The 104,348-nt window shown below is 40.9% G+C and overlaps 3 protein-coding genes across 10 annotated transcripts in view; 1 reads left to right on the top strand and 2 right to left on the bottom strand.

The window, feature by feature from the left end:
• The first annotated feature begins 3,894 nt into the window (after positions 1-3,894).
• Nvl (nuclear VCP like) lies at positions 3,895-95,611 on the top strand. Of its 8 annotated transcripts, none has more exons than XM_087906069.1 (23): positions 3,895-3,994; positions 5,615-5,688; positions 9,072-9,124; positions 9,213-9,309; positions 11,851-11,908; positions 12,934-13,203; positions 14,680-14,809; positions 15,001-15,077; positions 15,789-15,923; positions 18,478-18,579; positions 22,088-22,205; positions 25,046-25,190; positions 28,239-28,482; positions 31,178-31,396; positions 33,336-33,440; positions 35,341-35,403; positions 38,753-38,872; positions 41,753-41,852; positions 44,106-44,212; positions 48,904-48,980; positions 50,464-50,552; positions 52,737-52,807; positions 55,031-58,408. In XM_087906069.1, the coding sequence occupies exons 2-23, from the start codon at positions 5,681-5,683 to the stop codon at positions 55,073-55,075; spliced, it is 2,433 nt and encodes an 810-aa protein (XP_087762195.1). In that variant the 5' UTR covers positions 3,895-3,994; positions 5,615-5,680; the 3' UTR covers positions 55,076-58,408. The 8 variants fall into 8 exon arrangements, with proteins under 8 accessions (XP_087762195.1, XP_087762198.1, XP_087762197.1 ...); XM_087906072.1 differs by having other exon boundaries at positions 3,971-3,994; positions 9,077-9,124; XM_087906071.1 differs by lacking the exon at positions 3,895-3,994 and adding an exon at positions 4,037-4,090 and having other exon boundaries at positions 9,077-9,124.
• LOC148121977 (sphingolipid delta(4)-desaturase DES1-like) lies at positions 74,222-76,237 on the bottom strand. Its single transcript, XM_087905970.1, has 2 exons — positions 75,500-76,237; positions 74,222-74,809 (listed from the first exon to the last, which is right to left on the bottom strand). The coding sequence occupies exons 1-2, from the start codon at positions 76,214-76,216 to the stop codon at positions 74,663-74,665; spliced, it is 864 nt and encodes a 287-aa protein (XP_087762096.1). The 5' UTR covers positions 76,217-76,237; the 3' UTR covers positions 74,222-74,662.
• Positions 95,612-99,318: 3,707 nt separating the features above from the next.
• The window catches only part of LOC148121978 (sphingolipid delta(4)-desaturase DES1-like), a 5,868-nt gene continuing 838 nt past the window's right edge, over positions 99,319-104,348 (bottom strand). Inside the window, exons 2-3 of the mRNA XM_087905971.1 lie at positions 100,207-100,949; positions 99,319-99,512 (exon numbers count right to left, since the gene is read on the bottom strand). Of these exons, the coding sequence (XP_087762097.1) occupies positions 99,366-99,512; positions 100,207-100,949 (890 nt within the window). The 3' untranslated portion in view covers positions 99,319-99,365. The remainder of the gene's footprint in view (positions 99,513-100,206; positions 100,950-104,348) is intronic.

The following is a 104,348-nucleotide window of genomic DNA, read 5'->3' on the forward strand; positions in this document are numbered from 1 at the left end:
AGCCAGTCAGTGGTGGTGCACTCCTTTAATCCCAGCACTCAGAAGGCAGAGGCAGGCAGATTTTTGTGAGTTTAACCAGGTCTACCAAGCAAGTTCCAGGACAGCTAGGGCTGTTATACAGAGAAACCCTGTACCAGATTGGGGGTGGGGGGGGAGAAAGTAAAAGAAAAAAAGAAAGGATGGAAGAAAGAAAATGTCAATGGAGAAAGAACACCTCTGGACATTTCCCCAAGGTTATACAAATGGCTGATAAGCACATGAAAACTTCCAATATTACTAGCCACTAAGAAAATGTAAATCAAATCTACAATGAAGTGATACATCTATTAGAATGGTTACTATGAAAAGAACAGAAAATACATGTTGATGAATGTTAGGGAATATTACTGTAAGGTGTGTTGCTTTTGTTTATGCTGCATTTGTTTACCTCTGTGAAGCTGTTGATGCTTTGCTGATGAACATCTGATGGGCTAATAAAGAGCTAAATGGCCAGTAATGAGGCAAGGATAGGCAGGGCTAGCAGGCAGAGAGTATAAATGAGAGAACTCTGGGAAGAAAGAGGAGCAAGAGAACAAGGAGCTGAGGACATCAGGGGTCAGCCACCCTATTACACAGTCAGTCGTGGAGTAATAGTGAAAGTAAGATGTACAGAAATAAGAAAGATAAAAGCCCAGAGACAAAAGGTAGTCGGGATAATTTAAGAAAAACTGACAAGATAGCCAGGTGGTGGTAGCGCACACCTTTAATCCCAGCACTCAGGAGGCAGAGGCAGGCGGATCTCTGTGAGTGCGAGGCCAACCTGGGCTACAAGAGCTAGTTCCAGGACAGGCTCCAAAGCTACAAAAAACCCTGTCTCAAAAACCACAAAGAAAGAAAGAAAGGAAGGAAGGAAGGAAGGAAGGAAGGAAGGAAGGAAGGAAGGAAGGAAGGAAAAGCTGACAAGAGGGCTGGAAAGATGGCTCAGGGGTTATGAGCACTGCCTGCTAGCCTAAAGGTACTGAGTTCAATTCCAGACAACCACATGGTGGCTCACAGCCATCTGGTGCCCTCTTCTGGCCTGCCAGCATACACGCAGGCAGAACACATAGTAAATTTTAAAAAAGAGATAAAAAGCTGGCAAGAAACAAGCCAAGCTAAGCCTGGGCATTTGTAAGAAAGTATAGGCCTCCATGTGATTTATTTGGGAGCTGTGCCCCCCCCCCAAATCCAAAAGAGTAAAACAAACACAACAGCTGAAGACATGAAATACTTGTTATTCATTGTTGTTGAGACAGGGTCTCACAGGATAGCCAAGAATGGCTGGAACTCATCAAGTGGCACAGGCTAGCCCCAAACTTGCAGCCTCAAACTTCAATCCTGTTGCCTCAGTCTCCTGAATGCTGGGATTACAAATTGAGGCAAGGTGTTCCCCTTGAATAATTGGAATTCTTTTTTTGCTTTGTTTTTTCAAGACATGGCTCTCCATAGCTTTGAAGCCTGTCTGGAGCTAGGATTAAAAGGCATGTGCCACCACCTCCTGGCTAGATAATTGGAATTCTTATACATGTTGATGGCAATGTAAAATTTCATGCCTGCTATTGAGGGCAGCATGATACAGGGAAATGCAAATAACTTCTTTGCTGAGATTCCATCTCACTCCAGTCAGAAAGGCTACTACAAACAATTAACAACAATGGCTGGCAAGGACTTGGAGAGAAAGGAAACCTAGGTACTATTTATGGGAATATAAACAACTACAGATTGTAATGGGAAAAGTAAAATGTTGCAGGTTCCCGAGTGGCTGGAGCGGGCAGTGGGCCATGAGACCATGCTGCAGGCCCTGGAGCAGGGACAGGCGGTGGGCAGGGGGTCCCGAGAACAGCCAGTCCCAGGTAGGGCCGGTGCATGCAGGTCTCCGAAGGCGGCTGGACCTGGGCATGGAGCCAGGCAGCAGGCGAGAGAGACGGATGGATAGGCACGCCATGCAGAGTGAGGTTGGATATTTATTTAGTGGGTTATGGAAGGGAAGGGAAAGAAGAAGGGGAGGGGAGAGGAGGGAAGGGAGAGACAGAAGCTGCCTCTTCATGAGGGAATAGGAAAAGGAAGAGATTGCAAGCAGGAAGGAAGATCTGTGTGCCTCAGCAGAGGTGGGGGGAGTGGGCGGGGCTTGGCTCTTAAAGGGACAGGACAGATCATTACACAGATACTATGGAAGACAGTAGGAAGATTCCTAAAAATATCATATGATCTAGTTGATCCACTCCTATGTATATTCCCAAATGAATGTCGGTACACAAGAGATACCTACATACCCATATTTTATTACAACACTATTCCCAAGAGTCAAGTTACGGAACCCACCTAAACATCCAAGACATGAATGGATACACACACACACACACACACACACACACACACACACACAATGGGATATTATTCTGGTATTTAAGAAGTATGAAATTCGGAGGTAGAGATATAGTTCACTTGATGTGGCTCAGTTGGTGGAGTGACTGCCTATCATTTATGTGGTGTCTGGGTTTGATATCCAGAACTGAAAAATAAAGACAGCCAGGCACGATAACTGTGGTGGTTTGAAGAGTCCTCACAACCTTGGGCATTCAAATACTGAATACTTGTCCCCAGTCCATGGTTGTCTGGGGGAAGACATAGGTGTGGCCTTGCTGGAGGAAGCATGTCACTGGAGTGTAAGCTTTGAGGTTTCAAAAGATTCCTACCAAGCTGATTTAGTTCAAGGCTTTCTGTTTATGATTAGAGATGTGTGCTCTTAGCTGTTGCCCCAGATGCCGCCTTGCTCTTAGCTGTTGCCCCAGATGCCGCCTGCCTGCTATCCTCTGTTCCACCATCATGGTTATCCCTCTGGAACACGAGCCACAAACCAACCCTTCTCTAAGTTAACTTGGTCGTGTGTTTCACAATAGAAAGTAAATGACATCCCATTCTGTATTCTCAGCGCTTCTCCCTCATGAATCCAACTTAACAACCATTTTAACCTCATTGTAAATTACTCTTTGAACAATTTACCTTAAAAATAGACACCAATAACAACTCAGAGGCTCCTTCACATTTCCACTGCCAAAACTCCTGCACACAATCCTCCCTTTAAAGGGCGAAGAAAGCCATACTCACACGGTTTTCATCTTGTTCTTCCCATGAGTATCTCTCTATTAACCACTGTGCTTAAGACTGTTAAAATGTATTTTTTTTTCTTTTTTTGTTTTTCCATGACAGGATGTCACTGTGTAACTGCCTTGACTGTCCTAGAATTCGCTCTGTAGTCCAGGCTGGCCTGGAACAGAGAGAGAGAGAGAGAGAGAGAGAGAGAGAGAGAGAGAGAGAGAGAGCTGCCTCTGCCTCCCGAGTGCTAGGATTAAAGGCGTGCAGCACCACCGCCCCGTTGTTAAAAGTATCTTTAATAAACTCCAGTTCTGCTTCATATTGGTTTTTCTCCAACAAAGTCAAGATCCTTGGTTTTGCCTGAAAAGACATCTGTAAGGGAAAAACTCCTCAGGCTGCAGACCTAGTTCCACACTATCCTGGGTTTACGATGTGAGAACCCATCTCAAAACAAAACAAGAACAAACAAAACCACGAACATGTTGCGGCTCCCAGCCTGGACTGTGACAAATCCAAACTTTTTTGTTTTGAGACTCATCTTGCCTGGCCCTTCTGCCTTTGAACTCTCAGCAACCTTCCTTGCCTCGACTTCCCGAATACTGAAGTTACAAGCACGTGCCGCTAAGCCTTCTTTTAACGTCAAATTTACTACTTGCTTGTGGGAGTCTGCGCAGCCGCAAAGGTTGGCTGGCGTCCGTGTCCCTTTGCTCAGTTGGGAACCAATAAAGTTGAATGTCTTCAAATGGGCCTAGCCGTTTAGTCCCTGTTGGGCAATCCCGAAAAACAACCGGATTAGAAACTCGCGCGCACTACCAGGTCTTTCCGTTCTTCTTAGCAGTGCAATCCTCCCTATTCCCAGAGCTCTCGGGTGGAGGAGTAGGTGTGCGCGCGGGGCTGAAGGTGGGGGTAGGGAGTGAGGTCGGGGGACACTTCCGGTGCCGGGGACAACGCGTGCGCTCCGTTTCCGGTGCATTGGGTAAGGCGGCTGCCGCAAGCTTTCCAGCTAAGGTGAAGTGCCCACAGTTGGCCCCGGCAGCATGAAGCCCAGGCCTGCGGTGTTCATAGACGGGAAGCTGAAGCAGCGGGTCATTCAGGTGCTTGTGTTTTCCAGAATACTGTGTCTCGGCGTTCGCGCGGCTGCCTGGGGCCTCAGGCCGCGGCTGGGTTCCGGCAGGGTGCGTGGATGTTTCCACCGTGGACGCCGACCCTGGCCTGCCCTCATCATCGAGGCCAGGATTCGACCTCTTCATAAGTCGGGACAGGGCTTTTCTTCCAGTGCCCTCGGTGCCCACAATTCAACGTTAATTTCAGATCTTGCGGTTACTCTAGGGGAACAGTACAAAGAAGGAGCCTGGGTGCTTTGCCAGTGTTTTCTTATTTTCGTAGCTGGGGAGCATTGTGTGGTGTTCCCTTCAGTGATGCCCTCAGCAGCACGAGTTGAAGGGAGGGAGAGATTTTCTTTTTCTTTGGTTTTTTTGGGACAGCGTCGTAGCCCAGCCTGGCCTGAAATTCGCTGTGTAGATAGACCAGGCCAGCCTTGAATTTACAGACGTCTTCCTGCCTCTGTTTCTCCAATATTAGGTTAAAGGCTCTGCCACCACGTCTCGAAAGGCATTTGTGTTTCTGTCTTATTTTATTTTTATTTTGTTCCGAGACAGTTTCTCTGTGTAGCCGTGGCTGTCCTGGAACTTGTTCTGTAGGCCAGGCTGGCCTCGAACTCAGAGATCTGCCTGCCTCTGCACCGCCACCACCCAGCTATCTTGAATTCTGTATATCCAACTTCCTAGTTATCTTTGCTCACTAGTAGCTGTCTCCAGCCCCAGCTTTCAGCTGATAGCTTTTTGAGTGACAGATGTCAAACATTTGCTGATTTTTCATGTGTGTTTGGGAACATAGAATGATACATAGAATGTATCACTATTTAAGATATTGTAGTGGCTAAGTATGTTAAGTAAATCTTCCAAGTGGTTGGTGGTGGCACATGCCCTTAATCCCTCCCAGCACTCAGGAGGCAGAGGCAGATAGATCTGAGTTCGAGGCCTGCTTGGTTTACAGGGCGAATTCCAGGACAGGCATGGCTACACAGAGAAACCCTGTCTTGAAAAAAAAAAAAACAAAAACAAAAAAATCCAATTACATATTATAACAGTTTTTTTAAAAAAAATTATGTTTGTGATATGTTTTTGTATTTTGTGGTATACTCTATTCCTTAAGAATTTGCACAGGGGGCTGGAGAGATGGCTCAGAGGTTAAGAGCATTGCCTGCTCTTCCAAAGGTCCTGAGTTCAATTCCCAGCAACCACATGGTGGCTCACAACCATCTGTAATGGGGTCTGGTGCCCTCTTCTGGCCTGCAGGTGTACACACAGACAGAATATTGTATACATAATAAAATAAAAAAAAAAAGAATTTGCACAGAAGTATGTGTTGGAATAATTCGACCTCTTAATTTACCAACTGAAATCTCTTAAGTTAATGCTTGTCATATTTTCTCTTTTAGTACCTCACCAGCAATAGATGTGGTAAATATGTGGACACTGGGATCTTAGCGTCTGATTTGCAAAAAATGTACAGGTAAAGAAACGTACTTCTAAATCCTTGTTTTTAAATCCTCTCCCCTTTCATTTTAAATATCTCATTTTATTTAATTTTTCAGTTGATTTCAATGTCTGCTGGTGTTATTTTACCAATTCATTAAACCTAAATCCCAAATCAGCTATACAAACATCTATAATCATCTACTATATTCAGTGTTGATTTCTTTCCCTGGAGGAAATGGCTCCTTTTTTCCTTTTATTTTCTCTTCAGTTAGCCAGGAGATAGAGATATTGCTATATTTCTTCCATTTCTGTTTCATCAAAAAATTAAAAGCTGAAACGTGTTCTTCCTCAGCTCTCAGACTCTGTCAAGGAATGTGAGAGTCAGGTCTGGTGACCATATCTATAACCCCACCACCTGAAGCTGAGGAAGGAAGATGTCAGGTTGAATAAAAAACAACAGTTGAATCTCTCAATTTATAAGCTAATTGTATTCCTACAAAGTTCAGTTCTTTTAAAAGTATTCAACGTGGGTTTACGTATACAGCAGACAGGTCCCAGCTTAGGTAACTCAACTTGGGCTTTCTCACTGTCACGAATGAATGGCTGAATAACTGAGAGTCTTGGAGGAGCAGTAGGCTTTTTAGGTGAAATTATTGTTTAAGCAAGAATACCCAGTAACTGTGCCCTCACTCACTAATTCTCTTAATGCTCTCTAGTCTTTGTGACTTATGAAATGCCCCTCACAGGGTCATGGTTCCCTCTAGGGATGTCACTACCAACACCGTTGACAGTCCTTGTGACCATATGAAATACCCTCAGATGGTCGTTGTACCCTCTAGGGATGTCACTATCACCACCATTGAAAATCAGTCTTCACATCTGTGCTAACCACAGCCATTGAAGGGATGTCTTTAGAGGACATATTTATTTAACCTGATCTGACCACTTTACTTTTTTATACTTGTTAATGCCCTTGTTTTGTGTGAGTGGTACTTTCTTTTTTGTTGTTGTTGTTTTTGTTTGTTTGTGTTGCTTTGCTTTATTTTGTTTTTTGAGAGTCTTAATGTGTATCTCTGGCTGGCCTGGGACTCACTTTGTAGACCAGGCTGGCCTCCACCTTACAGGGATTGACCTGCCCCTGCCTCTGGGTTTTGTGCTGTTAAGACCTGGTCTTGTGCAGCCCAACTTGGCCTTCAAACTTGTAGCCTAGAAGGGGATGAAAAACATTAGGTAGACACTGCTGGAGTGATTACTGTCCTCATGCAGGAGCCAGAAACAAGTAGAAGTTAGGGCAGAGATGCCAGCTTTCATCCTATTCTTAGTTAATAATCATGGGTCCAAGTATGGAGTCTCAGTGCTTCCAGCAAAAACCCCTTTCCTTTTTTTTTTTTTCTTTTTTTAAATTAGAAAAATTACCAGTGGGGTCGGGTGGTGGTGGTGCCCACATTTAATCCCAGCACTCGGAAGGCAGAGACAGGTGGATCTCTGTGAGTTCAAGGCCAGCCTGGTCTACAGAGCAAGTTCTAGGACAGCTTCCAAAGCTACAGAAAAACTCTGTTTTGAAAACGAAAAACAAAAAAATTGACCAGCATGTTCCCTCTGTGTGTATACATGCATGTGTGCACATGTACATATGTCATGCCACATCATGCATGTGGAGGTCAGAGGACAACTTTGACGTTGTCTCCTTCTACCTTCTATGGGCTTCAGAGATGAAATTCAGGTGGTTAGGCTTACATGACAAACAGCCCTACCTGCTGAACCATCTGCTGGCGCTTTCTCTTTGTTATAGTTGTGCCTGTGTTTTATGTTTTTAGTTAGTCATTTTCTAGTTTATCTTTCATTTATAAGACAAGGTCTTGTTATGTATTACAGGCCTTCTTCAAACTCACATTCCTCCTGCCTCGGCCTCCAGAGTGAGTACAGGGATTGCAGGTGTGCTCTCTCAGGCCTGCCTTTATCTTTTTAATGTTATGTAGCTTTCTTGACTGAGTTCTAACTAAGCACCTCTGACCATGTGAACCATGTGAGTCCTAGGGATCAAATTTATAGTCAGGTTTGGTAACATGCATCTTTATCTGTCATCATCTAACCACCTCCAAGTTTGTTTTTTTTTTTTTTTTTTTTTTGGGCTGGTTGAGACAGAATCTCACTACATAGCTGTGGCTGGCCTATAACTTACTATGTAGACCAGGCTGTCCTTAAGCTCACCAAGATCTGTTTTTCTCTACCTTCTGAGTTCTGGAATTTCAGGCATTCACCAACTTACCCATTATGAATACTTTATATTCGTTATATTCAGAGCACTCAGGCAGAGGCAGGTGGATCTCTTTGAGTTCCAGGACAGAACCTGGACTACATAAAGAGATCTTGTCTCCAGAAAAATAAAATAATTTACTTGGAAATCACAGAAATACACTGTTCCCCAAACTTTTATGCATTGTTTTTAACATATGGTCTTACAAATGTTTGAACTTGAAATAATTAATTTGGTTTTTGAGACGATTCCTCTGTAGCTTTCGAGCCTGTTCTGAATCTTGCTTTGTAGACCAGATTGGCCTCAAACTCACAGAGATTTGCCTACCTCTGCCTCCCAAGTGCTGGGATTAAAGGCCTACACCACTTGAATTTAATAATGAAGTAATGTTAGATAAATCTACATAAAGGATATTTTTTAAAAAATAGCTGACCTATTTCCTTCTAAAATAATGTCAGTATCAGCTGGACATAGTGGCCTACACCTACAATCCCAAGAGTTTGTTGGTATTCTGAGTTTGAGTATAGGCTGAACTACTTATCAACATTGTCTCAAATACCCTACCAAAAACAGAAGAGGTTGGTGTAACTGGCAGAGAAACATTTAATTCCATCACTCAGGAAACAGGTGGCTCTCTTAGTAAATTCCAGACTAGCCAGGGTTACAATCCAGTCTTGAGTTTGAGGCAAGGAACCCCATTTTGCTCCCAGATTGGCAAATGACAGTTTACCAGTATAATTGTAACCAGAGTTTTTTCTCCTGCCCACCAGTTCCTGAATAACTACTCAGAGGCTTAATATTACTTATAAATGTTTGGTCGATGGCTCAGACCTACTAGCTAGCTCTTACATCTTAAATTAACCATTTTCTATTAATCTATATATTGCCATGTAGCTGTGGCGTTACCTCATTTTCTATAGATAGGTCTTGCTTCCTCAGCAGCTGACTGGTGTTTCACCAACTCCACCATTCTTTACCTGTATCTCTGCTTGGATTTCCCATCTGGCTCTATTCTGCCATGTCATAGGCCAAAGCAGCTTTGTTTATCAACCAATAAGAACAACACATATTTATAGCATACAGGATCCTATAGCGTGTAACATTGCAAGTTTAGTGGAATATATTTTTGAAAACTGCTAAAAAAAATTTTTTTTTCCCAGTGTAGATTATGGCCGAAGAAAAAGAAACGCTTTTAGGATTCAAGTAGAAAAAGGTGAGTCTATCACTGTTTGAGCAGAATTATCAACATTTATGGAAATAATTGTTTTAACTCATGGCATTTTATTGTTTATTTGTTTCAGTATTTAGCATCATTTGTAGTGAGAAAGAACTTAAGAATCTTAAAGAATTAGAGGACAAACATCTGGCAAAAAGAGCAAGACAAGATGAAGAAGATGAGTAAGTATTGCAAAGATTTTTTCTATAAAGCCCCACATTCATATTCAGGAAACTTTCAGCGGCTCTTTTTGGCCAACAGTGCAATTGTACCTGAACATTTTCCTGCCTTGCATTGTCTGTTCTTCCAGTCATATTGCTTGTTCTCTATCCCTAAAGATATTTGGACTGACTTTCAGTAACTTGAGTATTCATTTCTATTTCTCAAATCCCACTCAGCCTTCAAACATCAGTGAAGATGTCTAAGGGCCTTCTTAGATCCCTTGTGAGTTTTCTCTTAACACTTGATTATAGAGATTTACTGTAATCTTTATGTCATATGGCTTTGAAATTGTTTTCTGTTTTGTATTACCAGCACAGTTGTCTTGTCATCATTGTTATTCTTTGCTTTACTATAATGCCAGGTATACTAAAAGATGGCAGAAATTTTAGTGTTTAAATCTGTTATGGCTGGAGCACTTATGTTAAAAATACAAATGTTTTTGTAGCTGGATTGATGGCTCAGTTCTTGCAGAAGAATCAGGTTTGATTCCCAGCATTCACATGACTGCTCACAGCTGTCTGTAACTGCAGTTCTTGGGGATATACATGCGGTGCACATATATACATGCAGGCAAAAAACACCTGTACACATGAAAACAAAACAATGAGACAGTCCTTATATTTGATAGATAAGGAAGCTGATATTCCATGATATTAAGCACAGGGTTCTAAGTGGTTAAATGAATTTTTATTTTTAATTTAGTTAGTTTTGAGACAACGTCTCTCTGTGTAGTCCTGGTTATTCTCAAACACTCTTCGTAGATCTGGCTGGCTTCAACTCAGAGATCAGCCTTTCTTTGCCTCCCAAGTGTTGGGAATAAAGGCATACATAACCACACCTGGCTGTTTAGAATGAATTTTTAAATCCTACTTTCTTTGATCTCTTTTTCCTGAGATTTATTTTTTTATTATTTTGTTTGGTTTTGGTTTGGTTTTGGTTTTTTTTTTTTTTTGATTTTTTTTGAGACAGGGTTTCTCTGTAGTTTTTGGTGCCTGTCCTGGAACTAACTCTTGTTGACCAGGCTGGCCTCGAACTCACAGAGATCCGCCTGCCTCTGCCTCCCGAGTGCTGGGATTAAAGGCGTGCGCCACCACCGCCCGGCTTGGTTTTGGTTTTTTGAGACAGCATTTCACTGTGTAGTCCTAGCTGTCCTGGAGCTTATACTATGTCGAACTCACAGAGATCCACCTATCTGCCTCCTAAGTGCTGGGATTAAAGGTGTGTGCCACTACCACCTGACTTAATTGAAAAAATTCCTCCTAGATTCTCCCTTCCTCCCTTACCCACCTCAAACAAAAAAATGAAAGCTAAAGCAAACAAAAACTAGTAAGATAGGGAAAAAAAAATGCCAAAACAGAAAGGCCTCACAGAAAACTTGGAGTTTGTTTTGTGGTAGCCAACTAACTCCTCCCAAAATGGGGCTTTCCTTGGAGTGTAGTTAATCTCCCCAGTGATACTCCCTTGCCTAGTAGCTTTCAATTGGAATTACTTCTCGTGCCCATTTCCTTTTCAGTGGTGGATTTTATCCAGTTTGAACCTGTGCAGGTCCAGTGCATGCTGCCTTGGTGTCTGTGAGTTCATGTGTGCATCAGTACTCTTGTGTCTGGAAGATTGTTTCCTTGGACTTATCCACTATCTCTGACTCTTGCAATTTTTCTACCTCTTCTGCACAGATCCCTGAGCCTTGAGAGAGGGGTTTGGTGAAGACATACCATTTAAAGCTGAGTGCTTCAAAGTCTCTTACACTGCACATCATCCAGTTGTGGGTCTCTGAGTGGTGGTGGTGCATTTCTTTAATCCCAGCACTCAGAAGCAGAGGCAGGTGGATCTGTTTGAGATCGAGGCCAGCCTCGTCTACAGAATGAGTTCCAGGACAGCCAGGGCTTTTACACAGAGAAACTCTTGTCTCAAAAAAACAAAATATAATAATAATAATAATAGTAATAACGGAATAAGCTTCTCTGATGGTTGAACGGTACACTGTTCTGAGAGTTGTATTCGTTTGTTTTAAATTATTTTAAGTTTTAAAAATTGTGAGTGTGCTTGTGTTAGGGGATGCCATGTGTATGTGGGTACCTGTGCCGGCCCCAAAGGGGCATCATACATACCTTGTAAGCTGGAGTTAGAGGTCGTTGTGTTAGGAACCAACTTCGGTCTTAAGTATGAGCAGCAAGTGCTCTTAACTGCTGATCCAGCTCTCCCTTTTTTTGGTGTTGTAGTTTTTGGGTGTTTTGATTTTCAAGATAGGGTTTCTCTGTGTAGCCTTAGCTGTCCTGGAAATCACTGTGTGGATTAGACTGGCCTCAAACTCAGGATTTACCTGCTCTGTCTTCCAAGTGCTGGGATTAAAGGTGTGTACCAACCTCCAGCCTTTGGACTCATCATGTTTACCTCAATATACTGACTTATTTGAGATAGTAATTTTTTATGTTATCAGAGAAAAGCCTTCAAAACTTTTTTACTTTCTCTTTCTCTCTCTCTCTCTTTTTTATAATCCTTAGGTACACTGAAAGCTATTCTGGTGATGATTCAGACATGGAAGATTACCCAGACCCACAGGTAAGTCAGACGTTCTGTGAGCCCACTCCTTTTTTATTTCTTCCTTTCTTTTAAGATTCATATATATATATATATATATATATATATATATATATATATCTGTTTTACCTGCATGTGTGTATGTGCACCACATGCATGTCTAGTGCCTATGTTCAGAAGAGGGCATTGGATATTCTGGAACTAGAATTAGGAGCCATCACGTGGGTCCTGGGAACTGAACCTGGGTGTTCTTAAAGAGCAGCCAGTGTTCTTAACTGCTGAGCCATCACTCCAGCCCCCAGTTTTGTTTTCCTTACTCATTATGATCCTTTCTTAGAAGAAAAATCAAAAATAGAATGAAGGACCTTGTTCATCTTTATCAATACATAATTGAATGCTTCTGTACACATTATCAATGGTTTAGTCCTCCTTCCAGTACTTATGCTTGTATAATTAGTTATAATAAAGGAAAAGGAGGGAAAACAATAGCCAAAACTAAAGGTCGATTGGAATACTAAGGCAGGTAATAAAGAAATCAACCAGTCTGTGCCACCTTTAATCTCAGCACTTGAGAGGCACAGGCAGGCAGATCTCTGAGTACAAGGCCAGCCTGTACTTTCTGCCAAGGAGGCAACATGACAGGCCTAAATAAAAAGATACATCAAAAACGTGCCAAGTTACTTAACGGTTGCTTCTTAGTGTATCCTTCCTTGGTAAATGAGGCTTTGAATTTATTAACAAAGTGATTACAGTACTCCATTATATTTGATCTAGTATTGAGTTATGACTCACTGATTACTGGTCCATTTTCATACCTCTTGATTTTATTTAATCACCAATTATGAATTGGCCTGGTTCTGTTACCTTAGAGTGGTTATAGTAGTTTTGGATAGTAAAAACTTTTTTGGAAATTACCTAATAGCCTGTGTATTCTGCCTGTAAATGTGAGAGAAGTTGTTTAAAGTAAAATACACAAAACTTCTTAGTTTAGGTACTGAAGCTTAATACTTCCCAAGTAACTTAAAATGAAATCATGTTTCTGCCAGTCAGCAAATCACATGAACAACTCCCTGCTGTCTTTGTATCGGAAAGGAAACTCTGACTCTGTTTCAAACACTCCGAAGTTGGACCAGGGAGAAGCCACCACTTCAACACCATTGCTGACTTCTAAAACAAGCATCGTGCCGTTGAAGACCCCAGCCAGAGAATCTGAGGGAGGATGGTTTATTGACAAAACCCCAGGTGGAAAGAAAGACAGTCATCTCTTGGACCTGTCAGATGACCAAAGCAACCTAAAGCCAGATTCTGAGATACAGGTATTTTTTGTTGTTGTTTTTTTTTTGTTTGTTTATTTTTTGAGAGACTTTCTCTGTATATTTTTGGCCATCCTGGAACTCACTGTGTAGACCAGGCTGGCCTCAAGCTCACAGAGATCTGCCTGCCTCTGCCTCCTGAGTGCTGGGATTAAAGATATGCACCCTTATGCCCGGTTCAAGATACAGGTTTGGGTTTTTTGTTTCTTTGTTTCTGGGTTTTGGGTTTTTTTGTTTGTTTGTTTGTTTGTTTGTTTTTGTTTTTCGAGACAGGGTTTCTCTGTACCCTTGGAGCCTGTCCTGGAACTAGCTCCTTTAGACCAGGCTGGTCTTGAACTCACAGAGATCCACCTGCTTGTGCCTCCTGAGTGCTGGAATTAAAGGTGTGCGTCACCACTGCCCAACTAAGATACAGGTATTTTTATAGTGACAGTGTAGTTCCATGTGTTGGAGTATATGCAGTCTTTTTATTGAATCTAATATCAAGCAAATACTTGTAATTTGTTTTTTTAAAAGAATCACAACTACTTTGAAATACACAGAAAGCTTTGTCATTTTTACTGCTTCTGTCATTATTCTAGTACAGGCCTCTATTGCTTCAACTGTTGAATAGATTCCTAAACGTAGTCTGTCTACGTTTTGAGGAAGAAAAGTCAGTTGGTGGTGATGCATGCCTGAGTTCAAGGCCTTCCTGGTCTATGGAGCAAGTTCTAGGACAGCCAGGGCTTCCTAGATAATCCCTGTCTAAAACACACGCATGAACACACACACACACACACACACACACACACACACACACACACACACACATTCACTCACATGGGGCATGTGTTGGTCTCAAAGTCTCATACTAAATCTGGGACTTTCTGATTCTGTTAGGCTGGCTGACTAGCAAGCTTTAAAGACCCTCTTGTCTTTGCCTCTCCGGCGCTGGCATTACAGACGACCCCATGACACACGGCTTTTTATGAGGGTGGGGTAGAATTTGAACTCAGTTCTCATGGTCTTATGATAAGGACTTACTGACTGAGCCCTCTTTGTTTGATTTTGAAATAGGGTCTCTTGTAGCTTAGTCCAGCGTTGACATTTCTGTCTATGAAAGCCCTTAGCTTCTTCTAGATCCTTCTGTTTTGATCATCAAAGGTGTTGGGGGGAGTAGGTTTTCCTTTTATGTTATTATTGGGTCTTTCCCCAAATATCTTCCTTTGCTTTAAGCTGTAACTGCTCATCTATGGAGAGCATAGGTGAGCTATTGTTTATCTGTATTAAGTCTTTTAGAAGAGATTAAATTTAACTGGTCAACTGGCAGAGCCTGGAAAGAAAGTTATCAAATGTTAAGATTTAAGCTGAAGGAACGCATGAAAGATATTGGCAATAGCCACAGCACAAATATGTGTGCATATATTGCTGCCCTTGAAAACCCTCTGTTAACATTGTAATTTGAAGTACAGCATATTTAAGTTTGTATTTTCTCCCCAGAATTTAAAAGGTTCTCTTCTGGAAAGTGATAAGAAAAGGAAAGGTAGGCCGAAGGGCAAAGGAAACAAAAGAAAGACGGCGGATCTTCAGGAAGTAGATGGAGAAATAGAAGCTATTCTGCAAAAGAAAGGTGAGTGGATAGCAGTAGAAGCCAAGGTTGAGTTTGCTTTGAGAGAGGGCTTCACTATTTTGAGTTGTTTTGAGAGCAATTTGTGTGTGGAAATACATAGGTGAAAACTTTTTTTTTTTTAATCTAATGGAGCTTTGGTAAGGAATCACTAATCTTTTCAACTTTTTTTTTGTTTTTTTTTTTTTTTCTAGCTAAAGCAAGGAGTGTAGAGTTGCAGATTTCCAGTGTGAAGTTTGAAGATGTTGGAGGCAATGATGCAACATTAAAAGTTAGTGCCTGTTGGGAAAAGGCATTGTATTTACACAAACAAAGCCTGTTTGTTTTTAATTTAAATAAAAAATTATATGTTTGTGCACCACTGCATATGTGGTGCCCTCAGAAGCTACAAGGGAGTGCCAGATTCCCTGGAACTGGTGTTACAGACAGTTTGAGCCATCGTGTAGGTTCTAGGAAACAAACCCAGGTCCTCTGCAAGAGTAGCCAGTGCTTTTAACCACTGGGCCATCTCTCCAGCCCTGCATCTTTGGCTTTTAGTGTGAAGTGAATATAGAAAAGAAGACAGGGAAGGTAAGATGAGCAAACCTGGTCATTGAGGGTGCCAAGAGAGAAATGAAGCTTCCTGTTCTTTCATAATCTTTACTTCTAGTGTGTGTAAAGTGCATGCTTTAAATGTTACACTGGTTTGACAGCCATAATAGTAATGGCTATAGTTTCTTAGTATCTCCTGTTACAGTCACTGTGTTAGTCAATTTTCTTGATATTTTATGAGGTAGATATTTTTACAGCTCAGGAAACAGAAGTATGGAGACATCATTTATTTACACAGTATACCAAAGCCAGGATTCAAACTCAAGTGGAAGCCTAAGCCTGTGTTCTATCTAGTACGCTTTGGTGTTCCAAAAAACAGAAGATTTTATTCTACTTTGGTTCTTTCTGATTTGGATTGAGGAAGACATCTTTTATGCTTATTCATTGACAGGAAGTCTGCAAAATGCTCATACACATGCGCCACCCAGAGGTATACCAGCACCTTGGTGTCGTACCGCCTCGTGGAGTTCTCTTGCATGGGCCACCAGGCTGTGGGAAGACATTACTTGCGCATGCCATTGCTGGGGTAAGGCTAGTTGGTACTGGAGTTTGATTTTTTATTGTTGTTGTTGTTGTTGTTTATTTTTCTCTTTGGTCAATTCCAATGAGCCCTGGTATCTTTATAGGAAGCAAATTTGATCTGTAAGTAATTTCCCTTCCTCTTCCTCTCCCTCTCTTTCTTCCTCTCACATCATCTTCCTCATTGTCTTTGGTTTTTTGAGACAGAGTTTCTTAGTCCTGGAACTCACTCTGTACATCAGGCTGACCTCCAGCTCAGAGATCTACCTACATCTGCCTTCTGAGTGCTGGGATTAAAGCGTGCACCCACCACCGCCCAGCTTCCTCATCGTCTTTTTGTTGTTGTTTTGAGACAGGGCTTCTCACTGAACCTGGATCACGCTGAATTTGCCTAGACTAGCTGGCCAGGAAACAGAGGTCATCTTTCCCTGTCCATGCTGGTTGCTGATGTGGAGCTCCACTGCCCAGCTTTTACATCAGTGGTGCAGTTCTAGGCTCCAGTTCTCATGCTCTAAGCATTTTACAGACTGAGCCATCCCCAGCCCCAACTTTCTTATGTCACCTTTTCTCATGACACTACTTACGCTGATATCTTTAATGAATACAATTATTGTGTCTTTGACAAAAATTGGGTGGAAAACAAAATAACATAACTATAAATTACAAACTCTTCTAAACACTTAGTTTACATTTTACTTACCTCTTTTTCTCATCCTAGTTGTTTTTAAAAGCAGAGAAATATTTTTTAAAGTATTTTTTTTCCTTAGAGTTAAATTTATTTAAGATTTCCATTGTTAAAATGCCTTTCTAAAACAGTTTGAAAGGATGACTTAGGCGTGGTAACATGCACCTGAAATGTGTGGGGTAAGGCAGGATTGCAAGCTTAAACCTACCTAGCCTAGGCTTTAATGTTGTGTGCTTCTTCCTTGGATCAACTCCATCCACCCCTGTGCCCACAAAGAGGCATTTATTTTGCAAAGTAAAAACCTAGCAATGTTAATTTTGTCATGTCAAATTTTTCAGAAACTTACTTTATGGTAAAATGCAAAGTAATCTGAGGAATTTCAACTAGCAGAATAGCATATTATTCTATCATTAATAGAGCAGACTTTCTCTTTTTTTTTTTTAAATGAGCATGGTGTCTTGCCTGCATGTATTCTTTGTTGAGGGTTTTGGTTCCCCTGAAACTGAGGTTACAGGCTGCTGTGAAGTGTCGTGTGGGTTTGAACCCAGATCCTCTGAAAAGCAACTAGTGCTTTTAACCAGTGAGCCATCTCTCCACCCAACCTCTCACTTTTTAAAGGAAATTTGATTTATCTTTTTAAAAATAAATTTATTTCATGGCCACCGCATAGCAGACCTTGGAACATCGTATTTGCATTTATGTATTTGGGTAAACCCTAAGGTTTCTTTTAAAGTTAGAGTCTCAAACCTAACTAAAGCCCGAAGCTTTAGTCTTCTAAGTGCTGAGATTCTAGGTATAAGCCACTATAATTGGTGGTTAAAGCCATAGATTTTAGTTCTTTTTTTAAGGATTTATTTTTATTTATTTATATTTTATGTATGAGTGCTTTGCATTTACATCTGCACACCAGAAGAGGGCATCAGATCCTATTATACATGGTTGTGAGCCACCAGTGCTTCTGGGAATCGAACTCATCTCCAACCTTTTTTAGGTGTTTGGAGGTTTTTTTGTTTTTTGTTTTTTTGACTGGGGTCGGGGAGGTTCAAGATTGTGTTTCTCTGTGTAGCCCTGGCTGTCCTGGAACTTGCTCTGCAAATCAGTCTGGCCTTACACTTAAAGAGATCCACCTGCCTCTGCCTCCTGAGTGCTGGGATTAGAGGTGTGCGCCACCACCACCTAGATGACTTTGTTTCGATTTATTTACTGTATTACATTTGTGAATGCTGTGACTGCATCTATTTCTATGTACCATGTGCATGGCTAGTGTCCATGAAAGTAAGAAGAGGGTGTGGAATCACCTGGAGCTGGAGTTACTAACAGTTGTAAGCTGCTATGTGGATGCTCTTAACTGCTGAGCCTATCTCTAAACTTTTAATTAGTGTTTGTCATTGTGCCCACATGCAAAGATGAAATTCCTTAGGAAATTGTAGAGGCCAGAAAGTTGGCTCAAGGGGTAAAGGAACATCCTCCACACTTGATGACCCTGTGTTGAAACCAGAAACAACAAGGTGGAGGGAGAGAACCAATCTCTACAAGTGGTTCTCTGACTTCCACGTGTGCACAATGGCACACACATATACATACATTCTTGGACGCATAGTAAGTAATAACTTTTTTTTTTAATTTATTTAGAAGACTAGTCAAGTACAGTAGTGAGAACAGGGTAATCAATTGTTATACAATTGCTAACAATTGGTGGCTGACTGTGAACAATCAACGAAAGAACTCACTACCTTCGGACCAGCCAGTAATAACTTTTTTTTAAAAAAACTTAAACAAAACAACCTAATTTTGATGGGGCAGATTGGATAGGGAAAACATAGGGAAATTAAATTGTGTTTACTCTTTAGTCACTCTTCTCCGTGTTTGTGCACAGGAACTTGACTTGCCAATTCTGAAAGTGGCCGCACCAGAGATTGTGTCAGGAGTTTCTGGAGAGTCTGAGCAAAAGCTCAGAGATTTATTTGACCAAGCTGTGGTGAGTCAGCTCTTGCCCATTCGGCTTTTCTAATGCTAGTTGCTTTATCCCACTCATGGACTTCCTTTTGTAAAAACATTTAGTAGTAAAAATTTAAAGTGGGTTTAATGATGCAGACTCTTGGCAAGTAATCTGTTTCATATGAGATCAAGCATATTTGTGCTGTCGTAGCTGAGAGTTTTATGTCCAAAACATCTTGTCCTTACGATATTTTATTTACTTTGTTTCTCTACCTTATGTTTGACCAAACAACTTGCAAACAGTAGGAGAATTATCCTATTTAGGATTATACAGGCACTGTAAATCTCAAGGATAACTGCTCTTTATATGATTAGAAGTTAAAAGGAAATTCTTTACCAGTGAAAAAATTATAGCTAACTACAATTTCTGTTATTAAAATTTAGAAGAGGATATTTGGGTCCAGTTGAAGTTACATCTTCAGCATAGTATGGGTGTAATTGTGTTCTGACTAAGAAAGTTGGAGACCAATTCCGTGTCATCACCTAGCATGGTAGGAAGGAGGCGATCTACCCTGTTACTCGGGGTAACCTGCAACGATAAAAATACTCAACTCTCATGGAGTTTCTGATTGTTTAAATCCGCAGATTATTTTCTCTCAGACGGTGTGTTGCCATGTTGTCTAGCCTGGTCTTAAATTCTTGGCCACACAACCTTCCTACCTCACCTGCTAAATGCTGTGATTATAGTTATGCACCACCATGCCTAGTTGAAAGATATCTTAGAAAACATTTAACACTGTGTCCAGTATAAAGCAAGGGTCCTGTAAATCATGCTGTGTGCTTGAGCAGATAGGAGTCACCACTGTGACGAAAACCAAAAAGCGACTCAAAGTTGTTCTGTCATGTTTCCTTCGCTGCCTCACCTTTCAGACAGGGTCGTAGGGAACCCAGTCTGGTCTCAGGCTTCATGTGTAACTGTGGATGACTTTGAACTTAGGATCCTCCTGCTTCCACGCCAGTGTCGAAATGACAGTTGTGTACCACCACACTGTGTTTAGTTTTGCATCTTTATTTGCATCTAAAATATATAATGGCTCATAAACATAACTATTATGACTATTAGAAGCTGATGTGAAATAGAGAAGTGTGTTTTAACTGCAATAATAAGTAATTATATATTTGTAAGAAATGATATTGAATATAAATTATAAGAATACATTAATTTTTAAAAATATTTATTTGCATGCCAGTCCCAGTTCCCCCTCCCACTTCCTTCTTCTTCCCTCCCTCCCCCACATCTGCTCTTCAGAGAGGGTAAGGCTTCCCACAGGAAGTTAACTAAGTCTGTCCTATCACCTCACTGAGGTAGGGTAGAGCCTCAACACCCCCCCACCCCCCGTGGGCTGCTTATTTGTTGCTTTATGTTGGGCATCCACTTATGAGTGAGTACATACTATATTTGTCTCTCTGGGTCAGAGTTACCTCACTCGGGATGATATCTTTTTCTAAATTCATTAATTTTTGGTGAAAGTATCTCACTGTATAACCCTAGCTAGCCTAGAATACGCTATGCAGATCAGGCTGAGCCGAAATTAAGGAAGCCTGCCTTTGCCTTGCTGTGCTGTATTACCATGCCCAGCAAGAGAAATGTTTGAGACAGTATGGCCACAGAAAAGCACATACATAGTCTTAGTCCTTTTTGTTGTTGTTGTTGTTTGTTTTTCAAGACAGGGTTTCTCATCAGCAACTATGGAGCCAGTCCTGGAACTTGCTCTGTAGACCAGACTGACCTCAAACTCTCAGAGGTCCGTCTGCCTCTGCCTCCCGAGTGCGGGAGTGCGGGGTTAAAGGCGTGCACTGCCATCGCCTGGTGAGAGCTCACATATCGTTCTATAAGCCCGAGGCAGACAAAGCTAGCTGAGAATGAGTAGTGGCTTTGATCCTTCAAAGTTCACCACCTATGACACACTGCCTCCAGCAAGGCCACACTTCCTGATCCTTCCCAAACAGTTCATCAGCTGGGAACCAAGTATTCAGATATGAGCCCATGTGTGTGGGTGTGTGTGTGGGGGGCATTCTCATTCAGACCGCCATGGAAAATTTTGTATGTATGATAAACACAATGGCAGATATGGATCCAAAGATAAATGGCATATTTAGGTCCTTAGTTCTGTGTTTAGTCTCTCTGTAAACCAGTACAGTGCCTGATGCAGGTGTTGAATAAGCATGTGATTTTATACTTTTTTCCGACACTTCTTCCCTAATCCAAGTGAATAACAAACAACCTTTGTTGAGCTAGGGAGTTCTTTTCTAAAATTAATCCTGTCCTTAGGCTAAGTTTGATTACTTCCATTTCTTCTTTCCCATTTAGTTTTCCAGGTCACTGACAGAAAATAATGGGTTCGCTTTCTGAGACCTTAGCTCTGTACTTTTACCTTTGTAACGGATCTAGCAGTCATAGGTGCTCTTTGCAAGCGTTGTCATGAGGAAGATTGAGGAAGAGAGCCGTAGTCACAGGCCAGGTATATCACCTTGGTGTCATATTAGCTGACATTGTGTGACTTAGTTCAGTGTCACTGTTTTGACTCAGGAGTGGATTGAGGTTGTAAGCCTAGGTTTTTGTTTTTCACTTAATCCTGATTACTATGTGCGTGTGGTAAAATGTATGTTTATAAAACTTACTACGTTAGCCTCTTCATTGTCATTGTTGTTGAATTAGAGTCTCAGTCTGTATTCCAGGCTTCCCTCAAACTTATAGCAATCCTCCTGCTTTAGTCACTGCTGGGATTACCAATCTGAACCACTGTTTTGCCTATTTTACCTATATTAAAGTGTACCACAGTACATCACTTTTTAAAAAAAAAGTTTTTTTTTTTAAATTACATTTGTGTATAGGAGTGGCAAACAATCTTCCTTACCTACTTTTTTTTTTTTTCTTTGAGACAGGGTTTCTCTGTGTAACAGTTCTTGCTGTCCTGGAATTCCTGTAAACTAGACTGGCCTCAAACTCACATCTTCCTGCCTCTGCCTCCTGAGTGCTGGGATTAAAGGCGTGTGCCGCTACCATCTGGCCAAATTTTGACATTTTTATGTTAGAGAAAAAGTCCCACCGTTTGCGCAAACTTGTATTTTCTAGTTTGAAATTTATTTTTATTTTGGTTTTGTGAAATGGGATCACCTCTAGCCAGTCTGGCCTGGAACTAGAGACATTGCCTAGGATGTCCTTGAAATCTTGGTCTTTCCAAGAACCACAATTAATAGCATGTGCCACTGTGCTTAGTTTAAAGCTTTTCAATGTGGCATGCAAATATATCTGACTTACAGAAGAATGTCAGAAGGTATTTCAGGACCATGATGCATTCTGTTCTCAGAGTATCTGGTTCTCTTAGTACAGAACAATCAGAAGCATTTTTATGAACTGCCTTCTTCGTGGCTGTTTTTTGATGACTAATCCTTGTGCTTTAAATTTCTAAAGAACACATCAATGTTATCTACCAATATAGAGAATTTACTTTATACTCATATCTCTGTGTTATTTTTATTTCTAGTCAAACGCACCCTGTATTGTTTTCATTGATGAAATTGATGCTATTACCCCCAAAAGAGAAGTTGCTTCAAAAGATATGGAACGAAGAATTGTAGCCCAGCTTCTAACCTGCATGGATGGTCAGTTTAAAATAATGATTTTGTTTTAAGATAATATATTTCTTTTTTTTTAATTTTATCTATTTATTGTGTATACAAGAGGGCGCCAGATCTCATTACAGATGGTTGTGAGCCTCCATATGGTTGCTGGGATTTGAACTCAAGACCTCTGGAAGAACAGTCAGTGTTCTGAACCTCTGAGCCATCTCTCCAGCCCAGATAATATATTTCTTAAAGTAATTCAAGTCATACGTGTATTTGTGAGCCATTTAAATAGTGAATCTCATAATAGGATCTTTTTTGTAGAAGATTTTCCGGTCATTTCAAATAGTGTTGTACTGTGCCTGTGTATGTATGTACACATGTGTGTGCCAGTAGTGTTTGCATGTGTGTGTGGGAAGGGAACCCAGAGAACAATCTCAGATATCATTATTTAGGAGCCATCATTAATTAAATTGGATCAGTGCTTGCCCCATAAGCGAGACTACTGGCCAGTGAGCCCAGGGATCTGCCTGTCCACATCTTTCCAGCGCTGGGATTTCAAGTGTACTGGGTTACATGCTTTTTGTTTTCCTTTAATGTGGGTTCTGGGAATTGAACGCAGGACCTCATGTTTGTGTGCCAAATAATTTTCTACCTAAGTTGTCTCCCCAACTCTGTAGTAATTAAATATACATATGTTATGTTTTGCTTTTGCTGTCTACAATTTCAGGGTCACATAGTACCTACTGTTGTCCCTTAAGAATATCTTTGGGAGAGAAATAATAAAATCTTAGTGCACTTTTATTTCTGTCTTTAAAAAATATTTTTACTTTTGACCTTGTGTGGTGGCAGGTGCCTTTAATCCCAGCTCTCCGGAGGCAGAGGCAGGCAGATCTCTGTGTGTTTGAGGCCAGCCCTGTCTATACAGTGAATTCCAGGCAGCCAGAGCTACCATGTGAATCCCTGTCTCTATCCTCACTTCCACAAAAAAATACTTTAAGTTTGTATGTGGTGGTTTGTATGTGTGAGTGCATTGCCAGTAGAGGCCGTAAGATCCCTTACAGTTACAGGTCATTTGTAGCACCCAGGCCTGGGTATTTGAAACCACACTAGGGCCTTCTAAAAGGACACTATGAGTTTTTAATTGCTGAGCCATTTCTCCAGGCCTATGTTTACCTCTTTTAACTGTAATAATATTCTTTAAGTTTACTATGCAGATTTAAGCATTTCTACCAATGTTTCCTTCTAAGCCAACTTGACTGTATAGTGAATTACAGTCCAGCCAGGTATATATCACAAAAACAAGAAAAGAAATAGAATATGTTTTGGTGTCATATTTCTGTAATCTGTTATCCAAGCACATAGAAAGCTGGGACAGGATAATTGCCATGAGTTGTAGGCTAGGTTGGGTTACATAGTATGCTTCAGGCCCAGCTTTGTCTAAAGAATGAGACCCTGTCTCAAAACAAATAAATCAAAAAAAAAAAATCAAAAGGAAAGCTAATTTGAAATACTACATAACATAATATGTATTACGAGTTTCTTATGGTGCCAATTTGTAAATTACTTGTATTTTACCTTTTGTGCAATACCAGGGATTGAACCTGGGTCCTGGTGTGTCTGCAAGCTCTCTACCATTGAATTCCACCACTAGTACCATATGTTGTTTCATTTTCATCTTAAGTTTTCTGCCATGTTTTTGAGACCTATAGTATGAGAAAAGCTTTTAATAGATTTTTGCTAATAAAATAGTAGGTCCAGGGCTGGAGAGATGGCTCAGAGGTTAAGAGCACTGACTGCTCTTCCAGAGCTCCTGAGTTCAATTCCCAGCAACCACATGGTGGCTCACAACCTTCTATAATGAGATCTGGCACCCTCCTCTGGCCTGCAAGCATACATGGAAGGAATGTTGTGTACATAATACATAATAAATCTTTAAAAAAATAAAGTAGTAAGTCCAGTATTTATAATGTACATTACATTTGAATGCCATGTTATTTCCTGAGGCAGGATAGCCTAGACTCTCTCCTATTTAATTCTGGTTCAGCTAACAGAATATTTATGAAAGCTAAAACTTGTAGAATATTTGTGAAAGATAAAAGTTAAACCCTGTATTCTGTTTATTCCTGAAAATTTGCTTCTAAAATAAGCCAGAGCAACTTGGGATGTTCTATCCCACTGCCTGGTTCTCCCCTATTGTGAGACAACATTGCTGCCTTCCTCCTCCCCCACTGATGGACCATACATTGTCTGTGTGTGCATTGCATGTGCACCTGTGTGTTTTCACTCTTAGAACTTCAGCCACTTTTAGCTGTGCTTGTAATACCACACTTCCCGTCAGGCTTTTCTGCAGGGTTTGTTCCTATGAAGCCTCGTCTCCTCCTCCTCCATTGCTCTGTTACAGTGCTTGGTTTATCCTGATTGTTACTAAACTTCTTGAAACTTGTCTGACACAGGGTTTCCTTAATTATCCACTTCATAGTCCTTAGTAGACTGTGAATTGCAGCACGAAAGGCAGTCTTTATCTTCTTCACACTTTTACTGTATTAGACAATGTTTTAAAGTGTTTATATAGGGGCTGGAGAGATGGCTCAGTGGTTAAAAGCATTGCCTGCTCTTCCAAAGGTCCTGAGTTCAATTCCCAGCAACCACATGGTGGCTCACAACCATCTATAATGAGGTCTGGTGCCCTCTTCTGGCCTTCAGGCATATACACGGAAAGAATATTGTATACATAATATAAATATTTAAAAAAAAATAAAGTGTTTATATATCAAAGTACACAAATTCTCTCGAACCTTTAAATGATTTGTGTAAACACTGTTGTCCTCAAATGTCAGGTGATTTGTTCTCTACTCTTTTATGTTGGTCCTCACTAGATCTGAATAACGTGGCAGCTACAGCTCGAGTTCTGGTAGTTGGAGCTACTAACCGACCAGACTCTTTGGATCCTGCTTTGAGACGTGCAGGGAGGTTTGACCGAGAAGTATGCCTGGGTATCCCAGATGAGGCTTCCAGAGAAAGGTATATTATCTTAGAATGACATTGTTTATATTCCACTATGTGAGCTGAGCAACAGGTTTTGAAAATAAATAGTAAGACATACCATGGAGTGCACTCTCTATCTCTTGTCTGTCTGTCTCATTGGGTTTTGTTTTGAGATAGCAGAGTAGAAATCTAGTGAATGTTGTAAACTGTTACATTTATAATGTTTTTTTTGTGGTAGTTGTGATGCTAAAATAATCACTAGCTACTTTTAGGAAAAGTAATAAACAATGAAGGGAAATCACTGCCTTAGAGGGACGGGAAGAAGGAAAGGAGGAGGAAGTGGTAAGAAAGCGCTGTGTGTAGAAGGTTCAGCACAGGTCTGCTCCATCCTTTCCTTCTTCCCAGTGCCTGATGTCACTTTGTTTTTCCAGAAATAATTGTTATTCAACAGTTTCTAAGATGTTGACTTCATAATTATTTGTATAGATAATAATTATGTTCATTTATATTCCTCAAACAGTTTATTATCAAGGTTTATTTACTAATACTTTTATATCTCCAACAAAATATTAATATTCCTATTACTCATATGTATTTATTTGTAGAACAGTTGAGCAAAGTGGTCCATGCCTGTCATTTCAGAGCTGTGATTCAATACAGAAAGTAATCCCAGCTCTGCCTTATAGTGTCTTATGCCAAGCTTTAGTTTTACATGAAAATAATAATTAAAAAAGTAGCATGCTTTATGTGTAAAACACTAACAGTGCTTTAGCGTTAAGATCTGTGGAGAGTAAATTAATGTAACCTAGCGCAATGTCCTGCCCAGAGAAGGAATTTAGCGCTGTGCTGGGGGTTGCGCTCAGAGTTTGCTCCAGACTCGAGCAGCGCTCTCCTTTTCACTGAACTTTGCCCAGCCCTAGAAGATAAGTTTTAAGGTAACATGATAGTTTATTTTTCCTTGAAAATTTTTCTTTAAAAGAGTTTATTTACCCCCACCCCCGACTGGCAGTGGTAGAGCACACCTACCAGCACTTGGGAGGCAGAGGCAGGCGGATCTCTGTGAGTTCGAGACCAGCCTGATCTACAAGAACTAGTTCCAGGACAGGCTCCAAAGCTACAGTGAAACCTTCTCTTGAAAAGCAAAACAAAACAAAAAGTTTATTTAATATGTATTAGAATTTTTCCCACATGTGTGTCTGTGCACCACATGCATGCCTGATGCCCATGGAGATCAGAGGGCAAGAGGGCATCAGATCTCCTGGAAAATAGTTACATACAGTTGTTAGTGGCAAGTGGATGCTGGGAATCAAACCCAGGTCCTCTGCAGGAGCAGCAAGTGCTTCAAACCACTGAGCCGTCTTCTCACACACCCCAAACTCGACCTTTTGTTTTATAAGAAATCTTTGACATAGATGAAGGGAGAGCTGTTTTATTTTTTTTATAAAAAACATTTTTAAAAATTTCATACCTGCATACAATGTGTTTTGATCATATTTATCTCCCAGTCCTTGCCCTAATTGCATATACACCTCTTCCTGTCCCATCTTCTCTCAACTCCATGTCCTCTTCCCTTTTTTTCTTTTTAAAATAACCCAGAGTATATGCTTCCCATACACACAAGTGGATAGAGATAGAAGTAGAGGCAGGCTATTAAGAAAAATGGTACCAGGTGGTGGTGGCACACATATTTGATTCCAGCACTTGGGAAGCAGAGGCAGATGAATCTCTATGAGTTATAGGACAGCCAGGGCTATGTAGAGAGACCCTGCTAGTTAAAAATGGCAGAATAGAAAGTAATGGTTGCCCTTAGCCATTCTGACAGGCTTAAGATGGAATCTCAGAGTTGTTTTGATTTGCATTTCCTTGATAGCTAAGGATGTTGAACATTTCCTTAAGTATCTTTGGCCATTTGAGATTCATGTATTGAGAATTCTGTTTAGTTCTGTACCCCATTTTTTAATTGGATTATTTAGAATTTTAATGTCTAATTTCTTGAGTTCTTTATATATTTTGGAGATCAGTCCTCTGTCTGTTGTGGGGTTTGTGAAGATCTCGCATTCAGCAGGTTGCCTTGTTTGTCTTGTTGGCCGTGTCCTTTGCTTTACAGAGCTTCTCAGTTTCAGGAGGTCCCCTTTATTTATTATCGTTCTCAGTGTCTGTGCTGCTGGGGTTCTATTTAGGAAGTGGTCTCCTGTGCCCATGCGTTAAAGACTACTTCCCACTTTCTCTTCTATCAGGTTCAATGTGGTCAGATTTATATTGAGGTTTTTAATCCATCTGGACTTGAGTTTTGTACGTGGTAATAGATATTTATCTATTTTCATTCTTCTACATGTTGACATCCAGTTATGCCATCACCATTTATTGAAGATGCTTTCTGTTTTCCGTTGTTTTTTTTAGCTTCTTTGTCAAAAATCAGGTATTCATAGGTGTGTAGATTAATATCCCGGTCTTCGATTCATTTCCATTGGTCAGTGTCTCTGTTCTTTACTCTAGTAGAGCTTGATATCAGGGATGGGGATACCTCCAGAAGTTCCGTAATTGTACAGGATTGTTTTTTGGCTATCCTGTGTTTTTTGTGTAGCCAAGGCAGTCTGTCAGTTTAAGGTTAAACTGTTGTGTATATCAAGCTGCAGGCCAACAATAGCAGCACATTAAAACCCTGTTTCAAGGGGTAGGGAAGCAAACTTGGTGCTGAGTGGAAGTATGGTTTGAGTGTGGAGATTTTTTCTGATAAGTTCATGTCTTGTTTGCTCTGAAAGTATCCCCATATACTATTTCTTCTACAATATTGCAAAACACTTAAAACTATATATTTTTAAAAAAGATTGTACTTATTATATTCCTTATAATGCATAGCATGGTTCTCAATAGATATTTAGCATAAGTTTTTCTGGATAAACTTGGGCATGTAGCAGTGACCACGTATTTATTGAGTTATGATTTTTTCCATCTTATATAGCATTTATTATGAGTCTATCAGTAGGGATTAATATAGTATGAACTTTCAAATAAATATAGTTAGGAATTTCCTTTTACTATTAGACTGGGAGTCTAAATTTTTTTCAACTGTCATTTCTACAGAATACTTCAAACTTTGTGCCGAAAACTGAGACTTCCAGAAACTTTCAATTTTTGTCACTTAGCACACCTCACGCCGGGCTTTGTTGGTGCTGATCTGATGGCACTTTGCCGAGAGGCAGCCATGTGTGCAGTCAATAGGGTCTTGATGAAGCAGCAGGAGCAGCAGAATCCTGAGATGGAAGGGTTGACCCCTAAAGGAGCCCAGGAGGAGAGACTGGGGACTGACCCCACTTCTGAAACACAGGTGCTCTTCAGTGCTCTCTTTGTCTCTCTCTTGTATTTATTTGTTCGTATATTTTTTAATGAAGATTTATTTATTTATGTATGAGTGCTCTATCTGTATGTATGACTTAATGCCAGAAGAAGAGAACATCAGATACCACTAGAGATGGTTGTGAGCTATCTCATGTGGTTGCTGGGAATTGAACTCAGGGCTTTTGGAAGAACAGTCAGTGCACTTAACCACTGAGGTATCTCTCCAACCCTTTTATTTTGCTTTTTGGTTGTGTGGGATATTTTTGTTTTGTTTTTCTTTTTCTTTTTTTTTTTTTTTTGAGACAGGATTTCTCTGTGTAATAGCTATAGTCATTTGGCAACTCTCTTTGTGGACCAGGTTGAGCTCAAACGTCCCAGGTGCTGGAATTAAAAGTGTGGACCATCACTGCCTGGCATAACACAGGTTTTCTAATCTGTAAAATTATAATTTCAGAAAAATGCAGAAGCACTTAAATTTCCCGACTTCCAGGTAGATAACGTTATTTTCAATCACAGACTAGCAGATGCTGTAAATTTTATCAGTGCAGGATGCTTTTTATGAGATTTACCGCATGGCTCTACTAAGTAGGGCTGTATTTCATTTTATTTTATTTGGAATTTATTTGTTTTATGTGTATTAATGTTCTGCCTACATGTGTATGTGAGCAAGCATGTGTGCCTGTTGCCCATGGAAGTCAGAAGAGAGCTTCTGATGCCCTGGGATTAGAGTTACAGATGGTTGCGAGCCACTTGTGGTGCTGGGACTTGATCCCAGGTCCTCCACAAGAATGGTAAATGCTCTCAACCACTGAGCCTGGTCTTCCGCCCCAGAACTGTATTTTCAAGCCCATTTTGTTCAAATTTAATTTTCATATGAATTTAACTTAAACTCAGGGTTTACTTTAATCCAGGCTTGACTTGTTTGTTATTAATAAGTATTTATTAGGAGTGCTTCTAAGTGCTTGATACAACAATGAAAAATCAGGTTCTAAGTGCTAGGTACAACAACGAAAAATCAGGTTCTAAGTGCTAGGTACAACAACGAAAAATCAGGTTCTGCATTTAAAGAAACTGATAGAGTGAGACTATTGGGAAAAATAAGAGAGCACTATAAATATCAGAATTTCTTGAATAGTAACACATTCAGCAGGTGTGATACTAGTTTTTATTTTTTTTAATTTATGTATACAAGTGTTTGCCTACATGTATATGTGTATACTGTATGCATTCCTGCTGTCAAAGGAGACCAGAAGAGGACATTGGATCCCGCGGAACTGGAGTTAACAAACAGCTGTGTGTTGCCATGTGGTGCTCTGAATTGAACTTGGATCCTGGAATAGCAGCCATTGTTTAGCCGTCTCTCCAGCCCAAGTGTGGTGGTTTTAATGGCAGCAGTTTGCTGCATAATCTTCCCTACCTTGATAATCTGACTGAGTCAAATACAGGGTCTTTTATTTTAATCTTAGTTGCTTGTATTACCTTTCCTAGCACAAAGCACACAGTAATTATATCAGTATCATAAATCTATATGAATGTTGGTTACAGCATGAATAAAGAGCTAAAACAGACTAGTGAGTGGCTCACTGGTAAAGAGCTCTTCCAGAAGATTTGGGTTCAAATATCAGAGCCCATATGGCAACTCTCAACTGTCCTAAATTTCAGTCCCTGAAGATCCAACACCCTCCTCTGGCCTTTGCAGGCACCCTACATAACACATGGTACACACTTAGATGTAGGCAGAACACCTATCCACGTGAATTAACCAATTAAATTTTGTCAGGTGATAGTGGCACACACGTTTAATACTGGTACTTGGGGGGCAGAGGCAGGTGGATCTCTATGAGTTGAAGATCAGTCTGGTCTACAGATCAAGTTCCAGGACAGCCAGGGCTTCACAGAGAAACCGTCTCAGGGCTGGGGTTGAGGATGGGGTTTTTTTCCTGTCCCTTCATGTTCTTCACAGAGCAAACAATCTGCCTTTGAAGTTTAAGATTCATTGGATTAGGAAAACTGCCTACTGTGTATTTGATTTATAAAATGTTAAGAACCTTATGAATTTATATTGTTGCCAGCACAACTTTTCTCTTTTCTTTCTTTTTTCTTTTTCTTTTTTTAATTGGTTTTTCGAGACAAGGTTTTGCTGTGTAACAGCCCTAGCTGTCCTGAAACTTGCTTTGTAGACCAGGCTGACCTCGAACTCATGAGAGATCTGCCTGCCTCTGCCTCCTGAGTGCTGGGATCAAAGGTATGCGCCACCAACACCTGGCAAGCATAACTTTTCTTAAGTTAGCTGTTTTATGAATACTTAGAAATAAAATGAAATTGATGAAATGGATATCATGCAATTGCCTATGTTTGCATTATGTAACTCTAGCTTAAAATTTAGAAACATATCTAATATCAAATCAATCTGTCTGCTCTCTTCCTCTTTTTGACTATGACATGGACCACTAATACTGGCCTAGAAATTATATTTATATATCTTGATTATTATTGATTTATCTTTAACCAGATATAGACTTTACTTAGGATGAAATGAATATATCTTATATAAAGGAGAAAGAAATTCTTATAATACATAGAAGCTCATTAAAGTCACTGTAACATGTGGAATCTTGGAATAATTATTAAATTGCATGTAACTTTGTGGTTCACACTTTTTTCCTTTAACTGTTGTCTTAAAGGATGAATTGCAAAGGCTGTTGAGGTTGCTAAGAGACCAAGATCCCCTCTCACAGGAACAGATGCAAGGACTGTGCATTGAATTAAATGATTTTATTGTTGCTCTAGCGGAAGTCCAGCCTTCTGCCAAAAGGGAAGGCTTTGTAACTGTCCCTAATGTGACATGGGCTGACATTGGCGCCCTGGAAGATATTAGAGAAGAGCTCATTATGGCAATATTGGTAGGTATATTAGCTATCAGTGTCATTGGTCATGAGTTAAGATCTATTTTAAAAAAGACCTGCGTGCATGTCTACCAGATTATATTATTTAAAAATTCAGACTTTTATTTTGTGTGTGTGAGTATTTTACCTGTGTGTATATTTGTGTACATGCACACACCTAGTACTGGTGGATGTCAGAAGGTATCATATCCTCTGGAACTAGAGTTATAGATTGTTGCGAACGAACCCCTCTTTTGGGTACTGGGAAATGAACTCATGTTCTCTGCAAGAGCAATAAGTGCTCTTAACCACCGAGCCATTTCCATTGTTTCCAAATATATCTTTTAAAATGTAGCTTTACTGAGATATAATTTCATTTATAATAGGAAATTCAGCCTCAGTTGTCACCTTTTTTAGGTCTAACTGTCCCATCAATGAGATGTCATTCTCTTGAGACATTTCATACTCATTATTTTGGTTATATTTGGTTTCTATATAGTGAGTTTAAGGAAAACAAATTCTGGTTTCATACAAGACCAATTTGTATGAAAACTACCTTTATGTCTTGGTTGTATTTAAGAGAATCAAGGCAGTTTTATACCCATGGAACTTTGGCCTGATTTTAGTTTACTTTTACTTTTCTGCTTATTGACCATTTTAATTGAATTCTGATCCATTTAAGAGGTATGTGCTACCAAAAGTGAAAGTACACTAGAATCCCAGAGAACAGGCATGTGTGGCGTTTGACTGTGTGCATGGTCTGCTGTCTCATGATTTCCTGAAGAAAGCTGTACCTGGATTTTCATAACTTAGAAATTTGGTTGATTTTCTAAAACTTGGTTTTAGAATATTGCAATAGTTTTTCTTGTCCTTGGGTAATAGCTCAGTCATCAGGTAAAGAAAGATTTTGCCATGCAAAGATAAGGACCTAAGTTTGTATCGCCAGAAGCTATGTTAAATCAGATGCAGTAGTGAATGTCTATAGCCACAACACTCCAAGAGGGAGACTGTTGTAAATAGGAGCTGCGGGCTGTGGCCTGGCTCCCAGCTAGCTTTACCCAAAATAATTACACGGAAACTGTATTCTTTTAAACACTGCCTGGCCCATTAGTTTCAGCCTCTTATTCGCTAATTCTCACATCTTGCTTTAACCCATATTTAGTAATCTGTGTAGCACCACAAGGTGGTGGCTTACCAGGAAAGATCCTAACCTGCTCGGAGAGGAGAGTCATGGCGACTGCCTCATTGCCTTCTTCCTCCCAGCATTCTGTTCTGTCTACTCCACCCACCTATGTTCTGACCTTTCAGGCCAAGCAGTTTATTCATTAATTAGCCAATGAAAGCAACAGAAATACAGAAGACTCTCCTACATCAAGACTGGAAGTAGAGACAGGAAGGGTCTCTGGAAGGCCAGTCTGCTAGATATACATGACAGAAAAAACAAGAGACCTTGACTCAAAGAAGGTGAAAGGCAAGGACACACAATAGTTTGTCCTCCAGTCTATGTATCTCGGCACACACGTTATAATATAAAAAAAGTAATATAAAAAAAGGTGGTGGCACACACCTTTAATCCCAGCACTTAGGAGACAGAGGCAGGCGGATCTCTGTGAGTTTGAGGCCAGCCTGGTCTACAAGAGCTAGTTACCAGGACAGACTCCAAAGCCACAGAGAAACCTTGTCTCAAAAAACAAAACAAAAATAATGAAATATTATCTTTTTGCCCAATATGTTCTCAAATTATACCTTAAGAACAGTGACTTTGACTTGATGTGATAGTACATACCTTTAATCCCTCTTCTTTGTCACCATGTACCTGATGTCTGAAATGGGTCAGCCAGGGGCTGCCATTTTCCGCCCTTGTGATCAGGGTCGAGTGTAAAGGATGAGATGCATTTGGATATTCCGTGTGAAGTGGACACCTATAATGGATCACTGTTGGCATTGTTTCTTCTAGGCACCAGTTCGCAACCCAGACCAGTTCAGGACGCTTGGTTTGGTGACTCCAGCTGGCATCCTCCTAGCTGGTCCTCCTGGATGTGGGAAAACTCTGCTAGCAAAGGTAAGGTAGAAGTTCAACTGCATGCATTGCTTTTCTTGCCTTCAGGAGAATAATAAGGCTTGAATCATAACATGAAATACACCCTTTGTGTACTTTCTGTTAGAAATCTGTTTTAGCAAAACTGACTTTTTTAAAATAAAATTTTCTACATTCTTTTATCCCTCTTAGAACTGAGTGAGTTTTTATTTATTTTTTTATTTTTTTCAAGGTAGGATTTCTCTGTGTAACAGATCTGGCTGTCCTGGAACTTGCTCTGTAGACCAGGCTGTCCTCAAACTCATGCTGCCTGACTCTGCCTCCCAAGTGCTGGGATTAAAGGTATGTGCCACTACCGCCTTGCAAGATCGGATTACTAATGCATCAATTAATTTATCATTTAGGTCAAATCTTTTATGATCCAAATACTTCCCAAAATGCTGCCAGCAGAAAGCCAGGCCTTTAACATACAAACCTTTAGGAAATCTTGCATATCTAAACCATAGTAATAATATATGTATATATTTCTAAAATGTAAAATTTCATTTATGAAAATTTTTATGTTAATTATAGGAAGTAAATTTTTGCTGTATGTCCTGTATATCCTACGTAAGCTGGCCTTAGACTCTTAAAGATCACCCTCTTACCTTAACTTCCAGAGTGCTGGGTTTATAAACGTTTATTACTATACCTAACTTCAAATAAAAGGTCTTTAAACACTTTTCTTGTTTAGTAATACTTCCTGGATACAGTATTTTTAGGTTTGTTTTTGTTTGTTTGTTTTTAATATTACCTGTGTGGTGTGTACGCCGGGGTCCCAGAGAGATCAAGAAAGCATCAGAAACCCTGGAGCTGGAGTTGCAAAGGCTTACATACCCACTGCTGTGTGGGTGCTAGGAATCACAGATCCTCTGGGAAAGCAGCCAGTGCTCTGAACCACTGAGCAATCTGTCTAGCCCTTGAATACAGTATTTTAAAGAGATGGCCAGCGAGCAGGTTAAGGCACTTGGCATCAAACCTGATTGCTTGAGTTCAGTCCCAGGACCCACATTGTGGAAGAAAAGAACTGACTCTTCCACATTGTCCTCTGAGTTCCATCAAGTGCTATAAAGCACGTGCACACCACACACATACATATGTAAACATAAGTGTAATAAAAAATTTTAAAGGGTTTTTAATGCCTGTGTTAGTTTTGCCATAGAGATGGTTTGTAGTTTATGATAATATGGATATGGTTGTACATGCCAGTAATCCCAATACTTGGGAGCTAGAGGCAGGAGGATCAGGAGTTTAAGGTTATCCCTCTGCTGCACAATGAGTTTGAGACCAGCATAGGCCACATGAGACCTTGACTCAAAAGTCCCATTACACTATATAATTTTGTGTTCACTGGTAATTTTATTAATATGTAGTCCTAAATCATTTTTCAGTGAATAGAATGCATTTTTTATAATTTTTATTTTTATTTCATGTGCATTCATGTTTTGCCTGCTTGTATGACTGTGTGAAGGTGTCCAATCCTCTTGAAACTGACCCCTTAGAACTGCAGTTATACGCAAAATGCTGGGAATCAAACCCAGGTCCTCTGGAAGAACAACCAGTGCTCTTAACTGCTAAGCCGTCTCTCCAGTCCCAAGAATGCATGTTTTTAAAGTACATCAAGGTGGCTTTCTAAAGGTTTCATCTTACAAATTAAGTTTGAAGTGGCCATTTAAAAATTGCTTAGCTGACCTAGAACTCATTGTACAGACTAGCCTTCAACTCACAAAGGTATGGCCTGCGTCTGCCTCCTGGTTGCTGAGATTAAAGGTGTATATATGCCACCACATCTGGCTTAAAATTTCTTTCAATAATTAGCAATCCAATAAGTACAAAATATTTTTCCTATTTGTCTTATTTGTATCTTTTTGTTTCTTCTGGGTAGGCTGTGGCAAATGAGTCTGGACTAAATTTTATATCCGTCAAAGGCCCTGAGTTATTAAATATGGTAAGTTGTGTGGCAGCAGCTATTTAATTAAGATTAAACCATGATGAGTCGGTGCCCTCAGATCAATTGTGACACTGGAAGATTGAGTTTCTGTAATATACAGGGCCTGTAAATGCTTTCTTGAATAAATCTGTTAACCTACAAACAAGTTTCTGCACCTTTAAAAATTAAAATGATTTATTACAGTTATTAACATTAAAATGTATTCATGCTATTTATCAGACACTTCAGATGTTTTTATTCTTGAAAATCCTTGTGAAATATGAATTGTTCGTGTGTGTGTGTGTGTGTGTGTGTGTGTGTGTGTGTGTGTGTGTGTGTGTGTGTGTACGTGAATATATGTGTTATAGGTATTCATTTGTATGGAAACCAGGGGTCTACCTTATGTGTTGTTGTTTGGGATGCTTCCACCTTGTGTTTTGAGACAAGCTCTCTTACTAGACCTGGGGCTTATGAGACTGTACTACTGGCTAATGAACCTTCTCTACCTTCCTAGTGCCAGCTTTTTCAGTTAGTGTTGCGAATTGAACTTGAGTTCTCATGCCTGTGTGGAAGCACTTATCAACTGAGCTATCTCCAGCTCTGAGTTATTTCTCCTCTGATGTGCAGAACAGGGCAGGAATGCTTAGTGTGGAGAAGCTTTGTAGCTGGCATGGCTTGTCTACTGGAGTAGGAAGTGTTGAAATGTTGTGTTTTCTGCACTTACATCAAATTTAAGAGACTAAATTTCTTATTTCCTGCCACCCATATGTACAGTAAAAAGGTTATTCAGTGTTTGTAACATGTTTAGGCAACAACAACAGCAATAGATTGTGTCCGTTAATTTTCTTGGCATTCTGACAAAATAACAAAATCAGTTCTATTGAGGGTGGTGTGACCTTAGACCTGACAAAAATAACAGAAACAGCACAAGGAACTTATTTTCATTGTTGTGAAAGACTCTGGCCACCATGGCAGAGATGACGTGATGGGGCAGCTTAGATTCTAACCCATGAGGTGGAGCTGTTCCACTCAGTTAATTTTCTCTGGAGACACCCTCAGACATGTGCTGAGGTGTGCTCTCCCCAGTCTCCTAGAATATTCTAAGTCCAGTCAAGTTGACAGGGGAGATTAACATTATATTCATCCTGCTTGTTCAAGCAAAGCTCTTTCTTTGGGTGCCACGGATCAGATCTAGGGCTCTGGGCAAGCTAAGTTTGCTCTCTCATTAGCTACTCCCATCTTTCATATTTTTCCAGTGTTACAGATAAAAATCCCAGCCCCTGTCTTTTTGTCTGTCTCTGTCTTTCTGTCTTTCCTGGTGTGTTTGACTTTTCCTATAAAAGTTTATTCTTAGGTACTTCTTATGGGCTTTTATGTACCTGTGTACATTTATTTAGTTGTTTATTTTTAAATTTCTAGAGAATGTGTGTTATAAAGAGCCTTGACGAGAGTAGTTTGGTGGACGATGAAGTTGGAACAGGTTGCAGCTAGATACTAAAGAGCCTTTATACCAAGCTAGAATTTAGATGTTATGTTCAGAATAGATGCTAATAGATACATTAAATTAAAGCAAGAGTAAAGCATTTTGAATTAGTATGAAATAGGTCAGGAATATAAGGAGTTATAGATTATGCACCTTAATGTATCATTATCACTTGGTTTGGGGGAAGAGAACAATACATTTGAGGCTTGCTGTAGACCTTCCTTAATCATGTGCCCCAGTCTCAGCTTTGGTGTTTGTTCCTAGTCAACTGGCTGGGGTCCTTTTCTGCCTTTGTAGGCATAGTGAGAGGACTGAAGAAGCTCTTTGAGTGTTGGTCATTGGTAGCTTTTGTCTGACAGCAGTCAGGAGTCCTTAGCCTTTTACAATAGTCCGTGTTAGAGTTTGCTGTGTGCCCATGCTCAGGAGAACCACTTCTGTTCCTTGTGCCATTGCTGCTGCTTCTGCCGCCGTGGGCAGGTATTCTTCTGCACATACCAGTGCCGCAAACTGTTTCTCTGGGTTTGCTTCCTGGCACATTTAGCTTCACTTTTGTCACTTAATGAAGTTTAAATCCACCCCTTTGGAACTTTAGGCTAATCTTTCCCTAACTTAAATTTATTTTTCTTGGCCATTTTGGGTTTTTTAACCCAATATTCTATTGCCAATGTATTGATCGCTTTCTTACATTCCTATCTGACATTTTATCTCCCTATCCCTGATAGCTTTTTTTTAAAAATGTCTGGTCTGGGGTCAGCAAGATGGTAAAACCAGCTAAGGTTAACCCTGAAGATCTGTTCAGTTCCTAGAATCCGTGTGATCAAAGAAGAGAGCTGACTCACAAGTTGTTCTCTGACCTCCTTATGCATGCTGTGGCATATTGCTTCCCTCAACGTTCATAAAATAAATAAATGAGAAAATTAATATCTGTGAAATAGTATTGGGTGCTGCACAGGTGTGCAGGTGTGTGAGGAGGTCAGAAGTATTGGATGTTGTTCCTCAGGTTCTGTCTACCTTGTTTTATTGAGACAGGGTCTCTGAGTGAATTAGAACTTGCCAATTGATCCAGATTGACTGATCGCAAGCCCCAAGGATCCTCCTGTATCCACTTCTTCAGTGTTGGGATTATAAATTCTAGCCACCACGGTTTATTGGTTTGTTTTTGTTTTTGTTTTTGTTTTTTCCTTTCCATGTGGGTCCCTCAGATCCTCTTGCTTGCACAGCAAGCTGTTTATCTCCCCAACCCAAACCTGTTCTTACCTAGTGTTAGTTACGGGAAGTTTTTTGTTCTTAATGTCTAGACCTTGTGCATGCTGGGCAAATGCTGTCCTACTTGAGCTTGTAGACCAAGGTGGCCTTGAACTCAGAGAACTACCTGCCTCAGCCTCCCTAGTTCACCACCACTGCCAGGAGGCTGTCCATTTTTTAAGAGGGGGCTTTGCTGTAGTTCAGGCTGGTTTGAAACTGGTGATCATCACCCCATCTCACTCTGCAAATACCGAGGATATAGGGGTGTGCTACCACATTCAAGGCAGCTAACTACCTGTTTTTATATGTCAAAATGATTTAATACCAGCAATTGCATATGGTTTAATCTAATACTTTTTAGAACTCTTAACATCTGTATGACTTCAATTTTTAAATACTTTTTAAATTTTAATTACAATATTTGATCCGTTCCTGAATTCAACCACTATTCAACCACTCTGTGCCTCTCCTGTGTGCTCTCTCTCAAATTCTTGGCCTCTTTCTTAATGGTTGTTTAATGTTCCTAAATATTTAAATACACCATATCTATATGATAGAAAACTACTCATGCTGTCACTTGGTGTTCAGCCCCGAGATTGAACCGAATCTTCATTTTATCTCCTTTCTGTGTCTGTTCAGTATGTTGGTGAGAGTGAGCGTGCGGTGCGACAGGTTTTTCAGCGAGCCAAGAACTCAGCACCCTGTGTGATATTTTTTGATGAAGTGGATGCTTTATGTCCTCGAAGATCAGACCGAGAAGTAAGTATTGAAGGTTTTTTTTTTAATAAAAATTCATAAAAGCCACATTTATGGAAACATGAATTTTTTTTCACCTGATTACTCTTCTTGCAAGTTGCTGACACTAGCACTGCCTGCCCCATGTGTGTCCTTTTAGGATTCTTTCAGTATTTGTATAGTTTATATAGAAGTATGGATATTATCTTGATGACCTTATTTTTACCTGTTGTATACTATTCCATGTCTAGCTATAGTAGAGTTTACTTGACAATGCCTTGTTGCAGATATTTATATTTCTTCTAAGTGTTTCTTTTACAAGCAGAACTTTCTCAAACATTTATATCTGCTATCTGCACATATACAAGCAATGTGGGATAGAATTTGGGAAGTATGAATTACGGTTGAAGATGTATATACATTAGATTTAGATAATGTACATTAACATTAGGCTTAGATATTGAAACATAGTAAGTACTGTGTCATATTTTATCTGTTAGTTATGTAATAACCAAGAACAGTATGTAATCATTTCCCACACCTTTTTGTCTGTTTCATTAACAGAATGTAGTTTCTGTACATGTCCTTGATTTCTTAGAAGGTTGACCATTTTCAGTAAATCTGTATTTTGTCATCTATAACTTACTTGATAATATCAGATACACTTTGACCTCTTTACTCCTGGAATGTTTCTTGATTAGAGCTTTTATATGTAGTGGAAATTAGTCTATTTTCTAGTGTAGCGTGCTAACATCTGTTCTCCAGTTTATTTACTTTGTCGCGGAGTATTATAATATAGCTTAGTTTTACAAAGTCTATCATCCTTTATTGGTCTGTAGTTTTTCTCTTGGTTAAAGAAAATTCTTAAATTTTATTTTTGTAAATATGTATGCATGTATATATGTGTGTTGTATACTACTTGTGTGCAGGTGTGTATGCCTGTGTGTGTGTGTGTGTTCACTGCAGCCAGAGAAAGATGCCAATGTCCTGCTCCATCACTCTCTCACTTCCTCCTTTTGAGACAGGTCCCTTACTGCACTTGCGGCTGCATTGGTGGTCAGCAAGGCCCAATGAACTTCTTGTCTATATTCCCTACCAGTGCTGCCACACCCAGCTTTTTATCCACAGAATAGGTGCTGGGGTCCTAATTCAAGTTCTCACTTTTGTGCAGCAAGTGAGTCATCTCTCCAGCATCACAATTTCTTTTGGAACCTAGTAATTCTTTTTTCTTCTTCTTTTCAATTCTGATTTTTTTATTTTTTTAAAGATTTGTTTATATATTATGTATACAGTGTCTGTCTGTATGCTTGCTGGCCAGAATAGGGTACCAGATCTCATTACAGATGACTGTGAGCCACCATGTGGTTGCTGGGAATTGAACTCAGGACCTCTGTAAGAGCAGCCAGTGCTCTTAACCTCTGAGCCATCTCTCTAGCCCCTCAATTCTGTTTGTTGTTGTTGTTGTTGTAGCCCTCGCTGTCCTGGAATCTGCCGTGTGTAGCAAGTCTTTCTCTGTACTGTCAGCTCTCAAGTAACAACATGGAGACTTATTAATTATGAAAGCTCAGTTTTAGCTTAAACTTGTCCCTCTCCCTCTTTTAACTTAAATTAACCTATGGTAATTCTATTATATCTATGTTCTGTTGCATGGCTCATCACCTCATCTCTCCATACTGCTCGTGCTGCTGATTCTATGTTTGGTTGGGGACCCTTTTTTTTCTTCTCGGAGTCCCGGAAGTCCTACCTAACCTCTTTCTGCCTAGCAATTGGCCATTCAGCTCTTTATTAAACCAATCACAGTGACACGTCTTCACACAGTGTAAGGAATATGCTTCAACAACCGTGTAGATTAGGATGACCTCAAACACAGAGATCCATCTTCCTCTGCTTCCCAAGTGTTAGGATTAAAGGCATGCACCACCATCACATGCCTAAAATTGAGTGATTCTTGATGTTATTGTGTCTAGATTATGATGTCTTAATTATTAGTGCTATGTCACCAGAGAGTAATAAATCTCTACAAGTGCATCCTTTTAAAAAATCATTGGGTTTAAGCACATTGCTGAGTCTATAAATTTATGTTGAAGAAAAGCAATTAATAATAAAATATCCATAGCACCACTTTCTTATTTTCTTCATTGTCTATGTAGTCTATTGCCATGTTTCCATATCTCCATAACCCTGTACTTAACTCTCTAACTATTCTCTTAGGTGTTGTCCTGAATAGCCATACTTTGTACCATTCATTTCAAGAAAAAGATAAAATTCTTAATGTACTCAGTGTTCCTTATGTATTGCATTGAAATGTGGGACACTTGACATAGGGAGAAATCTAGAGCTTAGAAGCTGAGTTTAGATTTGCCCAAATGGAGGTTATACTAAATACTACTAAATAATTCAGAAGCGTAAGATTCATAGGTAGATTTCATTTCTCCCCTTAAGCAGAGCTAAGACCTTAAACAAGTGACCTCTTCTAAGCTTCAGTTTTTTTCATCTTGACTGAATAACAGCTTTATTGGGGAATTCACTGATGATTGTGCTTTGCACAGTATCTGTGTGTGGTGAGTGACTCTTTAAGAAGTAGTCACTGGGCCCATCTGCCTGCCTGCCTTCCTTCTTTCCTTCCTCACTTCTTCCTCCCGTCCATACCGTGTTCTCTCTCTCTCTCTCTCTCTCTCTCTTTCTCTCTCAAAAGAGCCTCTCTGTTGCTCATATTGACCCCATGCCCCTAGATTTAGGTGATCCTCTTGCCTTAGCCTCTGAGTACCTGAGACTTCTGGGTTCAGTCACTGTAATCTTCAACATAAACTCTCATTCAAGTTAGTAAATGTATTCTGTGCAGAGGGAATGTGGAGGAAGTAGGCTGCTTTCTTTATGTTGAAGGGGATGTTTTGTTTTCTGTAGACAGGTGCTAGTGTCCGTGTGGTGAATCAGCTGCTTACAGAGATGGATGGGTTGGAAACACGCCAGCAAGTTTTTATTTTGGCTGCCACTAATAGACCAGGTAAGAAAGAACATTACACAGTTGCATTCATACCATGAAATAAAACCTCATACAGCTCTTGTGTATGCTGCAGTGAAAAAACATTGGGACTGGAGAGATGGTTCAGAAGTTGCAAACACTCACTCACAAGGCAGCAAACGATTGTGTGTAACTCTAGTCCCAGGGGATCCCCGGCAAGCATGTGATGCACAGATATATGTGCAGGCAAAACACTATACACATAAAATAATAATCTTTTTAAATTTAAAAAAAAAAACAGTATTTTCTGATCCTCATGTTTTTTTTTTCCTATTGACTTCTGTGCTTCTTGTTTTTGTTGTTAACTTGACACAACCTAGAGCCTCCTGGGAAGAGGGAATTTCATTTGAATAATTGGTTGTTCAGATTAGTCTTTGGCCATGTCTGTAAGAAATTATCTTGAGTGTTGAACGGTGAGAGGCAACCTCCCTAGGCAGATGGATAAAAACTATATAAGAAAGCTAGGGCTGGAGAGATGAATCAGAGGTTAAAGGCTCTTACAGAGGACTTGGATTCAGTTCCCAGCACCTGCATCTGCTCACAACCATCTATAACTTCAGTTCCAAGACAGCCTATGCTCTCTCTTGGTCTCTGGGCACCAGAGATACACAGAATTTTTTCTTTGTAATAGCCCTAGATGTCCTGGAACTCTCTTTATAGACCAGGGTGGCCTCCAGAAATCCATGTGCCTCTATCTTCTGAGTGCTAGGATTAAAGGCATGTGCCATTACTCCCCACTAAACCCCAACATTTGTACTTTTTAATATGTGTTGAGTTTTTGTCTGCATGTGTTCATGTACACTGTGAAATTTAAATGACAGCAGATTAATATCAAAAGATAATAAAGGCTAGAGAAAGTGTTATAATACTTTTCAAGAGCTGAAAAAACTGTCATCTTAGAACTCTGTGTCCAACAAACATGTATTTGCTTTGTGTGTGTGTTTTTGGTTTTTGCAAGACCTGGTTTCTCTGTAGCTTTGGAGCCTGTCCTGGAACTAGCTCTTGTAGACCAGGCTGGCCTCGAACTCACAGAGATCCGCCTGCTTCTGCCTCCTGAGTGCTGGAATTAAAGGCGTGCGCCACCACCGTCCAGCCTCAGAATACATTCTTATGTGAAGAACTAAGAAAATTTGCCATGAGCCAAGATACTCTGAAAGAATAGCTAATCACTTTATAGTGGAGCACTTGCATGCGTAGCATACAAAAGGCCCTCAACTTGCTCTGTACTACGAGGGGAAACAAGGGTGGAAAATAAGCATCAGCAAAGAATAATAGAAAGGGTGAAATGTGAGTGGATGCAATAGAGAGTTTTCCGTGTATGTTTGTGTGTGTGTCTGTGTGCGTGCATGCGTGTGTGTGTGTGTGTGTGTGTGTGTGTGTGTGTTTAACTTTGCCTGCATAAACACGAGTTAAAGCCTTTAGTACCTCTTGTACTCACTGTCTTGGTGTAAAGACTACTGAAAAAGATTTGACTTACAAATTGGTTCTTGGTGGAGAAGTCAGAAAATTTTATAGTTAGCCTCAGTGTTGTGGCGGTTTGAAGCTCAACACTGTGCTGTAGCTACTCAGAGTCAGGAACATAGAGGAACGTAAGGCAGTTTTGATAAGTGGTAGCTTTTGATTTGTGTGGAAGGATATTTTTGCATGCATGTATGTGGAGAACAACTCAGGGTGTCTTCCTCAATCTTCACCTGCATTTCAGACAGGATTTCTTGCCAAATGAGGAACTCACTATGGCTAGATTAGCTGACCAGGATCCTCTTATCTCTGCCTTCCCAGTACTGATGTTATAGGCAGTTGCTGCCATACTTTACTTTTTATATGAGTTCTGGGAATTTGAACTTAGGTTTTAGTTCTTGCATTGTAAATATTTTACTAACTAAGTCACTGTCCCAGCCCCAGACCATTTGACTTTAATAATACCCAATTGACCAAAAATTTTAGCTTTTTTTCAAGAAGAACTTTCTGTCTTTTATTAATTACATTAAAAAAAAAAACTACTCTGGGGGCTGGAGAGATGGCTCAGTGGTTAAGAGCATTGCCTGCTCTTCCAAAGGTCCTGAGTTCAATTCCCAGCAACCACATGGTGGCTCACAACCATCTGTAACGGGGTCTCCTCTTCTGGTGTGCAGACATACACACAGACAGAATATTGTATACATAATAAATAAATAAATAAATATTTTTTAAAAAACTATTCTATTAGACTTATTTTTGTATTTCTCTTTTCTCTAGATATCATTGACCCCGCCATTCTGCGCCCAGGCCGGCTGGACAAAACACTCTTTGTAGGTTTGCCACCCCCAGCAGATCGGGTTGCCATATTAAAGACTATCACAAAAGTGAGTAAAAGAAATGGCTTTTTTTGGTTATGTTTATATCATTTTAAAATGTTTTTATTTTGGCCAGGCGGTGGTGGCACACGCCTTTAATCCCCAGCACTGGAATGGGGAGAGTTCGAGGTCTGCCTAGAGCTAGCTCCAGGACAGGCTTGATAGCTACAGAGAAACCCTGCCTCGAAAAACCAAAAATAAATAAATAGAATAGAATAGAATAGAATAGAATTTTTAAAGATGTTTTTATTTTGCTTTAAATCTATGTGTGTCTGCATGAATTTATGTGCACTAAATAAGCAGTTGCCCCATAAGGTCAGAAGGAATCAGCTCCTGGGGACTGGAGTGACTCACAGTTCTGAACCTTCTCATGTGAGTGTAGCATGAATAATAAAAATCCAGAGACAGATATTGGGGTTCAACCTGATGATCAGAAGAGCAAAGCAGCCAGTCACTGGCTCTTACCTCTACTTCAGACCAAAATGGCTATTCTGCCTCCACAAATCCTCAGAATGAGACTGAGCCTAAGACCTGTCTCCTCCCCTCTAGTGCTGGGATTAAAGGTATGCACCACTACCACCCTGGTTCTATGAGTAACTAGTGTGGCTGTTTTACTTTCTGATCTTCGGGCAAGCTTTATGAAAATACAAATCAGTTCAGGTGTTGGGAACTGAACCCAAGTCCTCTGCAAGAGCAGTATGTGCTCTTAACCACTGAGCCATCTCTCCAGCCCTGCCCGTATCACTTTTAAAGTTTTACCAGGTAGTAATTTAGGTTAGCTGATTGATTACTCTCTTTCTGTAGCTTAAATGTTTGCCAGGCTTCCATCTCCCAAAGTGGGCTGGTTTTGATCACTGAACACAATGTCCAGTCTCATTTTTCTACTCAAAATGAAGGTAAACTAAATGAAGGATTAAAGTTAGTGTTAAATAGTGTTGTCAGATATCACTGTAGTCATGTTCCCTGTGTTTTTAGATCTTTGATCATTAGATTCTGTCTGGAGTAGGATGTTTTAGAAGAAGTAAAACAAGTAAATACAGGTCCATCAGGAACATTCAGAGACACATTGAGACTTGAAGTCTTCATAATGACTTCTGGTTTTCCGAGTTAGCATAGTTAGCTTTGTTGTTATTATTGTTAGTTATTGAGACGCTGGTCTCAGCCCATAGCCTATACTGGCCTGGAACTTGCTAGTAGAGCAGGCTGACCTTGAACTCATTGAGATCTGCCTGCCTCTGCCTCTCTGCTAGAATTAAAAGTGTGCACCTCCGTGCCTGGCCTTTATAGTTTTTTTTGTTTGTTTGTTTGTTTGGTTTTTGGTTTTGTTTGTTTTTTTCTTTTTTTTTGAGACAGGGTTTTCTGTATAGCCCTGGCTGTCCTGGAACTCACTCTGTAGACCAGGCTAGCCTCACAGATCCGCTTGCCTCTTCTTCCAGAGTGCTCGGATTAAAGGCGTGTGCCACCACTGCCCAGCTGGAAGTCATAGCTTTTTAAAGTCGGCCTGAAGCGGTCTCACTGTGTAACCCAGGCTGTCTTTCAGGTTGTTGCTCTTCTGCTTTCTAGGTACAGAGATTATATATGTGTGCCATCACACCAGCCGTACTTCATGTTAGATACTTATATGTAATTAGTGAAACAATCAGCACCTTGGCATTGCTCGCCTACTACCCATTGTTTGTTCCTTGTGTATCTTTGTTCAGTTTTGTCACATTGGCATTCTATTGCAGTCTTAGTATTCGTGCTGTGTTACAGTAGACCTAGTACTCGAAGCAGCACTTTTGTCACGGTTTGTTGTTTGTTTGCTTTTCCCAAATACATTTCCTAGTTTCTTTATTTTGGTTGATCCTATACCTATGTCATCAATGGGTTTATTCTACTTCTCTATAGTTTATTCAACTGTATTCCCGAAATTATTTTCAGATTAAGAATCCTTACCTTTTGTCTTTAATTCAATGATAGGTTAGCTGGGAATAATTTTTCCTATGTCATATAATCTCTCCATTGGTCTTTGTAGAAATCACAGTGTGATTTGTTGTCATTTGTTTTGTTTTTTGACAGTCTCATGTAGCATGTAGTGTCACAGTTTACTATGTAATGAGGTGACTCTGAATTCTAATCTCTTGCTTCCACCCCCAAGTTCTGGGATTATAGACTGCATAACTTAGGTATAGAACGCTCATAGTTGCTCACATATGCTGATATGGTAAAAAAATTATTCTGGGTCTTCATGAAGAAACAAAGGACATGTTGAATTATGTCTTCAGCAGCATCTTATCACCATCATGGTAAAAAGCCCATTGGAATGAGCCAGAGCAAGCCAGGTTGTCTCTTGTCAGCTGCAGGACAGAACGCAAGCCCAGTTCATTAAGTCCAGTGTTAGGAAAGGTCACGCTGAGCAGATACTGGGTCTCTGAATGCCAGCTTGACCATAAATAGAATTTAGGTATTGAGAAATATATATAAGAATTGTCCTCAGATAATACCTGGTGAATTTGTTCCTTATGATTGTTTTTGATTAGAAAGTAGATTTCAGGTAAAAGTCTCTAATGGCACATGAGACATATGTGGGAGGTTTGATGTGCTGTGTGACCGTGAAGGTTAGGTTGAAAGATTTTTTTTGAACATTAAAGCCTCTCATAGCAGCTCCCATTGGGCTGCCTCCCAGCCCCCAACTCAAACTCCTCTAATATTGGCTGAAGTTGCTTACCATGGTGGTCTTAACAAGGTTAACAAGATTGTCTCACTTTGGTGACACTTGGAATGTTCCAGTTCTTCTGCATAATAAATCACTATGGTACAATCACCAGTACTATGTAAACAACTTTCCCCTATGTCCTTCTAATTATATCACAGAATTATAGGACTCTTTTGTAGATGAGATAACTAATTTGGTTTTTCAAAACATTTTAAAAACAAGAGTCACTGGAAGCAGAGACAGGCAGATCCCTCTGAGTTCACAGCCAGCTTGATCTACAAAATAAGTTCTAGGATAGCCAGGGATACACAGAGAAACCCTATCTCTGTCTTAGTTAGGGCTTTTTATAGCTGTGAAGAGTCACCAGGACCACAGCAACTCATAAATAAAAGTGTTTAATTGAGATGGCTCACTTACAGTTTCAGAGGTTCAGTCTATTATCGTCAGGATGGGGAGTGTGGAAGCATGCAGGCAGATGTGGTGGTGGAGCTGAGAGTTCTACATCTTGACTCAGAAACAACAGGAAGTTTACTGTTGCATTGTGTGAAGCATGAGAGGAGACCTCAAAGTCTGCCCCTACAGTGACACACTTCCAACAAGGCCACACCTGCTAATAGTGTCACTCCCTTTGGGGGCCATTTTCTTTCAAACTGTCATTTTCCACTCCCTGGTTTCTGTTGCTGTGATGAAACACCATGACCAAAAGGCAAATTGGGGAGGAAAGGGTTTATTAAGACTTACACTTAGGCATTGATGTTCACTACTGAAGGAAGTCAAGACAGGAACTCAAAACAGAGCAGGATCCCTGAATCAGGAACTGATGCAGAGGCCAGGGAGGGGAGCTGCTTACTCACTTACCTTTTGGTCATGGTATTTTGTTGCAGCAATAGAAATCCTAAGACAGTCTTGAAAAACCAGGGGAAAAAAGAACCCACCACCACCACCAACAACAACAACAAAAAACTATAGTGGAGCTGGTAAGATGGCTCAGAGGGTAAAGGCACCGCCTCCAAGCCTGGGGACCATTGTTTTCAGTCCTTAGAACCCACATGATGGAAGGAAGGAAACAACTCCGGAAAATTTCTCCAACCTCCACCTGAATGCAGTGACATATATGCACCCATATCCACATAAAGAACTTTTTAGTTAAAAATTTATTTTTTGGATTTTAAAATCTTTCATGTATATGAATTAACTAGCCATGCTGTGGCCTTGGATGCCAGAAGAAGGTGTCAGATCTCCCAGAATTGGAATTATAAATGATTGTGAACCACCATGTGTGGGTACTAGAAATCGGACCGAGCTTCTCTTGGAAGAGCAGCCAGGGCTACTAACCACTAAACCCTCTCTTTGGCCTCTGCAAAAGTATTATTTTAAACTATGTAGTATTTGAGTCTGCCATGTAATCTACTTAGAATATTATTAAGTGTGATTTGTGTGTATAGTGCTTATGTTCAGTGTTGAAATTCTGAACTTTTCTGATTCTTGTCATTTTAGCATCTGTAATTATGAACTGGGAGGAATTGGCTCCAGTGTCAAGGCTGGGTTTTAGATGAGGGATTAAATAGCAACATGGATTTGTTTTGTTTTTTGGTTTGGTTTTTTTGTTTGTTTAAAAAGACATGATACGAATTTCTGATCTCTATATGAACAAACAGAAGAAAATACAAACAAAATAAGTGCAGCTTCTTGAGGGTCCTGTGTAGAACAGGCTCCTTTTGATCTCAACAAGTTGGGTTCAGTATTACTCTCCTTGCAGTCAGTCCTATAACACAAATTCCTCCAACTCCATGAGTATCAGTGGTTTGCCTTTACAGCTTCTTGCACGTCAACCTGCCTCTTACCCTAATTCTCCAGATTGAACTCGGTGGCACTCTACATTGATTTTGGAGTTGTTTCTACTCCCTTAGTCATCAGCCTTTCTTCTTCTTTAAAAACCAGTGAGTGATGTGCATGCGTGAGCCTTTAATGCCTCAAACAGAGCTCGCTTTTCTCTCTTATTCAGAATGGCACCAAACCTCCACTGGATGAAGATGTAAATTTGGAAGCAATTGCCAATGACCTTCGTTGCAATTGCTACACGTGAGTATTTAAGTCTCTGGTCTCTTATACTCCTCTGGAGTATAGTTTCTTCATCAGCAGGAAAGAAAAAGTTGCCCATTTCTTAAGTTGGAAAAACTAATGAGGTTTCCTGTGTAGCGCCTTATGTAGTGTCTGTCTGACTCTTGCTGCTTCCTTCTCAGAGGACAGCTTACCTGTGCGTTTGGATGCTGAATTCCTGTCATAGACTGTTCCTATTGGTACTCAAGCTTCCCTGACCACATTGTTACCCTTCACTGTTAGTTCTTCTTTCAGAATATGTAAAGCATGTGCCTTTCACTAGATAGCATGTTCTTTAAGTACATCTGCACGACGGAGGTTAGTCTGCATACATGTGCACACTGAGCCTGCAACAACAGCATGACACCTGATATTTCTGCTTTCAACTTTTATGTTTATTCTTGTTGTGATTTAGCCAAGACCCTCTAGGTGCTCTATCATATTAAAACCCTGTTGTTTGTCCCCAACATCTTTGGTACTTGGTATTTGCTCCTAGAGCAAGGGGCAGATAATACTGGACTTTCCACAAAAAAGTAAGGTGAGTCAGTATTTCCACCATTGAGGAAGGCTTCAGCGCTCTTGCTCAGCAGTGTAAACTTAACTTCCAAGAGCTAGTCATGAATGGTAACATAGACACTTGATTATTTGATACCTGGAAATGATGTTTTGTTCGAAAGTTTAAACTCTTAAAGAATTTTTGTGGATCATGTTAAAGCTTAGTGTAGAAAAGCTCCAGGCAACACTGATGTTTCATTGCCTTCTTAGGACTATGCTGACCCAACCTGTGATTATTACTTGGAATAATTATATAAAGAAAGTGTGTGTGTGTGTGTGTGTGTTGGGGGTGTACACATTCATCCAGGGTGTACAAGTGCTTGTTTGGGTCAGAGAACCTTAGGTGTTGGCTGTTGTTCCTCAGAAGCCACCTTGTTATTTGAGACATGGTGGGTTTGGTTTTGGTTTTGTTGTTGTTTTAGATACTGGAGCCCATGCCTATCAGACTGAGCTGACTAAGCTCCTTAGTGAACACCAGGGATCTGCCAATCTGTCTTTGACTGGGTTCTTTTTCTTTTTCTTTTTCCTTTTCCTTTTCCTTACCTCCTCCTCCTCCTTCTCCTCCTCCTCCTCCTCCTCCTCCTTCTTCTTTTTTTTTTTTTTGAATGTGGTTTCCATTAATTGAATTCAGGTCATTGTACCGTAGCCTCTGGGTAGATGTTTTATATCAACATTAATATCTATGACTAAGTGGAAGGTCATTTTTATTTTTCATTGTATCATACTTTCCACAAATTCCTTTCTTCTAAAGGTTAAAAATTCTCTGAATGAAAGCTAAAAGCTTTTTCCTACTGTTCCTAGTCAATTTGTCCCACCTTCATTCATTGCTTTTTCCTCATTGTTAAGTATATTATAATTGAACATCTTTTAGAATACCCAAGAATGCCTAAGAACATGTCTTTTATTACAGGGGTGCAGACCTTTCTGCTTTGGTACGAGAAGCTTCTCTCTGTGCCCTGAGACAAGAAATGACAGGACAGAGAAGTGCAATTGGAACAGGTATGAGGCTCTCTGGGTTCTCTCCATTCTAGTTTATCAGTCTGGATATTTAAAAACCCTGCTGCCTTTCAGGTGATGCTTTTCTAGCATTTCGTAAAACAGTGTGTAATAAAGATGACTGTTGGATGAGACCTTTAGAAATATTCGTTGTGGAATATTATGCACACTCAACATAATAGTCGTTATTTAGTGTCTCTTAATAAGCAGCATTATATTCTGTCAGTATACACATGTGATTAGATAGAGGCAAATATGTTCGTTCACTGCCATTATCATGAGTTTGCTTCTTAACAATTTGGGAAATCTTCATTCTTTTGCTAAAATACAACCCACTTGCCTGTTAAAATTCAACTGAAATTGTAAAGATTAAGAAATACCTGATTTTTCATATATCAAGATTTTTCTTTGAAGTATAAAATCAGATGACAAGTTTTATCGCTCAGTGATAGAGAATTTTCTTAACATATGCAAGGCTCAGGATTCTTTTCCTATCGTCACAAAAGCCAGGAAGTCCAAAGACAAAAATCCATGTATTCTTTTATGAATGATATGGTCCCTTTTCAACATGTTTGTTGTTTACCTTACATTTTAATAGTAATTTCGATGTTACTATTTGGGTATGTGTGGCCTAAAAAGATTCATTTGTGACCTGTATTCCAGCCATGCCTAGTACAGAAGTAGCCCTTACTCTGCCTAGGTGTCACTGAGTGCTTTGTGGTGTACAGATGTGCTCTCATGGGAACTTCAAGTGTGTCCTGGTATCCTTTTACACATGTTTATGTATGTGTCTGTCGTGGTCAGGTGGTGCACATGAATGCAGGTACCCTCAGAGATCACAGGGGCAATAAAATCCCCTGGGACTGAAGTTATAGGTGGTTGTGAGTCCCCTGACATGGCTACTGGGGACTGAATTCAGGTCTTCTGCAAGAGCAGTATGCACACTTAATCCTGAGCCACCTCTTCTGCTCCACTTCCACGAATCTTAAAGCTAAATATTGTTACAGCAACATATCCTTAGCTTACATAGATTTATTGGCACACATGCATATATTTATTAGGAAGGATATTTTTGGGCGTGTTTTTGTTTACTCAATAATATAAAGATTCAGTTATCGAAACTTCCCTTTTTTTTAGAAACTACATTCTGTACCTTTTGGAAATTATTGATAATGATAATAGGCAAACTTACATTATTTTATGGACAAAAATCCAGAGCTTCGTTTGGTTGTGTACCTGTAATCTTAATGCCAAAGAAGCCAAAGCAGAAGGGTCTTAAGCTCATGGGTCACATGATAAGGATCTGTTATATCTTCCTTGCTCCCACCTCCCATGCCAAGTATGCTACTTTGTAAGCCAAATCTTACCACTTATTGGCAACTACAAGTTAGCAGGTCTTTTCTCATGTAATGGAGTTGCACTCAATTTTCTGGTTGTTGCGTATATGCACATATAACAAAGGCTGCCATCTCTGCTTTGCTGTGGCTTTCATTTTTAGCTCCCTGGCCTTTAGAGACTTTGTACCGTTGCCCAAACCATATCTAACCCTGCTGTCTAACTGATCAGTGGAATGTTCAGCAACATGTATTTCTTTGTTTTAGGTAACTCAGTTATCCTAATATCTGTTTACTATTTTAAGTATAAATTGTCATCACTTAAGTTATCTTGTTAACATTGTAAACCAAGTTATATTTTGACATTTAGCTATTTTATCACCTAACCTTATAAAAATTACAACCCTTTCTAATCCAGTTTTGTGATATACATGTGTACTCTTAGTAGTTTTATCTTAGAGAACATCTAGCCTTTGTTTCTCAGTAGCGTGAATTTGTATTCAAGAATATACCCTAGGGTAGTAATACAGGTTGCTGGTTATTTCTAGTTCTGTTGGCCATCTCTACTTAAAATCTCTTATCGATTCTACCTGAGACCACACTGGCCATTTTGACAGTGTGAGCAGCCTGCACAGCTTGACCTCAACTGTTTCTCTTCCATCCCAGTATCCCTAAGACACAGAGTGCTTCCCAGCAGTCCTGTTTCCCCAGATGAATGGAGAGATTCCCATTGAGGCAGGGCTGGCGAGGGGCATATGTAAATGTGCTTGAATAGGTGCTATGGGATCACCCACCTCAGTCTTTCAGGTTAATGGACTATACTGAGGTGTGTGTTTGTGCGCTTCCTCCACAGGTGAGCTCAAGGTCAGCCATAAGCATTTTGAAGAAGCTTTCAGGAAAGTAAAGCCATCTATATCAGTAAAGGTGAGAAACTTTCCTCGGTGTCTTGAAAAGAGATGGGGAATTACGTCGGTGAATAGGAACTTAGAAATTTTATTAATTTGTTTTTTATTGAGCAATGGTCTCTTTTTATATCCTAAGCTAGCCTCGAACTCATGAGCCTCCTGCTTCAGTCCTCCAAGTGGCAGAATTACAGACCTGTGCCACAAGACTCCTCTTCACTGGCATATATACTAGCAGGCCAAAACTTTAACTGTCGTACTGTGAAATGGTATAGCTACTTGAATGACCAAAAAACATCTCTCAAATTTATTATTAAATAAAAAGCTTAGGAATTGTGTCTGTAATATGCTAAGTATAGGAATGTGTCTCTGAATGCTATTTATATTACAAAGGTGAAATAATTAATAGTAGTTTTGCTTATATTTTCAGAAGGAAAATGTATATGGAAACATTGCTTATTGGAAGGAGAGGTTACAGTATAGGAGTGAGGAATGCTTTTGCCCTCTCTAAAATTTTATATATTTTGTTTTTCACATTTACTTTGTGTGTGCGCATCTGCCTGTGGAGTCAGTTCTCACCTACCATGTGGGGCTTGGGGGTTAGTCTCAGGTCACCAGGCTTGGCAGTAACTGCCTTCATCCACTCAGCCATCTTCCTGGCCTGAGTATACATATTTTTAATACTTCATATGCATATTTTATTTTTAACATTTCTGACCTTTTCACCTATCCAGAAGAAAAATTTAATAGAATTGACTTTGTTTACTCATGGTTTTTGATGTTGTTTGTTTAGGTTTGGGGTGTGTGTTGTGTGTTATTTTGATTTTGTTCATTTGTTTTGGTATTTGAGACAGCCCAGGCTGATCTCAAACTTCCTGTCTAACTGGATAACGTGGAATTTCTGATCCTCCTGTCTATACCTCCCAGTGATGACATTACAGACATATACCACCACATACTTCGTTTTATGTGGTGCTAGAGGTTAAAGCCAGGGCTTTGTGTCTACCAGGCAACCAGGCTGCCAGAAGAGCTACATCCTCAGTCTATGTCTGGTTTTCGAGACAGGGTTTCACTCCAGCCCGGGCTGCCTTGAGTTCATGATGATCCTCTATTTGAGACTCCTCTGGGTGTGAGATTGTAGGCATGAGCCATCTCACCTAGCACAACTGGCTTTTTTGAATAGATTATCCTTTTATTCTTTATATTTATTTGTGTGTGTGTGTGTGTGTGTGTGTGTGTGTGTGTGTGTGTTTTGGTGTTGGTGTTGGGGTAGTAATACCTGTACCGCAGCATGCAAGCAAACGTCAGATGTCTTAAGAGTTCTATCTTCCTCTCATGTGGACTGTAGGATTGAACTCGGGTTGCTGGATCTGGCAGTAAGCGCTTTCATCTTCTGAACCATCTTGCTGGCCCTAGGATAGATTCTAAATAGCTGGAAGTAAACTAGAACACATGGTTAAGTTTTTCCTTGGGATAAATAGGTGGGAGTAGCATTGCCATCTAACACTGGGACAGGTCAATATGGTGACAGTGACCTTCTACTCCATACCTACTGGATTGACAGAACTTTGGAAGATTGGCTACAGCCAGGGGGTTGAGGATGTGAGATGCTAGATGTCTCATATTTTGTACTGGAAGCTGGAACAGTCACGTTGGGAGCCATTCTGGCAGTTTCTTGGAATGTTAACACACTTTAGAAGCGTTGACTCTTGTCTCCTGTTTCCCTCCGGACTCAGGGTAGTTTACAGGTCAGTATCTCTGGGCCTGGTTTGCAAACTTCCCTGGACAATGATGGAGATTGTGGCACATCCAGGAAAGGAGCAAAGCAGAATCACTGCGTCCACAGCTAGGGCTTCTGTGACCAGTGCCGTAGACGAGAGTCGTAAGCAGTAGAGATTGTGTTTTCTCACTGGTCTCAACCAGATGTCTAAGATCAAGGTGCTGTCTCGTCAGAGTTCTGAGGTTTCCGTCCCACAGGTGTCGTCTTCATCCTTCCGCTGTCTTCACATGTCCTTCCGTTGTGCATTCTGTGTGCAAACTTCCTCGTCCAATAACCCCAGTCCTGTGGGACTGAGGCCGCCTTTACTCTCTATTTTACCCTAATCACCTCTGCAGAAACCCTGTCTGCAGGGCAACCACACGCTGAGGTCCTAGGGGCTAGGGCTTCAACGTAGAAGTTTGCTGGTTACATGTCTTATCCCATGACTGATTGATCAACACTATGTGGTGTTTTCTATCCTCACAGGATCAAATCATGTATGAAGCTCTGCAGAGGTCCCTCAGTCAGTGACATTTGCAGTACCTGGCATAGAGGTGTCCAGTGCACGGAACTCACCAAGAGTCACACTCACTCTGAAGGGTCTGTTCTCAGCCTGACAATGACTTCATTGTGAGCATTTTATTTTCAAATTATTGAGACCCAGCTGGAGAAGATGATGTTTCCCATCTGACCAGCTTTGTGGAAAAACTTCCTACCTCTTCATTAAGAAAAAGAAAGAAAAGGGGACTGATAAAGCCTTTTTCAAATAAAATTTTATTTTGAAATATCTTGATCATATATAAAGTTACAAAAAACTTTTCCTGAGAAGTGGTCACCCCATTCCTCATCACCCCAGATACACATTCATATAGGTTTTCTGTAAACCAGGATATTTTCCTACATAACCAACCGGTCAAAAACACTGACACATTGCTACTATTATCGAGTTCCAGCCATCTTTCTCAGCGCTCTAATGTCATTTCTAGTAAAAGGATCTAGTCTACGTTAGCTATTCCAGTGTGCTAAGTCTTCTAGTTCCCTTATAGTTTCCAAAAGTTTTTGTTGTTGTTATTGGGTTTTTGTTTGGAAACAGTTTGTATGTATCCTTGACTTGCCTGGAACTTGTATTGCTGTCCTCAAACTCCCAGAGATCCACTTGCCTCTGCCTCCTAAGTGTTCTGTGTACCCCCAAAGCCAGTTCTTTGGAACTCATAGGTCAGCGATTGGGTTCACTTAGTTTACATCCTTTTGAAGATAGAGTAATAAACTGCGCTGTCTTGGGTGGTAATGTAATTTCAGTGTCACTTAAGACCTTCACTCTGGTCACTTGATTCAAGTGCTTCTGATAGGCTTCTTTGTAGGAAGACATTTTCACCTCTTACACATACATTCCACCCTCACCAGATTCAGAGTATAATTTTTTCAATTTATTATTCACTATCATGATTTGATGTTCAGATTGTCTCAGATTGTATCTTTAGGGAATTTCTAAGATGTTTTGTGAGCGATTTTGTATCATGATTATTTCATCAAGCCTTTTAAGTGTTGCTGTCTGTAAACAGGTCTAATTACTTCATTTTCTTCCTAAGTTTTTATTCTATCTCATTGTACAAAGTCTTTGAGATTACTTTTAAGAATGTTATTGATGGGGCTGGAGAAATGACTTAGTAATTAAGAGTACATAGTGCTCTTTTCTAGAACCAAGTGTGATTCCCAGCTCTTACATAAGCAGCTCAAAGCTGCCTGTACTCCCAGCTCCAGAAGATTCTACATCTCCGGCTTTCATAGGCACCTGTGCTCATGTGTATGCAAACTCCCCCCTCCCCTGCTCCCAGACATACACTTTTTTTAAAAAAATAAAATATATTTTTATTAAAAAATGAGATTGATAATGTGTTGACAAGATGGCCCAGCAGGTAAAGGTACTTGCTACCAAGCCACACAACCTGATTTTGATCCTGGAGACCCACATAGTAGAAAGAAAGAACTAACTCCTGAAAGTTGAACTCTGAAGTCTGTGGGTGTGTCTCTCACAGAAACAAATATATAAATTGGAAAAATATGATTGAAATGAAGTCAAGTTTACAAAGGTCAAAAGTCTCCTTTTCTTGACTTCAGAGAAGCTTGCAGGACCAAACAAGATGACACTCTAATCAATGAAGGACAAAAAGGAGAACAGTATTGGATCCCAGGAAACCAATAGAAGCTAGAAGGAAAAACAAACCAGGTTCAGTAGAGGTCGATAATTGAGGATGATCGGGAAACTAGAAGTAACGCCGGAAAGCCTTAAATAGTGAGCAGGAGCAGTTGAGTCTGATGCTGTACTTACTACAGCCAAAAAGAAAACACCGCCTGTCATATCAGATCTTCCTGACAAGTAAATGTTGGCTCTAAGCACATTTTAGTTCTGGTAGCCTGGACATAAATGCAGACTGTATAAGAGCTGTGGTACAAGTTGAACAAAAGTTAGTTACTGGGCAGAAAATAGATTCCAGCATTTCTGCAAATGATATTTTTGAACATGCTCTGTATACTGCTTGACACTCTTATGTGTTCTTATGGTGTTCTCAACTCTGAGATCTGTTGACATCCTATTTTTTTTTATATCCTACATTTTATAAAAATGAAGATTGAGATTTTGCTAATACTAACAGCCTAATAGTCTGTCTATCTAACTGCTGAAAAAGATTCATCATACTGTTTAGAAACATTTGGAATTGCAGCTATTGTCCTCGTCAAAGATTTAGCCACCTTTAAATACATTTTTTAGCCAAGTATGGTGTCACACGCCTTTAATCCCAGCACTTGGAGGTAGACAGAGGAATCTCCCAGTTCCAGACCAGCAAAGACTGTATCTTGAAACTGTCTTTTTTTAAAAAAGTATATTTTGTGTCAGACACTGCTGATATGGTAAAGGGGCAACTTCAGAAGAACTTTTGTGCCTAATTTGGTGTGAGCCAGATACTGCTAATTGTTCCTTGATACTCATTGTAATTTCTTTTCCCCTTTTGTTAAGAAGAGCCTAGAAACCTGGGATTAGTGAAGTTGTGGGTCGCAGAAGAGAGCATACTACCACCACATAGACTAGCATAACCGCTAACTGCATTCTAGAGCATACTCTGAGATAAGTATAGCTCTCACCCCACATCCAAGAAGCTTCTATTTGCAGCAGAGCCCATTACAGAAAACCACAACTGGCCATACTGCGAAGATTGACTTGTTGGGTTCCCAGCCCCAGCAGATACATCTACGGGACAACTGGACCCAAGGCTCAGGGAATAGCAAGGAAGAGAAAGTGAAAGATTATTAACAGCCAGAAGATCAGAAGTCTGCTGTGAGATTGTGTCTCCTAGACATGACAAGGAAGTTACACCTGTGACACCTTAACAATATGTTTGCCTAACAAGACCTGAACGTGACAATACTAATAGTCATTCCAGCGCAAGGCTGTGAGATCTCATGGGGTCCCATCACTCGACAAAGAACAATAGGCAGCTAATGACTGCTGAGAGAGAGTTAGTCTCTCCCAGGGGTGAGCCTCCCTAGTTGGTAGTCCAATAAAAACTGACCAGTCCTGAAATATTAAACTGACTTAACAGATTGATAGGCTGTTTTTGTGTGTGTGTGTAAAACAAAAGGCAAGTTCAAGAGTGAGTGGGGGTTGATGGGAAATGTTTGAGGAAGGAAAGGGAAGGGAAAAGTGATGTGATTTTGACAAGGTTAACTATGATTGAAACCTAACGATGATGTCATTGTTGTTTTTTCCTTTATAAATGCTGCATCCCTGAGGTTTGTGTCAACAGTTCTTTGTGACAAGAGCCTGCTCTCTATATTAAATAAAGAACCCTTCGTTGGTCTTATATACATAGTGGTCTGTACCTTTCTTGTTTGGCCTGTAACAGATAAACCGCTGCTGGAAGCCCACAGCACTAGGTCACACAGTTGGGGTAAAATCCTTCAGAGCCAGCTTTTACTGTTTCCAAGTTGATTCTTCTCAGGTATCTTGGCCACTGCAAAATGTCACACATTAGATAAGAATTTCCTAAAGGGTTTAACCGTGCAGGAATCAGAACTATGAGGTAGTGGGAATCCCAAGTCATAAGTCTTAACCTCCCTAGGATTTGAGTTTTAGATTATGAGGTAAAGAAGCAGTAGGGCAGTCTAGAGTGGTAGCTGGGCCTGTAATCCCAGCAGCCCCTGTGAGGCTGAGGCTAGAGGATGTACCTGTTCCACGTCGATTTGGACTACATCATTCTAGACCTTCCTGGGCTACATAGTAAGACCCTGCCTCAGAACAACAACAACAACAAAAAACCAAATAATGCAAAACAAATGAAAAGTAGAGGATTGGGTTGTTGGTGGTGATTTGTTTTGTTTCTTTATAGAAATAGCCTTTGAGCCAAGAGAACTTAGCCTAGGGAAGGACTTGGCTGCGCTGAAACAGTTCCGTCAGTGTCTACACAAAGGGAGCTAAAGAGGCCCTGGATTACCTTGATTAAAGACAACTTGGGCCTTGTGTGATATGATCCTCTGTTGTGAATGACTAACCTCCAAACCAAGAAAGTGCCATTTGATGATTTGCCCATACTTGTGGTTAAGAATCTATGACCTTGTTTCTACCAGCCTGTCCATGCAGGCTAAGCAGATTCAATTTAGCACTACTATGTTCTGTTAGCAGAGGCTGCTTGTTCATTTCCTGGCCACCTAGACCCAAAATAATCACACAAAATCTATATTAATTAAAACATTGCTCAGCCTATTAGCTCAGGCTTCTTATTAACTAACTCATCTTAAATTAACCCTTTTCTATTATTTTGTATTTTACCATGAGACTCATAGTGTACCGGTAAGGTTCCCTGGTGGGCGTCCATCTTTTTCCTTTGGCAGCTACATGACATCTCTTTGACTCCACCTACTTTTCTCCTCTATCTCTGCTTGGAATTTCCGCCTTGATTGATTCTGCCCTGTCATAGGCCCAAAGAAGCTAATTTATTGACTAATGATAACAAAACACATTCACAGCATACAGAGGAGAATCCCACATCACCCATCAAGCTTGACATGGGTTAGACAGCATCATTAGTTGGGGCATTACTCCATGTGCTTTAAGTTCACTGAAATTTCACAACCTTAAGATGGCTAAAGATACCCACCCAGTGAATGCAAGCATCTCAAGGGAATAAGCCTCTAACAGTACATTTTCTTCAGAACAGACTTGTTATTAATCATGAAATCTCAGCCTTAGCTTTGGCTTGTTTTTAACTAGTTCTTATAACTTAAACCTATATTTTTAATCTATGTTCTGTCACGTGGCTTCTTACCTTATCTCTGTACTGCCCATCTTGCTTCTTCCATGTCTGGCTGGTGACCACACCTTTCTTCTTCCCAGAGATCTTTCTCTACCCAGAAGTCCTGCCTCTACTCTTCTGTCTAGTTATTGACCATTCTTCTTTTTATTACACCACAGCAATACATCTTCACACAGTGTACAAATGTCCCACAACACAAACCAGTCACCTGAGGTAGGTGACAAACACTGAAGTATCTGCAAAGAAAGAAGAAAAACTTTGGGAACAGAACAGCAGGAGACAGAATTCATTAAATCTCAGTTTCAAGTGGGGCTGTAGACAGAAATTTCTGTCCCACCCAGTTCTGCTGTGGTTCAGTCCCAAAGAAACAACCAGAGATTTATATTAATTATAAACTATTTGGCCTATTAACTCAGGCTTATTATTAACTAACTTTTACAACTTCAATTAATCCATAATTCTTGTCTATGTGTAGCCACGTGGCTTGGTACCTTTTCTTAGTGCAGTATTCTCATCTTGCTCCTCTGTGTCTGGCTGGTGACTGTGTCTCTTCCAGAATTGTCTTAGTCTGGTCATTCCACCTATACTTCCTGCATGCCTATTGGCCAATCAGTGTTTTATTAAACCAATACAAGTGACAAATCTGTACGGTATACAAAGCATTATCCCATAGCAGTTCCCCTTTTTTTCTTTTCAAAACAAGACCTTGAATCTAATCTCTTTTGTTTAGCTTTTTCCTGACCATTATCTATAACAAGTTGTAACCAACACATTAAACAAAGGCAAACATCCATAATCCATTTTTGGAAATATGGGTATAGTTTTCTAGGCTACTTCCTGCTAATTAGGGGTGCTAGTAATCTTATGGGGACCTAATGAAAATCCATAATGGATTATGTTTAAGTCCTGACTGGAGTATTCTTTGAGACTGGATCATCTCAGCCGGCAGCCTTGAAGCTGTTATGGATGCAAAACTCAAAAGAAACTGCAACAGAAGTGCTTTGAAACATTGGTCATCGGGGCTATCTGTTCGTATTGGAGATTTTTCAGGGGGTTTTCCTTTGATCAAACCTTGTTTTTCTTAACCAAGAATGAATCCACAGCTACTCATTTTCTATGGAAACAAACACAAAACCTCTTCTCCAAAGCAATGTATCTTTTTACTTAAAATTTAAAGTCAAGGAATTTTCAAAATACATAGGTTGTATAAATCCATCAGCTTTTATAGTCAAATGTCTTTTAGCAGCTGTTGCTCCTTCCTCAGCAATCAAACAATTCAAAGACAACAACATACAGTATCCAGACTGTGTATTTTCCATCTTTACATAGTTTTTTTTTCTTACTCTATTTCTTTTTCTTTTTTAAATTTTGGTTTTTTGAGATAGGGTTTCTCTGTGTGTCTTTAACTGTCCTGGATCTCACTGTGTAAAGCAGGCTGGCCTTGAACTCACAGGGATCCACCTGCCTCTGCCTTTCAAGTACTGGGATTAAAAGCCATGTGCCACCAAACCTAGTTACACTATTTCTATTTTTAAGGAGTTTCTTTATCCTTTTTCTTTTCTCTCCCAAGCCTGTATATATTTTTAAGCACACTGTAAACTGTTTAGAGGTTTTTGTTTTCCCTCTGAATCTGTCTTTACTGTATTTTTCTATATTTTTCTGAGCACATGAGTCTTTAATTTGGTAAACCAACATGTCTAGCAACTTTGGTGGCTGGCTGTGCCCCATTCCTTAACTTTTTGAGAGTCTAGCTTCATGGTGGACATATTGACGGGAGCCACATTTATTGTCAGAACTCTATGGAGTTTTTAGGTTCATCCCACCACCAAGAAGCCTAATGCCAGCTGCTGATAAAACCATTAAATTGTTTGGTGGCAGAACCTCTTAAAACAGCTGTGAGGTTTTTGCCGCTAATGATGAGTCAGCAAGACTCTTAAAAGAGCCACACCTCTGCTTGCTGCCAGCAAACAGAGCTTACAGAGGAGGTGGCGGGAGAGGGTTAACTAGAAGCCGCACTTGACTCTATTCTTGTCTGTCTAGAATCCTTTTATTGTTTAAGCTTTCTCAGGCTTTATGTGGAAATTCTTGCCACATGTTTGGGCACCATTTGTAGATAGAAGTTTCTGTTGGGCACCCAATGAAGCACAATTAATAAAACTCAGAGAAATTAGGGTTCAATCTTCAGATCCAAAAAGCAAAGCAACCAGCCACTGGCTCTTACCTCGACCTCAGTCCCAAATGGTGATAATGCCTCCAGGAATCTCAGAGTGAGACTGTGGTAGAGAGCTGTTTCCTTTGGTTTCATAATCCTCTCTAGGACTGGGATTAAAGGCGTGCACCAACCGGTTTCTATGGCAACTAGTGTGGCTACTGGGGATTAAAGGTGTGTGTTACCATTACCTGTCTGTAAGGCTGACCAATGGGGCTGCTTTATTCTCAGGTCTTCAGGCAGGCTTCTACAAGGGGCTTTCTCAGCTCCAAGTGAGGACCACTGAGAAAGGCACTGAGAAAGCCTCAGAAAATAAAGAGTACATTATGCATCAGGAATTAAGAGTACATTCTGCATCAGAAATTAAGAGTGCGTTCTGCGTCAGGAATTTAGAGTATATTCTGCATCAGGAATTAAGGGTACATTATCAGGAATTAAGAATACATTCTGTATCAGGAATTAAGAGTATGCTCTGTATCAGGAATTAAGAGTATGCTCTGTATCAGGAATTAAGAATACGTTCTGCATCAGGAATTAAGAATACATTCTGTATCAGGAATTAAGAGTACGTTCTGTATCAGGAATTAAGAGTACGTTCTGCATCAGGAATTAAGAATACATTCTGTATCAGGAATTAAGAGTACGTTCTGTATCAGGAATTAAGAGTACGTTCTGCATCAGGAATTAAGAATACATTCTGTATCAGGAATTAAGAGTACGTTCTGTATCAGGAATTAAGAGTACGTTCTGCATCAGGAATTAAGAATACATTCTGTATCAGGAATTAAGAGTATGTTCTGTATCAGGAATTAAGAATGCTTTCTGTATCATGAATTAAGAGTACATTCTGTATCATTAAGAATTAAGAGTACATTCTGTATCAGGAATTAAGAGTGCATTCTTAATTTTATACTGGTTGCTCCAGAGTCACTGCCTTACAAATTACCACCCAATGTTCAGCCTGTGCTCCTTTTCCTAATGCACCCATCGTTGGAGTTAATCCTCATGGTCTTAAACTGAATGGTATTTGGCAGATGGATGTTACCCACCTACCGTCAGATGGAAAGTTGAAATATATGCATGTTTCAGTAGATACTTGCTCTAAAGTAGTTTTTGCTTCATTTCATAGTGGAGGCTGTTGCTTATATGGGCTTACCTATTGTTATTAAAACAGATAATGGTCCTGCATATACTAGTGGAAAATTTCAAACTTTTTGTGTAAATAATGATATTTCTTTGCAGCATATGGTCATTTAGCAAGTCCTTCTGAGCCTGTTGGCCAGTAACTTGAATATACTCCAGGTTTGGTTGCAAATACTGCATCAACAATGAAGACTCCTCCGTAGACGGGCAGCTTCTACAGAAGAGGGCCCGCCTAAGACAAGGAAGAGGCCTCCCAAAGATGGGTAAGGGTTTACTCTTCTGAGATGACCTAAGAAAGGAGGGTCTTCTGTTTTATAAAAAATTGGGGGGGGGCTGAAGAGATGGCTCAGAGGTTAAGAGCACTGTCTGCTCTTCCAGAGGTCATGAGTTCAATTCCCAGCAACCACATGGTGGCTCACAGCCATCTATAATGAGATCTGGTGCCCTCTTCTGGCATGCAAGTATACATGGAAGGAATGTTGTATACATAATAAATAAATAAATCTTTAAAAAAAATTAGGGGGGAGATGTTGGGGCTAATGAGTCCTGGCCTTAAGCTGCTCTTCCCTGTCTAGAGCCTTTTAATGGAAGTTACTAAAAGCTGTGCTTTGCCTAGAGGATCAGAGGATAGGATTTTCACCTGTTGGCCATTGACTGCAGTGTATTTAAGCCTCCAAGATGCTATTAAAGAGGCTTTTTGGTACCAGTAATTGAAGGTCTGTGTGTCGGTCTGTCTCTGCGTGAGTATTCTCAACCTCCAGCCCCTTTCCCGAAGCTCACGAACTGGGGTCTAGCGCATAGAGTGCAAATCAGGAATTAAGAGTGCATTCTGCATCAGGAATTAAGAGTATGTTCTGCATCAGGAATTAAGAGTGCATTCTGCATCAGGAATTAAGAGTACATTCTGCATCAGGAATTAAGAGTACATTCTGTATCAGGAATTAAGAGTGTGTTCTGTATTAGGAACTAAGAGTGCGCCCTGCATCAGGAATTAAGAGTACGTTCTGCATCAGGAATTAAGAGTATGTTCTGCATCAGGAATTAAGAGTATGTTCTGCATCAGGAATTAAGAGAATGAGGGTAGTGGAGGGAGAGGTGGTTCAAAGGACAAAAGCCACAAGACACAGAGGGGTGGAAAAGGAACAAACCACTCCCCCAAATCTCAACAGAATCAGAAGACAACACAGGGCTCCTCATTAAGCAGGTTTGCAGTCTAACTGGGTAGAGATCCTGGGATCTATAAAACATACAGGTGCTGACTGGCATAGTGATTTATGCCTGCCATCCTTGGGTTTAAGGCTATCCTGGGATATAAACTGAATGCTACCTCAGTCTCAGATATAGAAGGGGGCCATGTCTAAAAAAACTAAGCAAGTTTACAAATAAATATATTTGTGTTTGGAAAATCATCTCAGCATTGGACCAGCGTGCTGCAGGAAACCATTTTGGAAAATCCTGAGTCTGAAGCTTGCAGTTCTACAGATTAAGAAAGGTTCCCTCCTTGCCGTGTTCACTTAGGAAACCAAGACCTGTGTCTGCACCATAGGCTGGAGTGGAGCTCTTGGTGCCAAATAGAGAGGCTAGCTACCAGAGCTCCTGTGTAGGAAAAAGAGCGGCAGTAGAAGACAAGGGAGTGAAGTATCAGAGCTGCTGTTCCCTGTCACAACCACAGAAGCTTGAGGGTGCTACGCCCTCTTAGGTAAAATGATTGACAACTGTCCTCTGAGGACCCTGGAGCCAGAAAGAGCACCCAAAGTGACAACAGGCACTGCCTGGCCCATGAACTGTACCATATGGTTTCAGGAAACAAATTCAGCGATCTACCCAGAAAGCTGAATACCACAAAGGATCCATTCTCATTAGAAGAGACCCACTCAAAAAGCCAGTAAGCAGCACTGCTCCACGCCTCTGCATCAGCTTCTGTCTCCAGGTTCCTGCTGTATTTGAGTCCCTGTCCCAACTCTCTTTGATGATGAAGAGTGCTGTAAATATGTAATTCAAGTAAACCCTTTCCTCCCCAACTTGCTTCTGGTCATGGTGTTTTGTTGCAGCAATAGAAACTATAAGACATATAGAGACCAATTAAGTTGAAGACTAAATCAGATAGAGCAACTGAAATGTATGCATATAGTGTTTCGTTGTGTTATTCAGCCTTCTCTCTTCTTCCTTTTTGATTTCTCTTGCTATCTAACTTTGTAGACCATTTTTTCCCTTCTTATATTCTTCACCTCCTCTCTTTCAGCTATCAATTTAGGAGATGGATTGAGAATAGAACAAACTCAATAAGGTAGAAAGAAATAATAAAGATAAAAATCAATGAAATGGAAATTAAAGAATAAGATAATCAATGAAACAAAGTTGATTTATTGAAAAGGTAAATAAGACTGACAAGTCCTCAATCAAATGAAAGACAGAAGCAAATCAAGAAAATTAGAAAAGGAAAAGATGACATTACTTTACAAGAGATATAACCCATTAAGCCCAGAGGATCAGTATGGAATACCTTGACATCATGTATTTCAATATTTTGGAAATCTAGAAGAAATGGATAAATGTGTAGAAACAGATGGTCTACCAAAAATAAATCAAGGGTGTTTAAACAACTGAAACAAATTATAATGAGCAATAAAATTGAAGCAGTAATAAAAAGACTCCCCAAATAAAAACCCATACTTGAATAGAGTCACTGCTTAATTCTACCAGGTCTTTTGAGAAGAACTAATACTAATCTTCAAATTATTCCATAGTACACAAAGGAAAGAAATGCTGCCAAGCTCACTTTATGAAGCTAGTATTACTCTGACACCAAAACTGGTAAGTACAATCAAAAAGATGATTGTAAACCAATGATCCTGATGACTATGGATGTAAAACTTATCAATAAGCCAGACATGTGGAACATGACTTTAAATGTAGCATGTAGGAGTCAGAGCTCTGTGTTTGAGGCCAGCCTGGTTTACATAGTGAGTTACAGGCCATCCAGGGCTACAAAGTAAGCCCTGCCCAAAAACCACAAAACAGAAATGAAACAAAAAAAAATAACAAAACATTTCAATAAAATGCTTGCAAACAGAAGCCAAAAATATATTAAAAAGATTTTTCACCATGATCAAGTTGGTTTCATTCCAGGAATGAAAGGATGGTTTGACATATGCAAAATTAAAATGAAATATACAGCATTAAAAATAGAGTTTTATGGTCAACTGAATATATGCAGAAAGGGCATTTAGCAAAGGTGATCATCCACTTCATGAAATTTAGAATAGAAGTAATATACCTCTCTCAACATAATATGGTAATTTATAGTCAGAAATAAATACCCTAGTCAAAAATACAGTAAATGAAGTGAAAACAAAAAAGCATTTGTAGTCAGAAGTTTATGTCCCACCTGGTCCCACAGCCATTCAGTCCCAAATAAGCATACAGAGGCTTATATTAATCATAAACTGCTTGGCCTGTTGCTCAAGCTTATTACTGACTAGCTCTTACAATTAAGATTAAATTCACCCATAATTCTTGTCTGTGTTTAGCCACATGACTTGGTACCTTTTTTCAGTGAGTCATTCTCATCTTGCTTCCTCTGCATCTGGCTGGTGACTGCATCTCTGCCTTTCTCTTCCCAGAATTCTCCTAGTCTGGTTAACCTGTCTATACTTCTCGCCTGGCTACTGGCCAATCAGTGTTTTATTAAACTAATATGAATGACAAATCTTTACAGTGTACAAAAGCATTATCCCACAACAAGCATTTTCTCTAAAATCAGGAATGAGACATGCCTGGTATCTCCTCTCTTCATTCTTAATGATGTTAGAACTCTTAGCTAGAGTGAACAATAAAAATGAAACCAATTGCGAGAGGAAAACAGGCAAAACACTTCAAGATATAGGCATTGTGAGTTCTTTCAGAAAAGAACTCTAATAACTCAAACAATAATAAGCATGCATTGACAAATGGAATCACATAAACTTTTGAAGGGGAATACATCAGATGAAGGGGTATGTGAATAAAGTAATCCCACACTAGCTATGAATAGGGTATAATAAGGAGTTCTTTATTTCATGGGGGACTCACAGATCACAACGGGGAACAGAAATGGGATCCAGCATCCAGGTGTGAGAACAGAAAGAGAGAGAGAGTTCAAGAGCAGTGGGCATGCACCTTTTGGTTCTCAAAGCCAAGCCCAAGCTTGTCCAGCCTCTCAAAAGCCACTGGCTGAAGGAGGCTTCCCCATCACCTCCCCCTTTTGTCTAAATAAGAGAGTTCCAGACCCAATACAAAACTATATACTAGAACAGATAGCAAATATAAAAATTAGAATTACAACCATCACAAACAATATTAAGCAAGAAACATATGCTAAATATTTTAATAATTATTTTATCCTAAGGCATCAAAGTCTTTTATTAGAAATGGCTTGACTAGGTCATAAGAGGAAAGTAACTACAACTATCTAGTCTTCAACCCCATTGAAGACCTGAGAAGGGAGATAATATTACTTGAGTAGGAGGAAGTATAATCAAAATATGAAGTAGATGACAGAGACAACTGACTACCTGGGCAATCACCCAAAGTCTCATTTGTAATGGAGCAACCAACTTTGTTTGGCTAAGGTCTAGAGTTACTGACAGACCATTTTTAGAGGCAGGAAATTTTTCAAAACTGTCTTACCCTGTTTTGGCAAGGTTTGGCAGTCTTTTTACTTGTATCCTTCTTGTTCAGTCTGGAAACCATGCATTTTGTCAGTGGTCGAGACCTGGGCAGTTCCTTCCCAAAGGACAGTTTTGTCAAGACAAAAACAAGCTTCAAGTGGAGTGTCTTTGGTGCTCAATATTCTCTCAGGAATAGATTGGTGCTGCCAGGAGCAATCATGTCTCATGTCAAAAAGAACTCTAAGTTATTTAAATGCCATATTCTACAGTTCTTTGAAGTGGTTGAAGACTACTTATCTATGCAGAATACAATCTCTATGTATCTAAATAATCTGATTAGTCTAGCTATAAGTATGACAAACATGGATGACTATTGACTTATAATACTTAATACCTATAGCTCAAAGACTAAGACTATATTAGAATATTAAACAATCTCTAAACAACTGTGCAGCAAATGAGGACAATGACCTCAGAATGTAAACAATGTATAAGTATCTTGATCAGCAGTAGAAATATATATTGCAACATTGGGCCTCATGAGGCCTGGGTGTGAGGCCCAGTGTAACTTCCTAAGTCTAAGTTGAGTTTGGTGAGGCCCAGGGTAACTTCCTGAGCCTGGCTTGAGTTTGGAGACCTGTCTTTCCTAACTAGACCTGCCACTTCTCAGCCACCACTAACATGGCAGAATATTTTTGGCCCTTCTTCCTTACTCTGCCACCTCAACCCATCCCAAGCTTCTCCACCCCCATTACAACCCTATATAAGTTCCTGCCTGATACCATTAAATAAGATTCTGCTTTGACAGACTCCCGACTCAGTGGGTGTGTTTCTTTCCAGTGGCCAGCTGGGAGGGCTGGGTTGTTTGACACTCACCATCCCCGCTCATCCCCGGGGAGAGTCCAGCACATCCAGCTCTGCCCCTGCTCTTTCTGCCAGAGAACTCGGCAATGCAGTATGATAAATATATTCTAAAATTGTATCAATATACAAAATTTCTTAAACAGAGGTAGAAACATGCATACATACAGTATGACAAAATAACTTTGCATTGGTGTACAAATATTGTAAACAGAAATAAGAACAAATTCAATATAACAAATATAATTTGAATTTGTATCAATATACAAGAATCTATACCACTGTAAATTGTCTATAAAGAATAGCTCACAAGTATTTACTCTATTACTCACTATTATTATTATGAGTAAGCTCACACTAATCTACCTATTATCCCATCCAATTTCCTTTTTTCTTTTCTTTTTTCTTATTTTAATGAGATCTCTGAGTCCATGTTGGGTGCCAGGTGAAGGGAATGCACCAGATGAAGGGGAATGAGAATAAAGTAATCTCACACTAGCTCCGAATAGGGTATAGTAAGGGGTTCTTTATTTAAAGGGAGCTCACAGATCACAACGGGGAACAGGAATGAAATCCAGCATCCAGGTGTGAGAGTGGAGCTCTCTATACAACAAAGAAAACAACTGAGTGAAGAGACAGCCTATAGAAAGGGAAAGAAAATTATCAACTGTATATCTGATAGGGGATTAATATCTAGAGTACTTAAATTTTTAAACATGGAAATATTCCCACAAAGGATCCAGTTGGTTAATGTGCTAATGAAATGACTAGACAGTTCTCAAAGGATGTAACACAAATGACTGAAGACCATATGAATAAAGGCTCAACCTGCCTAGACATCAGGAAACTGTAAGTCAAGGCTGCATTGAGGTTGGAGCCCATTCAAGTTAGAATATCATTAAGAAAACAACAGGGGCTAGGGAGATGGCTCAGTGGTTAAGAGCAGTTACTCTTACAGAGGACAGTAGTTCAGTTCCCAACACCCACACTTGGTGGCTCACAAGCCCGGGAAATCCAGCTCCAGGGGATCTGAGCTACTTTTCTGGACTCCACAGGCACCCACTGTATGTATGTAATGTAAATTAGGGCATTTAAAAAGCAAGACAACTAAAAACAGAACTCCCACTTGCCAGCTGTGCACTTAGCACTCTAAAATTATACAGTACATTCATGTTTAAACCTAGATCAGATACCACTCCTGGGAAAATACCCAAGGAGTCTCTAAGTCATTGTACCACAAAGATTTGTTCATTTGTTTATTCCTTTAGTTAAGGTCTTGGTATTAAAACTAGGGCCTGGATGATGTTTGGCAGGCGTTCTACTGTTGAGCAATATTTCTAGCCTCAGGAAGCCTGTTCTTTTTGTCCAGGATGCCCTTGAGTTCCTTCTGCAGCACAGGAAACCTTGACCATGTGATCATTCCATCTCAGGCGCTGAATAATTTGGATAATAGGCTTGACTCAAGGCCAGCTTATAGTTGTTTACTGGAGAACTGAGGTCTATTGGAAAGGAACTAGGCCACTGTTGAAGGGGACAGTGGGTATCCTCTCCCTTTTTGCACCTGCTAAGTGGAAAAGACTCTGCTGTGATACCAAAGTCAGTGAGCCTCCAGTAGCAGAAAGCAACAGGGCAAACCACTCATGGGCTGGAAACCTCTAGAGCTCTGATGCAGATCCAGCATGTCCTCTGTGCAGCTGATGTCCTCGGGTGCAGATCCAGCATGTCCTCTGTGCAGCTGATGTCCTCGGGTGCAGATCCAGCATGTCCTCTGTGCAGCTGATGTCCTCGGGTGCAGATCCAGCATGTCCTCTGTGCAGCTGATGTCCTTGGGTGCTACTGCACTCACGTTTGTTATAATCCCGTCCTTGGGCGAGGCCTGGCCCACAGGAGGAATGCTGCACTTTGCTCATGGGCTTTGGAAAATGTTAAACCACACAGGGGCATAGGTGAGGAGGTGAGAGCCCCAAGTCGCAAGTCAGCCCCCTAGGACTAGATTTAGGGACATGCATGTCACAGAGAAGTATGGTAGCATGGAGCGCTAGCTGATATCCCATTCCTGGTAAGTCCAAGGCTGGAGGGTCACCAACTTCAACCCAGCCTGGGCTAGGGAGTGAGGCCCTGTCTTAAACAAAAGTTCAGAAAAAAATGAATTACAAAAAACAAAGCAAGCATGAAAGCAGAAGCAGATAGTCTGGGTCTGAGGAAAATGACTGGAACGAAGGGAAGGGAAGAGAAGCTGCTCTGAGGAGCTTTGCTAGATAACAGTTGTGTTGGCTTTCAGAGGAGGAGGTTTCCTCTGGGGTCAGAAGTCATCTGGGCAAGGCACCTTCTTGAGGAGTGGGTGGTTTCAAGCAGCTTGAGCTACCTTGAAGGTCCCTGGAAACCTTGCCAGATGCTGTTCCCTGCGGTCCACAGCCAGAGGAGACTATGGCAGAGGTGCCAGGAACTTCTGCTCAGCAGGGGTCTGCTGGAAATGGTGGCAAAACCAATAAGGAAAGACAGTGGAGCCCGAGGGCTAGTCTATGCTTTCCCAGTTTGAGAACTCCAAAGCCAACTGCCACACAGAGTCATGAATATTCCACACTGCTCAACCGTCTCTCCTGGCTTCAGGAGCCAAGAACATGGTTCTCTGCTGGAGTCACCTGCCACAGAGAGGAGACGGGGAGACAGAGACAATAGCACCGTGACTTTAAGACCACCAAGCTCTCCTGGAATGGGGCTCAAGAAGGGTTGTCAGGGAGGGGCGATTCAGCCTTGTCTGTCAGATGGTTATGTCAAAGCCGCTGTAGGAGAGCCGAGGGAGGGACAGTGGTCCAGCTGAAGCAAGTCAGAGCAGGAATGCCTGCTCAGGGATCTCTACCTAAAGCCCTTTCTTTGACTTCTTGGGATATGGTTGTGCACATGAGACAAATGACTAGGAGACACAGAACAGGACACACTCTAATGTCTACTGCTAGGAAATCTCTCAACCCACCCAACCAGAGGAAACATTAGCCGCAAATGCTGCCCTGCTGGGCTGGCCTTTCAGTGTGTTTGCAGTTGACTTTGCTGCCTCTCTGTGACTCACTTTTGCAACAGAAGGACAGAGTAAAGAGTTCTAACAAATGGCTCTTCAGAACCTGTGCGGGCCAGTCTGGGTCTGGCTCCTCGCACTTTCTCCTTTCTTGAGCCAGGAAGTAGCAACATTAAGGGTGCAGAAGGCCTCTCTCTGTGGTCATGTCTTGTGATTATGCTGGACAATCCTTAAATCTTATTCTTTTTTAAAATAACTGTTTTTCTTTGAGATTTCTTTTTATGTGTATTTGTGTTTTACGTGCATATGTGACTGTGCACCACATGTATGCAGTGCTTACATAGGCTCGAAGAGGTTGTTGAATCCCTGGAGCTGGTGTTACAGATGACTGTTCACCACCATGTGGGTGCTGGGAATCGAACCCAGGTCCTCTGTAAGAGCACCAGTATTCTCAACCACCTAGTCATCTCTTCAGCCCCAAATTTTACACCTCTTAATTTTTGTTTGATAGTTTATTGTTTTGAGACAGGGTTTCTCTACCTAACCCTCACTGCCTTGGAACTCACAATTATATGAACCAGGGTGACCTCCAACTCAGAGAGCCACCTGCTTCTGCCTCTGGAGTCCTGGTATTAAAGGTGTGTGTCACCATGTCCAGCTGCCACTTAAATTTTTTTGATAGTGTTGTTTCCTTAAAGACTTGGGAGAGGGACAAGCCTTAGCCTATTCTGTGGGGCTTTCTGGCTATGGGCAAGTTCCTTGAACTCTGAGTATCCCTTTCCAGATCTCTTTTCCAGGCCTATCAGGGTCCTCTTCGAACTGGGCCAGTGAAGTCCTCATTAGTCCCCTAAGACCTGAGCTAGAGGATGATGTGGGAGAGGTGGCGTGGCACCAGAGGGGCAGCACAGTTTCTGCTCAGGTACCCGCTCTCCTGTCTAGCCATCTGCTCAGGACCAGTGATTCTAAGTGCAAAGGCCTTCGGCACAGGTCTCTGCACCTAAGAGCTTTCTCTGCCCTTTCTATTTCACAGAGTTCGAGTGCCCAAGGTCAGCCCTTAGTGAAGAGGGGCTGGAGCTGACCAGCGTGCAGCTCTGCTTTCTTGCTGCTCAGAGAGAAATTTAAAGTCATGTGGTGTGCAGGGAAAAGAGAAAATACGCTGAGTGTCCTCGCCGGGCAGACCCGAGAGATCGCCATTGGCGAGACAGTTCAGAAGTTGTCCCAGGAGTCAGGGTGGAGTTCAGTTTCCCTTGCCCGCTGGGTGGCTTCTCCATGCCTGACTGCGGCCCAGCCTGGGTGCTCCACAGTTCCTACGGCTTCCTTCGCACATACTTCTCTCACTTTTCTGACCTTACCCTTCCCTAAGGTATCTCTCCCGAGAAGCCACTTATACCCTGATCCTTGTCTCGGGGTTGGTTTTAGTAAAACTGAAAAATTAAACAGTTGCATGGGAAAGGATTTTTTAAAGAGAAGGCCTCTGAGCTGAGAGCTGAGAATGGGGAAGTTGTTGGCCAGATTGGAAACAGTACGGAGGGTGGGGGGTGAAAGGGCCCTAATTTGTGCCAGTCTTGCGCATGTAACAAAGGGCTGTGCCAGGGCTGGCACACAGCAATGGGTAGGAACAGGAGGACACGATGTGTAAGAGGCAGGTACGAGCCAGATCCTGCAAGGCTGCCTGTCACAAACACGGGCATGTGTACAATGCGTGCCTATGTGGCCGGCCTGCCTTCTCTTTCCTTCTCAGCTTTCCTTAGTTCTATGACCCCAGGCTGAAGGCAGAAACAGCACGCTCCTCCTCTTGGAATGTGAGATGACAGGAGAGTGGAGGAACCAGCCATCAGTGTGGATGATTTCCTTCCAAACTACTGAAATTCCGTCTTGGCATTTAGACACCCAGTTCCAACTAAAGACACCCCTTCCCAACCCCTTCTCTCATATATGAGCAAGGACATTCTTTGTGGAAATGTAGCTGAAGTATATCATCACAGACAGCAGACAGGTCTTAAACAGAGTGAGGGTGGCCAGATCCGGTTCCGGATCCCCACCACTGTAAGAGGAAGCTGGCCAACCTGAAAGAAGTCACTTCATATTTTGGATCCTCCTTTTTCTTTTCCTTTTAATGAGGACCAGACCATCCACTTTGCAGTATGCACATTAGAAGGAGATAATGTCCTTAACCTGAAGCAGGATGCTATGTTCCCAGGGGGTGAACTCTCTGCTCTCTGTGCTTTTGAGAACAGAAGTAATAGGACTGGGGAAATGGGTAAAATGCTTGAGGTATAAGTTGATCTAAGTCCAAAACCCCATAAACTACCTAAAGCTGGGTACAGCAGAGGGTGCCAGTGGGTCTCCTCCCTGGGGCCTGGAACACCACAGTCTCTGAACTTTTCTCGTCCTTTCCATGGGGAGATAATTTAAAGCTAAGTTTCCCCCAAGTACAAATGTAACCATATAACATAGAGAAAATACAGTGAAATACAAAAAAAGGTAAATGCATTTTGATTGATAGCACATTTGGTTACCTTCTTTATTAAAGTAAAATTTAATAGTAAAGATCCTGTAGTAACGTAGGTATTTGGTGATGTGCTAACAAAGTGATAGGCATAGGTGAAGACCCCACCAGGTGCTCATTCAACAAGCTAGCGCCCTGTAGGCAGAGATGAGCACTGTAACAGTCAGACCAACTGAAAACCAGAGTGAGTTCTTAATATCATGGAGATCTGAGTTTAAATTGTAGCAAGACAGCTTCTGACCATCACTGATCCCAAGTCTAATCAGGCAAAAAATCAGACTGGGAGGATAGCTCATTTGGCAGAGTTCTTGCTGGGCAAGTCTGATGCCCAGAGTTAAATTACCAGTGAGAGAGACAGGGTGGGGAGATAGTCCCACAGTGTTGGCTGTTAGAAAGCTTGGGGAGGATTTTCTTTGACTGTGATATTAGTCCTGAATCTCATTCCCTTTTAGAGGCCTCTTTATCCGTGAGTAGGGACTCAGGGTGTCGTCCATCACAAAATCATACAGTACTCTGATCCAGGAGTTGTACTGGGGGAGTTTATCGTAGAACTCAGCTGCTATTCTCCTCACCTGGAAGTGAAAAACACAGCAAGGTGAAGCGTGGGTGTCACTGAGGCCTCAAGATGACGGGTGCGTGTCTGACAGACGGAGGGACAAAATACCGAGCCAGTCAAAGGGCACTGCTTTTGCTCATGGTTCTTCATGAATAAGGACAATCTACACATCATGTGCACAGTTAGGGTTCAGAAGGGTTAGAAGATGTGCAAAATCTATTACTTGGTAAAATAACTCAATTAAAAATCAAATCCCCTTGTAGCGTGTACGTCCATTCGTCATGCTGGTCTGATGGGCTTTGTTTAGATGGGTGTTTCTTTGCTTTCATTCTTTGGGAATTTTATACATGTGTGCAGTGTATTTCATAATATCAATCCCAAGCTCTTACCAGGCCTGACCCTGCCAAAGTCTACTTCCAACTGCATGACTCCTTTTCGTAACCCACTGAGTTATTCTACCAAGTAATAGATTTTGCACATCTTGTAACACTTCTGAATCTTAATTGTAATGGCCAAAGGTAAGAATTCAAGTAAACTTTAGTAAAATTAGTCTGTCAGACACTGGGCATACACTATGCTTTATGGTTTTTTTAAGTGAATTTTTGTTTGATAATATAAACCAGTTTTCTTTAAAAATGAGCAAGTAAAGACTAATTTGGATCATATAATAATCAGAACTAAAACAATAAATTGAAACTTCACTTACCTGTGGAAGGCGGCTTCCAGGAATACTGGGGAAGTCATGGTGTTCATTATGATAGCCCCCATTGAACATGAGCAAGTTCAAAGGCCCATAATATGAGGTGGTGTCTTGCCCCTTTAATAACATATAGTGGTCAGCTATAAAATGCCCAGAAATTGGGTTTAAACCCAGGCCAAATAGGGAGGCTGCCAACATGTAGACTAAAGATTTGATTCCCCAAACATAGTAAACTATACTGTTAAAAGCGATCTGGGCCACAATATTGATAATTTCCAGAGAAGTAACTGGTTTGGGACTGACAAAATAAGGTCGAAGGAAAAGAAACAAAGGCTGGAAAACAACCCATATGAGTTTCCTGAAGGTGGTGCAGAAGAACCAGCCCTCAAAATGAGAAGAGGCATCCACATCGATGCCATCCAATCCAAGGTATCGATGATGGTCCATATGGTACAGTTTATAGGAAACCGAATATGGAATCCCAAAAGGGAGGTTAGCAAATATTCCAAACAAGCGGTTCCACAGCACCCTGTAGTGGCCAAAGGGGAAATTGTGGGAAATCTCATGAATAGCCATAGTCATTGAGTCATTAATGGAGCTACCGAAGACATAGGACCAAAATAGGACCCATTTCCACTCCAAATCTTTCACTAAGTAAAACGAAGCTATCTGGGTGAGGACCATCGCAGTTATGATCCAGATCAGGTTGGGGTCAGGTTTCATCAAGGATTTTATCTCTGGATACTTTGCTGTAAGAAAAAAAAAGCCAAGAATCATAAGTGGCGAAAATACAATTATAATTACAAAAAAAATACAGTGAGCACAGCTAAGAAATTATGATGAGGCCTGGAGAGAGAACCCAGCTGGCAAAGAGCTTTCTGTGCAAGCGTGAAGACCTGGGTTTGAACTCCAGAAGCCAAACAAAAGCCAAGTCTGCTAGCATGATCTTTTCTCTCTTTTTTCTGTTTTCTTTTGGGTTTTTTGAGACAGGGTTTCTCTGTGTAACAATCCTAGCTGGCCCTGAACTCACAGAGGTCCTCCTGGCTCTGAGTCCCAAATGTTGGAATTAAAGACATAGGCCACTGCTGCCCGGTACTAGCATGATCTTTAATACCCATGCTAGGGAGGCAGAGACAGGTGGATCCTTGGGGCTCACTGTCCAGCCAGCACGGGCCTGGTGCACACATATACACTTAGACACATACACATTAAGCAAAGCCTCCTAGCTCAATATTTTCCTTTCTCTAAGGGTGTAATGACAAATCAAGATTGAATAAATTATTCTATCCCTTGAAGAAACAATTATTTGTCATTTATCATTTAGTTAGTATTTTTGAGCATTTAATAATACTATGAAAAACAGTGTATGATATAATAAAGGAGCATAATTATTTATTTTCTAAATATTCTTGAATTTACGTGACAGATTATACTTGTACAAAAGACATCCTTGTACAGGGCAAATCTATCTTCCCCTCCCCCACCCCTCCTTGATACACTTCCTAATCTTTAGCAACAGTGTTTCCATTTCCAAATCAACTTGTTGTGGCTTTTCCGTGTGAAGGAGCTGTGGTACTTACCCTTCTATGTCTGCTGTTATTTAACATACTGACCTCTAGTTCCATACATTATCTACAGAGAATATCATGTGCATAGTTCTGTCTGCTAAGGTCAGTGAGGAGTTGCTCCTCAGTCACTCTCCACCTTGTAGCTGACATTTTTAAAAGATACCTTTTTATTTTATGTGTATAAGGTTTTTGCCTGCATGTATGTATGTGCACCGTGTGTGCTCGGTGTACATGGAGGTCAGAAGAAGGTATCAGATCTCCTAGAACTAGAGTTACGGTGGTTGTGAGCCATCGGATGCCTGCCTGGGTCCTCTGCAAGAGCAGGTGCTCTTATACTGAGCCATCTCTCCAGCCTTATATAAACCTTATATTTTGAGACAGAGCCTATCACTGAACCTGAGCCGTATCTCCCAGCCCCAGAGGTAAAGGGTTTTAAAAGATGGATTCTTGCTAATTTGACTAGCCTGCGTCGGCCTCTCGAGTAGCTAGTACACAGGCGTTCACCACTATGCCCAACAAATAAGCTAATTCTTGAATGCTGACTCTGTGTTCTGCTGTGTTGCTGAACTGGTCATGTCTAAGAGCCTTATGTGGAGTCGGCTTTCCTGCATGTGCAGTCACCTGGGCAAATGGGACATTTGATCTTCCACCTTCTGCTTTCTGTTTCCTCTCCCTTTTTGGCCCATTTATTCTTTCTCAGACTTCCTAGTATAATACCAAACCACGCAGGAGTGGCAGCCTTGCCTTCTTCCTGAATGCGGAGGAAATGCTTTTGGCTCTTTCCCATTTCAGTAAGGTGCTGGCTGGGCCTCACACAGGCCGTGCAAACAGTCAACCACTCAGCTACATCCCCAGCCCCGTTCTTACAAATTCTTTGCCAAGCACTTCATGCACAACAGTTTACATAGCATCTACTGCTAAGAAGTTATTTTGTTCTTTTTCTGGCATCGTTACCCTGTTTTATATAAATTTTGTACATTTGAGATTTGGAGGCGTGTCTGGTAGATAACTCTACCGGTTTCATGAACTTCTTAGGAAGTGAGTGATTTTTCTCTTGAAGGTGTGCCTCGAAGTGTCAGTTTGTCGTGCGGTGTTGACTTATTTCCATCTCAGTCTCCCTGTACCATCTGCGACTGTGAGTGGTGACTTTGGCACAGTGTACCCTATACAGAGTCAGCAAGAGCCACTGCCCTCTAGGGTGTTGTGACATTGTGGACATGCTCATGGTTCAAGCGCTGTGTTGGGGACAGCAGAGGGTGTGAGGTCCTCATGGTGTACTTCTACAGACAGAAGAGGTTAGGAGCATGCTCTTTACAGGCTGTCTAGACCGGACTAGAATCCCCCTCCCAGCATTGACCTCCTTCCTTCTCACTGCATCTTCTAAAAGGCAGAAAAGTCAAAACCCTGGAATGAGGGGAGGTTAGGGATTGTCGGAAAGGACCCAGCTCAGCTGGGAGCGAGGAGCATTCCCTGTGAGCACAGAGCATCCCAGTATACTCTAGAGCTGTATGACCTGGTCAGACTGGTTTAAAGCCCTAAACAACTTCCAGGACAAGCCAGGTATTTCTGTATTTGGCTGTCGTCTGTGTTCCAGTTTCTTCACCCTGACAGCCAGAAAGGATGAGAATTGTCTATGAGCTGCCCTTGTGGTCCCAGGTTTGTGGTAGGCTCACAAAGACAGGAGATGCAAGCACAGCAGGACCTGTCCTCTCCATGAAGCCTGGGGCTCCTCACGGGAACTTATCTGCACTGGTTCACATGTAGTTGGCTTCAGGGACCCCAAGATTTCCCAGGACCACTTCCTGTGCATTCCCTCACATTCCAGTGGCAGGTTGTTTAGGAAATCCACTGCCCACTGGACTTCCCTAGAGTCTCCTAGCTAGTGGATAAGGCCTGGGATGGCTCAGTCTGGAAATCTTTAACCCAAATCAGCAGGTTGAGTTGAGGGGGACCAGCTTCTGCCATGCATCCCCAAGTCTGTGAGCGCCCTGAACTTATCCTGGGACTCTCCTTCTATTGGGAATCTGAGCAGAGACCACACAACACACTTTGGTGCATATCCACAAGACCTCACCCAGGATCTCGCGCCTCCTCTGCGCATGCGGCTCATCAGAGTCGATCCACTCAAAATCTTCCCGAGAAACGAGGCTCCCCATGACTTGGCATGGACTTCTCTGGGTTCTGCACCACGTCCAACCTCTTGAAAGCAGAAAAGATAGAGACTGCTGCAGGCTCTGGTCTGCGCGGTGCCTGTGCCAGGTTGAGTGAAGTAACAGAAGGGAGGAGCCTAGCCTACCGCGCCCTGCCCCCTCACCTCATCCACCAGTCACCTTCTCCAGATCCTAGCTCTGGAGCCAGACTAGGAAGAAGTTTTTGCTAGGTGTGAGGTTCTGTGTCTAGTGAGCACCTATGGGGTCCAACTCCTCTCCTGCAGGTGACCAGTGTCAGCCCCTCGTTCCCGCACGAGATGAAACAGGAAGGCAATGTCTCTGGGTAGCCAAGGCTGCTGCACAGAACCTCCTGGAACTATGGATCCTGGGGTGACCGCAACTTCACCAAGTCAGTTGGATCCCCCTCTTTAATACATGCAGCAACTTGAACTGTGTTTAGTTTCCAAAGTGAATGATCAGCAGACTCTGTGTGTGTGTGTGTGTGTGTCTGTGTGTCTGTGTCTGTGTGTGTGTGTGTGTGTGTCTGTGTCTGTGTCTGTGTGTGTGTGTGTGTCTGCCTTCTAAGCTGTAAAACTTCTCCCACCCAGCTGAAAAGCCCCTAAACAAAATGGAAACATGATTCTTGTGAGAGGGAAAGATGACATGGTTTCTGTCCTTCCAATGTATGCATTTCTCTTACTGGCATCTCTCACCGAGGTCATGAAGATCTTCATGAGGAGACCTTTCGTTTCAAAATCAACTACCACTTCTGTGTCCAAACAATTAACTAGGACTAGGATTACAGAAGAGTAGACAGAGTGCTTCCTAATAAAAGGACACATGAACAGCAAACTACACACTGCCCATGCTGTACCACATACCCAGGTCCCTGGATCAGACTGTCACTGTCTAGAAACTAGAGAGGACAGTGATCTTGCCAGGGCACACCACAGAGATGCTCTCAGCCTGGGCCATCTATAGGGAGCACCACCCTATAGTGACCTGGGATCTTCAATAATTATAATTCAAGGAACATAAAGAAAGGGTAACCTAAGAATTAAATACTTTCTAAAAGATGTACCAACCAACTTCAATATGTTCATCTTATTAAGGTTCAGAAGCATGCATACCCCCGCGTTGGGCAGTATTGCTTTGCTGGGCAGTGGTGATGCATGCGTTTAACCCCAGCACTCGGGAAACAGAGACAGACAGGTCTCTGTAAGTTGGAGGCCAGCCTGGTCTACAAGAGCTAGTTCCAGGACAGGCTCTAAAGCTACAGAGAAACCCTGTCTCAAAAAATCAAAAAAGAAAAAGAGAGAGAGATTCAGATGCAAAGATTCCTAGTTTTCAAAACTTACCTGGCATTTAATTTAGATAGGCAGAGGTTTTAGGATGTTAGTTAATGTTAAAAAGTTCACTGGGAACTGGGCAGTGCTGGTAATGTCTTAATCCCAGCACTGTGGAGGCCCAAGCAGGCAGATTACTGTGAGTTCGATGCCAGCCTGGTCTAGTTCTAGGACAGTAAAGGCTACACAAAGAAACCCTGTCTCGAAAACAAAACGAAAAAGAAGAGGAGGAGGAAATAAAGTGTAACGGGGATGTAGTATCATAGTTACGGTTTCTCAAAAGAGTTCTTATCCTTTAGAAGTCAGTACCAGATAAATGCCAGGGAAAGGAGCCTTAAGATAAAACAGCTACAGCACCGACTTCTCTGTGCTACGACTGCAGTTCTTGGTGTATTGATAGGAAACGGTTCCCAAGCATAGGTTAAGTATGAATCAATAGGTATGAAGAGAATGGTGCGAACATAATAATAAAATGTACTGCTTTCTTGCACATGAATAAATTCACAAGGCATTCGAGGAGTGATTGCAGTGTGCCAGAGCCAGCAGGTGAGGGGATGCGAATGGAACATTTTCCCTCTAAGCCTAATCCATGGCCTCCTCTTTCTTCCTCCGCGGTGCTGTGAACCTCAGTGCGGTTCTTCCAGAACAGCTTCTTGATATTATGGAGATAAAACTCTTCCGGGACAGCTTCTGATCATCACTGACCTTAATTTTTAACAAGGAAACAAATCGACATTGTCTATTGTTTTAAATCTTTGCAGAATTTGCTTTGGCTCTGAGAGTGTTTCTCTAAAAGCTACCTACTTCCTGAAGCTTCTTCACCCGTGAGTAGGGACTTATTGTGACGCCCATCACAAAATCATATAGTACCTTGCTCCAGGAGCTGTGGTGGGGGAGTTTATCGTAGTACACAGCTGCTATTCTCCTCACCTGGAAGTGAGAAACACAGCAAGGTGAAGAGTGGGTGTTACTGAGGCCTCGAGACAACAGGTGAGTGTCTAACAGACAGGGGGACAAAATACTGAGCCAGCCAAAGGGCACCACCTTTGCTCATGGTCCTCCAGACTCCCTGCAGGTCTTCATGAAGAAAGACTACAGATCACAATCACACGAATAGCTCAGTTTCAGAACCACACACTCTCACAAACATTGATTCAAATATACTCAATAAAATACTGGCAAATCGAATCCAGGAGCACATTGGAAGCATCATCCACCATGATCAAGCAGGTTTCATCCCAGAGATGTAGTAAGAATTACAGTTACTATATTTATATCTATTTTACTTTTTATCATGACTAAGGAAATCTATAATTATTACTATCTATTCTTCAACTCCATTAGACTCTAGAATGATATAATATTACATAAGAAAACAGAAAGTTCGCTGGAAGCAACTTCCAGAATTGACAGAGACATCTCACTGCCTGGACAGTTACCCAGAGTTCTTCTGTACCATTGGGACAACCATCTTCAGCCCACAGGCCCATAGTATCCAGTAGACTTTTCCATAAAGCTGGAAATTTCAAAGACAGTTCCACCTATATTGGCAGTTTGTCAGTCACTTTCTTTTGTATCCTGCAGAATGTCTTGCAGACTCTTTTATGAAGCAGGAACTCTGAAAGACTGTCTCACCTTTAGGCAAGTTCAGCACTCATCTCTCTGTGGGTCCTGCATGTCCAGTTTACACAGCATATCAAAAAGCAGTCTAGGCAAGAGCAGTTTTGCCCAAATAGCTAGCAAACTCCATGAGGAGCCTCTTTGATGCCCCTCTTTTTTTTGAAGTAGATTGGTGCTTCCAGGAGCAGATGTATCTCACTGTCATGAAAAGTTCTAAGTTCTTAAACATTTTAAATGCCATATTCTGAAGGTCTCTGAAAAATTTGAAGAATTCCTATCTGACTGAGATATATCTCTATATATCTAGAAAACCTAACTAAAAAGAGTGTCAGGAGTTTATGGAGAATCTGAGCAAAAGCTCAGAGATATATTTGACCAAGCTGTTATGAGTCAGCTCTTGCTCATTCAGCTTTTCTAATGCTAGTTGCTTTATCCCACTCATGGACTTCCTTTTGTAAAAATATTAATAGTAAAAATTTAAAGTGGGTTTAATGATACAGACTCTTGGCAAGTAATCTGTTTCGTATGAGATCAAGCATATTTGTGCTGTCGTAGCTGAGAGTTTAATGTCCAAAACATCTTGTCCTTACGATATTTTATTTACTTTGTTTCTCTACCTTATGTTTGACCAAACAACTTGCAAACAATAAGAGAATTATCCTATTTAGGATTATACAGGCACTGTAAATCTCAAGGATAACTGCTCTTTATATGATTAGAAGTTAAAAGGAAATTCTTTACCAGTGAAAAAATTATAGCTAACTACAATTTCTGTTATTAAAATTTAGAAGAGGATATTTGGGTCCAGTTGAAGTTACATCTTCAGCATAGTATGGGTGTAATTGTGTTCTGACTAAGAAAGTTGGAGACCAATTCCGTGTCATCACCTAGCATGGTAGGAAGGAGGCGATCTACGCTGTTACTCGGAGTAACCTGCAACGATAAAAATACTCAACTCTCATGGAGTTTCTGATTGTTTAAATCCGCAGATTATTTTCTCTCAGACGGTGTGTTGCCATGTTGTCTAGCCTGGTCTTAAATTCTTGGCCACACAACCTTCCTACCTCACCTGCTAAATGCTGTGATTATAGTTATGCACCACCATGCCCAGTTGAAAGATATCTTAGAAAACATTTAACACTGTGTCCAGTATAAAGCAAGGGTCCTGTAAATCATGCCGTGTGCTTGAGCAGATAGGAGTCACCACTGTGACGAAAACCAAAAAGCGACGCAAAGTTGTTCTGTCATGTTTCCTTCGCTGCCTCACCTTTCAGACAGGGTCGTAGGGAACCCAGTCTGGTCTCAGGCTTCATGTGTAACTGTGGATGACTTTGAACTTAGGATCCTCCTGCTTCCACGCCAGTGTCGAAATGACAGTTGTGTACCACCACACTGTGTTTAATTTTGCATCTTTATTTGCATTTAAAATATATAATGGCTCATAAACATAACTATTATGACTATTAGAAGCTGATGTGAAATAGAGAAGTGTGTTTTAACTGCAATAAGTAATTATATATTTGTAATAAATTATATTGAATATAAATTATAAGAATACATTAATTTTTAAAAATATTTATTTGCATGCCAGTCCCAGTTCCCCCTCCCACTTCCTTCTCCTTCCCTCCCTCCCCCACATCTGCTCTTCAGAGAGGGTAAGGCCTCGCACAGGAAGTTAATTAAGTCTGTCCTATCACCTCATTGAGGTAGGACGGAGCCTCTCCCCCCCCCTCCCGCTCCACCAGTGCCTTGGCTGAGCACGGTATCTCTCAATAGAGAAAAGACTCCACATAGTCAGTTCATGCATTAGAATTAGATCCTGGACCCACTGCCAGTGGCCCCATATATTGCCCAAACCACACAGTAGTCACCTCTATTATTATCCTAGTTCAGTCCTGTGCAGTATCCCCATTTGTCAGTCTGGTGTCACTGCGCTCCCAATGGCTCAGGTCAGCTGAATCTGTGAGTTTCCCCACCATGGTCTTGACTCCTTTATTCATTTGTACTCTGGGAGCTCAGCCCAGTCTTTCGTTGTGGATCTCTGCATCTGTTTCCATCTGTTTCTGGAAGAGGGTTCTAGCTTCTCTGGGGTTGTGGACTGTGGGCTGCTTATTCTTTGCATTATGTTGGGCATCCACTTATGAGTGAGTACATACTATATTTGTCTCTCTGGGTCAGAGTTACGTCACTCAGGATGATATCTTTTTCTAAATTCATTAATTTTTGGTGAAAGTATCTCACTGTATAACCCTAGCTAGCCTAGAATACGCTACGCATATCAGGCTGAGCTGAAATTAAAGAAGCCTGCCTTTGCCTTGCTGTGCTGTATTACCATGCCCAGCAAGAGAAATGTTTGAGACAGTATGGGCACAGAAAAGCACATACATAGTCTTAGTCCTTTTTGTTGTTGTTGTTGTTGTTTGTTTGTTTGTTTTTCAAGACAGGGTTTCTCATCAGCAACTATGGAGCCAGTCCTGGAACTTGCTCTGTAGACCAGACTGACCTCAAACTCTCAGAGGTCCGTCTGCCTCTGCCTCCCGAGTGCGGGAGTGCGGGGTTAAAGGCGTGCACTGCCATCGCCTGGTGAGAGCTCACATATCGTTCTATAAGCCCGAGGCAGACAAAGCTAGCTGAGAATGAGTAGTGGCTTTGATCCTTCAAAGTTCACCACCTATGACACACTGCCTCCAGCAAGGCCACACTTCCTGATCCTTCCCAAACAGTTCATCAGCTGGGAACCAAGTATTCAGATATGAGCCCATGTGTGTGGGTGTGAGTGGGGGGGGCATTCTCATTCAGACCGCCATGGAAAATTTTGTATGTATGATAAACACAATGGCAGATATGGATCCAAAGATAAATGGCACATTTAGGTCCTTAGTTCTGTGTTTAGTCTCTCTGTAAACCAGTACAGTGCCTGATGCAGGTGTTGAATAAGCATGTGATTTTATACTTTTTTCCGACACTTCTTCCCTAATCCAAGTGAATAACAAACAACCTTTGTTGAGCTAGGGAGTTCTTTTCTAAAATTAATCCTGTCCTTAGGCTAAGTTTGATTACTTCCATTTCTTCTTTCCCATTTAGTTTTCCAGGTCACTGACAGAAAATAATGGGTTCGCTTTCTGAGACCTTAGCTCTGTACTTTTACCTTTGTAACGGATCTAGCAGTCATAGGTGCTCTTTGCAAGCGTTGTCATGAGGAAGATTGAGGAAGAGAGCCGTAGTCACAGGCCAGGTATATCACCTTGGTGTCATATTAGCTGACATTGTGTGACTTAGTTCAGTGTCACTGTTTTGACTCAGGAGTGGATTGAGGTTGTAAGCCTAGGTTTTTGTTTTTCACTTAATCCTGATTACTATGTGTGTGTGGTAAAATGTATGTTTATAAAACTTACTACGTTGGCCTCTTCATTGTCATTGTTGTTGAATTAGAGTCTCAGTCTGTATTCCAGGCTTCCCTCAAATTATAGTAATCCTCCTGCCTTAGTCACTGCTGGGATTACCAATCTGAACCACTGTTTTCCCCATTTTCATATTAAAGTGTACCACAGTTCATCACTTTTTTTTAAAAAGAAGTTTTTTTTATTACATTTGTTTATGGGGGAAGGGTGGCATACACATGTGCCAAGGGTCTCCGTTAGCATGTAGAAGTTGGAAGTTGAAGTACGGTTCTCTCCTATCGTGTGATCCCCAGATTCAAACTCTGCTCATCTCTTAGTGGCAAGCAATCTTCCTTACCTACTTTTTCTTTTTTTTGAGACAGGGTTTCTCTGTGTAACAGTTCTTGCTGTCCTGGAATTCCTGTAGTTTAGACTGGCCTCAAACTCACATCTTCCTGCCTCTGCCTCCTGAGTGCTGGGATTAAAGGCGTGTGCCGCTACCATCTGGCCAAATTTTGACATTTTTATGCTAGAGAAAAAGTCATACCATTTGAGCAAACTTTTATTTTCTAGTTTGAAATTTATTTTTATTTTGGTTTTGTGAAATGGGATCTCCTCTTGCCAGTCTGGTCTGGAACTAGAGACATTGCCTAGGATGTCCTTGAAATCTTGGTCTTTCCAAGAACCACAATTAATAGCATGTGCCACTGTGCTTAGTTTAAAGCTTTTCAATGTGGCATGCAAATATATCTGACTTACAGAAGAATGTCAGAAGGTATTTCAGGACCATGATGCATTCTGTTCTCAGAGTATCTGGTTCTCTTAGTACAGAGCAATCAGAAGCATTTTTATGAACTGCCTTCTTCATGGCTGTTCTTTGATGACTAATTCTTGGGCTTTAAATTTCTAAAGAATACATAAATGTTATCTACCAATATAAAGAATTTATTTTATAGTCATATCTTTGTGTTATTTTTATTTCTAGTCAAACACACCCTGTATTGTTTTCATTGATGAAATTGATGCTATTACCCCCAAAAGAGAAGTTGTTTCAAAAGATATGGAAAGGGGGCTGGAGAGATGGCTCAGCGGTTAAGAGCATTCATTGCCTGCTCTTCCAAAGGGTCTGAGTTCAATTCCCACCAACCACATGGTGGCTCACAACCATCTGTAATGACGTCTGGTGCCCTCTTCTGACCTATAGACATACACACAGACAGAAAATTGTATACATAATAAATAAATAAATAATTTTTTCTTTTTAAAAAAAGATATGGAACGAAGATTTGTAGCCCAGCTTCTAACCTGCATGGATGGTCAGTTTAAAATAATGAATTTGTTTTAAAGATAATATATTTTTTATTTTATTTATTTATTGTGTATACAAGAGGGCACCAGATCTTATTACAAATGATTGTGAGCCACCATGTGGTTGCTGAGAATTGAACTCAAGACCTCTGGAAGAACAGTCAGTGTTCTTAACTTCTGAGCCATCTCTCCAGCCCAGATAATATATTTCTTAAAGTAATGCAAGTCATACGTGTGTTTATGAGCCATTTAAATAGTGAATCTCATAATAGGATCTTTTTGGTAGAAGATTGTCCAGTCATTTCAAATTGTGTTCTACTGTGCCTGTGTATGTATGTACATATGTGGGTACACATGTGTGTGCCAGAAGTGTTTGCATGTGTGTGTGGGAAGGGAACCCAAAGAACAATCTCAGATATCATTATTTAGGAGCCATCATTAATTGACTTGGCTTAGTGCTTGCCCCATAAGCGAGACTACTGGCCAGTGAGCCCAGGGATCTGCCTGTCCCCATCTTTCCAGCGCTGGGATTACAAGTTACGAGTTACATGCCTTTTGTTTTCCTTTAATGTGGGTTCTGGGAATTGAACGCAGGACCTCATGTTTGTGTGCCAAATAATTTTCTACCTAAGCTGTCTCCCCAACTCTGTAGTAATTAAATATACATATATTATGTTGTTTTGCTGTTGCTGTCTACAATTTCAGGGTCACATAGTACCTACTGTTGTCCCTTAAGAATATCTTTGGGAGAGAAATAATAAAATCTTAGTGCACTTTTATTTCTGTCTTTAAAAAATATTTTTACTTTTGACCTTGTGTGGTGGCAGGTGCCTTTAATCCCAGCTCTCCGGAGGCAGAGGCAGGCAGATCTCTGTGTGTTTGAGGCCAGCCCTGTCTATACAGTGAATTCCAGGCAGCCAGAGCTACCATGTGAATCCCTGTCTCTATCCTCACTTCCACAAAAAAATACTTTAAGTTTGTATGTGTGAGTACATTGCCAGTAGAGGCCGTAAGATCCCTTACAGTTACAGGTCATTTGGAGCACCCAGGCCTGGGTCTTTGAAACCACACTAGGGCCTTCTAAAAGGACACTATGAGTTTTTAATTGCTGAGCCATTTCTCCAGGCCTATGTTTACCTCTTTTAACTGTAATAATATTCTTTAAGTTTACTATGCAGATTTAAGCATTTCTACCAATGTTTCCTTCTAGGCCAACTTGACTGTATAGTGAATTACAGTCCAGCCAGGTATATATCACAAAAACAAGAAAAGAAATAGAATATGTTTTGGTGTCATATTTCTGTAATCTGTTATCCAAGCACATAGAAAACTAGGACAGGATAATTGCCATGAATTGTAGGCTAGGTTGGGTTACATAGTGTGCTTCAGGCCCACCCAGCTTTGTCTAAAGAATGAGACCCTGTCTCAAGACAAATAAACCAAAAAAATCAAAAGGAAAGTTAATTTGAAATACTACATAACATAATATGTATTACGAGTTTCTTATGGTGCCAATTTGTAAATTACTTGTATTTTACCTTTTGTGCAACACCAGGGATTGAACCTGGGTCCTGGTGTGTCTGCAAGCTCTCTACCATTGAATTACACCACTCGTACCATATGCTCTTTCATTTTCATCTCAAGTTTTCTGCCATGTTTTTGAGACCTAAAGTATGAGAAAAGCTTTTAATAGATTCTTGCTAATAAAATAGTAGGTCCAGGGCTGGAGAGATGGCTCAGAGGTTAAGAGCACTGACTGCTCTTCCAGAGCTCCTGAGTTCAATTCCCAGCAGCCACATGGTGGCTCACAACCTTCTATAATGAGATCTGGCACCCTCCTCTGGCATGCAAGCATACATGGAAGGAATGTTCTATACATAATACATAATACATCTTTAAAAAAATAAAGTAGTAGGTTCAGTATTTATAATGTACATTACATTTGAATGCCATGTTATTTCCTGAGGCAGGATAGCCTAGACTCTCTCCTATTTAATTCTGGTTCAGCTAACAGAATATTTATGAAAGCTAAAACTTGTAGAATATTTGTGAAAGATAAAAGTTAAACCCTGTATTCTGTTTATTCCTGAAAATCTGTCTCTAAAATAAGCCAGAGCAACTTGGGATGTTCTATCCCACTGTCTGGTTCTCCCCTATTGCGAGACAACATTGCTACCTTCCTCCTCCCCCACTGCTGGACCATACATTGTCTGTGTGTGCATTGCATGTGCACCTGTGTGTTTTCACTCTTAGAACTTCAGCCACTTTTAGCTGTGCTTGTAATACCACACTTCCCGCCAGGCTTTTCTGCAGGGTTTGTTCCTATGAAGCCTCGTCTCCTCCTCCTCCATTGCTCTGTTACAGTGCTTGGTTTATCCTGATTGTTACTAAACTTCTTGAAACTTGTCTGACACAGGGTTTCCTTAATTATCCACTTCATAGTCCTTAGTAGACTGTGAATTGCAGCACGAAAGGCAGTCTCTATCTTCTTCACACTTTTACTGTATTAGACAATGTTTTAAAGTGTTTATATATCAAAGTACACAAATTCTCTCGAACCTTTAAATGATTTGTGTAAACACTGTTGTCCTCAAATGTCAGGTGATTTGTTCTCTACTCTTTTATGTTGGTCCTCACTAGATCTGAATAACGTGGCAGCTACAGCTCGAGTTCTGGTAGTTGGAGCTACTAACCGACCAGACTCTTTGGATCCTGCTTTGAGACGTGCAGGGAGGTTTGACCGAGAAGTATGCCTGGGTATCCCAGATGAGGCTTCCAGAGAAAGGTATATTATCTTAGAATGACATTGTTTATATTCCACTATGTGAGCTGAGCAACAGGTTTTGAAAATAAATAGTAAGACATACCATGGAGTGCACTCTCTATCTCTTGTCTGTCTGTCTCATTGGGTTTTGTTTTGAGATAGCAGAGTAGAAATCTAGTGAATGTTGTAAACTGTTACATTTATAATGTTTTTTGTGGTCGTTGTGATGCTAAAATAATCACTAGCTACTTTTAGGAAAAATAATAAACAATGAAGGGAAATCACTGCCTTAGAGGGACGGGAAGAAGGAAAGGAGGAGGAAGTGGTAAGAAAGCACTGTGTGTAGAAGGTTCAGCACAGGTCTGCTCCATCCTTTCCTTCTTCCCAGTGCCTGATGTCACTTTGTTTTTCCAGAAATAATTGTTATTCAACAGTTTCTAAGATGTTGACTTCATAATTGTTTGTATAGATAATAATTATGTTCATTTATATTCCTCAAACAGTTTATTATCAAGGTTTATTTACTAATACTTTTATATCTCCAACAAAATATTAATATTTCTATTACTCATATGTATTTATTTGTAGAACAATTGAGCAAAGTGGTCCATGCCTGTCATTTCAGAGCTGTGATTCAATACAGAAAGTAATCCCAGCTCTGCCTTATAGTGTCTTATGCCAAGCTTTAGTTTTACATGAAAATAATAATTAAAAAAGTAGCATGCTTTATGTGTAAAACACTAACAGTGCTTTAGCGTTAAGATCTGTGGAGAGTAAATTAATGTAACCTAGCGCAATGTCCTGCCCAGAGAAGGAATTTAGCGCTGTGCTGGGGGTTGCGCTCAGAGTTTGCTCCAGACTTGAGCAGTGCTCTCCTTTTCACTGAACTTTGCCCAGCCCTAGAAGATAAGTTTTAAGGTAACATGATAGTTTATTTTTCCTTGAAAATTTTTCTTTAAAAGAGTTTATTTACCCCCACCCCTGACAGGCAGTGGTAGTGCACACCGTTAATCCCAGCACTCGGGAGGCAGTGGCAGGCGGATCTCTGTGAGTTCGAGACCAGCCTGATCTACAAGAACTAGTTCCTGAACAGGCTCCAAAGCTACAGAGAAACCCTATCTCGAAAAATAAACAAAACAAAACAAAACAAAAAGTTTAATTAATGTGTATAAGAATTTTCTCCACTTGTGTGTCTGTGCACCACATGCATACCTGATGCCCATGGAGATCAGAGGGCAAGAGGGCATCAGATCTCATGGAAAATAGTTACATACAGTTGTTAGTGGCCAGTGGATGCTGGGAATCAAACCCAGGTCCTCAACAGAAACAGCAAGTGCTTCAAACCACTGAGCCATCTTCTCTCACACCCCAAACTCGACCTTTTTTTTTTTATAAGAAATCTTCGACATACACGAAAGGAGAGCTGTTTTATTTTTTTTATAAAAAATATTTTTAAAAATTTCATACCTGCATACAATGTGTTTTGATCATATTTATCTCCCAGTCCTGGCCCTAATTGCATATAAACCTCTTCCTGTCCCATCCTCTCTCAACTTCATGTCCTCTTCCCTTTTCTTCTTTTTAAAATAACCCAGAGTATATGCTTCCCATACACACAAGTGGATAGAGATAGAAGTAGAGGCAGTCTATTAAGAAAAATGGTACCAGGTGGTGGTGGCACACACATTTGATCCCAGCACTTGGAAAGCAGAGGCAGATGGATCTCTGTGAGTTATAGGACAGCCACGGCTATGTAGAGAGACCCTGCTAGTTAAAAATGGCAGAATAGAAAGTAATGGTTGCCCTTAGCCATTCTGACAGGCGTAAGATGGAATCTCAGAGTTGTTTTGATTTGCATTTCCCTGATAGCTAAGGATGTTGAACATTTCCTTAAGTATCTTTGGTCATTTGAGATTCTTGTGTTGAGAATTCTGTTTAGTTCTGTACCCCATGTTTTAATTGGGTTATTTAGAATTTTAATGTCTAATTTCTTGAGTTCTTTATATATTTTGGAGATCAGTCCTCTGTCTGATGTGGGGTTGGTGAAGATCTTCTCGCATTCAACAGGTTGGCTGTTTGTCTTGTTGATCATGTCCTTTGCTTTACAGAGCTTCTCAGTCTCAGGAGGTCCCAGTTATTTATTGTTGTTCTCAGTGTCTGTGCTGCTGGGGTTCTATTTAGGAAGTGGTATCCTGTGCCCATGCATTAAACACTACTTCCCACGTTCTCTTCTATCAGGTTCAATGTGGTCAGAGGTTTTTAATCCATTTGGACTTGAGTTTTGTGCGTGGTAGTAGATATGGATCTATTTGCATTTTTCTACATGTTGACATCCAGAAATTATTGATAATAGGCAAACTTAGAATATTTTATGGACAAAAATCATAGCCTCGTTTGGTTGTGTACCTGTAATCTTAATGCTAAAGAATCCAAAGCAGGAAGGTCTTAAGTTCATGGGTCACATGATAAGGATCTGTTATATCTTCCTTGCTGCCACTTCCCATGCAACCAATTCCAAAATCATGTATGCTATTTTGTAAGCTGAATCTTACCACTTTCTTAGGTTATATTGGTGACTACAAGTTAGGAGGTCTTTTCTCATGTAATGCAGTTGCTACTCAATTTTCTGGTTGTTGCTCATATGCACATATAACAAATGCTGCCATCTCTGCTTTGCTGTGGCTTTCATTTTTAGCTCCCTGGCCTTTAGAGACTTTGTACCGTTGCCCAAACCATATCTAACCCTGCTGTCTAACTGATCAGTGGAATGTTCAGCAACTTGCATTACTTTGTTTTAGGTAACTCAATTATCCTAATATCTGTTTACTATTTTAAGTATAAATTGTCATCACTTAAGTTATCTTGTTAACATTGTAAACCAAGTTATATTTTGACATTTAGCTATTTTATCACCTAACCTTATAAAAATTACAACCCTTTCTAATCCAGTTTTGTGATATACATGTGTACTCTTAGTAGTTTTATCTTAGAGAACATCTAGCCTTTGTTTCTCAGTAGTGTGAATTCGTATTCAAGAATATACCCTAGGGTAGTAATACAGGTTGCTGGTTATTTCTAGTTCTATTGGCCATCTCTACTTAAAATCTCTTATCGATTCTACCTGAGACCACACTGGCCATTTTGACAGTGTGAGCAGCCTGCACAGCTTGACCTCAACTGTTTCTCTTCCATCCCAGTATCCCTAAGACACAGAGTGCTTCCCAGCAGTCCTGTTTCCCCAGATGAATGGAGAGATTCTCACTGAGGCAGCGCTGGCGAGGGGCATATGTAAATGTGCTTGAATAGGTGCTATGGGATCACCCACCTCAGTCTTTCAGGTTAATGGACTATACTGAGGTGTGTGTTTGTGCGCTTCCTCCACAGGTGAGCTCAAGGTCAGCCATAAACATTTTGAAGAAGCTTTCAGGAAAGTAAAGCCATCTATATCAGTAAAGGTGAGAAACTTTCCTCGGTGTCTTGAAAAGAGATGGGGAATTACGTCGGTGAATAGGAACTTAGAAATTTTATTAATTTGTTTTTTATTGAGCAATGGTCTCTTTTTATATCCTAAGCTAGCCTCGAACTCATGAGCCTCCTGCTTCAGTCCTCCAAGTGGCAGAATTACAGACCTGTGCCACAAGACTCCTCTTCTCTGGCACATATACTAGCAGGCCAAAACTTTAACTGTCGTACTGTGAAATGGTATAGCTACTTGAATGACCAAAAAACATCTCTCAAATTTATTATTCAATAAAAGCTTAGGAATTGTGTCTGTAATATGCTAAGTATAGGAATGTGTCTCTGTATGCTATTTATGTTAGAAAGGTGAAATAATTAATTGTAGTTTTTGCTTATATTTTCAGAAGGAAAATGTATATGGAAACATTGCTTATTGGAAGGAGAGGTTACAGTATAGGAGAGAGAAATTCTTTTACCCTCTCTAAAATTTTATATATTTTGTTTTTCACATTTACTTTGTGTGTGCGCATAAGCCCGTGCGCTCATGCCAGCTTTTCGCCTACCACGTGGGGTCTGGGGGGTTAGTCTCGGGTCACCAGGCTTGGCAGCAACTGTCTTCATCCACTCAGCCATCTTCCTGGCCTGAGTATACATATTTTTAATACTTCATATGCATATTTTATTTTTAACATTTCTGACCTTTTCACCTATCCAGAAGGAAAATTTAATAGAATTGACTTTGTTTACTCATGGTTTTTGATGTTGTCTCTTTAGGTTTGGGGTGTGTGTTGTGTGTTATTTTGATTTTGTTCATTTGTTTGTTTTTGGTATTTGAGACAGCCCAGGCTGATCTTGAACTTCCTGTCTGAGGATAACGTGGAATTTCTGATCCTCCTGTCTATACCTCCCAGTGATGACATTACAGACATATGCCACCACATACTTCGTTTTATGTGGTGCTAGAGGTTAAAGCCAGGGCTTTGTGTCTACCAGGCAACCAGGCTGCCAGAAGAGCTACATCCTCAGTCTATGTCTGGTTTTCGAGACAGGGTTTCACTCCAGCCCGGGCTGCCTTGAGTTCATGATGATCCTCTATTTGAGACTCCTCTGGGTGTGAGATTGTAGGCATGAGCCATCTCACCTAGCACAGTTAGCTTTTTTGAATAGATTTTCCTTTTATTCTTTACATTTATTTTGTGTGTGTGTGTGTGTGTGTGTGTGTGTGTGTGTGTGTTTTGGGGTTGGGGTTGGGGTAGTAATACCTGTACTGCAGCATGCAAGCAAACGTCAGATGTCTTAAGAGTTCTATCTTCCTCTCATGTGGACTGTAGGATTGAACTCGGGTTGCTGGATCTGGCAGTAAGCGCTTTCATCTTCTGAACCATCTTGCTGGCCCTAGGATAGATTCTAAATAGCTGGAAGTAAACTAGAACACATGGTTAAGTTTTTCCTTGGGATAAATAGGTGGGAGTAGCATTGCCATCTAACGCTGGGAAAGGTCAATATGGTGACAGTGACCTTCTACTCCATACCTACTGGATTGACAGAACTTTGGAAGATTGGCTACAGCCAGGGGGTTGAGGATGTGAGATGCTAGATGTCTCATATTTTGTACTGGAAGCTGGAACAGTCACATTGGGAGCCATTCTGGCAGTTTCTTGGAATGTTAACACACTTTAGAAGCGTTGGCTCTTGTCTCCTGTTTCCCTCCGGACTCAGGGTAGTTTACAGGTCAGTATCTCTGGGCCTGGTGTGCACACTTGCCTGGACAATGGTGGAGATTGTGGCACATCCCGGAAAGGAGCAAAGCAGAATCACTGGGTCCACAGCTAGGGCTTCTGTGACCAGTGCCGTAGACAAGAGTCGTAAGCAGTAGAGATTGTGTTTTCTCACTGGTCTCAACCAGATGTCTAAGATCAAGGTGCTGTCTTGTCAGAGTTCTGAGGTTTCCGACCCACAGGTGTCGTCTTCGTCCTGTCTTCACATGTCCTTCTGCTGTGCATTCTGTGTGCAAACTTCCTCGTCCAATAATCCCAGTCCTGTGGGACTGAGGCCACCTTCACTCTCTATTTTACCCTAACCACCTCTGCAGAAACACTGTCTGCAAGGCAACCACACGCTGAGGTCCTAGGGGCTAGGGCTTCAGTATAGAAGTTTGCTGGTTACATGTCTTATCCCATAACTGATTGATCAGCACTATGTGGTATTTTCTATCCTCACAGGATCAAATGATGTATGAAGCTCTGCAGAGGTCCCTCAGTCAGTGACATTTGCAGTACCTGGCATAGAGGTGTCCAGTGCACGGAACTCACCAAGAATCACACTCACTCTGAAGGGTCTGTTCTCAGCCTGACAATGACTTCATTGTGAGCATTTTATTTTCAAATTATTGAGACCCAACTGGAGAAGATGATGTTTCCCATCTGACCAGCTTTGTGGAAAAACTTCCTACCTCTTCATTAAGAAAAAGAAAGAAAAGGGGACTGATAAAGCCTTTTTCAAATAAAATTTTATTTTGAAATATCTTGATCATATATAAAGTTACAAAAAACTTTTCCTGAGAAGTGGTCACCCCATTCCTCATCACCCCAGATACACATTCATATAGGTTTTCTGTAAACCAGGATATTTTCCTACATAACCAACCGGTCAAAAACACTGACACATTGCTACTATTATCGAGTTCCAGCCATCTTTCTCAGCGCTCTAATGTCATTTCTAGTAAAAGGATCTAGTCTACGTTAGCTATTCCAGTGTGCTAAGTCTTCTAGTTCCCTTATAGTTTCCAAAAGTTTTTGTTGTTGTTATTGGGTTTTTGTTTGGAAACAGTTTGTATGTATCCTTGACTTGCCTGGAACTTGTATTGCTGTCCTCAAACTCCCAGAGATCCACTTGCCTCTGCCTCCTAAGTGTTCTGTGTACCCCCAAAGCCAGTTCTTTGGAACTCATAGGTCAGCGATTGGGTTCACTTAGTTTACATCCTTTTGAAGATAGAGTAATAAACTGCGCTGTCTTGGGTGGTAATGTAATTTCAGTGTCACTTAAGACCTTCACTCTGGTCACTTGATTCAAGTAAGTGCTTCTGATAGGCTTCTTTGTAGGAAGACATTTTCACCTCTTACACATACATTCCACCCTCACCAGATTCAGAGTATAATTTTTTCAATTTATTATTCACTATCATGATTTGATGTTCAGATTGTCTCAGATTGTATCTTTAGGGAATTTCTAAGATGTTTTGTGAGCGATTTTGTATCATGATTATTTCATCAAGCCTTTTAAGTATTGCCGTCTATAAACAAGTCTAGTTACTTCATTTTCTTCCTAAGTTTTTATTCTATCTCATTGTACAAAGTCTTTGAGACTACTTTTAAGAATGTTATTGATGGGGCTGGAGAAATGACTTAGTAATTAAGAGTACATAGTGCTCTTTTAGAGGACCAAGTGTGATTCCTAGCTCTTACATAGTTTTTTCTTTTCCTTACTCTGTTTCTTTTTATTTTTTAAATTTTGGTTTTTTGAGATAGGGTTTCTCTGTGTGTCTTTAACTGTCCTGGATCTCACTGTGTAGGACAGGCTGACCTTGAATTCACAGGGATCCTACCTACCTCTGCCTCCCAGATGCTGGGATTAAAGGCCTGTGCCACCACACCCAGTTACTCTATTTCTGTTTTTAAGGAGTTTCTTTATCCTTTTTCTTTTCTCTCCCGAGCCTGTATATATTTTTAAGTACACTGTAAACCGTTTAGTGGTTTTTGTTTTTGTTTTCCATCTGAATCTGTCTTTACTGTATTTTTCTATATTTTTCTGAGCACATGAGTCTTTAATTTGCTAAACAGCATGTCTAGGATTAAAGCAGCAACTTTGGTGACTGGCTCTGCCCCATTCCTTAACTTTTCGAGAGTCTAGCTTCATGGTGGACATATTGACGGGAGCCACATTTATTGTCAGAACTCAATGGAGTTTTTAGGTTCATCCCACCACCAAGAAGCCTGATGCCAGCTGCTCATAAAACCATTAAATTGTTTGGTGGCAGAACCTCTTAAAACAGCTGTGAGGTTTTTTGCCGCTAATGATGAGTCAGGAAGACTCTTAAAAGAGTCACACCTCTGCTTGCCTCCAGCAAACAGAGCTTACAGAAGATGCATGGAGGGAGGGTTAACTAGAAGCCACACTTGACTCTAATCTTGTCAATAAAATAGAATCCTTTTATTGTTTAAGCTTTCTCAGGCTTTATGTGGAAATTCTTGCCACATGTTTGGGCACCAACATGACGTGAAGGGAAAGGAGAAAACATGCTGAGTGTCCTCTTCCATGCAGAACCGAGAGATCACCATTGACGAGACAGTTCCGGAGTTGTCCCAGGAGTCAAGGTGGGGTTCAGTTTCCCTTGCCCGCTGGGTGGCTTCTCCATGCCGGGCTGCGGCCCAGCCTGGGTGCTCCACGGTTCCTACGGCTTCCTTCGCACATACTTCTCTCACTTTTCTGACCTTACCCTTCCCTAAGGTATCTCTCCCGAGAAGCCACTTATACCCTGATCCTTGTCTCGGGGTTGGTTTTAGTAAAACTGAAAAATTAAACAGTTGCATGGGAAAGGATTTTTCAAAGAGAAGGCCTCTGAGCTGAGAGTTGAGAATGGGGAAGTTGTTGGCCAGATTGGAAACAGTACAGAGGGTGGGGGGTGAAAGGGCCCTAATTTGTGCCAGTCTTGCGCATGTAACAAAGGGCTGTGCTGGGGCTGACACACAGCAATGGGTAGGAACAGGAGGACACGATGTGTAAGAGGCAGGTACGAGCCAGATCCTGCAAGGCTGCCTGTCACAAACACGGGCATGTGTACAATGCGTGCCTATGTGGCCGGCATGCCTTCTCTTTCCTTCTCAGCTTTCCTTAGTTCTATGACCCCAGGCTGGAGGCAGAAACAGCACGCTCCTCCTCTTGGAATGTGAGATGACAGGAGAGTGGAGGAACCAGCCATCAGTGTGGATGATTTCCTTCCAAACTACTGAAATTCCGTCTTGGCATTTAGACACCCAGTTCCAACTAAAGACACCCCTTCCCAACCTCTTCTCTCATATGTGAGTAAGAATGCTATTTGTGGAAATGTAGCTGAAGTATATCATCACAGACAGCAGACAGGTCTTAAACAGAGTGAAGGTGGCCAGATTCGGTTCCAGATCCCCACCACTGTAAGAGGAAGCTGGTCAACCTGAAAGAAGTCACTTCATATTTTGGGTCCTCCTTTTTCTTTTCCTTTTAATGAGGACCAGACCATCCACTTTGCAGTATGCACATTAGAAGGAGATAATGTCCTCAAACTGAAGCAGGATGCTCATGTTCCCAGGGGGTGCACTCTCTGCTCTCTGTGCTTTTGAGAACAGAAGTAATAGGACTGGGGAAATGGGTAAAATGCTTGAGGTATAAGTAGATCCAAGTCCAAAACCCCGTAAACTACCTAAAGCTGGGTGCAGCAGAGGGTGCCAGTGGGTCTCCTCCCTGGGACCTGGAACACCACAGTCTCTGAACTTTTCTCGTCCTTTTCATGGGGAGATAATTTAAAGCTAAGTTTCCCCCAAGAACAAATGTAACCATATAACATAGAGAAAATACAGTGAAATACAAAAAAAGGTAAATGCATTTTGATTGACAGCACATTTGGTTACCTTTTCTCAAAAAAAGATTTATTATTTATTATGTATACAACATTCTGCCTCCATGTGTGCCCACATGCAAGTCAAGAGGGTGACATTTCTCATTACAGATGCTTGTGAGCCACCATGTGGTTGCTGGGAATTGAACTCAGGACCTCTGGAATAGCAGCCAATGCTCTTATCCTCTGAGCCATCTCTCCAGCCCCGGTTACCTTTTTTGTTTTTATTAAAGTAAAATTTAATAGTAAAGATCCTGTAGTAACGTAGGCATGTCGTGATCTGCTTACAAAGTGATAGACATTGGTGAAGACCCCACCAATTCAACAAGTAAGTGCCCTGTAGGCAGAGGTGAGCACTGTAACAGTCAGACCAACTGAAAACCAGAGTGAGTTCTTAATATCATGGAGATCTGAGTTTAAATTGTAGCAAGCCAGCTTCTGACCATCACTGATCCCAAGTCTAATCAGGCAAAATATCAGACTGGGAGGATAGCTCATTTGGCAGAGTTCTTGCTGGGCAAGTCTGATGCCCTAAGTTAAATTACCAGTGAGAGAGACAGGGTGGGGAGATAGTCCCACAGTGTTGGCTATTAGAAAGCTTGGGGAGGATTTTCTTTGACTGTGATATTAGTCCTGAATCTCATTCCCTTTTAGAGGCCTCTTTATCCGTGAGTAGGGACTCAGGGTGTCGTCCATCACAAAATCATACAGTACTCTGATCCAGGAGTTGTACTGGGGGAGTTTATCGTAGAACTCAGCTGCTATTCTCCTCACCTGGAAGTGAAAAACACAGCAAGGTGAAGCGTGGGTGTTACTGAGGCCTCGAGATGACGGGTGCGTGTCTGACAGACGGAGGGACAAAATACCGAGCCAGCCAAAGGGCACCGCCTTTGCTCATGGTTCTTCATGAATAAGGACAATCTACACATCATGTGCACAGTTAGGGTTCAGAAGGGTTAGAAGATGTGCAAAATCTATTACTTGGTAAAATAACTCAATTAAAAATCAAATCCCCTTGTAGTGTGTACGTCCATTCATCATGCTGGTCTGATGGGCTTTGTTTAGATGGGTGTTTCTTTGCTTTCATTCTTTGGGAATTTTATACATGTGTGCAGTGTATTTCATAATATCAATCCCCTGCTCTTACCAGGCCTGACCCTGCCAAAGTCTCCTTCCAACCGCATGACTCTTTTTCATAACCCACTGAGTTATTCTACCAAGTAATAGATTTTGCACATCTTGTAACACTTCTGAATCTTAATTGTAATGGCCAAAGGTAAAAATTCAAGTAAACTTTAGTAAAATTAGTCTGTCAGACACTGGGCATACACAATGCTTTATGGTTTTCTTTTTAAGTGAATTTTTTGTTTGATAGTACATACCAGTTTTCTTTAAAAATGAGCAAGTAAAGACTAATTTGGATCATATAATGATCAGAACTAAAACAATAAATTGAAACTTCACTTACCTGTGGAAGGCGGCTTCCAGGAATACTAGGGAAGTCATGGTGTTCATTATGATAGCCCCCATTGAACATGAGCAAGTTCAAAGGCCCATAATATGAGGTGGTGTCTTGTCTCTTTAATAACATATAATGGTCAGCTATAAAATGCCCAGAAATTGGGTTCAAACCCAGGCCAAATAGGGAGGCTGCCAACATGTAGACTAAAGATTTGATTCCCCAAACATAGTAAACTATACTGTTAAAAGCGATCTGGGCCACAATATTGATAGTTTCCAGAAAAGTAACTGGTTTGGGACTGACAAAATAAGGTCGAAGGAAAATAACCAAAGGCTGGAAAACAACCCATATGAGCTTCCTGAAGGTGGTGCAAAAGAACCAGCCCTCAAAATCGGTAGGAATATCCACATCGATGCCATCCACTCCAAGGTATCGATGATGGTCCATGTGATACATTTTATATGAAACCGAATATGGAATCCCAAAAGGGAGGTTAGCAAATATTCCAAACCAGCGGTTCCACAGCGCCCTGTAGTGGCCAAAGGGGAAATTGTGGGAAATCTCATGGATAGCCATAGTCATTGAGTGGTTAATGGAGCTACCGAAGACATAGGACCAAAATAGGACCCATTTCCACTCCAAGTCTTTCACAAAGTAAAACGAAGCTATCTGGGTGAGGACCATCGCAGTTATGATCCAGATCAGGTTGGGGTCAGGTTTCATCAAGGATTTTATCTCTGGATACTTTGCTGTAAGAAAAAAAAAATGCCAAGAATCATAAGTGGCGAAAATACAATTATAATTACAAAAAAAATACAGTGAACACAGCTAAGAAATTATGATGAGGCCTGGAGAGAGAACCCAGCTGGCAAAGAGCTTTCTGTGCAAGCGTGAAGACCTGGGTCTGAACTCCAGAAGCCAAACAAAAGCCAAATCTGCTAGCATGATCTTTTCTCTCTTTTTTCTGTTTTCTTTTTGGTTTTTTGAGACAGGGTTTCTCTGTGTAACAACCCTGGCTGGCCTTGAACTCACAGAGACCCCCCTGGCTCTGAGCCCCAAATGTTGGAATTAAAGACATAGGCCACTGCTGCCCGGTACTAGCATGATCTTTAATACCCATGCTAGGGAGGCAGAGACAGGTGGATCCTTGGGGCTCACTGTCCAGCCAGCACGGGCCTGGTGCACACATATACACTTAGACACATACACATTAAGCAAAGCCTCCTAGCTCAATATTTTCCTTTCTCTAAGGGTGTAATGACAAATCAAGATTGAATAAATTATTCTATCCCTTGAAGAAACAATTATTTGTCATTTATCATTTAGTTAGTATTTTTGAGCATTTAATAATACTATGAAAAACAGTGTATGATATAATAAAGGGGCATAATTATTTATTTTCTAAATATTCTTGAATTTACGTGACAGATTATACTTGAGCAAAAACCATCCTTGTACAGGTCAAATCTATCTTCCCCACCCCCACCCCTCCTTGATACACTTACTAATCTTAGCAACAGTGTTTCCATTTCCAAATCAACTTGTTGTGGCTTTTCCGTGTGAAGGAGCTGTGGTACTTACCCTTCTATGTCTGCTGTTATTTAACATACTGACCTCTAGCTCCACACATTATCTACAGAGAATATCATGTGCATAGTTCTGTGTGCAAAGGTCAGTGAGGAGTTGCTCCTCAGTCACTCTCCACCTTATAGTTGACATTTTTAAAAGATACCTTTTTATTTTATGTGTATAAGGTTTTTGCCTGCATGAATGTATGTGCACTGCGTGTGCTCGGTGTACATGGAGGTCAGAAGAAGGTATCAGATCTCCAAGAACTACAGTTACGGTGGTTGTGAGCCATCAGGTGCCTGCCTGGGTCCTCTGCAAGAGCAGGTGCTCTTATACTGAGCCATCTCTCCAGCCCTCTACCTTATATTTCAAGACAGAGCCTATCACTGAACCTGGTACTCACTGCATCTTCATCAGTGTTTAAGCAGTAACAATCATTTTAGTTGTAATGGGACATTATTGCAGGTTTGTTTACATTTCTCTGATGTCTAAGGACACTGGGAATTTTTTCATTTATTTCTTGGCCATTTGTTGTTTTGGTTTTTGTTGTTCGTTTATTTTGAGGAGTGCCTCTTCTTATCACTTACTCGTTTTAAACGTGGATTACTTGGGTGTTTTGTTGTTGTTGTTAAATAATCCTCACCCATTCTAGATACTAGTCCTCTGTCACATGACCAGTTGGCAAATACTTTCCATTCTCTCCATCTCCTCTGTTGATTACTCTCTGCTCTGCAGAGGCTACTTGCTTTAGTAAAACCCTATTTTTCAATTTTGGTTGTGTTTGCCTTTGAACTCCAATCCAGAAAATTGTTGTCTACATACAATATTCACTTGTCTTCCCTATGATTTTTCTCCGTTGTTTCTGGTCTTAACTTAGGTATTTGATGCACTTTCAGGTTTTATTTTGTTTTGTTTTGATTTGAAACAGGGTTTTTCCACATAACCTGACTGGCTTGGATTAAAGGCATGTGCCACCAAGCCCAGTTTGAGTCAGTTTTTGCTATGTTGAGAGGAGTAAAATTTCAAAATCATATATGTGGATACTTTCATTATTTTGTGTATTTACTTCAATTTCCCATCAATATTATGTAATTTTCATTTTCAAAGTCTATTATGTCATTGATAAACTTTACTTTGAGCTATTTAACGATTTACAGCTATTGTGAGGGTAACTTAATATCTCTCTCTCATCAAGTTTATTTTTTGGATATGGATAAACTCAGAACTTTTTAGTTAAATTTTAAAAAATTATTTTATACCACTGGGCATGGTGAAGCACACCTTTAATCCTAGGACGAGAGAGAGAGAGAGAGAGAGAGAGAGAGCGAGAGAGCTGTAGATCTCTGATGTTATCAGAGCCAGCCTAGTCCACACAGTCTAGACAGCAGTTCCTAGACTGCCAGGGCTGCACAGAGAAACCCAGTCATCAATATGAGTGTTTGGCCTGAATGTGTATTGGTACCATGTGCAAACCTCTTGCCCTCAGAGGCCAGAGAAGGATGTCTGCTCCCCGGCATGGGAGTAACAGATGTTTGTGAGCTGCTCAGAGGCCAGAGAAGGGTGTCTGCTCCCTAGCACGGGAGTAACAGGTGTTTGTGAGCTGTCATGTCAGTACTGGAAACCAAATCTGGATTGTCTGCAGAGTAGTAAATCCTCTTAACTGCTGAGCCATATCTCCAGCCCCAGAGGTAAAGGGTTTTAAAAGATGGATTCTTGCTATGTTGGCTAGCCTGTGTCGGCCTCCCGAGTAGCTAGTACACAGGCGTTCACCACTATGCCCAACAAATAAGCTAATTCTTGAATGCTGACTCTGTGTTCTGCTGTGTTGCTGAACTGGTCACGTCTAATAGCCTTATGTGGAGTCGGCTTTCCTGCATGTGCAGTCACCTGGGCAAATGGGACATTTGATCTTCCACCTTCTGCTTTCTGTTTCCTCTCCCTTTTTGGCCCATTTATTCTTTCTCAGACTTCCTAGTATAATACCAAACCACGCAGGAGTGGCAGCCTTGCCTTCTTCCTGAATGCGGAGGAAATGCTTTTGGCTCTTTCCCATTTCAGTAAGGTGCTGGCTGGGCCTCACACAGGCCGTGCAAACAGTCAACCACTCAGCTACATCCCCAGCCCCGTTCTCACAAATTCTTTGCCAAGCACTTCAAGCACAACAGTTTACGTAGCATCTACTGCTAAGAAGTTATTTTGTTCTTTTTCTGGCATCGTTACCCTGTTTTATATAAATTTTGTACATTTGAGATTTGGAGGCGTGTCTGGTAGATAACTCTACCGGTTTCATGAACTTCTTAGGAAGTGAGTGATTTTTCCCTTGAAGGTGTGCCTCGAAGTGTCAGTTTGTCGTGCGGTGTTGACTTATTTCCATCTCAGTCGCCCTGTACCATCTGCGACTGTGAGTGGTGACTTTGGCACAGTGTACCCTATACAGAGTCAGCAAGAGCCACTGCCCTCTAGAGTGTTGTGACATTGTGGACATGCTCATGGTTCAAGCGCTGTGTTGGGGACAGCAGAGGGTGTGAGGTCCTCATGGTGTACTTCTACAGACAGAAGAGGTTAGGAGCATGCTCTTT

Source organism: Myodes glareolus, chromosome 5 (assembly GCF_982192425.1).
Source record: "Myodes glareolus chromosome 5, mMyoGla1.1, whole genome shotgun sequence".
In the NCBI taxonomy this organism is placed as follows: Eukaryota; Metazoa; Chordata; class Mammalia; order Rodentia; family Cricetidae; genus Myodes; species Myodes glareolus.

Coding starts and splice junctions, on each gene's coding strand:
- Nvl (XM_087906066.1), top strand. CDS start 4,152: ATGAAGCCCAGGCCTGCGGTGTTCATAGACGGGAAGCTGAAGCAGCGG. Junction 4,209..5,614: donor TGAAGCAGCGGGTCATTCAG/GTGCTTGTGTTT, acceptor TTTCTCTTTTAG/TACCTCACCAGCAATAGATG. Junction 35,404..38,752: donor GCCCTGAGTTATTAAATATG/GTAAGTTGTGTG, acceptor GTGTCTGTTCAG/TATGTTGGTGAGAGTGAGCG.
- LOC148121977 (XM_087905970.1), bottom strand. CDS start 76,216: ATGAAACCTGACCCCAACCTGATCTGGATCATAACTGCGATGGTCCTC. Junction 74,810..75,499: donor CTGGAAGCCGCCTTCCACAG/GTAAGTGAAGTT, acceptor TTTCACTTCCAG/GTGAGGAGAATAGCAGCTGA.